General features: G+C 44.2%; 1 protein-coding gene and 1 long non-coding RNA gene across 4 annotated transcripts; one reads left to right on the top strand and one right to left on the bottom strand.

Annotated features, from left to right (window-relative positions):
* Nucleotides 1–39132: 39132 nt before the first annotated feature.
* On the bottom strand, nucleotides 39133–142940 carry TBX15 (T-box transcription factor 15). 3 transcript variants are annotated; one of them, XM_058716049.1, is made up of 8 exons: nucleotides 142182–142940; nucleotides 85705–85918; nucleotides 80071–80172; nucleotides 78139–78310; nucleotides 76953–77120; nucleotides 67017–67081; nucleotides 51964–52061; nucleotides 39133–41612 (listed from the first exon to the last, which is right to left on the bottom strand). In XM_058716049.1, the coding sequence occupies exons 1-8, from the start codon at nucleotides 142384–142386 to the stop codon at nucleotides 40828–40830; spliced, it is 1809 nt and encodes a 602-aa protein (XP_058572032.1). In that variant the 5' UTR covers nucleotides 142387–142940; the 3' UTR covers nucleotides 39133–40827. The 3 variants fall into 3 exon arrangements, with proteins under 3 accessions (XP_058572032.1, XP_058572030.1, XP_058572033.1); XM_058716047.1 differs by lacking the exon at nucleotides 142182–142940 and adding an exon at nucleotides 138058–138403; XM_058716050.1 differs by lacking the exon at nucleotides 142182–142940 and adding an exon at nucleotides 97923–98196.
* Nucleotides 41538–49738, top strand: LOC131504089 (uncharacterized). The gene is made up of 2 exons (XR_009257768.1): nucleotides 41538–41626; nucleotides 48263–49738. It is a non-coding gene; the product is annotated as an uncharacterized LOC131504089 (long non-coding RNA).
* Nucleotides 142941–144179: the final 1239 nt, after the last annotated feature.

Here is a 144179-nt window from a genome sequence, read left to right as displayed (position 1 = left end):
GTAATGGCCCAACCATTCCCCCTCCCTTCCCTGCTTGGCGGAGGCAGGGAAGGGACTATAGAAGCAGAAAAGTTCAGGCAAAGAGAAGAAAAGGAAAATGACAAGAAGGTTATGTGTCTATTGAATAATAGGGGAAGGGATGTTTGAAAAGATGACATCTAAAGTCTCTGGCAGCTCCCAAAGAGTCTTAATTTATTTTATATCTAACTCTTGCCCCAAAGGAGTTAACACCCTGCCCACACCACCCCACTCCCTCAACACGCTTACACAATAAACTCTAAGGGGCTTAATAAATTCCATTTCTTAAATAAACTAATAGTCTCATTTTGGGGAGATTGGTATATGGTCTCACAAACATGAAGAAACTAAGCAACTAGCACACTGGAGAAGGACAGCCAGCACTGGGACCAGATCAGAGGGGGCCAAGTAAGGACTGAATACTAAACAGATGGAGACACAAATAAATACACGCTTTCAGTCCGTGACACAAACTCTACAGAGATTGTGTCAGGGTGGGAGAGGGTGACTGAGGGGTGACATAAGAAAGGCCAGTAAGGATTTCTGTCCCTCTTCATGGGAGATGTCTAAATTTACCTCAGATGTCACATTTAGCTTCTCAGACGATTTCCCATCCCTATCTCCCAGCTCATTTTCAGCCCCTTACCATTTAAATACTACTTTCACATACATCACCTCTTTACAGCATATATAAAAGAACATATAGAAGCGTGGTTGAGAAAACCATCATTGTAAAGCTGAAAGCCAAGTTTTAGAGCATAGCTGGGCACGCACTAAGCATCTACCCTTTAAGTCCCTGGGGTGGAATCTATATATGGGTCAAAACATTTTCCCCAAAGCACCCAAGGAGATGAACTTTCCCAAGAACTCTCCCCCAAGATGCACCGCACTTTTCATCCCAGGAGGAAGCCTCCTTACAGACGAGTCCACGTTTGACTTGCTGGTAAAAGAGGAATTTGTTGAGCAGTTACGTGGGACACCCTGTCAACTCTTCTGGCATTGAGTAAGAAAGGCATAAAATCTTGTGTTTCCTCATGCAGGGACTCAGTTATTACCCATCAAATTCTCGCTGCGAAAATACGGGCAGCAAAGGCCAGAAACCTAGGCCCAGACTATCAAGATTAAACAGGGGAGCGTTCAGGCACCCTACGAAACATTTGCCCATCTTCTGTGAAAGATGATTCAGCTGTTAAAATGCTCAAGGAACCAGGGCGCCTGCCTAGCTGAATCGGAAGAGCACATGACTCTTGATCTCAGGATCATGAGTTCAAGCCCCATGCTGGGTGTAGAGCTTACATTAAGGGGGGAAAAAATGCTTAAGGGAACTATGGGAATGCCCTGAAGTTAAAACAGAAAAGGTTTGACCAGACCTTTCCTATGGATACACACCAAGAAACTGCATTTTATTTCTCAGTAGAAGTAACAAAGAGGTTCCTTTCAGGATAATTTCTTCAGTTCTCAACTGCCTTTTGCCCCAGCAGGCCCACCCAAACAGTGGTTTGGCCAAGCATAGATTTAACAACTGCTGTCTTTCAGACATAGAATGTAAGCCTGTTCTTACTCTGGAATGCTTGCTGATAGCATCCCAGAGACACGGAAGAGAACGGTAATCCTTTCTTCTGCTGGTCCTCTTACAGGCACAGTAACTGCTGTGGCCCTCCCTGGGACTGACCTCCTAGCACTGAAGATTCTAGCACCTAGCACTGAAAATCTCACATCCCAGGGAACCCCTTGGTCCCAGGTAAGTCAAGGTTGGTGATCCTTTTAGAGCACACCAAGTCAAGTCCTGACCCGCCACTGAGGCACAGGCCTGGGGAGTAGCATGGAAATGCTGACTGAAACAACATAATAGACACTCCCAGACTCCTCCTGGGGCCCGAGCCTTGACTGAAGAGAAGATTTAACTGTTACATTCTTTGGCACTAAACAGTATAAAAATTACCAAATGGGAGCAATATCCAAAACTTTTCCTTATTCTGGATAAATTAAGATGCTCATGACAAGAAAATATAAAATGAAAATTTTATTCTTCATATTAATTGTTTTAAATGGAAAACAACTAGCCATTTGTGGTGAAACAGTGGAGTCATTGAAAATATCTCAGAGAAGTCTTGGCTTTCTGTTTCATGAGTAGCAGAAAGTAAAAATACAATCCCTCAACTATAAACTGTACCTTGAATAAGTGGAGAGGTTAAAAACAGTCTGAAATGAATGCAGAAAGAAAATTATTAGTTCCTGTTGAGCTTCTGTCTTATAATCAAGGAGAATGTTCTGAAAACTGGGAAGAATAGAACAAGCACCATTAAGAAGGAAATCTGGGGGGGGGGGGGGGGACATCTGGGTGGCTCAGTCGGCTGAGTGTCTGACTTTGGCTCAGGTCATGATCTCGCAGTTCGTGAGTTCAAGCCCCGCCTCGGGCTGCTATCAGCGCAGAGCCCACTTCAGATCCTCTGTCCCCCTCCCTCTCTGCTCCTTCCCCGCTCACGCTCTCTGTACCAAAAATAAATGAATATTTTAAAAAAAGAAGAAGAAGAAGAAGAAGGAAGAAATCTGTTCTCAGGAGAGAAGGCAATAAAAGATAACTTATATCTCTCATTCCCAAATGTTCTACCATAGATTGGCTATAATAAAATCGCTTGGAAAACTTGTTAAAGACACAGATTCCAAGCCCCAAGTCTAACAGTGATCTGGGTCTGGATGGACCAGGGAATCTGATTTTAACAAGCTCTCTAGGCGATTCTGATGAACAGCTAGTTTTGGAATCATTGACTCAGATGATTAAAACGGTTTAATGGCAAATTCACATGGATTGTTCTCCAAACATCTCCTCAGCAGGCAATATAGTTTGATGGTTAAGAGTTTGGGATCTCTTAGGGTATAAAAGGTCCTAAACAACCTAGGATAGAATTCTGGCTCTGTAACTTGTTAGCTACATGAACTTGGAAAAGTAAATAAGTGTCTTTGTTTCTCAATTTCCCCTTCTAAATATGGGGATAATAATAGTAACCTCCCAGAGTTGTTGTAAGGTTGAAATACAGGCATACTTCATTTTATTATGCTTTGCTTTATTCTTGCATTGCAAACGTGGCATTTTCTTACAAATTGGAAGTTTGAGGGCAACCCTGCATTGAGCAAGTCCATAGGTGACATTTTTCCAACAGCATTTCCTCACTTAATGTTTCTGTGTCACATCTTGGTAATTCTCACACTCGCTCCAACTTTTAAACTATTTACATTTGTTATGGTGATCTGTGATCAGTGATTATGACTTGCTGAAATCTCAGGCGATAGTTTGCATTCTTTAGCTACAAAGTATTTTTCGATTAAGGTAGGTACACTGGGTTTTTTTAGACATACTGCTATACATGTGTAATCGACTCCTATTGGAGTCATGCATACATAACTTTTGTATGCAGAAGGAAACAAAAAAATTCGTGACTTGCTTTATTGCAGTGTGTGCTTTATTACAATGATCTAGAAGCAAACCCACAATATTTTCAATGTATGCCTGTGAGTGACACATGTGACACTCTTAGAAAAGTGTGCCACATGGTAAGCTCAGTGCATGTGAGGAGTTCTTATTATTGTTGAAAGAAATGATACATGAGGGCTCAGAATCACCACTGGTGATTCTACATGCATTCACAATACAAGAAAAATGGCAAAGAGTAAAGACAGTCATACTAACTAATCTTCAAAGAGAGCAAAATGATTTCTAACAAAATTCTAGAGCAGAAGAGTGTGTTCTATTATTATGAGTACTCGCGTGAAACACAATCACTAGAAGCCAGTCTGAGTTCACCCACGATATGTAACGTGCGTACTTCAATTCAGACATTTCGATTGTCTTTAAAAGCTGCTCTTTTATTTTTATTCCAGGAATTCTTTCCTAATATTTTCAGGGCATGGCATGAGGAGTTTGGAGCTCAGGTAAGAGGAATCTCCAGGTGAACATATTCAGAACAGCACTCAATTCTCCCTTGTGCCTCCTAAGTGAACTCTACCCAGCTTTCTCCCATCTCAGAAACGGCACCACCATTTACACAGAAACTTGGGAATCGTCCTGAGTTTTAATCCCCACATAGACACAAACAATTCATCAAATAAGTCACATAAATTCTACCTCCAAAAAGAATCTTGAATCTATCCACCTGTCTTCGTCCTCACAGCTGTCACCATGGTGCATCTCACCAACCTCTTTCATCTAGAAGCTCCCAACAATCCCCTAACTGACCATCTTATCTCTGCTCCGGGTCCCTACAGGGCATTCTCTATACAGCAGCCAGAGTGGACTTTTTAAAAAATATTCTTTGGGTGCCTGGGTGGCTCAGTTGGTTGAGGGTCCGACTCTTGATTTCGGCTCAGGTCAGGATCCCTGGGTCATGGGATCAAGCCCCACATTGGGATTTTCGCTGAGCTTGGAGCCTGCTTGGGATTCTCTCTCTCCCTTTCTTTCTGCCTCCCTGTTCCTGCTCACCTGCACATGCATGGTCTCTCTCTCTCAAAATAAACAAGTAAGCATTTAAAAATACACCTCATGTCACTCCCCTGCTTAAAATTCTTCAATGCTTGGGTGGCTCAGTCAGTTAAGCATCCGACTTTGGCCTAGGTCATGATCTCATATTTCGTGAGTTTGAGCCCTGCATTGGGCTGACAGTGCAGAGCCAGCTTGGGATTCTCTCTCTCTCTCTCTCTCTCTCTCTCTCTGCCCCTCCTCCCTCCTTTCAAAAAAAAAAAAAGAGAAAAGGAAAGGAAAGAAAAGAAAAGAAAAGAAAAGAAAAGAAAAGAAAAGAAAAAAGAAACCTCATCAATGCCTTCCCATTGCCTTTCAAATACTAAGTCAAAATTCCTTGTCATGGTCTATGAAGCCCTGCATAACCTGCCCCCACCCCACCCTTGTCCACATTTACTTCTCCACTAGAGTCGCTTGCCACTCCCCCTTCCTCATACACACTGGCCTTTTTTCAGCTCCTCAGCAGATAAATCTCCCCCCTGAGTCTCTGCGCTTACAGCTTCCCCAGTCTTCATGCTCTTCCCCAGCTTCTCACATTCCTCAAGTCTCAGTTTAAATGTCTCTTCACAGAGAAGGCTTCATTATTCTACATAGCCGCACCCTATTTCTTAGTTTTCTACTGCTTAACACAACTTGTCATTACCTTTATTTAGCTTATTTGCTTGATTATCTTCCCCAGAAGAATGCAAGCAGCGTGAGAACAGAGACCATGTCTGTTTTATTCAGCAATACATCCCTAGTACTGTATCTGGCTTATATTAGATATTCAAATATATTTGATAAGTGAATACATTCATGAAAGAGGTAAATTCATAGCCAAGTAAATAGCCATACTCCAAGACTTGGCTAATGGGCATGTGTTTTATAAATTTATATGTAAATAATTGATAATATTTATATTATTTATAAATAATGATATACACGGAGTGGGGAATGCTATATGATAAAACTATGTGATCCTTAGAGTACAATTTCAGAAAGCATTAAGGGGCAGCACCTAATGAGTTGTCCTGAAATCTTGCATAGTTGTCTTTTACTTACCCTAAGGCCAACCCTGTGAACATTGTTTAATCTGAATCTTCACTCTGACCTTGCACAATGCTTGGCCAGATCCAGTTAATGGAATTAACTAAATTGGCCACCAGTGAAATGTATTAAAGTGCCACAGAGCAGGACAACAGTTAATGCAACTAACACTTAATGATGAGTGGCTCTGTTTAAGGGGGTGTTGGGAGTGGGAGAGGCAAAGCTGGGGAGCTCAGCTGAGCAAAATCCACATTTGCTAGGGATTCGCTACCTTGTCTCTAAACTACTCCTCCCAAGGAAACCTACATAAGAGCTGTTGGCAAGGAGCCAGAAGGGCTGATGAGAGTTCCACACCCACTCACTCCTTTCCCCAGCCCAGGTCTCTGGAAGAGGTGCTAATGAGCAGTAAAAAGGCCAGAAGGTGAGGAGGAAGAGGGGGTAAGAGAGCCTGGATTATCCATGACCTGTATAATCAGTCCCTGAAGATTTGGTTTAACTAGATTTGCAGAATCCCCTTTCTACCCATGAATGTGTGAGAAACCCAGAGGAGATGGTAAAGAACCAGGAGTCGAGACACTGCCTTGTTAAGTGTGTGCAAACATTGACACAACTTCTATAAGAAGTGCTTTATGGGGGACAGAGGATAGATGTTGAGTGCTTGTCAATGGGAGCTCTCTAGCTGTAGAATTTTTATAGCTCATTCAGTCACAAAAAAATACTATGACATATTTGGGCAAAGGTTTCTGGAAACTATTTCCCTTCACCACTCCCATGGCTTAATTCTATGGGCTTCCTCTTCAGAGGAGTAGTTTGTCAAAGTACAACGTAGAGAGTGGTAAAATCAGGTCTCCAAAGGGAGCAGAAACATCAGTGGGTAGAATTTGCAGATTTTCCACGGTGAAATACTACCAACATGATATCACTGAAGACAGAGGTGGGAAGAAGTAATCAGAGTCAGTGGTCACAAGCTAGTAGAAACTGGCTTCATCATACGACTGATCTGCACATTGATTTTAGGAGCCAAACAGATTAAGCCCCAGTGCTGGGTCTGTCCCTTACTAAGTATGTGACCTTGGCAAATTACTTAACCTCTCAAAGCCTTATATTCCTTGCCTTTTAAACGTGGGTAATGCAAATAAAACTTAGTTTAAAATATATGTTTAAAAAAAATAGTGTTGAGCATATGATAGGCATTCATTAAATGGTAGAAGATGGTGGTATTACTGATGAGTTACTTCAGCTAAAAGATCAATAATTACTGTAAAGACCCAATGAGTAGCCAAGGGTTCCTATATTGGAAATCCTCACAATAACTCCAACAAGTCAAATAAACGTAACTGTTTAGGCACAAGGGCCTCTAGAAGTAGGTATCTTGAGAAGGAATTGAAGAAAGAAGGAATACTATAACTTTTTATTAAAGGTATAGTTTGAATTTTTAACAGCAAGAATTTTTTAAATATTTTAAGTGCATAGTTATTTTTAACTTTTAAGCAAACCCTGGAGAAAAAAATTCCAGAACCAATGCTTTCAGCATAGTAGAAATAAGCATTGAACATTAAGATTGCCTGAAAGTTGGCAATTATATACAGTTCATTTACTGTGATCCTCTAGTATAGACCCAGAAAAAATTCCTGGGGAAATCTTATCAGAAACTATGAATTTGGACAGTGGGATACAGCAAAGAAGTAGGTTCAGCAGAATTCCTGGAGTGAATTTTTACAGATGAATTGAGGACATACACTCTAATGGAAAATGTTTTAAAAGAAATGTAATGATCATGTGAAAATTAATAAAAGGAAATCTTCCTGGAGTCAGAAGAAGTCCAGAAGAAGTCAGGAGCTCTTATTCCCTACCACTCATAGTCAACTGCAGACCCCAACAAGAACAAAGTAATTTACATTCCCAACAGGAAGCAGCTTACTTTACTACTCCAGCAAGAGGAAGAAAGATTTTCTCCTTGCCTGGCAACAGCCCAGCCAATAAGAGACTGTCACAACTCAGCCAATGAAAACCCACTACCCTTCAGACTTCTAGTTTACTCCAATGGACTTTTTGCATGTAGCAACCCCTCCCAACTCTGCTTTTCCTCTATAATAGAGCATTCCTCTGCTTTGTTCTCCCAACTTGCCCATGGTTTTACTGCAGCTTGCATGTCCTGGACTGTTAGTCCCAATTACACCCATGTTTACTGATAAAATACCTGAGTTTTGTTTTTAAGGTTACAATCACAAAACAAATAAAAAATTCAGTTTGAAAACTATTCATGGTGGGAAAAAAGTGTCTAGATAGTAGGGAGTGAAAAACACATTAACCTCATGAAATCACAGTTGACAGATATTATGTAACAACAACTCACAATGTTTAGAAAATAGCGTTTGGTGGGGGGGAGTCTTAAGAAAGGAAGGGTCAGGATGGTGAATTTCAGTGATTGAGCAATGTGATTAGAAGAGGCATATATTTCATAGTTCCATTGTCCCCGAGATCTATGAACAGACATTTCTCAGTGGGGCAGTCAGATCATCTACTCACTTGTATATGATTCACTGAAAGCTGACCAGGAGCCAGCAATCAACTCTGTGTGTGATGTAATACTACCAGCAGTCTCTGGGGTGTCCTGGGATGAGCCTGAATACCACCATCATCCAACTGTTTCTCAAAGTCCTGCCTCAGCTCCCTTTGGATCAGGGCTGGAGGCAATACCACCATTATGGTATGTGAACATTTTTTAGCTCACATCTTGAGAACAGTGACATCATGGTCCAAGACTCAGGTGGCTGTGCTATCCCCGACACCTCAACTAGAACCTGGACAGAGGGCCATACATGTGAAAACTCTTTGGACTTGGCTTTGTAAAGTACGTCAAAGCATGAGTGCAATAACAAGGGAGGCTGCATGGAATGATGGAAACCAAGACTCAGCCTGATTCAGATGTTGAAATGTAGCTACATGTGTATGCTGGTGGGGTCACTTTAAGAAAAGTCAAGGTATGGAAATCTAAATTGATTTAAAATATAAACCAGCAGCCAATTCCTCTTGTCACAAATGGAATCTTTCTCTATAAAACTGCTCAAAATATGATTATCCTATTCCCTACTACTGTTAAAAATATGCTTGGTTCACAAAAACTAGATCCATCCATCTTTCACTGAATGTACCTTTTACATAAAATACAGTGTAGCTGTATTTAAATGAATTTAAATGAATGAAATATGAGTTTGGTTAATGTGATCTAGGGGATCAACAGTTTTTATAAATATGAGAGTCAGTTCTAGTTCAAACTGTTTCATTAGGAGTATTTTTATTTCTTTGCTCTGTGTGTGTGTGTGTGTGTGTGTGTGTGTGTGTGTGTGTTGGGGGGTTTTTGATCATTATTATTGGAGAAGAAGCTTCAATCCAGTTCAAGGCTCAGAAAGAGATTCATAGGTGGTTTCTGTTTAAATTCAGCAATTCTGCCAGGGATTTCTGATTTCGTTCAGTTAAAGCTCATAGATTTGTGTGTGTTGTATGTGTGGATGTGTATGCATCAAGTATGATATAATACCTTGATTTTTATTCAAGCTCATTTCACCAGTCACTAGTCACTTGGCTCTTGGTTATGGAAAGAGACCTCTGGGTGCACAATAAAGTCTGAAAATTCATAAAGAGAGAAACAGCTCCCTGTGGCTGAGTAGGAAGGCCACCAGGGTCAGCAGCCTGGGATGAACGCCTCCTCGACAGCACTGCTCAGGCAGTGTCCTACTGCTCCGATCCCAGCTCTGACCCCATCCTGAGCCCCCATTTCTAGCTGAAAGGGGAGGACAGGACAATGACCTCTACTACGTTCATCCATTTAGTAGATATTTGAGCGTGTTATGAGCCAGGCTCTATTCTAGGCTCCAACGATTCAACACTGAACAAGATAGACACATTTCTTGCTCTCATAGAGCTTGTAGTGGTCTTCACTGAGATACTGGCTTCTTGAGTTCTAATAATTTTCAGCAAATGTATATTTAACTTTTTGAATGATTATATTCACTAACACTTGGGATACACAGTTGCAGTCTTGCCTCTCTCTAGTCAGAAGTCTATAAATGGCCACCTTACCTGGCATTCGCTATTAAATAAGATGATTTCAAGGGCTCTGAAATGCATCTAAAATGCAGATGATCCTTGAGAGATGTTTAGGTTTATGCTGCTTTTATATCAAGTATGGGGCTTGCCTTCAAGAGTTATCTGTTAAAAGACCTGGTGTGAATAGATACCATAGTAGATTTGGGGAGAACGTCACTTACTATAAATCCATTATTCAGTTTGCTATCCAAAAAATATTTATTGAGCCATTATTCTGAGCCAGGCACCTGTGTCTCAGGGCTTATTATAAATGTTGTCATATTCATCACCTGCGATGATTCAGAAAATTGTCCTACAACATAGATATGATAAATCAATCATTGTTATTGTTATTATTATTATTATTATTATTCCCATTGTAGCCCTGAGTACCGAGGGTCAAAGGGTTCAAAATGCCTCCTCAATATTGCTTAGCTCAGAAGCAGTGCAGGCAACTAATCAGGGGTTATGAACACAGTCTGGAGTTCTGCTACTTCGGATCAAATTCTGCCTCTGCTGTGTGACCTCAGGCAAGTGACATCTCTGTGCCTTGGTTTCCTCATTGGTACATGGAAAAAGTAATGGTTCCTCATAGAGTTGTTGTGAGAATTAAATTAAATTAAATTAAATTAAATTAAATTAAATTACAAATTAGACACTTAAGACTGTGTCTGGCAGCTGGCAAGTGCTTAATAAGAGTTTGCCATTATCATCAAACTCAGTCTTATGGGGCAGACACCTCTATCTGCTGCCTCTGTCCATAACTCCTGCCTGATTTTACTTTGCTCAGTGTTTTACTCCCTCAGATCAGAAGCATTTATATTTCAAAGTCTCAAATTCCCCTGGAAATTCTGAGTAAGCCAATCAAAACCATAATGACAAAAAGCCTTAAGACTGGTGGCCATGAACCAATACAGCCTAACAAGTTTTTCACTTTCCATAGGAAAAAAAATAGTTAGATTTTCCAAGTCTCTCTATCTTTCCTTATAGAAACTAAACCGCCTGGAATTCTGGGAAGCATGTATTCTTTTCCTTGAAGCACTGATTATTTTCTTTATATAGAAGAAGTAAAATTTGCCTCTAAGAACTGATACATGCTTTAATATCCTACACCAAGGATCCCTTGAGAATTAAAAAAGAAGGTTTAGTTTAGTTCAGTTGAAGAGAACTTCTATGATTTTTGTTCTCACACAATGACCCCTGAGCCAGCAGTTAGCACACATTTCCTGAACGCTTATCTTATGCTGAGCCCTGCGATAAATACTGGACATTCAAAGATAAGTAAGAAGTGGTTCCTGACATCATGGCCAAAAGGAAATTGGAGAGGCAGCTGCCCTCTAAATGGGTATCCACATGTTGCTATGAGTTACCTTGTTTGAAGAAATCTGACTTGGAAGGAGCATTTGAAAATTGCATGCTGAGCTCACTTCCTTTGGTGCTTTAAGCAAGTTGAAGGTGCCAAGAAACTGATCAATCTCTTAGGTGCTATGACCTCCATAGCAAACACAGAAAATATTGGATCCATTCTGCCTATAAAGTCACAGCACTGGGGGAAACCCTGCAGCCTCATGTCCAGAATGGGCAGACACTTTGGCCAGGTGGGGAACCCGATGAGGTGGGCAAACGTCCTACAGTAGGGCTCTCAGGCCCAAGATCCATGTTCTCTTGGCAAAACAGCAACTTCCTGCTTCAAAGTAAATAGGTTTAAAGGCTTATGGAAATGGTTCTGAAAGATGCTTGGCTATCCAAAAGTTCTTACAAAATAACATTTCAAAAAGTCAAGTGTAAAAGAATCAGAAACAGATGGATTAAGTTTCCTACAGAATACCCAGGGTTTAACAATTAACAAGGAAAAAAAAAGTTTTAAAAAGGGAAGAAGGAAGCCGTGTTTGGCAATTGTCCAAGTCAGAATCCTTGAAGGAGGATTTGGGACGGTCTGTCAAACACCTAGCTTTGTCAGGTCCTTTATTTTCTACCACTCCACAACTGTGGAGCCTCAAATGAAGTTGAGTTTGTATATAGCTGCAGCCTTCGCCAAAATCTGAACCATGAAAGATCCAGTCAGATGCCCCTTAGTTGTGGAGATCCATTTCCCAGTATATGTTCCACAAACCTCTGGTTCCACGAGATTCAGACCTCCATGCCTTGCTCATGCCATCCTCTCTGCCAAGGAGGCCCTTCACTGCTGAATTAAACCTTCACGTCTTTCAAGGTGCACCTCAAATGCCAACTTCCTGGAGACATTTTCTTCGATCGTTTTTCAGCTGGGTCTCCCACACAGCACGACAACTGTGATTCCTGTTGGGTGGCTCCAGACAGCCGCCACCAAAGAGAGATCCTAGTTGTCCACAAACCAGAGAAAGAGCAAGAACAAGTGAGCACCTCTGAGAACTAAGTCTGCACTCCATCCCCACTGCACAACTCCAGGGGACACTCGTAACCTTGTATTCTGTGAGAATGGCACCTTCTATAGCGAAGTGCAATTGCATGATGCCTCTTGAGGTACGCAAAAAGGCAGCCATGCTGTACTCACTCATGGCCCTACCTCCTCACACTTAGCCATGTACATAGATGACCATGCTACCCAGGATACAGCAGGAGCAGGAGACACACCGTAGTTTGAAGTTTGAAGAAAAATAGGAGAGAAAAATAGGACCTAGGAATTCCCTCGGGAGAAACCAAAATGTGGAGCGGTCTACACATTGATCCTGATTTAATAATGTTGGCCAGTATTTTCCACACTATATTCTGTGAGACATTTAAGGTGTTAAAAATATAAGATTCCCTGGTCAAGTTAATCTGGGATTTCTCCAGGATTTCTGAGAGCATGTTATTTTGCATTGTGAATTTCCAAAGTGGGAGTGGAGACAGGACCAGGTACAGTGCTTCCCAAACTCATTTTACCAAGGAACCTGTTTTTGTAAAGCATAGTTGAGGCTTTCTGAGAAATGCATAAAGTAAGAAAAAGAAATGGTTTCCTGCCTTTTTATAGTACTCTACCTCAATCTGACTGTCTCACTTTGATCCCATAATAGTTACTCGGCACCATTTGTCATTAATATGGGATCCATGGATTGGTTACAGGAGGTCTGTGAATGCCCTGAAATCACATGCAAAATTGTGTTCTTGTATGTGTTCTCGGCAGAGAGATCCCCAGATGTGAGGAAGTGTTCAAGACTCAAAGTAAGGCAAATTCTCAAGCCCTCTTTAATACCTTAGTTCTAGGTGGACGGTGAAAGAGAAGAGTTCCTTTTAGGCCCAGGTAGATAAGCATGCCAGAAACAAGCTCGAGAACATAAATGCCTACCTTAATAGTATCCCCCTAGTCTGTGACAAGGCAAATGATGTTCCTCATTTGGCCCAGAGTCCTTCTCTAGGCATGATATGGAATTTCCACTTTGAAAGGCCTGATTTGGCATTTAACCTCATGATGAGAATTCTGGTTTCCAAGGCCTTCACCTCACCCTCTGCCATTCCAACGACAGGCCGGCTGGCAAAGGCATGGATGGCAAATCCATTGGAGGGGCCCCCAGATGCCTTCAGGCATCACAGAAATGGGCCTCATTGTACAGGAAAAGGATCTAAGGAAAAACGAAGGAGTTCAAAAGATCAAGATGCACTTTCATTGATCTTGGACTTGTAAGAGCCACACCATCAATCACAGTCATTTAAAAATTCCTATTAATGGCCCAGAGTGCGGGGGCTCCCATATGGTTTGTCTTTGTAACATTTGGTTTGAGCATCTCTTTGGAATCAGCATGAGAATCCGTCAGTGTCAGATTCAGACTTGTGCCCGCTGCCTCACTCCCAGGCAACAGCATAAGGGAGGGAAGGAAGAACCTGTGCTTAAATACAGTAGATGCTTCAAGACGATGGATATTCAGGGCTCCAAGAAGAAGCCAGAAGCCTGAGAATTCCTTGTCCCTGGGAGACAGCAGAAAGCTGAAGCAAGATTCAGCCAAGCCAAGGAGAAGGTCCTAGGACATGTCTGGAACAATAGTGAGGAAGCAGCATGTCTGGAAAGGAATTCTGCCCCATCCCACCTATCTCAGATGTACTAGTGGCACCGGGGGCAGGCCTGGACCTGATGCTCCCTGGTAGAGAAGCAGTGGGCCCTTGCAAGGCTTTGTGTTTAGGACAAATCAGAAGGAATTGGGAGAGCACCAGAAGGCACAGTGCAAAGGGCAAAGGCCTTCCTTTCTAGCTCCCTCTCCTGCCGCCACCAAAGCAGTGCAATACAATGCTCACCGACCTGGCACAGGGAGGGGAGAGCCCAGCACTGTGCTATCCAAGATAGAGTACGTGACAGACAGCTGGTCATGGGTGACAGCTGAAGACCTGAAATGGCTGGTCTGAACTTGAGATATGCTATACATGTAAAATACACATCAAATTCAAAGACTTGATGTGAAAAAAGGATTGTAAAACAAATAACATTAATAATGCTATATTGATTACATGTTTAAATAATTGTTTCCATTTTTTTAGCCTGATCTTTTTTTACAGTTTTATTAAGGTATAATTGATATACAAAAACTATGCATGTTTAAGTATTTGATGAGTTTGGACATAGGCAAACACCTATGTGTAATCCTTACCACAATCAATGTAACAGACATACTCATCACCTCCAAAAGTTTCCTCATGCCCCTTTGTTTTGCTGTTGTTTTGTTTGCTTTGTGATAAGACCACCTAACGAGACCTACCCTCTTAACAAAAATTGTAAATGTATAATACAGCATTGGTAACTATAGGCACAATGTTGTACAACAGATCTCTATAATTTACTCCTCTTGCATAATTGAAACTTGGGTTAAATAAAATATATTGTTGAAATTAATTTATCTCTTTAACTTTTTATGCAGCTACTAAAATATTTTAAATTGCACATATGAGTCACATACGTCTATCGGACAACACTTTTCCAGAACATAACTATATTAATTCCCTAGGGCTGCTGTAACAAAGTGCCACAAACAAGGTTGCCTAAAACAACAGAAATTTATTTTCTCATAATTCTGGAGGCCAGAGGTCTAAAATCAAGATGTCAACCAAGCTGTTGCCTTCTGGAGGTCTCTGAGGGAGAGTCTGTTCCATGCCTTTCTCCTTGCTTTCAGTGGTTGGGCAGTCTTTGGCATTTCTGGACTTGTACAAGCATTGCTCCCATCTCCACCTCCGTTGCCATATGGCCTTCTTCCTGATGTGTCTCTGTGTCTGTGTCTTTTCTTCTCACAAGAACACTCGTCATATTTGGGACCCACCCTACTCCAGTATGGCCTCATCTTAACTCACTAATTGCAACTGCAAAGACTCCATTTCCAAACAACATTATATGTTAAGGTTTCAAGAATGACATGAATTTGGGGGGGGGGGCAATGTTCAACCCGATGCAATGGCTAAACTTGTCATTTTAAGGAAAAAGGAGCCTGTGCCGCCCTGCCACGAAGAACACACATTTTCTCATCATGGAGTGGTGAGGTATGTCTACCATATGCCTTTCCAAACTCATACCAAGAACCCCCAAACAACTCCTGCCTGATAAGGAGCTTGCTCAGGTAAAACACACTCAGGGCTGGAAATGAGGAGATGTAGATTCTAGCCCTGGCTCTATCATCAGCCATCAGCAGCATTTCCCTGTCTCTGCAGTGGAGGTACTGTCCCCTTCACCTCCAAATTTGCAAGATAGTTGTGAAGATCACATTGGATAACTATGAAAGTGCTTTTAATCTACATGCAAATGTAAGCCTGTGCTACAGGATGCCAACTCTGGTCCTTTCTCTCCAGCTTTGAGAGAAACTGGAGAATCACTCTGAATGCTAGAGGATCTGGGATCTCTCAACTTCTGGCACAGTTGGGATGGACTCCTGCAAAATACTCCCTACTGAACTCCCTGCCCCAGAACTGTCCATTTCTTTTTTTTTTTTATGTTTATTTATTTTTGAGGGAGAGAGAGAGAGCGCAAGTGGAGGAGGAGCAGAGAGAGAGGGAGACACAGAATCCGAAGAAGGCTCCAGGCTCTGAACTGTCAGCACAGAGCCCGACATGGGGCTTGAACTCATGGAGTGTGAGGTCATGACCCAAGCCAAAGTCAGACCCTCAACCAACTGAGCCAGTGCCCCAAGAACTTTCCCTTTCAATCCAACCTTTCCACTGCAGCTTGAGGGTTATTCAGAATTTTTTTAAAAAATCAAGTATGGGGGCGCCTGGGTGGCGCAGTCGGTTAAGCGTCCGACTTCAGCCAGGTCACGATCTCGCGGTCCGTGAGTTCGAGCCCCGCGTCGGGCTCTGGGCTGATGGCTCGGAGCCTGGAGCCTGTTTCCGATTCTGTGTCTCCCTCTCTCTCTGCCCCTCCCCCGTTCATGCTCTGTCTCTCTCTGTCCCAAAAATAAAAAATAAAAAACGTTGAAAAAAAAATTAAAAAAAAAAAAAAAATCAAGTATGTCCCTTGCTCCCTGATATAGAAAGAGAGAGATAGAGAGAAAGATGTATTTAAATAATGAATTAATGAGCGACACAGAGCTTGCCTACTTCTGATCCAGGGACAGAGGGAGGTTGAGATGGTCTTCTGCTAATCTTCCTCTCATTGAGGCTCCAGGATTAGAGTCAGGCAAAATAAACAGAAGAACTTAACTGATGAAAGATTTGAAAAATTGTCTGATGTCTGGAGAAGGAAGTGGACACTGTGCTGCATGGAATACATGAAGCTATTCAGAGGAAACCCAGGACAACTAAGCCAACTGTGAAGGAGGCCCAATCAGCTGGGCAAAGAGCAGCAACTTTTGCAAGACCAGGTTCCAATGGCACATCATAGAGAGGAGGCCCAGAGGAAGCCTGAATTAGAAACACTTGCTGTTTCTCATTAGGCCTAAGAAATCTATTTATTTTGTTTTTCCCAGACTGTTTTATTTGGCAGATCCTGGGTGAAATGGCATCCTCTTTTCCCAGGGTCCTTGAAGCTGCTTGTTTGTTTTTGCAATTGGCCATTTTACAAGTAGGAGTCATAGGCACTCACGCGGAGACCTGATGCCACCGGCGAGCACATTACTCCGCTGAAATACAGGGCGCGGGTAGGGTCAGCTGAGTGGCAGAAAGTCCTGGCCCGAGGATGGCAACGTACTTCCCACCTCCATTACTGATGGCTACTGTTTGCGGCTCTGCCAAGGAGCCTCCCAAAGTCCTCCTCCCTCACTGTGCGCTGAGAATCTCTAAGTCAACTGTGAATCTGCTGTTGATGCTTCCTGCATTGCCAGCCACTGTCTCTCTCAGTACCACCTCCTCCCTAAGAAAATCCCAAGGCTCCAGAGCCGTCCCAGTCAGCCGATTCTGTGAGAGGCTCGCCTCAGACAGTTCTAGTATACACTTGTTCTACAGACACGATGGTGCCCCCTTTCTCTTCAAATTCCCCTGGCCTGGATGACAAATGAGAAGAGCATTCTGTTTCCAAACTGTGTTTTCTAAAGAGTGTTCTTCTGAATGATTGTACCAGCAGGTGTCCAGAGCAGTAAGTTTGGAAAATATCATACACCTTGTCTTAGTTCCAGTTCATGTTAAGCTCTCAGAAGTCCCTGAGTAGAGATGTTCCCAATATGTATTAAACCACACTCTGGTTAGAAACAAACAAACAAACAAACAAACAAACACTTATTAATAGTTTCTTGGAAAGGAGTTGGGAAATGCTACTCTGCAGTGTTAGAGACCTAATGTGTTGTTCCTCTCAGATACCAGATTTCAGACATAATCCTCATAGAGAAGCATGCATTCGTCTGAGGGGTAGATGGTGCCCTTTGCAATCATCCACATTGGTCATAACCATATTTTTTGAACTAAAAACCTGACAGCGTGAGCTGACACATAGTCTAAAAATGAGACAAGAGATTTGAAGAAGGGACAGACCTACACAAATCTGAGTCTTCTATACACAGCCCTGCCTCCATTCTCCCTCAGGTCAGCCTCAGGACAGATTTTCAGCCTCTTACCAGAAACCTGTGTGACTGGTGCCACTGCTATGCCCCAGCCTCCCAGCGCCTTGCTTGCTATACTGCACAGAAGTCATCCACTAAGAGGCCAACTGCTCAGGCATGAAGGGAGCTCACACATCCCTGCAGGAGGCCTCCCTGCACGGTGTCACAGTGGCCTCCTCTCTGATGGGGTAAAGATAGAAATAACTAGAACTTGCCCACCCACCCTATAATTGTTGCCATGGGACCAAACAAAAGCCTTTTATACTGACAAATCTGGATGTCTAAAAGAGCTAAAGCCTTATTGTGCAGTGCCCTAGACATAGGAGGCATCTGCACATACAAGCTGAAGGCACTTACAGCCTGGAGAAGCAGACATCTATGTTTTCTTAGTCATCAGTTTAGGGGTTTTCTCCTCCTTTGTTTCCATCATAATCTCCTATTTCTCCATTCAGAATATCCATAAGTAAAATGTTTCTGGCTTTGAAACCCTTTTTCCATTTGTGACAGGTTTGTTCATAGTTTTACCTATCATCTTTAATGTTCCTCTGAAGTCTTAAATGGTACATAGGTGATGTGCCAGCACCCCCTCTTATAAAATGACTTCCCCCTGATCCTCAGCAGAGAGAGTGAGATAGTATGGACTGTGAACATTTCTGGGTATAAGTAGTGGATGATATAAGAACACAATCTGGAGGTGGGCTTCTGGCAATCCATAAGCTATTATAACCTCTTTATAATATACTATCAACTATCATAGCCCATTATAATAGGTATTTTTTTAAATAATCTATAACTGTGATAATCATAAATTACTATAATAACATTATATTTAAAACTATTTTAAACTATTATTATATTGACATTGACTATTATTATAATTGACATACAATATGTGTCATATTATTTGATAACACCGAATCACCTTAGTCTAAGTTTTAAGACATAGATCCCCTTTAATCTTCTGGGGAATTTTTTTTTCTGGGCCAAGGTGAACACTAAATTACATAATACTAGGAGAACTTATACAGCTGGACTCTCCTTGCCCTGTCATGCCATGCTGACTGCATCCTGGCCTCCTGAATATTGAGGGCTAAACTGGAAGAAAGAACCCTGCTATTTGGTATGACTCCATCCTATAGAAGTTTCTGGGAAGAGCATTGGATGCAGCTGAATGGTTGAAAAATTAAGGCTTGCATGACTTTATTTATTTTTTTTTTCCAACGTTTTTTATTTATTTTTGGGACAGAGAGAGACAGAGCATGAACGGGGGAGGAGCAGAGAGAGAGGGAGACACAGAATCGGAAACAGGCTCCAGGCTCCGAGCCATCAGCCCAGAGCCCGATGCGGGCCTCGAACTCACGGACCGCGAGATCGTGACCTGGCTGAAGTCGGACGCTTAACCGACTGCGCCACCCAGGCGCCCCAAGGCTTGCATGACTTTATTAAAGAGACAAGGATTGTTTCTCTGTGAAGGTGAAGGATGACGATAGTCTACAGCTTGTTATACAGAAATGATGTCTACATTTCCACTGAAACCAGCGTAAGAGGAAGTTGGGAGTAGGAAGCAATTTTGTTCTGTGGCAGGATGCCGGGAAAGACACTCTGGATGGGGGATTGAATTATCCCCCTCATTTACTTCTTGTTCATCAGTGACTTAATGAAAACTTACCATGGTTTGGACACTGTAGTCCTCTACAAGTCCAAGCTTATAGAAACCAAGAAGAATAACTCCAGTTCTTCAGGTACACACCGACTAGTTGGGAGGGCAGTATGCAAGTGAATGGTGGCCATATGTGAGTTAGTGCACACGTGCATAGTACTAAGAGAAGGAGTGGGAGCCCAGAGGACGGAGCAAGCAACTGAGATTTTGAACAACATCTTCAAAAAGTAAGCGTCCTTCTTGTGGGCAAACAAGGGCATTCCAGCCCAATTAAATGGATTCCACAAAAGTAAACAAGAGTAGAACAGTATGGCAATCGCACAAAGAACAAATGGGGGAAGTGGTGAGAGAAGAGGCTGGTGCTAGATTGCCCAAAGGCACAGGGGTGGACTACTGAGGTCCCCACAATTCAATAACTCTAAGATTCATGACTGTTTTCCTCCAGGCTGTCACCAGCTTTTATGCCATGAAATGATAGAGTAGCTCTTAGTAACCATGTCAAAAGCTCAAAGTGGAAGGTCAGACCCAAGCAGGAATGAGGACAATGCTGATGGATTTCCCTGCCCAGTTTAAGAGGATCCGTATGTTCAGGGGAAACTAACTGCACCAAGGGCCAGGATAATGTGCGTATATACCTCATACTGCCTTACAAAGAAGCTCATGTAGGTTTTTCCCGATAATAGATATTTGACCCAACCAACAATATCCCCAGTCACAGGAGAAATCATACTAGCTTGTGCCTACCTTAAAATTTCATAATCATACCATAGCCAGCCATCCTTAACGAGGCTGCTTGAATCTAAAGTCTCCACAGAACCATGGTGCCTCCCATCTGGTTAAGCAAAGTGGGTGTGAATTTCTGCTAGATGAGAATTAGGATTTGCCCCACACTTGAAGAAAGCAGCACTGCCCTCAAGAAAGCAAGCTGCCTCCAAAACCGAACCCAGAACTAATTTAGCAGGCATGGCTTTATAGAGTTCAGTGGGGGAGATGGCAGGGCCCGGTGCTTTCCCATGAGCTGTAGCTTGGAGTGGAGGCCCCTGGATGTCTTCAGAAGAAACCTAGGCATCCAGCACCAGAAACACTGGAGCTGGTAAAAAAAAAATTACTACGGGCACATCCTGCCCTCTGGCCCATATGTTGTCGTAAACATTACTGAATCCCTCCGGCTCAGAATTCTGTTTTTGTTTGAAATGTATGTGACTTCTCCTAAAGACAACCGGAGATCGTTTCTGTGGAACTGAGAGTCCCAGGGATCTATGTGGGGCTTTCTTTTCTACATGATCTCGATGAACAATTAAATCTTTGAATGATTCTTCTAGGAAGTTTACTACAAGCTCAATTCAAATATCCCTGTATTGACAATTCATCTGTTACCAGGTCCCACACTCAGAAGGGCCCACACTTGGTTTGATGCTCTGCCATGCCATCTTAAAATTCTCAATAAAGTTTGAACAAGGAGCCCCACATTTTCATTTTGCACTTGCCTGCATATCATGTAGTGATCCTGACTGCAGCCAAAGAAAGACTAATCTCTGGTTTTGGAGTAACACAAGTTTACAGTTTCAGAGTGCTTTCACATCCATTATCTCATGTGAGCCTCACAATTAAGCAGTCAGAAAAGAAGAGGAAGTGTGGAGGAAACATAATGTTGAAGTTAGAAGAGATCTGGGGTCAAGTCTAGACTCTGCAGTAATCTTAGGCTAATGAGTTAATTCCTGTGATCCTCAGCTTCTTCTGTAAAACAGTGCTACCGGCCGCATTGAAGTTGATGTGGTAATTATGTTTTAAAAAATGCATGATGTTGTCTGGCACAATGTAGTCACTGAGTCTTTTGCCTTCTTCTCTTCTAGATCTTCTCTCTGTCCCCCAACTCACTCAATTTGCAGGATGTAAAAACTGAAACTGAGAGGTTTACATGATCTGCCAAGTGTGTTATTCTGGGTCCTCTGAAAAGCAGAAGTCAAGCTGGGACTGTGTGTCCAAAGATTTTATTAGGGGGAACGCCTGTGTGAGCAAAATGGAAAGGGAGCCAGAAAAAAGACGGAAGAACTGTCAGACCAGGAAACCCTCAGAGCAAGACGTGAATCTAATCTTGAGGGAAAGGAAAAGTGAGAAAAAGTTGAATGGGAGTGTCCTAGAGTCCTGTACCAGCTAAGGAAGATCATTTAAGACCACTGGAGAGTCCTTGAGCCAGCAAGAGTCATTTGTCATCAGAGTCCCACGCCTCACAGAAATGGGCTTGCCTTAATATCCTAGCAGCAGCTTGTGGGAAGTGTGGCCTCCATGTGAATGGCGTGGTGGGTTTCAGGGTGCAACATTTAGGCCTTTGGTCAATTAGTCTCCCTGTATTTGGAGGGTTGTACATTTTCATAGGTTCCACATCAGACTTGATGTTGAGTTGGTGCCAAAGCCAGATCCCCCTTGACTTTTACCTGCGAGGAATTCAATTAGTCTAGTATCTTCCTGGAACGTGAAAGAAGTTATTCTTGAGCCACTGCTTTCTGGAAGATCAGAAGAGCTTTCTGAATTTGTGACTCTGCCTGGTCCTGGACCCAAAGGAACTATCTGCTTGAAGATGCCTTTGTCCAGTCTCTGAGGAAGCAAAATATTTCCACAGAATGCCTCCATTGACGCTCAACTTATCTCCTGAGCCCAGAAGAGGAGACTCTTTCAGCCATGGAGACAACTCCTTCCATACATTAAGGGTCATTCAGGGGGGAAAAAAATGCTCAAAAGTGAAATATTTGGCTGTAAGCGTCCACGAAATGATTTTTAAATAAAAGAAGGGAAAATAAAGAAGGACACGAGGGTGAGGGAGAAGGAAAGCAGCTTCTTACTTACAAAGAATGTTCACATGTGTTACAATGTTGACCCATTACTCTGACAAGTGGGTGAAGATAAGTTGGGTGATCTTATTATTCCCATTCTTAAAATGTGAGATTCTTAAACACTGAGATTCACGAACAGTAAGCCATGTTCCCAGATTTTCATAGTTTATGAAAGGCCAGCTGGAACTTCTGCCCATGCCTTCTGCCCTCCTCCAGTAAGACTGGATCACCAACAAACACCAGTAAAGTCCTTCAAATGATTCATAGAAAATGTTAGTCATTTCAACAGATCATTATTCTAGCAGTGTGATGTCCTCCCCCAGCTCCATACACTTCCTCTCAACCTCTCTTAGGCTCTAGAGCCCATTCATGGGAGGGAGAAGGGAGAAATCACACACCAAAAAACAAAGTCAAACAAGCAGTGGTGGGCAGAGCAGAAGAGGGAGGAAGGAGAGGACAAGGCTCTGGCCCTAACTAGGCATGAATCTAAGTAATCTAAAGTAATGTTTTCAAAGTAAATTCTGTTTTGCTTTGTTCTTCTCACCTAAATGAGGTTTAGCAGAAATTCTTCAAAGAGTTACCTTAAGGAAAAAAATTAATTGTAATATATGTTTCTCATTCACTCAAATGTAACTAACTCAGAGCTTTTGATGTTTGGAACAGGGCCTGAAACATAGTTGGCATTTCTAGTACATGTTAAGAAACATAGTCTAAAGCAGTTAGTTTGGGGAAGTGGGGGCGAGTAGGAAACAAAAATAAGAGGGAATTTGTCATTAACCCATTTGAATGAAAGCTAAAAGCCATTTACTCATTTAGAAGCTTGATTTACTTGTCAGAGAAGAAACATACACAATAAGTTAGGCTTATTCACCAAAAGCATACCTAAAATGAGGTAAGATTTAATCAGGTTGAAAATCATAGAATGAAACAATTTTTTTTAAATATTATTTTATTCATTCTTAGTACCTCATTCAGACCAGCCTTCTTCTATCCTCCTTCCTCTTCGTCACCACCCCCCACAACTTCACACATACACACCCTGCTCAGTTAACCAGAATTAAAGACATTTTACTGTGTTTGCATGGCAAATTTGTAGGAGCCTGTTTCCGTCCATGATGCCAACTGAGAAATTGGAGGCCCATGGCAAAAATTTTAAATGGGCATAGTGTCTTTTTTTTCTCCCCACAGAATCATAGAACCAAACCTTCTACCCAATCTGGAGTCACTTCAACAATATTTTTCAAAGTCACCCCTCCTGCCTCCACAGGAACTCTCTGGGGACAGACAGCTCTTAGCAATGCCAGGAATTGTGGCTTTACAGAATGAGTCCAACTTCTAAAAAATCATTTCTTCTACCTCAAGTTCAAATCAACTCTTTAACTATTTGAAGGTATTTATCCTCCCATCCATTTGGCTTCTCCTTTCCAAGTTATACATAAACAATTCTCTCAAGCTCACAGGACATCTATAAAGAGGTTGGTCCTATTTCTTCGAAATATATAACTTGTCATTATTCTTCTTTAAGATTAATACATAGATCTGAATGGTGCCACCACTGAATCTGTTTCTTGTTTAAAATGAGATTAACAGGGGGCGCCTGGGTGGCGCAGTCGGTTAAGCATCCGACTTCAGCCAGGTCACGATCTCGCGGTCCGTGAGTTCGATCCCCGCGTCAGGCTCTGGGCTGATGGCTCGGAGCCTGGAGCCTGTTTCCGATTCTGTGTCTCCCTCTCTCTCTGCCCCTCCCCCGTTCATGCTCTGTCTCTCTCTGTCCCAAAAATAAATAAAAAATGTTGAAAAATAATAATAATAAAATGAGATTAACAGTAGTTATCTACCTCCTAGGTGTGTGTTGAATATTTAAAGAAATAATCCAGACTTTTAGTGCTTACCGGTGTGTGTGTTGTTCATCCTCTTGGGCACACAGTGGGAGTACATGTTCCAGTCTTCCTTGAAGTTAGGCAAGGCCGTGTGACTGAGTCCCGGGCAATGGAAAGTGGACAGAAGTGATATATCTACCACTTTTAGATATTCTCTTCCCCCAACACACACAAATTTCTTGTGTGGGACCTTCCTTCTCTTTTTCCACCTGCCTACTGAATGAGGATTATTTCAAGGGCTTAGAAGAAGATGGGGCCATAAGATCGAAAGAACCTGAGTCTCTGCATGACTGCATCCCCTCACCCCAGACTCTCCCCTGTCCCTGTGAGACATAGGCAAGAATAACATTGTATTATATTAAGTCACTATGATTTTAGAGTTATTTCAGCCATTCGCCTAATACTGCTATGTATATTAGGCTAATGTTTTCATGTAAAACCACAGTACCAGGTATAGAGAAAGTGCTTGATAAATATTAGCTACCATCACCACAGGCAAACCCCTCCATCGCTACTACTTCTGCAATCACTCCTACCGCAGACATAGTCTGACTGGAGTCCAAGGTCTCATCTCACTTGATCTAGTCACTGCAGCCTGAAACTGAATCTACGACTTGAGGAGTCACAACAGACTTGGACTTATGTTGAAATTCCAATCGACAACTCTGAAAAGAAAGAGAAACTGATTTATTATTATTATTGCTTGTGTGTGTGTGTGTGTGTGCTTCTTGTGACATAGTCCTCCCCTTCCTGTACTTTGAAGAACTGAAAACTTTGGAATTTAGAAGTACAAATAAACAAGCACCTCTGATGAGTTGGCTGATTTTCATTATTGGCCCATTTTCAAGATTGGCAATATATATGTGTATACATTTTTATTAAGTTTTTTATTGTAATACCAAATTTTCATTATTAGCCCATTTTGAAGATTGGCAATTATTTTTCAATCTTGATCCTCTTGTTCACTATATTATTTTCCTCTCTGAGTTTTCATATGAACTACACATCTTCCTGACATGTACTCTATTTTCATACAAATTGCTGATGAAGATGTCACGAGGAGAAGGCCAAATAGAGACCCCTGTGGTGCGGCCCTGGGGGCTCCCTCAAGAATTGAGAGTAGTCCACACACTTGGACTATATTGTCATTCAATCCAGTCTCACCATCTCGTTCACAAAATATCTTGCAAACTTTGTCAAATGTTACATCAATAGTGTGATTAATCCATAGCATTCTCCTACTCAATTAGTAATTTTGACAAAAAGTTAAAGTGGTATTTACTGGAATAATTTTTTTCCTTAGCAATTCTAGCTGACTCCTACTAATCATTGCTGTCCTTTCTAAACTATCTGTTGTCTTTTCTAAACCATTTGCTGTCTTTCTCTAAAACTTTCTGCTAGTTAACATATGCCAAAATTTTGCCTGGGTTGGACACCAAGTGTGTGCCTTTGAAACCCTCTTCCTTCCAACTCCCCTTTCAAAATAATGACATTTGCCCTTCTCCAGTTTTTCTAGGAATCCTCTCGGTAACCATGATTTCTTAACCATTACCAATGACAGTTGCTTAATCTCATCTGTAAATTCTTCCAGTACCCAGGGTACAATTCACTTGTATCTAAAGAATTGAACTTACTGAAGTCTGAAGTCCCCCCCAACCCCCCAGCCTCCCTGGTCACAGAAAGCTCTTACAGCTACCAAATACTGTAACCATGACTACAAATAGTCCCAGAGATAGGTCAGGAAACTTTATCTTACTTATGGAGCACCTCCAGTCTGGGAAACCTGCGTATCCACTCAGCTATGTGATGAGGGTCTGCCATGTGCCAGGCATTTAACACACATACCTCATTTAATCCCAACCATGAAAACAGAAGTTCAGAGAAGAAAGTTGACCAAGGTTACACAACCAGAGTCAGGCTGAGTCAGGAGCCAAACCCAAGTCTGTTCAATTCCAAAAGCCAGGTTCTTCCCACTGAGCCATACCTACTTTCTCACTGGGACTCTCATTCTGTCTTCCCACCTACCTTGGCCTTCAGTTCCCTTTTGATTCTATCTGTTCTGCACTTCAAAGTATTAACACCTCTCCTTGGTGAAAAAAATGGGAACTTGTCAGAAACAGAGATGCTTTCTTCCCTCTCATGTCTGTCCTTACCTTTTAAGCATTCATCAGATAGTTGAGCGTGTTCTAGCAGAAGGAGCTTTATCATTTTTTCGCCATTTCAACTTCCACTTTTATGTTGACCCCAACCTCACCCCCCATATTTCATCAAAAATTCCCTTGATCATGCTGGTGAGCCTTGGTTCCTCTGGATCCTAAGGATATGCATTCTACTCTTTATCAGAAGTCCATATTTCTTATATCAACACTGTTCTTTGACTCTATCCTCCTAACATTGGGGCCCTTTCCATGCTCTTCTTTCTGTGCAGGGCAAATCTACAAATGGAAGTTTCCTCTTCCTTTCTTTGCAATGCCTCATCCACCTTCTTTCAGGCCCATTCTGTGCCCTCATGGACTTATAATCTAAAAACATGGCTTTCAACCAACTGTCCTTTGGTATCAGCTGATGAGCACTCCAAATCTCCCTTTACTGGGAGGCATTTTAGTCTTTGGAAGGGACTGATGAAGTGAGGTATAATGATTCCCACCACAACATCTGGAGAATGATGCAAATACCCACTTTACTACCTACTACCTATGTGACCTTGGCATTTACTTAACCTCTCTGGGCCTCCATTTATTTCTAGGAGGGGGATAATGGTTTTATAAGGATAAATGTTGGCTATTAATTATCATCAGGTGAATCTTAATGTTGGCATTTTTGGCCTCTAGGTAAATGAAAAAAGAAATATTGAAGAGTTGGGAGCTTTGAAGTCAAATGAATGCCACTGCATTCATACTGTGTGAGTGGTTAGCTCTTCTGCTTAGCAATGGGTAGCAACAGAATTTCTGAGCTATAAATGTCATCACATCGAAGCCAGAGGCCAGAAGTTACAGACTCAAATACCAGTGGAGCAGACCAGTTAAAGACCCTGCTCATGAACCTTCTGAGAGGATGGCCCTACTTGGCACCCACATGAAACTGAGGCCTCAGTGTTCCAAATCTTTCTTTGATTTTTCCCAAGAGATACCAAATATCTAGACTTTTATGTAAAATCTCCCTATTTTTAAATATTGGCAAATTATTTTCTAAAAAGTTAGCATTTTACATGTTTGAGAACAACATATGAGCAGTTTGCAGTCTCTGGCCTAAAGCCTGAAGTCTGAAGCCCCACACCTCTAGTCACAGAAAGGACTTGTAGCTACTACATGCTGTAACCATGACTACAAATAATCCCAGAGATAGGTCAGGAAACTTTATCTTATTTATGGAGTACCTCCAGGATGGGAAACCTGCGTGTCCACTCAGCTATGTGCTAGAGTCACCCTTTTTTTGCCACAGATATTAATTTACCACAAGACTGCTCTTGTCGGATCCCCCAGAATCTCCAGGTCAAATTCCTGGCCCATCCCAAGATTCCAGGCACTCACCGGTGATCTTATTTATGGTGTCAATTACTAATGGTGCTGAGATTAAGAACCTGGTGAAACAGATGCCAGACAAGCTGTTGCTAAAATTGTCTATGTATGGTTAGAGACAGAACCCTGCCCTGGGCCTGAGCATCTGTGGAAGAGAGGGGGGCGGTTATTGGAGCCAGCACTCAATGTGTTCACGGTCAGGCCTGCTGAAGCCCACAAGATGATCCGTTTGGGGAAACCAGGGCTGGTAGCAGCTGTTGAGTAAGCCTTACTCATTTGAGGATTATGAGAGAGTTGAAGAAACCTTGATAAGTTGCTAAGAGCCAAGTCTATCTTTGGAATCCAACATAATTTTCCAGCAGACTCAACCCATAAAGGCTAGAGCTAGGATTAGCTAAGATTTAATGCCTACAAGTGGCCAAAATATATATTTAAAATTTTTATTTTGGCATTGTTTGTGTTGGCTAAATAAATAAATAAATAAATAAAATAGAAGCGAACTAAATATTTATCTGGAGAGAACTGGATATAAGTTATAGTGCATTCATCTAATGAAATAGTATACAGCCAGTTATGGGATAAATTAAATTAGTTTTTAACAGCTATTTATAGAATAATATGTATAGTATTATCACTATTAGGTTAAAAACAGTTGAAGAAAAGAAGGAAATAAAAACCTATGTGAATGCATGTGTAAGTGTGAGTGGACATGTGAGTGTGTGGGCTAAAGAGTCTCAGGAAAATACTCTAGAAAGATCCATACCAAACAATTAATAACAGCATGCCAGGGGAAAAATAATTTTATTGAATATATGCTTTTCATTTTACTTTGTTACAGCAAGCAAGAATACTTTTGTAAATTAAAAAGATGAATATGTAAAGAAAGTATTTAATTCTTAAGAAAGAAAGAAAATATTTAATTCTTATCAAGTCAATAATTACTACAGCATCCATTGTGACTCCAATACTGTGCTATATGCCATCAAGAACATAAAAGAAAAACTCCTCCTATCCTTGAATATTATGATTTACTAGGAGAGCCTATCTAATGTATGTATAGTTTATAAACACTACTCAAGCCCAAGTAATTGAGTCCTTCCCATTTTATACATAAAAGAGTTTATTATTCCTTTTTCATAGATGAAGGAAACTGAGATTCAGGGAAACTCAGTACCAGCAAGGGAGGGAACTGAGTGCTGGTTCTAAACCCAGGGATCTTTGCTACTGAATGCCTTTAAGTAAAGTAAATGTCTTCTTTGTGAAAAAGAAAAAAATATTTCAATAAAAACTGATCGTGAAGCATTTAGAAGTGCTTGGGGAAGAGGAGATACCTGAGTTGTCAAGTATGACTTTCTACACAAGTGAAATCTGTCAGTTTATGGTTGATCTTGATTTTCACTTATTTCTTTAAACAGAACCCACTGCAAAGATTGACCAAAAATCATGGACGAGATCCAGCTATGTTTCATGGGCCATTAGAGATGGCAGAGACCCTAAAAATCACCTCTTGTGACATCTCTATTTTTAAGACAGGAAACTGAGGCCCAGAAAGGCCTGAGGACTGTCATACAGCTGACCAGAGGCAGGACTAGAACTTGAATCTACTACATTTTCAACCCATTCATGCCTCGCTCATCCTCATGAATGACCCAGTGACTCATCACTCTTAGGTATCCCAGTTGACAAAACAAGTACTCCAGTTGCTGTCTAACCTTGGCAAGATCCTCACTGGTTCAAAGTCCCCCAGACCAGCTTTGATGGAGCAAGAAGTCACTCACTTTTAATCATGTCTTTCTTGAAACAGCCTTTGATATCATGTTATTTTCTATCAGGAAGACAGAAGGACCACCGCTAGCCCAGCTAGCATTTATTAACAAGTGGCTGTCCTACAGCCCTCACTGAGAGTAGGGTTTTTGATTACATTATCTTTTAACAATCTAGGAAGTAGATTATGATCTCCATTTTACAGCTAATAAATGATAGAATCAAAGGCTCAAATCCAGGTTTTTTAAAAAATATGCCTAGGTCATGTTCCCTGTGTGCTGCCTTCCATGTAGCAGGGGAGAAAAGAAAAGAAGAAGAAGAAGAAGAAGAAGAAGAAGAAGAAGAAGAAGAAGAAGAAGAAGAAAGAAAGAAACATTGGATATGGCCCAAAGACTGTAGCTTCTTTAGAAGCAAAACATGCTAATAAAATCTCTGCTTCCAGGAGGGAGTCAATGGAAATCAAATAAGAGTGCATTTCATTCTGTCATCTCCTGACCTATAAAAGTGAGTTAGAAGACTAGACTCCTGGAGAGTCATTGCCTCCAGGCTCTACAAGAGTCTCTGCTCATTTCTCAATGTTCCAGATTTCTGGGTCTTGTCTTCAGGCCAGCTTCCTGCTCTCTTCTAATCACAGCGGCACTCCATTCTGTGCTTGGACAGTCTGTGAAATCTGTGCTCCCTTGGAGCAGATGATAGGTCTCAGGCTTAAAAATCCCATAAATCCCATCCACTGAGGAGAGCTGAAAACAAAAATTAATGTGCTTCAGTTAAGTCTAAGGGTTACTCTACCATCCCCGCATCTCCTCCTTAATGTCTCCTGGTTCTGATGAGATCTACCAGTTAATGTAGTGGGAGAAAAATGATGGTTTTGTGTGCACCAGCAGTTCCCATTAAAGTTCATGCTTCTATGGTACAACTCTTCGCAAAGCAGCATTTTCTAAGATAATGACCTGGAATGAATAAATCCCCTATTGCTGGTTCTTCTTTAATTATTTCCCTAAACAGAAAGGACTATGTCACTGAGAGTATAAAATGCACCTAAAAAAATATTCTTTGGTAAAATGCAACAGAATCAAGGTGTGACATCCCCAAGAACAGCCAAGTCACAAAAGAGCTAGTCATGCTAGAGGCCAAGTTAAATAACTCATAATTTTGGATCTCTGGGTCCTGCTAGCACTCTTGAGTGTAGGCTTATGAAATGCCTGAACAGGCAACACGGCCCCTGTTGAATCTTGCTTGACTTGGCCCTTGCATGGGTAACTCTTCTGTGATTTGGCTTTCCTCACACATCTCACACCTTCTCACAAGTGACCTTTTCACTCTGTGCTTGGCTTTTCTATGGTGGGTTAAGTGTCTGCACACATTTGCGTCATCAGGTTCGTGGTGTGAAGATGACGTGGTCATGCATGCTATTACTCTCCAGATATGCAAGAGGGGTTGAAGTTCTGCTTTGGTTCCTGCAATCTTTTCTGGGATAATTATGGATTAAGAGGATATGACAAGATGATGTATGCCCTACATTTTCTCCATGACACTGCCTCTTGTAGCTCTTTGAGCTGCCCAGCACCTTATATCAAAATGAACTTCCACATATCCAGTGGTCCCCACTCCCTTGGACTCTAAATCTTAGACCATGTGTTATTATTTTCTACCATTCCAGAGCCATTTCCTTTGATACGAAATTTCCCAGAATTCCACAGGCCTACTGCATCATGTGGCACTGGGCACCTGCATTTCCTTGGAACATTACTGTAGGCCAACCTGATGACAATCACGGGTCCTCCACTTATCCTATGTCTATGCTAAGCACAAGAACTCTTACTTTTAGCCACCCATCATCATCTCCAAGAAGTCTTCCTCCAACTCTGCACTGACCCAACTGCTTCTCTTTTGTGTTCCCATAGCACCCATGTTTATTTCTATCATAGCATTTCCTCACTACAACAACTGTTTCTGTTTATGGCCTGTCTCCATACTGGACTGTGAGCTCCTAAATTGTATGGGCTAGCTCTCATCTATCTATGCATTACTAACACCTGGCACCATGTCCTGCACAAAATAGTTGTTCATGCTGATGAGCCATTATTGAAGGTTTGGTTGAATGAGTTTGGGTTAATATTATTTCCAGGCCTGTGAATTACTTCTATTTCAGAAAGTCGTTTTGTTGTCAGTATTAGTTTCCCATGGTATATGTCAAGTATGGCTTGCGCTGACATTCAAATAGGAGAACACACATCCAACTGAAGTTGTCACTACAGAAAGACTAATTAGTTTAGCACTCAAAGGGTAATTTGATTTATCAGGTCTTGTGGATGGGCCATGTTGACAGAGATGACTGACTTTCCCCATACTTTCACCTTGTAAGAGACAAGGAATTTAGCAGCCACTTTGGGTTGTCCTTTACTTTGGTATACAGCTCAATATTCTCTGACAGTATCTTCTTTAAATCCTCCCTAAAGGCTCTGCTGATCTTCACAGACATTATCAAACCAAGATGCCTGATATGACTTATGAACCCCTAACCCTCTGTATCAACTTTCCAGCCACACTACTACCATAAAACATGCTTCAGTCTTAGATACAGATTGGGAGCTGCCAAGATCATCTTTGCCGATCTCAGCAACTTCAGTTTGCTTGAGGATAGCTCTGTTCAGCTACATAATAAAGGATGTCCTTGAGTGTTTAAGTCTCAAGGAGTCTCACATCCTAAAGCTTTGAGTAGAAAAATGAGTCTTTCCAATTCTGGACTTACTGACTTTTGCCCTGATTATTTTACTAGGGCCTCAATCTTTCTAATTCTGAATGGTTAAGGAAGTCTTTCCCTGGCCATGTTTCAGGAGAATGAGCCCAATTTAAGGTGGGGCCTGGAGACCTTAATGAGAAGATGTATGTAACCCATATCGCAAAGAAACAAAACCAACATTTAGGAAAAAGGCTCCATTGATGGAGCATTAAATCCTCCACAGACAAGCAGACTCTGGTAATGGGATATGGAACCTGTGGCAGGTTGCCTAGGTGTTTCTGGGAACCATTTCTGGATGATGGGATTGCTAAACAAGTTCCCTGAAAAGAAGACTGACTGGCAAGGGGACAAGATGGTTGTTGGCTTGTTGTCCTGGGGGCCTCACTCTGTGAGTGTTCTGAGGGGCATCACTGGCAGCATTCTGAGGCCAAAATCTGGTGCTGTCACAGAGTTAGACAAAGCCTACTTCCAGAAACCCAGTTTGGGAGTCACGTAGGAGGATTTTACTGGCTCTTTTGGGATTGCCCAGAACATTGCATGACAAGGCTTTCCATGATCCTACTTTGGGGCAGAAATTGTCATCTGAAGACCTGCAAACCACAAGCTGAGTAGAAGATGATCCTGACAGTCTAGAGATGGCTTACATATCCACGTTCATTTTGTGTTCGCCTCAGCCTATTGATAGTGATGCCTGGGGCATTCGCTTGAGTCCCTACTACTCTTGCTGAACCCCCACAGATATCTCCCTGATTGACTGGAGCCAATTTTGTGGATGGACCAGCCCTTGTGGTTCTTCTTATGATTGCATGGTGCACCTCAGAAACAACCATCAGGGCACACTGAATAAACCTCCAGGTTCTGGAAGGTACATGGCATGCCAGAGACCCACAGTGAGGTCATGGGAGACATAGACCTGACCTGGGGCTCCGCCTTTGCTGGGGCTGCAGGTAGAGTGCCTAGGGTTTCACAGGTTCACTCTTTCTTGGTGAATTTATAAATTTTTTTTTTCAACGCTTTTTATTTATTTCTTGGGACAGAGAGAGACAGAGCATGAACGGGGGAGGGGCAGAGAGAGAGGGAGACACAGAATCGGAAACAAGCTCCAGGCTCCGAGCCATCAGCCCAGGGCCTGACGCGGGGCTCGAACTCACAGGCCGTGAGATCGTGACCTGGCTGAAGTCGGACGCTTAACCGACTGCGCCACCCAGGCGCCCCTCTTTCTTGGTGAATTTAAAACATAAGAGCAGGAACTGGAACACCAGAAAAGAAAAGGGTCACTCGAGTGGGCTTTTCTAAAACGGAGAACTTTGTGGGCATGGGCGGGACGGCCTTTATTTTAGTCGTGTAGCTGGCAATACGTTTGGAGATGGATGTCTTTGAAATGGATGCCTCACTAATCAAAATCTTACCACCTGGGCACTTACATTACAATAATAAAAAAAGCTAATTCTAAGGCACCTAACACCACAGTGTCATGCTTGAGATCTTTCTGGATGAAACACAGTAAGAACGGATTCCTTCTATACTTTAAAGTTTTCTTAGGGCGGGGAATATGACTTACCTATAGCATTCTCAGCATTGCCCAAGTAAATAAATATAAAAACAAAAATCCTGCTGTAAATTAGCTAACTTCTATTAATTAATAGTGCAAACTCTGAATGGGACAGCCTGAGTATGACCTTGTGTAAGATTTTTAGCATCTGTAATTTTTCTCTCAGCTATTATATTAGCATAATAATAATAATAATGCTGGCAGGTAATAATAAGCACTTGATAAATGTTTCTTGTTCTATAGTTATTACCACATGGGAGAAGCTCATTCTGCATTGCAAAAATCCTCAAGATGTTTTAAGAGAATGGGAAAGAACGCCTACTGAAAGATACCTCTTATGGATAACTGACCTCTAGTGGGGTAAAGTCAACTGCTCCAAATAGTTTTGCCAAACATTCAAGAAGCTGGGACTAGAAGTTAGACTTACCTTTACCAGTCTGGGGTTACAGGAAGAGCAGATCTTAGAAAGTGAGTCTAGATCACTCAGGGGCTTACAGGCACTCCCTGATACCTACCAAATCCATTTCCTTTTCTTCCTAGACTCTCAACTAGACTGTATTTCCCACCTTCTCCTGCAGGTACGTGTGGCCAAACTACACGTGAGTTCAAACTACAAAATCAGGAGGAAGTCATGGAGTCAGTTCCAGGCCTGATTTATAAACATCTTCCATGTTCAAGTTTCCATTCTTTCTCCATCTGCTACCTGAATGGAGAGGAACCAAGCTTGTGTGTTGAAGATAATGGAGCCTGGAAGGAGCCTGGTTCCTGGAATCACTGCTTGGAAGAGAGCCACCTAATCAGGAAGCCCAGGTAGGATTGCAAGGTGAAGGAGAAATAAACAATAATGTGTTGCTATTTGAGAGTTTGGCTGTTACATCATCCAGAGACAACTTAGGAGAGGCTTTCCCTGCCCATGGGTGGAGGAAGGATGGGCAGTGTGGCAAGAAGGGAAAAACCTCACAAATTCTCTTCATGGAGTCCAGAAATTTCTCCTAGAATGAGAACTGCTGGAGGGTTGACCTGGCAGTCCTCCGGCAGTCCCCTTTGTCCACTTCAGCTTCACTGGGTGAAAATACTAAAAAGGACTCAAAACCTCTTTGGTTTTCTGTGCCTCTGCAGGGCCTGCAGTAAAGTCTAATAAAAGCAGAAAGTGTGAGTAGGAAGCATCTGAAGTGGGAAATGCTGTTAGGCTGGCCCATAAAAGATGAGTGCTATGAGCAGTAAAATGAGCTAAGAAGGAAAACATGATGAATGTTTTCTCGGCCTTAAACAGCAAGATCCCCTTTCACAGTCGCTGCATGGCTGGCTGTGGGATCAAGGGGCTCTGTGCAGAGCTCGATGCCGGGACTGTGGCAGAAAGCTTGGCCTAGGGGCCCTGGCGGGTTTCGGGGGGGTTGTAGCCTGACTCCTCTGTGGCCTCCCAGCCCCCACTGGTTCTTTCCAGGATAAAGACTCCCACTGAGACCCTGGAGGAAATCCTGAATTGCCCACATTACAGAGCCAGGACAACTCACATACAAAAAGGAAATCCAGACTCATGGTACCAGGAGCAGGAGGGAGAACATTTGACTTAAGACATTTGAGAGTTGACTTAAGAAGGTGAACATCCTCTCCCCACTGCCAACCGCCATAACTCATTGTCCCATATAGAAAATACTTGTCGTTAACGTGCCGCTTCCCACCCTCTCCTCAGTTTATACGGTTGCCAGTTCTGCAAACAAATCAAATTCCGCCTTCTCCATGAACACTCCTCTCTTTACTACAGTCCCTTTGAATCTCATTCTCAGAAAAACATAGTGGTGGAAAGACCTGGGCTGGAGCCCTGTCTTTGTTACTTACAAGCTCTTGTGATTTTGTGCACACTGCTAACCTCTATGAGTTTTTATTTCCCCATCTATAAAATAGGGATTGAAATACAAATTCTGTAGAGTAGTTGCAAGGATTATAGGATAAACTTGCCCAATGCGTAACATGTCATAAAAACTCAATAAAAATGTGTTTCCTTCTAAACTTCTCTAGAATACATGGTCTTTACAACAAATGCAATACTTTCACTGTTCACTGTTTCACATGCATATTATCTTGACTCCTCAACTAAGCTGAAATCTTTGTGAAGGTAGACATTTTCTACATCTCCATATTACATAGAACAGTTCTGAGAAAATTATAGAATGCCAAGCCATATTTAATACTTTTTAATTATCTGTTATTCACCATTTACCTGACTGTTATTAATTAATTGATCCTTTGTTTAGTCATGAAAATAGGACATTACCGGGGCCATGTGGAAGATAGATTTAGATTTGAGGAGTCTCTAAATGGCCCCCATCCCAGAAGGCCAGCATCCAGGCTTCAGCAAATAAGGAATGATACTACAGAGCCCAGGGAAGAACGAAATACCCAGCCTCAGCTGACGGAAGACTAGCAGAGCACATCTTCCAGTAAGGATATGGCTGCCCTCGGTGTAAGTTGGAGAAGTAAATTCTGAGGCAACTTCCGCATTTGTACTTGTTCAAATGTCATCTCCTTAGAGCAGCCTTTGTAGAAAACCCTATTTAAAGGAGTCTCCATCCTCATTCTCCAATTACTCTCTAACATTCCTATTATTTGTAATTACCTCAAAATGATACTCGGAGCCTGGAATTACATTGTTCGTTTGCTAGCGTATCCCATGGTGGTCTCTCACCAGACCACGAACTCCTCAATGGCAGGAACGTGTCCAATTGTTCACCTCTACACCCTCATGTCCAGGGCAGTGCTTGACACAGAATAGGCATGGAAATACATGCTTATTGAAATTGATCCAGATGAATGAATGAAGCTGTCACAGGCATAGCCCTCTCTGGAAATCAGATCTCCAACTGGCAATCGTAAACACAAAAGCTTTGTGAAAATTTATCTTTGTGGCTGGGTTTCCTTAGGAGGACAACTCTCCTTTAGTTTACTGAAGGCAAATTGGTACAGCAGAGCTTCTCCGAAATCCTCCAAGTACTAAGCAATAAATCAAACATTTAGCATCAGCCAAGAAACTGTGCCCTTTCATCTCAACCTTTATACCCCCACTAATGATAAAAGATTTCATAGAAGAGGGTATTAGTCTGTAGGCTACAAGACGGTTCTGAATGTCTTGTTTTATTAAATTACTAAATTTGAATTGAGATGCTATCATTTTTCCTCCAGAAGTTACTTATTTTATTGACTTTTAAGTTATTTGATTCTTTTTTTTATATGTTTATTTATTTTTGACAGAGAGCATGAGCGGGGGGGGGGGGGCAGAGAGAGGGAGACACAGAATCCGAAGCAGACTCCAGGCTCTGAACTGTCAGCACAGAGCCCGATGCAGGGCTCGAAACCACAAACTGTGAGATCATGACCTGAGCCGAAGTCTGACGCTCAACCAACTGAGCCACCCAGGCACCCCAAAGTTATTTGATTCTTAACCCATCATTCCTTCCATAAAAATTCTGAGCATCGTTCAAAGCTCAACCCGTGAAACAGTTCCAATGTCAGCTTCTTACACTGAGCATCTCCTCTGAATCTTTGGTCTTTTATATCATTTGCCCCACAAGGTGCATGACTGCCTGAATAGTGAACGCTTTGAAGAAAGAAACTATGACATGCCTTTTTTTCTTTTCAGTACTCTATTATGTACAGGGGATCCTGGCAGGCTAGTATCAAAATTAAATTTACATTAATCTGCCATGGAATACGATATGAAGAATAAATCTTTGTTAATTTTGGGCCCATTCATTTGGAGTCAATGCTAATTCAGCCATGCAACCATTTTGCACTGTCCTTAAAAAATGGGTTTGGTTGACAAATTCAGCAGTAAGAATGACTATGTATTGAGATTCTATACTAGGTCACAAACTTTCCTAGGATGCAAAGAGGAACAAGACAGCCTTTCCTCCAGAAACATGAATGAGGGCAGAATAGCTTTCTACTACCTCTATGTATGTAATCAGTGTACCAATTATAATGAATTCTCACCATTACTTAAAGAGAATGGGGTAAGGCATATTCTTGACAAATTCTTTATCCAGTTTGTTAAAATAAATGTTTTTATTACTTTCTCATTTATAGATAGAAACATATGCCATAATTGAGATGTAATTGATTTGGACCATTCTAATTAATACAAATTACAGGAATTTTTCTGTAATTAACACTCGTAAGTGATTATTGAAATTATTATTCTGTTCAATGAAAGTATGGAAATTTCTATGTAAAGTTTGCTCTTGGCATATTATGATTATCTGTTAGCTAAAGCCTCAAACACTATTAGGCCAGTGCATAATATTTGGTATGCTGTTAAATCAGAAAGAAATAACCGTAAGCTTTATATGTAGTTGTTTTCTATCTACCATCATGAAGCCAAGGATTGACTGCAAGATTTCCAAGTAAATAGTGCCTATTTAAATCTTGAGATATGTCATACCCACAATCCATTGAGACTGGGGATCTAGCCCAATGGAGATCCAGCCATTATCTCGGCTATTTTGGCAACCACGTGATAGCTAATGGAATTAACTTGGCATGCCAGTCTTTGAAGTTATTTATAAAACTGACGCAATGATTGGAGAAGTTTTTACTCCCCCAAACCAAGCTTCATTTCCAGTGAGTGGGTGTGCTCATGGACAACCTGACCCCCGAAATCGAGCCCCGATGAAATGGGTCAGTGGACTCCCAACGTCGCTGTCAACCGGAAATGATCCAGGATGGAGGGAGAGCAGGGGGCTCTGCTGTTTGGCTCTGCTGCTTCCCATCCATGTTGAATCACTGGCGGGTCACAACTTTAAGAATCCTCATCTCCCATTTGCAAAAACAATACTTCCCACCCTGTCCTTGGACACTGTGAGGCTCAAATGAGAGAATATGGGAGTGTTTATAAGTGAACAGCCTGAGGCACTTTATTAGTCTCTTATCAGTCATTTGGTGCATGAGAACTCAAAATCATGCCTCTGGTCTTGTGGTGGTGTGTTTAAAGGGGGGGGGTATAAATTTATGATTAAACAGCCTCAGAGTCACTCTCCCCTCACTCCCTTTGGATAGAATTTCTTTCCTGATTGCCCAAGTGCTTCATGGGACTGCTGGGGCCCTGCAGGACCCTGAGGTCAAATCGCCAGGTCAATCACTTGCTACCTGAGGGCCTTTATCAAGTACTGAAACTTTTTAAAGCTTGTTTCCAGTTCTATGAAATGATGATAAACTAATATCTCACAGAACAGTGGGAGAATGAGAGGAGATAGTCATAGAATGGTATCATGCCGGGCACATAGCCAGGGTGAGGATCGCTGTTAGACTCACTGGCATCTGCAGCTAATGTGAGAGGCGAACATCCCACAGAGTTAGACCTGGTTTCAAGTCCTGGCTCCCTCTCTGACACTCTGTGATCCTGGATAATCCGCTCAACCTCTCTGGAGCGCAGTTACTAATCATAAAATGAGCATGGTAATATCTACTTCATGAGGTCTACACAGAGATCACGTAAAGTGGTATAGATGACCGTGCTGTGCTTATTACAAAGCATAATGGAAACGCATAGACTTTTTACTTTTTCCATACAAACAGACAGGAAACAATTGCAAAGATTTTATTTAGCGGCTTTCTGTGCTTGGCACTTAGAAACAGTTCCGTGCATAAGGGCAAATTTTTTATACACCTTTACTTCATACATATTTTACATACCCTTTTTATTGCCCCCTTTTTTAATATTCATAATATTGGATTCCCCACTAGGCACATAAATACATTTATCTACAACACCTCAAAACCAAAAATCTTAATAATATCTGTATTACTTGGTATTATTTGCATTTCCACACCACTTAAAAAGTTTAGCTTGCACCAAACTTTACTTGTTTTCTTAACATTAAAGGATTTGAGGGGAAAGGGAAAGATGAAGGAAAAAAACCCAAACTTCAAAATGCAATAAACTATTTGATAAAAATGGAGACCTAAGGGCAGGTGGAAGGATGCAGAAAGGCCCATCTGTAATTCCCTGGAACGTGACTGGATTTCTCCTGCCCTGGGGGCTGCGGGGCAGGCAATCCAGGTCAGGTGTCTGGATCTGGCATGCAGACGGCCAGGCCTCGATTTGTCGCCTCTGCTCTTGGTATCATCTGTCGGGATTATAACACCCTTCCTTCTTCACACTCCTGTTCCCCCTCCCCCACCAGGCTTCGCGCTCTGGAATCGGCACTTCCCAGGCAGCGCACCCCTCTTCTGGATCATGCTGGTCAGAGCTGTGGGATCCAAGTGCATTCCTTGCCCGGGTCCTCTCTCCAGTGCCCTGACTCTGCACAGTGTCCCAGAGAGGCTTACTCCTCGGTAACGCCATGATTCTATCACCTGTAGGGGGAGGGAGAGAAACGACCCCAAACCAATCTCCTCGGTGCGTTGTCACTCTCACCATTGCTCACACTTCCTCTCTCAGTCTTGCTCTCCGCCTCTCTCTTGCCCACTACTCCTTCTCCTCTTTTCTCATTCGGCTACTCTTACTCCCTTTTCACAGGTACCACTGGGAACGTCAGCGATCAAACAGAGTTAGGAGAGCCAAAGTTCAAAAGCCATCTTTTTTCAGGAAGCCAAGTCCAGTTGTAGTGGTGGTGTCTGTCCACCCTGTGGGTAGGAGGGGGTTCCAGGATACACGGTTCATTCCAGAAACAGGGTAAGCTGCAGGGGAGAAAGGTTGGCAGCTACTGCTGGCCCAGTCCATCTAGCGTTGTACATAGACCGATTCTTGGTGAAAGCACCCACCTGGGCCCCCCTCCACAGAGTTCGCCCAATTCCAAGTCTGTGTGTGTGTGTGTGTGTATCGCTGTAGGTAAGTTTGTGTGCAAATATGTATGTGTGTGTGTGTGTGTGTGCATGCATGTATGTATGTATGTGTGTACGTATAGGTAGGTCTGTATTTGTGTGGGGGTAACTTTTTATGGCTGCTACATGCTAGCATCTCCCTTAACATTATTATAAAATGATAAATCAGTTTCTTCAAAGACCACTCTAGAGTAGACAATGCTTTATAAAACTAAGGTTTGGGAAGGCAGGAGAATGGCCACTGAGTCGGAGATGATTCCACATGGTAAGTATCCTTCAGTGGCTTAAAGGTCTTTTGTTCTTCTTCGGGATGTGCTTTCCTCCTCCAGAAAAAAAAAAAAGAAAGAAAAAAAAATACACAGTTCCCGTTTTTCAAAGGCGTTGGGCTCCCAAAGAGGAGGATCTGCCCGTGGAGACTCTGGGGCCCCGGCTCCGTGCTGTTCGGCCTGGCCATTAAACCATGTGCACGGACATCTGGGAGGAGGAGCCTGGGACCGCCCCGTACTGCCGGCCGTCACAGGTGTTAGTCGCCTGCTGGTTGTTGGGCGAAGGGCTAATCATGTGCATGCTGTGCTCCATCCCCGTGGGCAGGTACTGCCTCTCTCCAAAGGCCCCGTTGGAAGGAGAAGAACAGAGTAAAGTGCTTTGAGAGGCGCTCAGTTTTTCCGGGCTTGCGGCTAGCCTCGGAGAAGTGGGGAAATTGTATCCGTACAGATTGTAAGGGTTGTGGAGAGAGAAGGCGTTATAGGAGCTCTGCTGCATGTGGCTGCCCCCGAACATGTGTGGTGAGGAGGAGCTCGAGGCTGCATTGCCGGCCTGCATGACATACTGGAACTGGGAAGTGGGGAAGGACCCCAGCTGGCCACCGTAGGCTTCCATCTTGCTGTTGCTAGGCAACGAGGGAGGAGTCGGTATTCCTGAGATCAGGGATGGAGTCCTCTGAGGCATGAAGGTTTCGGAGGGCTGAGTGGCTGAAGCAGTGCCACTCTGGAGCCTGTTGTAGCCACTGTCACTCAGCCCCGGGTAGCTCTGCAAGGCAGCCATGTTGCTTCGGGCACATGGTGGATAATCAGAGAGGTTTAGATTGCACAGCTGGCTCTCTCGACAGCCCACGTTGAAAGTGTTGGGGGCCAGGTGAAATGTTGGAGGAGAACAGGATGGAGACAAAAGGTGAGAAGAAGCTGAAGGCGATGGTGTCCCAGTGCTGGAGGTGGTCGGGGAAGTGCCTGTGCTGCCCCCTGAAAAATAAAAGGTAAATACCATTGAGACAGAGGCCCGTCCAGGCCAGAGGCAAGCCATGCAGGAGGTACCCTCAAATGTCCCAGACGGGCTGATTTTTACAGAACCACAGCTTTCTCTTAACTCAGCAGACCTAAGTGATTCTATCTGTGCACACATACATAGGCACACGCGTGTGCACACACACACACTCTCCAAAAAAGACAGAGATGACACAAAAGAACACTAAACTTTTGTTTGTGTGTAAATGCCTTCAAAGTCTTCTTTAAAAAAAAACAAAAACCCGGGGCGCCTGGGTGGCGCAGTCGGTTAAGCGTCCGACTTCAGCCAGGTCACGATCTCGCGGTCCGTGAGTTCGAGCCCCGCGTCAGGCTCTGGGCTGATGGCTCGGAGCCTGGAGCCTGTTTCCGATTCTGTGTCTCCCTCTCTCTCTGCCCCTCCCCCATTCATGCTCTGTCTCTCTCTGTCCCAAAAATAAATAAAAAACGTTGAAAAAATTAAAAAAAAAAAAAAACCCCTTCCAATATTCACTTTGCCATTTCTCACTTGAGGCACGAAGAAGAAACAAATTCACTTTCCAGTAAGACCTCTGGTACTCAGCATTAAAATCCCCCCACAAAACTTCTTCCGTTCTCAGTGGAAAGGCATGAAATATATGTTTTCACCAGGGACTGTTGCAGACTTTGCCATATTTAGTCTTCCAGGTAAAAACACAGCATACCAAATCTCAGGACCATACCCACAGAGGAAATGGGGCACTGGGTCAAGGTTGAGGACTGAGAGGGGCCCAGGTAGTAGGAAGGGAGGCACTGGCCTGAAGTTCTGTCATATGAGAGGTATTATGAGTACAACCGGAAGAGCTAGGTTAGCATAAAGCAGAGCTAACCTGTAACTAAATCATCATAATCCAGAGGGTCTGCCAATCTCCCTCTGTAAGACCCTGTCCAGTCTCAGAGACTGGAACAAGGACTGTAAATGTAGTCTGTGGATTTGGGATATTTGTGAGGGCAGGGGTTCAGACAGTCACAAAGTCAGGAGACCTGCGCCCTCACAGCTCTGCCACACGAATCACCCCCCGCCCCCACCCCAGCTGACCCTGAGCACATCACTTATCTTCTCTGGGTTTGTTTCTTTATCCAGAAGATGAGATATTGAATTGGATAAGTTAGGAGAAGCTACAAGCTTTAAGTGACAGGATCCCACCTCAGACCAACTAAACAGCAATCAAATGATTCTAATGTGCAGCTGGGGGTGAAAAGCAATAATAAAACCCAAATTCCTTCTTTCAAAGTACCCAGAATAGCAATCCTTAAACTTTAAGGGCCATGAGAATCACCTGGAAGGCTTGTTAAAATAGATTGCTGACTGTCCCCACACACCACCCCGAGTTTCTGATTCTATAGGTCTGGGGCAGGGCCTGAGAACGTGCATTTCTGAGATTGATGCTGCTTACTGGCATAGAGACCACACTTTGGGGTAGAGGAACTCCAGCTCCATCTCCTAAAGTCCCCGTATCTGTGTTTGAAAGAGTTGCTTCTCTGACGTGTGGATATTAGAACTGGATTGGCGGCTGATGCACCAACAGATGAAGGGCCAGTTCAACCCAACCTACTTCAAATGTGTTCTCAGAAGCCAAAAAAAAAAAAAAAAAAAAAAAGAATGGCCTTTCCAAGCTTCTCCTTTCCCAGGGCTAGGAAGCAGCAGGGTAGCAACCGCTTTTTGCCTTGCCCACTGGCAAAGACAGTGGGGACTGCTGGGGCCGCTGGAGCTGTCATCTGAATTCCAGAACAGGAGGCTGCTTTGTCCTCCACAGAGACCCTCCTGTGTCTCCCGATGATGGACTCCCTCCTTCGGGGCAAGGTTGGGAATTTCCCAGAGTTCTTTAAAAGCACAGCTCCCCCCCCCCCCCCAAGAGCCTGGTTATCTTCAGGTCATCCACAACTCATGTGAGGAACCTGATCTGCTATAAAAGGGTAAAGGACATTTTAAGTGGAAAGGAACAGGAATAAGGTTTTTATCCGTGAGAGAAATGGGAAGAAAACCAGCAGGATTCCAGAGATATTGAGATACAGAGGAACCATCCGCAGTGTGCCAGGGAGGAGGATCCAGATGTGCACACCGAGATGCAGATACCTCAAAGAGAAACCCAAAGTTAATTTTTAGCCTCAGCCTACGTGCACAGATATGGTAGTAGTATTGAAGTACAAACTTAGCTCCTGTCAACAGCTTTGTTAGAGTTAAATTTTTACAAAACCCAACTAGTATCACTTTTTCCTTGGTCACAAAAATTTCCCCCATGAAACTTCCAAGGTAGAACTATAAACAGGAGCTGATTTTAGTTAGAGTCATTTCAGGAAGTTCTCCTTCTTTTGTTTCTTCTTCAGTCCTTAAATTCCTTGAAGAGGGTTCGCGAAAAGATTTTTATTCCACAAACTGAGAGAAGGCCAACATTGTCAACACCCCTGGGAGAAGGAAGCCAGCAGCTGACAGTCATAGGAACAGCACCCAGACAAATTCTAGGTCTGCCGGCCTCCACCCGGCTCATGACCACAGGCAACGTGTCCTGCCTCTTCGTTCTCCTCATCTCTGAAAGACGGTCTCAAACTGATAAGGCTTCACTTTCTATCCTTGCAGAATTCTATTTGCGTCTGAGGATGAAACTTACACAAAAGTGTGCATGGCCAACAAGGACTTTTCAAGGAATCCTTTTAATATAAAGGAGTTTGGGAAGGGGACAGCTGAGAAGGAGGAGGAAGAACATCTCCCACTTCTTGTTTTTGGACCACTGCGTGGCCTCGGCGACAGGGCCGGCCGGGGAAGGTCAGAGATTCATTTTCTGCAAGCGGCATGCTGCACACATCTTCCTCCTCTTCCACCCTAAACACTATGAGCTTCGGTGAAAGCAGCGCTGTGGCGCAAGTGGAGAAACTTGACTCCAGCTGTAAAGAGGTTTGTGTTTTATGGGATATGTATCTGGTCTCCTCTCTTTGAAGGTCCGTTCTTGCTCTCCCAGATCTGGTGTTTATGGGGTCCCCGAAGAGACCCCCTGTTCGGCACACTGTACCGTCCTGTTGTGGGTTCGCTCTGTCAGGCACTGGCCCTCGCCCTGCAGCAGGAAGCGCAAGATGCAACAGATGACTTTTTACAACTCTAAATGGTTTTCTCAGATGGCCCGAGATGGAACGAATGGTACTGATTTAAGGCCTCAATTGGTTTCACTACAAAAAAATAAGAAGGGAGCTATTAACAAGTCACAGGGATTTCTGCTGAGCAGATGAGAGGTACATGTTAAAAAGTTTGTAGTCAGCTTGCTTTGGCTTTTAGATGACACTCCCTGGAAATGAGACTTGGTGGCCTGCTGAGTTTCAGGGGGCAGGAGCCCCCACATGAACCAGTGTTTGAAGCCGGGGAGCAAGCCTGTCCAGGAGAAGGTCACATTGCTTCCATTCACTTTGAAGAAGTGCTCTTGTGCACTTAAAGCACTCAATACAAACGACAGCTAGTTTTCAAAGTCCACATAGAAAGAGAACACTGCGGCACTCGTTTTGCAGAGAAGCAAACGAGATACCGAGAAGTCTTTACTCTCGCATGATCTAACAGCTTGTCGGCTGTCAAACAAGATCGGAAGTGCCAGCCAAGCGCTAAATAAGCATAAGGAGGCAGGCTGCCCTCCCTGTGCATCTCAACACTCGGCTGCCTGAGGCCTCTCATCCCAGAAGAGCTAGGGCAGAGTGGAAGGCCAGGTGACACTGATACAAAGGGGGCAGAGCTGCCTCTCTGAGAAAAGCACACCTCCCTTTCTTGTATAACATTCTCGCCTCACCCCTCTGCCACAGCCAGGTCCTGAATGCTCTCAGGGTCTTGACTGAAGCTTTATTTAATAGATGAGTGTGGGCTGTAGCGTTTGGATTGCCTAGCTGTCTTACTGATTACGGGACCTTGCAAGTTAGCCTCTCTCTATACAAATGGAATTTCGGGTATCTACCTTTGTAGGGATGTTCTGAGAAACAGATGAAATAACATATAATACAAAGTGCACAAAGGCATTAAATATTTATTTCCTTTTCTCTTCCTTTCCGTCGGTGAAGAAGGAGCGAAAGAAGGAGAAAGGAATCACAGGGTATTTGGGTTCTGATGGGGAGACTCTCAGGTGTTGGCTTCTTCCACGGAGCTGAGCATGTCTGGCCTTCCTGCACTCTGGTGAGCATATGTCACAGCTAGATGCCTGGATGTAACAGGCTGGAGGAGCCTCCGTGGTTGCGAATGACAGAGCACTGGGCCCGTGACCACTATGGGCCCACTAAGCCTGTACTCCCAAAGGCTAAACCAGCTCTGTTTCCTCTCTGAACTATCTTTCCCTCTTGCCTCACCCCTGCCTAGAATGGAAATTCCATGCTCTGTGTCTCCATTCTCAGATCAAGCAAGCGGAATTGAACACAAATAGGTAGGTTGGTGTCTTTCCCACTGTCCCCAGAGGCCTTAATCCATGTCTGAGAGGTGATTAAAATGTAATGCCCTAAGTAGCTGAAAACTCTCTGGTATTCCAGGACCAATCCCCCACCCGCCCCACCTCCCTGCATCTTGTTTTACCCATGGACCCAAGTGAGGAGATACTCCTTGAAATTCATATTCAACATTAACTTGTTCCAATATTCAAGGCTCGCAGCCAATATAACCAAAAAGAATACATGTTTAGCAGTGATTCCATACGAGGACAATAACCTAGAATATACTTGTGTACCATGAAGACAAGTACAATGTGACCATGAAAATCCTGAATACCAAACCTGCTGACTTTTGCATCTTTAAATTGATCACTTCCAGATTGTAATATGGAGGCGTTCACATACAGTTTCCTTTTGGGTTTATTTTGTTGTGCTTTCCCCCCACAAAAAAATTGAAAAACAGTAAAAACAAGACCCCATCTGGGCTAGTAAAGAATAAATTTCCATGTAATTACTTGGTTGCGTAAGCCAGACTCTTCTCTCATATAACTTGGTGGCATGTGTTCCTTGGAGAATGTGGGATCACTGTGTCCCTGAGTAGCCGCCTTTGAGGCATTCAAACAGGGAAAAGGTAAGATGTCAGCACCCTGTGGACTGATCCCAGGGAATAAACCCAAAAGCCATAAAGTTAAGGATCACAACTCCATTCCTCCCTACTATGGAATTACCCTTAGTTGAAATGAGGGCCCTTCTTAGAATGCAAATGTGAAACATTATAGTGCTAATGAGAATTGTGTGGTTTCAATCTTAGAAAGACTCTTAATGCATCCTTCTCCATAAAGCTTAAAGATATACATAGATCCAGACCTCTTCCTTTTTTTAAAATGTTTATTTTTGAGAGAGAGAGAGAGAGTGAGACAGAGGATCAGAAGCAGGGTCTGCGCTGACAGCAGAGAGCCCCTTGTAAGGCTCTAACCCACAAACCGTGAGATCATGACCTGAGCCAAAGTCAGATGCTTACCTGGTGCCCCTAATCTAGCTTGTAATATATTCACCCAATTCTCATTTTTCACATTGGTCTTTTGGGTTCTGAGTCTCTCTGTTTCCTGGATGGCCCTGTTTCACACCTACCACCTTGCCTAGCTGGGGTGGCCCTGTTTTTTCACATTCCATGAACTGGTCTGTTTTCTCTGCTCCTTGTTTTACTGCCTTCCCTGCGGCCATGTACACACCGATTGTGATTGCCATTGAGGGCTGATCTGCCTGTCTCCTGGCCACAGTACCCAGCTTCCCACTGAGAAACCCCCCCGTCCCCCACTCTCAGCTCTCCACCCCTACCTCCAGGGAAGGCATGTGACTAAGAGCTGGATGGTCCACGCATCATATTCCCCACCCCTGACCACAGTAATTGGTTCGGGGGTGACGCAATTTGAGTCAATGAGACTCAGAGATTTTGCTAGAAACCTTAAGAGGGGCACATGACCCTTTCCCTCAAATTGAGACTTAAGATGTAGGTCTACTGCTGCTCACAGCTATGTTACCACCATGGGGGTCTGAGGATGAAGTCAGGTGGGAGCCTGGAGCAGGTGGTGGCAAGGGAGATTAAAGGTGTGGACGGATTCCAGAACTTGGAGATGGGGGCTACCTACGGTGGGGAAGGAGGCAGGGAAACACCCAGGATGATGCATATATATAGTGGTGTTCTTCCCCCAGGAGAGGGCGCCAAGTCTGTAAGGTAAATCGTGTGCTAGATTTCTGGACACATTGAGCATCAGGGACTTTGGGACAAAACAAAATGTATGTCGCCACTGTTTTAGTGGACTGAGTTCAGACACCCTGTCAATCCCTGTCACGAGTTCCTCACAGCCATCCTTCCTCACCTCAGTGATACATGAGATCTGTGTAAGTAGCTATCTCAGAATCATTACAGAGTAATCCACAGTAATTCAAAGACAAGCTGTCCCTTGAACTGTCCCCTTTCCCTGTGTTTTACTGGTTTGAATTTCTCAGTTTCTGATCCCTTTCCAGGACCAACCTCTAATTGTTATAAATCAAGCTGATGAAAATCCCAGCACCAACAGAGATGCTCATATCCTTTTAACTGCCTGACAAACATTAAAAGACCCAATCTTTTCTGGTGATGTCTGCTACCATTTGAGGAAGAGGGAGCGTTCCATAAATGGCAGGTCTCCTTATTTCCACAGATGGAGATGGACTGTCAGCTCTGGTGTCACTGGTCCAAGATGGTTCCTTCCCGGTACAAGAGTTGTCAGCCCCTTGGACACGGATGGTGCTCACACAAGCTCTTTCGGTTTGGGCCATACAAACAGCTCCACTGTATATATCATCAGAACAACAGGACTGCACTTGGCCATAACTGACCTGGGCTCTTCTTTTTTCTTCTCTACCTGTGTTGCCTCAGTCAACGTCCCCAAGCATCACCTACTTGGTTAGTTCATTTTGTCCCTGCCACTAGCAGTGTTCAGGTAGAAGCCCCTCCTGAAATAGAATCCTATCTCCAGACTCTCCAAACATGTGAACTCCCTTGCTGATTCTAAATGAAGACATCTGAAGGTAAGACCATACACTTGACTTCATAAAAATAGAATATCGACCTATTTAGAATTAATGCTCAAGGTGTTGGCCAGAAAACATCAATTGGAAGTGTAAACTAAAAAACAATGTTGTGGACAATCAAAGCTCTAGTAAGAATGAAGAAATCAAATGTGGTCTAATGGAAAGGGAACTGCCCTGTCAAGATGGAGACACACTTCGGAATCCTAAGCTCACTTCTGCCACCATTTACCTGCAAATATGTGAGCAGACTTTGCTCTGTGCCTTGGTTTCTCTTTGTGTAAAAGGCAGAGGATAATGAATCCCATGCATGCTTCTCCATAGGAGAAAACAACTATATAGAATACCCATTCAATATATTTTTTTAAACAGAAGGATTTGGGTTTTTGCAAAACTGAGGCTAATTCAACTAAGGGCTTTCCTTGCAATGTTACCAACAAATGGGTCTTCACGAAAGAGAAATAAAAATGACAGCAAGGACGGGATGAAAAAAGCATCTGTAACCTCATTCAGACAGAAGAGTCTAGCTTCCAGCAGCAGCAGCAGAAGCAGCAGTAGAAAACAGTCTTAGGGCCATGTATTTGACATGCCAGATATTCATGTGTCTGAAGCAGTGAGGTTATATGGACACTGGGTAAGTAAGTCAGTCATTATGTGGAGCTTAGGTTTTGTGTCAACACTGCCAATACTCTCTTCACCAAAAGGGAATTACTACAAGATCAGTCTGCCACCGAAGTTTCCTCTAGAAGGTCATCACTTTCTACTCCTTCTAAGACATGAGACAGTTCAACACAGGTGGCTATGTCTCTTTTCTTCGTTTCATACGTGATACTGTCCAGAGCTACTGGAATTCTTAGTTCTTAAGGGAGGAGGGAGTGAATGTTGTTTCTTTTATGTCCTTTGTTAATGTGAAGAAACCAAGCCACATATTTTTTAATAATGAGAATCTGGATCAAGTTCAATGTATAGTTCAAAAATGGATTCCAATTAAACAATTGAACAGAATTTTGGCTTTTCCTCCAGCCCCATCCCACTACCATATGTATCTATTAATTCCAAGTTCATCCCCCACCAATAAAAAATGGACTCCCTAATTAAGTGTGACAGTTTGCTTCAAAAGTCCAGTTTCTCTTAAACCATTGTTTCCTAAGTGTCAACAATAAATTTATCATATGGATAAATTTTTGATAGAAACACCGTGAAACCGGCCATGTTACACACCTAAGCAACTCATGCCAGTTCCCTGTGCCTGTGCCTGCCTAACGGCCCCACGTGCTGCTGAAATACAGGTTGCCAATCCCAGTCATCACTCCACATCCACATCTACACACATATTAGGTAGTTGTGCTCCAAGCACATGTATCAGACAGTGACCCTGCCTACCTGAGCCACAGTGCCACCAAGTGACTTCACTTGGCATTGTTCATTAGGTACTTCCGGGGTGCCAGGCCCTATGACAGTTCTTGAGAACACAGCAGTGAACACTATGTCCCCACCCATGCCTGCTTCTCAAGAACTGGCAATACCCCTGCCAACATTCTCACACCAGCCTCCATGATACAAACTCTTGCTTAGCTAGGGCTTGCAAAATCAACATAAAGCAAGGGCAAAGAAGCAAGGAGCCACCTCAGAAATAAACAGGATCAAGTAAGTATCTTTGCACGAGAATGACACATGTTCCTTTATGAAGCATGTTTACGTAAGTGATCTTGTAAAAAATTACCCCTCTTTGGTGGGTGAGGAAAACAGATTCACTAGAAGTACCTTGCCCAAGGTTATAGAGAGGTAGTGGCCATCCAAGATGGAGACCCAGATTTCCCAACTGTCAGAATACCTCTGCCTCGTAAGGGCCATGAGAGCCTAGAAGCAATAGCAACACCCTGAAGATGTATTGACCCTTCTTTTCTCACAGGATTATGAGGAGAAGTCTGCTTCATGCAGAGGGCTTCCATTTCTCCTCCATTTATTAAAAAAAAAAAAAAGAGAGAGAGACAGAAATTCTGGATCACTTGCCTCACCAGATCCCTGTGAAGGTGAATGGTCTAATCATGTTTTAAATAACTAATCATCAGAAAGGCAGTATCTCTCGTCCCTGATGCATCTGCCTCTCAGGTATCCATGTACAGGGACAGAGAGGGACAGAGATGGTGGCGATGACGACCACCGCCACCACCACCACGAGAGCTAGCATGTCGTGAGTGCTTCCCCTGTTTCCATTGTCTCATTTAATCCTCACAAAAATTCTCCATTTTGCACATGAGAAAACTAAGTATCAGAAAGGATTAGGGACTTGGTCAAGGTCCCATAGCTAGGAAGAGCCTAACCCAAGCGGTCTGACTCCAGACCCTATGTTTTCAATCGCTTTATCTTACAATCTGAGAGAGCGCAATAATTTAGGTTACAAAACCTAATTTAGCGTGCAAACCACCAGAAGCTCCCCTGGGAGGGGAATGTAATATAATGTATCATCAAGTCCTAGAAGGGTCTCCCATATGGCAGAGCCACAATTTCAAAACTCGGGGCTCTATTAACGGCAGCCATGTGACAGAACAGAATAAGCTTTGTCTGTAATTTTGGCCCATGCCACTCTGGGACGGGAGGAGGTTGGAGAGGGAGGCTTATAAAGCATCTGACACTCTGGAAGCTTCCCCAGGTGAACGGGGGCTGTGCTGGGAAGAGCCACCAATGGGACTGAAGAAAGGAGTCGAGGTCAGCCCACGAGTCACCTGTGCACAGGCCACAGGCTTCCCAACCTGAGCTGCCAGAGAGGGCAGATACTGGAAGAAAGGACAAATCAGTGTAAGGAAAAAGTCCACCCAGCCCATCAACCTGAGGCAGGTGTTGTTCCACGTAAACAAGAACAGGAGGGAACACAAGTTGCGAGACTCCGACGGGCTTGTGGCAGCCCCCCCACTCGCTGTCAGACCTGAGCAATTCACTGCCGTTGTGCGGGCCGAGTTTGTTCTCATCTACAAAACTAGATTAAGAAAACTGATAAGGCTGCCATGAGGAATAAATGATGTTATTATGAAGATCTCTTCGAGTACCAAGGGCTATGTGAACGTTCAGGGGTAGAAGTAATAATTTCACCACCATCATAATCGTGAACCTAACCCTCCTTTTAGGAAGAGTGAAAGCGTGCTGCCTCTGGAACTGGCTTGTTTGTGCAAGTGGTTATGCTTTGGTTATTTAGGGCGCTACCAAGTACTCTTCGTTCTAGAAGAACGGGTGTAACTCATGGCTTGGCTTGGGGCCAGATGTGCTATATTCAGTTCTGCTCCCACTCTCCTCGGCACCATCACCAGGCAGAGGCCGTGCCCCACGACTTTACCTTGCTGCTTTTGCATGGTGGTGAAATCCTCAAAGGTGAGTGTGCGCACAGGGGGTCTCCAGAATGCGTAAGTCTCCATGATGGCTTCCAGTCCGGTCCTGCCAAGGAGAAAAGTCAGCAAAGGGAGTTGTAAATAACGCCAAGAAATGCACTGACGTTTTAAAGATCTGTGGTGATTTGTCTGAGAAGTGGTATAGACATAGGCACTGAGAGATATCACCACTGGGGGCAATTCGTCTGGAAGAGCGCAAGGTATAGATGACACTGAAATGCAAAAGGAAGAAGAAATTAGCCCAATTCAGATTATTTGCGAGTAAGTCGTAACTATGATGGACTTTTCCTCTGAGCTTTCTTCAAAGGATGTCTGGTCTGCATGGAAGAAAAAAAACCCACCTTAATTGTTAAAGGTCAAGGTCACTAATATCACGAATGGAGTTGAACAGAGAGTAGCGCTGCCGGTTTCTCTAGCACAGGACGATGTCGTCATCATTACCACAGTGACACAGACACAGACTGCCCCAGCTCTATCAGTGAGTATGTGGAGTCAATGAAATTGTCAAATCACTGTGGCTTTACAGGCTTCTTAAATCAACAGAGGCAAGCAGGGCAGATACACTTGAGTTTCCGTTGCCTTAAAAAACACCCACCTGAAGGCAAAGAAAGGGTTTGGTCCCAGAAACTATACCTCAAGCAAAAAGGCCAAGACCTTTCTGTAAATATTTACCTGTATTTTATCATCTAATAATCAAGCTGGTCGTTGAGGGTCACTTACTTGAGACAGACCACAGGAAACATCCAGGATTTTACGAATACATTAAGGCTTCTCTGTTTCATTGATACTGGAGGTTCCATTAATTGAAATATGCACACAGTGCCTACTTTACCAGTCAATAAATTCTCTCTCTGTCATATATATGAGGTGCTGATGGGCACAATTTCAACATAACTGTCCAAGTTGTCTCAGACATATTCTTGCTGATATTCCAAGTCCTCGGAACAGAGTCCAGGCTGGGGCTTCTTTTAAAGCTTTGAACATAGCTTCTGATTATTGACTTTTCTTTAAACTTAACTGCTTCACTTCTATCTAAGTGGAGGGAAGGGAAGTTCAGGGACTACGGGGAAGGCAGGGCAAGGAGGGTAGAGAAAACGAGGTGACATAGTCCTTTCATTGCAAAGTTACTGGAAGGTAACATGGCGTCCCTTCCCAGAAAAGACAAGCTTTCCCTCCTGAGATGAAAACACGCTGCCTGTCCTGCTCCCTAGGCAATACATTTCCAGAGTTGTCTTCAGTCCTGCAGACCAAGAACAAAGTGAGAAGTTTTATTTTAAGTGAGAACAAATATCCTTTCCTTATAAATGACTATAAGATCCCCTGAGGTTCTTCTCAGATGAGCTGCTGATACACTGATTGGCTCTTTATGTTGGAAAATCTCCTCTCTGAACAGCCCTTACTTGCACAGTTAACTTTCTAAAGTCTTCCCTGGAATCTTGGAGGCTTTAAATACACCAATGTTGGCAAATCGAACTCTGTATTTTTAGAAGAGGTTGAGAAGAGAGGGTGTTGCATGGTGTTTATTAGCTGTTAATCTGTTAAAAGTAGGAATAGAAGACGTGTCCACATACTCACCTACATCAATGCTGAATACAGTACATGAAACTATTTGTGGAGAGAAAGAGTCCAGGCAATTAGGGAGTTCACAATAATAAGGGGATAGGCAGATAAAGGCATGCCGAGCTTTGATGATTGTAAGAAAGAGATAGGCCGGGCCTAGATCTCACTGCCTTGCTCTGGAATGCTGGCCACCCACCAGAACATCTTAGGATTCCCTTTAATGGCACAGCAGGCTCCCTGCAAATGGCAAGGCCTTTGTTGCTCCACCTCCGATTCCATTCTTCCCAGGAACATGTACTAACGAGGGGCAAAATATTAGCTCAAGGACAAAGAACAGTCCCTTCTCATTTCCTAATAAAGTGACAGAAGACTGAAGTAACAATAATACACTGTTATACTTGCCAATATTGTATTTATTAAAGAAATATAAAAAGGTTTGATTTCATTTTCACAACAGGCAAAAAGATTGTGGCAAAGGTATTCATGATTTTATTTAAGCAGTCAACTCTCTATAGGATAGTGGCCATTTGCCCATCCGTCCAAGTCTAAAATCCAACTGAAAGACTGAGTCGTGGAATCAATTGGTTTAAAAATTGGGAAAGTTGGGGTGCCTGGGTGACTCAGTCGGTTAAGCGTCTGACTTCAGCTCAGGTCATGATCTCGCAGTTTGTGAGTTCGAGCCCCACGTCGGGTTCTGTGCTGACAGCTCAGAGCCTGGAGCCTTCTTTGGATTCTACGTCTCACTCTCTCTCTGCCCCTTCCCTGCTCGTGCTCTATCTCTCTTTCTCTCTCAGAAGTAAATAAACATTAAAAAAAAATTTTTTTTAATAAAAAAACAAAAGGGAAATTCCTGTGTATCACCTACTCCTACTTCCTGTGATGCCAGCCTGGATGGTTATTCAGCCTTTGTTGGAGCATTTCCCAAGGAAAATACTCAGTTTTCTAACAGACGTTAGAAAGTTCTTTCTGACCTTGGGCTGAAATCTCTGATGTAACTTTTACCCTCTGGTTCCTTTACCAATGAGTAAATGGTGACAGTGCCAGACGGTTTCCACATTCCCTTCAGGAAGACTTTCCTTAGCCATTAAGAATGTAATGTACGAGATTCCACATATGGACACAGCCATGGTCTATCCAGTCCAGAGGTCGGTCACAAGATTCATTTTGGTCGTGGGGTGGTGGGGGAGGGGTCATGACTACCAAAAAATAATGACTAAGACCACACATTCCTCACCACACTTGGCCGTGGCTCCATCCTTCATAGAATTATCCTGGATACTCCCTGAATCTATTTATATATGCAAAGCATGTCTCTTTTTAGAAAAATTAATCCTATTTGTTTACTATATGCCACATCTTATTTGTCCTCAAACTCCATTAAGCTTCACTGGATAGATCTAATTGTTAGAAAGTACTAGTTCTATGTATCAGACTTGGGTGATGGGCCACGGCAAGATAAGCTCCAGGTAATCCAGCCCTCTCCATCACTAGCATGTCTGCTTTGGATCCCATGTTTCTCTGTGTCCCAGTGCTTAAGGTGATGCCTATTGCCTGGTAAGACTCAATTTACGTGCACTGAATTCATTAAAAAGGAGTGAATTTTCACCCTGTGTTTTATTACTGAGCCATTGTTTCATGAACTGTAGCCAGCGTAAAACTTAAAAAAAACAACTTGATGGAAAATCAGGACTCTGAAGACAAAAGGACTCCTTTGGTATTGGAGAAGTGGGACTTGTTTCCATAGCTGTTTGTGCCTTTCTTGACTCAGGTCTCAGAGGAGTTTCACTTTTCCTTTGGTTTCTTCTGTTCCAGTCACAGAATTTCTGACCTCCAAGTCTGAGTCCCCTATCAGAGGCCCGTCATTTCTACCCTCATCTTCTCTTACAAGAGTCTTTGCCAACTACCCATTAACATCTTTGGCCACTTGGACATCTATTCAAAGTTTATCGTGAGCAGCACATTGTTTACTTATTCATCACCATTAAACGCTGGGTTTGTAAAATTTTATCTTAAGGTTCTTAAAAGTGAATTCATTGTCTAACAGATTAAAAAAAAAAAAAGGCAGTCTTAGGTAACCTCACATCATTAACATGTTCCACATGGTGGGCCTCTCTGGGTCCGTTGCACACCAGAGACCTGATGTCACGTCTGAGGTTTCCAATCAGAGATGATCATATTGGCAAGTGCCTCCTTCTTGCTTACTTTTCCTTGTTTGCTCCAGTGACAAGAGAGGCCATATCTAACTCTTTTTGTTCAGTGCTTTGGCTGGAATCATCTCTCTGATTTCCAGGCCTCTTCTCTTTAGACTTTTCAGTCTGCTCACTGGCCAAACCAACAGAATGTGCTCAAGAGGAGGGAGAAAAGGAAGGAAAGGAAGCAAGCCAAAGATCTCTTTTACAAATTGATGATGCCTCAAGATCAACTGATTTGAAAAAAAAAAAAAAAGCCAGACTGCAAAGAATTATTTTTCCAAATTCTCATTAAAAATAAAATGTGGGATTGCCCTGCTTTGGAGTTCAGCAAATATTTGATAATTATAACAACAATTATAACTACATTCATGAATCTATTAGGTAGCACGTTGATGCATACTTTCTGTTTTTTTGTGTTGAGAGACAGGGTTGCTTTTTATGATTCTTCTATTTATTTTCTCTGTAGTTCTGACTTTTAACTCTTCCCCAAGTCATTTTCTGGTGATTCTGGCAACAAAGGGAACCTATGCTAGGGATTGATAAGGCCATCGGCCATCTGTCAATAACAGACAGTCAAGAAACACAGAGATGGGGTTTTGAAGTCACGAAGAAGTTTTCCAAACAGTAAATGTGCCATGTTCAGGAGATTTAAAAACAAAAAAGAGCAGAGGGTCTTTACTGTAATTTGGGAGTGTCCTGTTTAACAAAAAGAGAAAAACGTGTAGGGGTGCCTGGGTGGCTCAGTTGGTTAAGCATCCGACTCTTGATTTTGGCTCAGGTCATGAGCTCACGGTTCACGGTTCCAGCCCGACACTGGCAGCATGGAGCCTGTTTGGGATTCTCTCTCTCCCTCTCTCTGTCTGCCCCTTCCCTGCTTACACATACCATCTCAAAATAAATAAATAAACTTAGAAGAAAGAGAGAACAACACGTAAATGGCTAATTCTGACCTGTGTGATCAGTGCTACACTGACGATACATAGAAGATGCCATGGAGCCCTGAACAAGAAGTACTTCCTACACCTGGAAAACTCCAGGATCACTCCATGATAGGCCAGTGACTTCAGCTTCATATTAAAGGTTACTCAGCAGTTTCCCACACAGACAAGAGGCAGAAAGACCTTTCCTAGGAGAGCTAACAGTGTGCGCAAAGCCTTGGAGGTATGGAAGGGAAGGCACATTCTGGGAACTGAAAATAGTTCAGGGTGACTGGAGCTCCAGGTGCAAGATGAGATGATGGGGCAGATACTGTGAATATTTATGCCATGTTAGGTGCTTGGATTTTATCCCATGGGCGGTATTGCACCTCTGATCTTTCTTCTCTCTTCCTGTTCCAGCATTTGAAAAGACACAGAACCAGAATACACTGTTCTTTCAGATCTAATTACCATATCTCAACTTTCTAATCCTTTTTCTTAGACTGTCCTTCATCCACTGAGGTGAGGGCAAACCTTCCACACCTCCTTCTTTCCTGGATCTGGAATTGGCTCCTACGTATTTGTTGTCCAGGAATATTTTAAAAGGCCCCCCAACAGAGGTCTGCAAATTGGAAACAACACCAACAACAAGCCATCATTCAAAACTTGGCTTTAGAGGGTACAACAAGTATATCTACACGCTGATTGGCTGTCACTGATGTGCCTTACAGTGGTTTGGAAGAACAGGTGTCCAATGGGCACATGCTTGGAGTTGAGTCAAAACTGTTCCTTCCCAAGGGATTCCCAGCTCGGGAACCCTGCCCCCCACCCCCCATGGAGTCTGAATGGGTAGCAATGGGACTCTCAAAGGAGTTTTCATTGCCTCAGGAAGTACAGTAACAATCCCTGATGACACAAAGCAGGCTAACTAAAAGAGTAAGTTTCTTTGCATTTGACTGGAATGGTCAAACTTTAATTTGGTAATCACACAAGATGCAGATTAGCACAGTGGTTAAGAAGGACCAAGAGCAGGGCCCCTGGGGGACTCAGTTGGTTGAGCTGCCGACTTCGGCTCAGGTCATGATCTCGCAGTCTGTGGGTTCGAGCCCCACATTGGGCTCTGTGCTGACAGCTCAGAGCCTGGAGCCTGCTTCAGATTCTGTGTCTCCCTCTCTCTCTGCTCCTCCCCGGCTTGCACTCTGTCTCTCTCTGTCTCTCAAAAATGAATAAATGTTAAAAACAATTTTTTTTTTTTTAAAGAAGACCAAGAGCTTTGGAGCCAGACTGCCTGGGCCCAAACTGCAACCCGGCTGCTTATCAGCCCAATCTTGACCAGGCCATACAACCTTCTCATGCCTCAGCCTCGCTGTCAATAAAACGGAAATAATGATACTACTCCCTCCTCATTGTTACTTAATAAATGCAGGTTGATTAAAGACAAAATACATCCGAACAAGAGAAAAAAACATAATGAAAGCTTGAGGACCATCGGTCTAACTCAAGCAAACAAAATCCCACTGTCAGCTCAGGTTGTGACCTGTAACAGGAGAAAACACTCTTATTTCCCTGGAATTCAAAACTGTGTCAGCCCTCTGGTTCTGGATTGAATGTGGAGGGACCTGCATGTTACCTAATTCCATCTCTCATTCTCTCCTCAAGGAACTGAAAACATGTCCTTCAAGCCTCTGTAGGCCTCATTATCTTGCAGATATTTCAGACTCCAATATGTTAACCATTAAAAAGACGTCACTCTGTTAGATGACACCATCCCTGGGCGAGAGCCATAGATAATAAAACAACTGCCAACTTTCCCTGGCAAACCAACGGAGCCAAGAGGACAATGGTGGAAAAGGTTCATGACAGAGGAGAGAGAACAAATAACAAGGCAGAGAAAAATGTTAAATACTGGCTGGAAGACCAAAAGCCAGGGGACGTGATAAACAGCCATGGCCTGGAAGAAGAGGGGGAGTCTGGCAGGACGCTGCCACCAGAGTCTAGTACAGGGCCAGCTACCTTGACCTGTAGATGCAGCAGTTCCCAAGAGGGAGTCTAGTGCCGATTACTTACTTTAGATCTGCTAAATGGCACCCGTGCCAGGGATAACAAAAGAGTCTGAAAAATCTACAGGGGCTAGTAAGAGTGCCAGGAATGAGCAGGATGAGACTGGCTGGAAAAACACAGTCAATGGCTTTAGGGAGAACAAATAAAAATATAGAAGTTGAAAGTGAGGGAGACACTTGGAAGTCATGCTGGTTGAAAGAAGGCAAGTGGTCAGTGCATTGGCTCTAAGTTTGCTATGTGAGCCTTCATGAGCGACAGGGACCCGGAGAGGGACAAGAGCAAAGCTGTCTGCTGACTGTCAAGCTGTGCCTAATAGAGGACAGTGACATCACCCTCTGGATGCTGCCGTTGGCTGGATTTGCAAATTCTGAAAGCTAGTACCTCACTCTACTCAGCTTTACCATCCGTCAAATGGGAAACACTCTAACAATACCAATCAACTTGGAGATAAAAAGGGAAAACCTGGACCACCGATACTACGTGAGATGATTATTACTAATGTTATCGTATACTTATGATTCAAATTCCTGGAAATGAATATACAAGGTTGAACGGTATGAAACTGCCGATATTTTACCTCTTTGACCCACAAATATAGTAATTTCATATGTTCAGCTTAAGAGGTAGGCCAGGGTGTGGACAAGACTGGAAACACTTGGTTGTAACAGAATTCTTCTAACAGACTTTGACGGAGACCCACCCTGCACACTTCTTCCCCAACTCACAAAGAAAAATGGTTTCTTTCAGACCTAAGCACCGATGACCTGGCCCTGGGGCTAGTGTCTGGCTGACTCTTCCTTTTCCTTCCTTTTCATTTCCATTCACTGGAGGCATTCTGATTCCACTCTGGGTTTTGTGAGAAAGGGCTGGGCCTTCACAAGGTTTCCTGTCTGTGCTCAAGAAGGTGATTCTTCACTCTATGAACATGGTCTTGGGACAGCAGCTGCTGAAGGGGGCGGTCACAGGAAAATCTTTTACTCCCAAATATCCACCCCCGCCCCATCAATGGAGATTCCTTCCTTTGTGTTAAGTATTAGCCTCATTAAGCATCCTTCTCCTGCAAGCCAATATATCCATTCCTGTAATGCAGTTAATGGCTCCATTTTTAGATCACTCTCCCCTGAAATATTATGTAAAGGGACACTAGGCACCAAGAAGGACAGCCACCAGCCACGTTCCCAGCAAACAGCAGTGCTGGCTGAGAATCAGCCTAGACACACATTGCCTCATACACCTCATCCTGAAGTCCCTCTCGTTTTTTCAGCGAAGGACAACCTACAGTTACTTGTATGAACCAAGTGCCCCATGATATGAGGCCTGCCTCCAGCTCCTTTCTGATAGTTCCTAAGTGGGATTTGAGTGTCGTGGTAGAAGCCTCCACAGGTGGCCTCCAGAGAAAAAGATACCCTTCTAAAAAGTTTCACCAGTTCCCTGGACCGCAGAAGAGCCACTCCACTGGGGACCTACAGCAGTGGAACCAACAGCAGTGGCTTCTGAGGCACCACACAAGCAGGGAGTATCTGGATGAAACCACATCACGTGGGACAGTCGCCCTTGCAGTTGTCTTAGATGCAATGGAGGCTGGGAGTAAGGTAAAACCCAAGGTCAAAGACAGGATGAAGGCTACTGAGAGAACCCAGAGTCATGCACTCCATGCTACTATTAAGACAAGTTCATAGAACCTTTCACTCTCCAGACAGATCATAATTTTAATCCTCTCCTTTTTATGTATGTGTTTGCTTTGGAGGAAGTCCCTGGGAATTGTATAAAATTTCCCAAGCTGACTTGGGCTTTCTGTAAAATCTTGGCAGCCACTCCTAGCAGAGACAAGGCCTTCACATTAGATGTGGACTGAGACCCAGAGACTCTTCGTTCCTTCTGTTCCTCTGCTCTCCCTTTCAAGTGCAAGGTCTTTGCAGGTGTAATGCTCCCCCTAGCTGAGCACAGTGGGCTTGTCAGGCTTGTGGACAGATGTATCTCTGCTTCTTGACCATGGGACACACTGCAAACACTTGGTTCTCTTCAGTTCTGTGACTTTTGTCTTCTCTTTGGAATACACTGTCCACTGGAGTGCCCAACCATAAAGATGTAATGTTACCTCTCCATTCGCTACTGAGCAACTTTTCTCAACTAAACTTCACTCTTCCTGGACTCAGTCTCTGGGACTCCTTCTTTCCTGCACTCACAGACTCTGAAACTAGCAAAAAGCATGTTCCCACTGTTCGGAGCCAGCTCTGACGGCCTGAAGGGTGTGTGTGTCTAATCTAGGATGAGGCTAAATCAGTGTCCACAGCATCAGTCCATCTCAGATGGACCTGATCTCAGATTTGAAACAACATTGCCCCCAGTCTTGAGACTAAGCCTATTTATAGATTCACTCTTCCTTCCCTTCTTAGTTCGTGTCCAAAACTAGTTCTCCACTATTGTTGCATTTGATTCACCCTTGGTTGGGGTAAGGTTTTCTCACTCCAGAGTTCCTGGTTTTTAATTTCTCTGCCACTCATCAAATCTTTTTGCTGTTTTGTAAGTAAATGAGCAATTATCATTTTACTCTGTGTACCTGATGCTGTAGGAAATAGCTTAAGACTACCTGACATAGGTACAGTCTTCAAGGAACTCACACTCTTTTTCTTTTAATTTTTTTACTGTTTATTTATTTTTGAGAGAGAGAGAGAGAGAGAGACCACAACCAGTGGAGGGGCAGAGAGAGAGGGAGAGACACAGAATCTGAAGCAGGCTCCAGGCTCTGAGCACAAAAGGCTCCAGCACAAAGCCTGACACGGGGCTCGAACCCACAAACTGTGAGATAACATGGGCCAAAGTTGGACACTTAACCTACTGAGCCATCCAGGCGCCCCATGGAACTCACATTCTAACACTGGGCAGAGCCCAGGAACACAGACCACAAGACATAAACTAATCAAGCTGAGGGGATCTGTTTTCCCTAGGAACAGGAAGGTGTTACTATCTCCTCCTGGAAGGAGAAATCTCCCAGAGCTAACTCTGGATATCGTGCCTGGGACTAGGCCTGATTAAAAGCAAATATACATGGATCTCCTCCAACCTCCCTAAAGCCAGATTTGGGCCACATAATTTCTGAGAAATCTAGGAGGAACAATTTAGAAGTAAACACAATTGCCCTCCCATTGCAGAGACAATGCCTGGAAGCAAAATCTGTGAGTGTCTCCATCCAAAGGACCACCTGTCTACCACTCTTCTCAACATGAACACACACACACACACACACTTCTGGTGGAGACTTCTAATCAGGGGCACAATCACATGGCAATGCAAAGTAGCAGCTCCATAAGTACAGCTTGAGGAGTGGTGACCTTGTCACACAGAAGATGTGAATGGCACTTCCTAAGGAAGCAGAAAGGACTGTGACAGCCTCTGGTGATGGTGACACCACAGGGATGACACCCTGGCTCACTGGGGCTTCTGGTGGGGTTCTGAAAGGCCCAATTAATGTCACCTCTTGTCCTCATTTGAACTCAGAATAAAGTCCAAGAAAGTCCTGGGAGCCTGAAGCAATGGAGACTGAAATACCAGCTTTATTACTGACAAAAGTGTCTGGATACTAAGGTGTAGGTGTGGAGGCTGAACGAGCGGGCTAGAACTGCCCTGAAGAGGGACCACTCCCCAGAATGGCAGGCTGCCTCTTCTGGACTTACCATCAATGGCGAGAGCCCAGAATGTACACTTGCTCTAGGGAAGCAGGTCCTAAAGAGTCCCCTCTCCCAGGCTCAGCAATCAGATGGGGCACTGCGGTGCCCAGTGAGGGGAAGGAGAGAGTGATAGGGCTGGGAGTCAGGAGTACTCTCCATGGATTTCTCTTTATATTAAAATATGAGGTGGGGCACCTGGATGGCTCAGTTGGTTAAGCATCCGACCCTTGATCTCAGCCCAGGTCATGATCTCATGGTTTGTGGATTCAAGCCCCATGTCAGGCTCTGCACTGACAGCACGGAGCCTGCTTGGGATTCTCTCTCTCTCTCTCTCTCTCTCTCTCTCTCTCTCTGCCCCTACCCAGCTCAGTTTCTCTCTCTCTTTCTCTCTCTCAAAATAAATAAACATTTAAAAACTATATATCAGTAATGGAAATAAGTGTCCTCACCTGAGTCTCCTCAGTTCTTCTCTGTGTTCAGGACACTGCGGTCGCCTGGCCACACTCAGAGGGTGCTGCAGAGAGAGGCTGGCAGGGTGGGAGAGAGTCTGGAGAGGCATTTGAAGAGAGGGCAGCGGGTGGCTGTGTCTCCCCCATCTGCCCTCTACACCCCTCCCTTCCTGAGCCTTTGGATCGCGCTGGGATAGATTGAGATCGACAAACATAAACGTGTTTTGGTTTGAGGTTTGGCAAATTCTGTAACTGCAAAGTATTCCACAAATGTTTTGTGTTCTGCAAAACCAAAAAACATTGGCCAAGCACTTTCCCCCCTTAATTTTTAAGCCCATGTGTTTTTAAAGGAAATGTAATCCGTATGTTTTGGGTACGTTTATATGCAACTCATCAAACCATGCTCCTCTGTATGAGTCATTTGATGTCTAAAAGGCATGAGGAAGATCATAGATTTATAAGAACTCTGTTAGCACAAGCAGGGCAGTAGGTGAGGCACTGGCTGGAAGGTGATGAACTGGATTCTGGTGTTGGCACAGAGCCCCCAGATCCCAGAGGATTTACAAATAATCCCCTCTATCCTCATCAGTCTTTCTCATCTGCAACTTGACATTAATAATTCTTGTCCTTATCAGATCCTGCAGGCAGGTAGTGAGATTTCAAGCCTGATTATCAGGTAATTTTGACCTTTTTAAAAGAGAAAATACAAGGGCCACTGTACTAGCCCCCAGAGGTCTATTTTAATCTAGCTTCCCAGAGCACCGGAGGATAAAAATGGCTTCTATATCTAATGATTCATCTTTGCCCTATTGTGAGACAGGGGACTTCAGGGTCATCATGTCATGGTTTCACTTGCTAGGGAAGATCAACCTGACTTCCTGTCCTCTACTAGGGAATTCCTTATTTACAGGGGGCACAGCAAGCAAATGACAAAGCCACGGGGAAGCCTACAAAGACAGACAGAGAACACACATTATTGGCCATTAGAGGAAGAGTTCTAGTCTCTAAATCTGTCGAAGATAACATAAGTCAAGTTTAAACTCTTAGCATGATAGAGCACAGAGTGCACAGGTGGACCTGGGAGTTAGTGCTCCAGCTTTCCTGTGTGACACTAGCTCCCTGAGCCTCAGTTTCCCACAATAAACACAAAATATAGGTCATTTTAAAGATTAGAAAACATGTAAGTAAAAGATCTGGGACACAGTAAGTGTTCGATCTGAGATAATTTCTATAACTATTAACATTACTTAAAATAGCCTGCAGGTTTTAATGGGACAGAACGAAGAATCACCACACTACCAGAAAAATTATATATAAATACGCCACTGAAATGGGCTAATGAGGATCCATAGTTCTGCCCTCCTGGAGTCCTTACAAAGAAGAGTATCCCACTAGGCAAGACAAATAACTGTCTGTCTGAACAGTAAGACATTCACCAGCCCTAAAGCAGACCCAGGCCAGGACCAAATGATGTGTCTAACTCCCTTCTAGCCCAGTGAGGAGAGAGGAGAATCTCAGGACCTGAACCAAGATGTCATCACAACTTCCTAACCATGGCAAATGCTTCAAGACACGTAGACTTATTCCCAAGACTGAAGTGTGGCTTCAATTCCTAGAACGTAGCTGCAACACTGGTCAATACAGCCTATCCCAATTTTCTGTCCTAGGTCGGGCCTCAGAAAAACAAGGACTCCAATGGGAGCCAAAGGCAAAGAAGAAATCAAAACAACCTTTGGAGTGCCAAGAAGAAAATAAACAAATAATTAAATGCCACTGGAGATACAGAAGGAAAGAAAGAGAAAGTGGTTGAATAACGAACGTCATTAGGGTTGACCGCCGGCTGTGTCTAGGGCAGAAATTCTTAACTTTTGGTGACAGAACCTTCCAAAAATCTGGAGAAAGCTAGAGACCTCTCCTAAGAAAAATGCATACCTGTTCATCCACACACGATTTTCCTTATAGTATCTGGGAACTCACAGAACCCCCAAAATCCAGCCACGGGCTCTTAAGCTAAAGATCTTAAATACCCTAAAGACTTCTTTATCAAAGGCCAAATTCTATTCTGAGAACATCATCACTAGCAAGGTCCTCAGTAAGTCTAGAATGCAGAGCCCTGAAAAGGAAGCAACGGGAAACAGCTCACAGGCAAGTTCTGTAACCTGAACATGGGATATAAACTAACCGGCAGACAGAGTACCCATTCCTCACTGGCTACATTTTGAGGACAAAGGTCTTTCCTGAAAGGGAAAGTATTTGGCCTGGAGTCCTTATGCCTGAGTTCTAGTGTGGCCACACCACTAACCAGTTGCTTGATCTAGAACACATTACTCAATTTTTGTCATCTTCAAACTAGAAGTTCAACTGAATTCTACCTTAATCAATAGGTGTAACCTCAAGAAATTCTGAGGTAAATAAAAATTTCTAGAAATCTAAATGGATTTTAAATATACAAAAAAAGAGTTTCATAAAGAAGTTCTTCCATAGGGGATGAAGAATATACTTATCACAATGAGCACTGAGTAATATATAGAATTGCTGAATCTCTATACCTGAAACTAAGGTAACATTGTACGTTAATTATCCTAGAATTCAAAAAAGCAAATAATGTTTTAAAAAAAGAAGTGCTTCCATTAATCATTTTGTGAAGGAAATGATCACTACAGATGACTTTTAGCATACATCTGGGTTCTAACAGAATGTGCTATAAAGTTCATGAAGTGATTCTAAATATAATACTAAACAGTTTCTCTGAAAACTCTTGCAGGGAAAATAGCACAGATAACTCTTGACAATCTGTGTCATTTCGATGTAAAGAAATGCCCCCCGGATGAGGAAAATGTCTGAACACTAATGTAAATAGTTACTGCAAAGCCTGCACACTTTAAATTTTTTTTTAATGTTTATTGTTTTTGACAGACACAGAGAGGGAGCAGGGAAGGGGCAGAGAGAGAGGGAGACACAGAATCAGAAGCAGCTCCAGGCTCCGAGCTGTCAGCACAGAGCTGAACACAGGGCTCAAACTCACAAACCGTAAGATCCTGACCTGAGCCGAAGTTGGACGCTTAACCGACTGAGCCACCCAGGCACCCCTTAACCTGCACACTTCATAAAACATGCGTGTCACATTTGTGGTTTCAGTACAGTTTATATAAAGTCAATTTTTCTGACTGCATAACTTTAGGTAGATCTGTGTTTCCTAACCATTTCAGTTCTCACCTAGCTCTCTGGATAACAGATTTTAATTTTACAGAGGAAGGGTGAGAAAGAAAGGATTTAGACAGAAGCAGAATTAACCAGAAAAATGCCATGTCGCTAAGTCCACTTACAATAAGAGCAAACAGTCCCTCAAACGTCAGCTGTTCCTCAGAATTTCCCTATATGACAACCTAATCCTAATGATGCTGGGCCATCAGGAAAGGTTGGGTTTTAGAAACTGTCTTTATCAAGGTAGGCAACATCTAATATATTTTGGGAACATGTCTTAGGAGAAAAATGGCTAATTTCTTACCAATGTTTTAGCTCTTAAAGGTAATAATTTCCTGGGTGCCTGGGTGGCTCAGTTGGTTAAACATTTGACACTCGATTTCAGCTCAGGTCACGATTTCATGGTTTGTGAGTTCGAGCCCCGCGTTGGGCTCCACGCTGACGGTGCAGAGCTTGCTTGGGGATTCTCTCTCTCTCTCACTCTCTCTGCCCCTCCCCTGCTCATGCTCTCTTTCTCTGTCTCTCTCCCAAAATAAACTTAAAAAAATTTTTTTAAAGGTAATAATTTTCTGATAATTTTTATTCGTCCACAATTCCTCGTTTCCTGATAACGCAAAATCAGTGTAAGTGCTGTAGCCACCCATGCACTTATCAGAAAAAGTGGCAAAATCTTCTGAGGATAATAAAGCACCATAAAATTTGTTTTAAGTGACTGGATTACCAAGTATTGATGTACAGTGTGTTAACAGAAAGTTGGAAAATTCAACTTTTGGGGGACAGCTCTTTGATCCTCGGATCAGCTGTCCATTTCTCTTTGCCTGAGTCAGCAGAGTGGCTAGCGTGCAAGCAGTCTCCGACAAGTAGGAGCCAAAAGCCACGCATGGGGAGCCGGGGGGAAAATGTCACATAGAAGAGAAATGTCGGTGAGTCTCTTTCTCAATTATTCTTACCTGTTTCTTCCAGAATCTCTGAATCCTTTAGCAAAAGGGTTTCGATCGATTTTTAATCTGGTGATCTGGAAACAAGCAAAAAACATAAGTTGTGTTTGTATTAACGGATTTCTTTTTCGGTTGCTCCTAGAAAAATAACAAAAATCACTCTGTTAGTAATGGCTGTTGTTTTTATTTAGTTTCCATTAAGTTTGAGATTTAAATTGAAATGGAGATAGGACTCGGGCCTGGCACACAGATGTCTGACCCAGCTGACACACTTCTCCCTAAAAAACCCAGGTTTTCCCAGTATGTGACTGTAAACTCCTCTGCTCACCTTTCCTGCCCCCCCCCCCACAAAGAGGCTAAATCATTTGCCCAGACAAAGACATGGAAATGGAAAACTGGGCGATGGTCAAGTCCATGGAACATGACACACAGGGAGCACCTGAAAAGTGTTTGCTGAGCGAGTAAATAATGAATGAATGGATTCAGTCAATCCAATCCAGTGAAATGAGGGCACCAGACAACTGCCTCAGCCTGAAAGACCCAAATAATTGCACATCCCATCTCACTTAAGTTGCCCCTTCCCTGTCCCTAGAGATCATTCATTTAATGACCTAAAGTGGTCTTGTAAAAGACACAAAAAGCAGCTAGACTTTCATCAAGGTTGCACGCAAGGCAAAATCTGCAAACGGGGGACTCAAGGGAGCTGGCTACAGTGCATTTCTTCCGGTCTCCAAGGCTCACAAGCAAATCAGAAGACACAAACCACTGTGTGGCCCAGGTTGGGCAGGTCCTCTGGAGCATCTGGCTCCAACTCCACTTCAGTGCAGAAGTCCCTGCCTACTGCATCTGACCTCAGTCCCCTCGAACTCGGCGAGGTTTGGACACATCACCCTCATGCCTCCAGCCTAGACCAAGCCTGACCAATAAATTCCACATGTGCTCTTTCGTTTCCGCTCTCAGCCTTGGTCATGGGAGGCCCTTTCGAGATCTTTGTGTCTAAACCAGATGTGAATGACTCACTACCTTCAAGCAACAGAGACTTAGGGGTGGGGGCGAGGGAGCTCAGGAAAGGATGAAAGGCACTCTGAACGGAAGGTAATTCTACACAGAGGGAATCTCATTATTTAAGACCACCTTCCCATTTCTGCTCATTGCAGCCCTTATCAACTAGGATGGCTACAGTTATTTCTTATGGAGCAAGTCTTTCCAAGTCCCTCTTTGGCTCACTTTGTCAGAGTGGAATTTCCCAAAGCCGCAGTCTTTAAAGGTCTTTAAAATGCAACGTGAGATTCCAACCAACAGACTCTGACTTGAAAGTATCAAAGTTAATTTTTTTCCCCTAAAACAGTCCTTGCCTCTAGAATGGCACACTAATAATGTAGCACTAATAATGTAGCAAAAGCAATTTTACATCTATTTTATAGACCAGAGCAGGAGCCTGAAGCCTTTGGCTTTCTAAAGTCTAGTGTCTGCCCTGTGAATATTGTATTGCATTTAAAGACTGTCACTGCTTTTCTGTTTTTGACTTAAAATCCGTTCTTTCTTCCTCCATAATCCGCAGCAATAAACCACACACCATATTTTCTTTTCAAGTTGGGGTTATAATATTTTATTTTCTCTTTCAAGTTGGCTTATCCTGTCCGGCTCATTTATGATAGGGGTTCCTGATATATGATTGTGCTGCCATGTTTGGGGGGCCTCCACAGGCCCCTGTAAATAAAATGACATTCTATTTCATGGGCCTGGGAGAAAAGGTTGAAAACCTGTTTGCCACACCTCATTCTATCTCAGGCCAAGAGGTCTGCATGGCGATTTAATAGAAAAATGCCACCAAATGTTAGGAAAAACAGCACCTCTATACTTGTTTCAAAGCTTTTAATGTGAGATTTACAGAGCTTTATGTAGTGTATACTCATTATTTGTTGATTATCAAGTGCCTTTGTGTGCAAAGCAAGGTGACAGGATGCATAGGTGATAGTGATATCTAGTCCGCATTGGGCTATGTATTGTCTGGCCTTCCCCCCCAGACAGAAGCTTCTAATCTAGAAGTAAAAAGCAGATATACACACCAACACAAAACAGAAATTGATAAGGTTCACAACAAAGGCAAAGTGCCGTAAGAACATAAGAGGAAGTAGCAATGGGTCCAAGTTGAAGGTCTCTGAGGGTATCTCTCAGATATAGCACATGAGCCAGGCCTTGAAGGATGTGTAGGATTTTCATGAAACATGCAAAAAGGGGAGAAAGGAACAAGGGAAGCATTTACTAAGAAATGTCCTACATAAGCCAGTGCACCGAGGTATAGAAGCATGAATGAATGAAGCATACTGGAAAAACACTGAGAAGTCCAATTTGGCCAGGGCATGGGGTAGGAGAAGAGGGGCAGCGAGAGACAGCTAGAGGCTGCCCTCAGGCCCTATCACAGAAAGCCCTCATTGCCCTGCTTAGGCATTTACATACCCTACAGGCAGAAGAGAGCAATTTAACAATATAAGCCAAACTATGACCCCAGTTAATGCTGGTGCTGACAACTTTGGCTGTGCCTACCAATACCAAGTGTAACAAGGACAATAATTTGGAGGAACAAACCAATGTATTCTCAACCTCAATAAATCCATAGGCCCACAGTTCCCATATGGAGAGCCAGCCTGGTAGCCTCAGATCTTGTGAATATCTCATATAGCATAGGAAGGGATGCAAATGACAGCTGGGCCATAAAGCCTGCTGTCCTGCGGAAGACAAGGATGTGACACAAGACGAATTCGTATCAAGTGGAAAGAGAAGTAAAAGGTCTTCCCCTCGCACCCCAGTGGAGTAGGGAAAAAGAGGAAGCCTGGCAGGGCCACCTCCATACATACCTATGGAGGCCGCATTGAAGTGAAAATGCCACCTGGTCTGATGAGTCAGGAAGAGAGGCCCAAGCTAGCATCTGCAGGCCTCCTATAGCCCTTCCGTGGGGGGTCAGGGACTCAGAGGTCCTCACCTGCCATGCCAGGGAAGGCAGGGTGGCCCTAACCCCAAGGTGCTACAGCCTAGGCAGGAGCCAAACAGAGGACCTAGAGGAGCCCTGCGGGGAGGCGGGGCCAGCCAGGGAGGCCCAGGAGGTCCAACTGAGGCAAAAACACAAAAGCACAAACTGAGTAGTCTTCTATCAGTAGGGCATGTCCACACAAAGGACCCAAGGTCGAGAGCAGATAATGACAGCCACCAGCAGAGGCCAGTGAGGACCACAGCACAGGGACCCACAAGTTACCACTTGAGGACTCACGACCCCTGCCACCTCTGCGCACACGCCACACATGTGGCCATCTGGGATAGTGTGGAAGGCTCACTGGAATAGTTAATTTTCAACTCTACTCCATAGTTCTGTTTATCAATTAGACCCAAATATGGCTGTCAGTCTCCACCTCCCCACCTTCCACCAATACATCGCCATCTTTTCACTAAACTACTCTACATAACCTTTAAACTGATCTCTCTTCTCTACACAGCCACCAAAGTGGTCTTTGTGAACATGTACATAGATCGTGTCATTCTCTTCAGTGGTTACCACCCCACTCAGAACCGAATCCAAACTCCTTGGCTGGACTTGTGGGCCCAGCGTGGCCCCTGCCTAGCTCTCCATCCCCACCCACACTCCTCTACGCCTGGGCCACAGGCTCCCACCAAGCTCAAGCTGCTCTGAGTGCTGGAAAGTGCCAAGGCCCTTCCCTGCTCAGACCCCTCACGCTCACTCAACCCCCAGACAAAAATGTTCTTTACTCTTTACACAGTTGCTGCCTAGTCATGAGTCTCAGTCCAAATGTTATCTCCTGAGAGAGATGTTCCTTGATCATCCCTCCAAACAGGGTGCTTTCAGGTAGGAACCGCATCCATTTCATATACCATTTTATCAAGAACCGAACATGACACGCTATTTGTGTTCAACGAATGAATGAGTGCGTGAGTGCATGAATGAATAATGTGGAAAACAGGAATCACCAGCGCCAGAGCGGTAACCGGCCCTAGAGAACACAGACCAAACAACTCCCTCGATCCTATCTGCTTTCACTGCAGCACTGCAGACGAGAGTCTTCAATGTCCCACCAGGCAGAACGAGAGGTCGATTAGTAACTCTCCATATATCCAAAGCTATTCTACAGAGGTCATGTTCAAACTTGGTCCAATGATAGCGAGGAGGCATGAAAAGTCCAGAGGTTGGGGAAGCGTTTTTCCTCACTGATTTGATTTCCACGACCTTCTACCGATTGGTAGAGTCTGTGTCACTGGGGGCTGTAGCACACGAAGAGGTGGCTGCTGGCCTGCCACCATTGATTTGAATCATTTTCACTGACCTTTCGCCAAGGCAATTACTAAATGAGGGACTCCTCACGGTACACAGTGTAGACATAAATAGCACAACCCACAAAGAAAAGGAAACTTCGATATCCTGAGTATGATTTTACAATACCAAGGCTGAAAAGGCCTTCCCTTATGAACACTCTCTTAGTTATTCTTATTTTTTTTTTTTTTTTACTATATTGCTTGAAGGGTGTTCATCAGGGAAGGAAAAAAAAACTTAGCCCATATAAAAATAAAAAATCAAAAATCCTCTGCACTGACTCGATTGGAACGTGAGAACACAACTGGCTCGATAGTTCAGTACATAATGAGCGGCTCAGAACTCCTATTGGATTTGCTTACACAGACCTGGCTGTGGTTTCAGACTTCCGATCTGGTTCGTGTAGCCAATTCTCATCAAGAAATAAGACTGTGTTACCTGAGGAGAACAGGGCTGTGTCTTTTTGAAATCTAGTTTCCTGTTTGGGGGAAAAAAAAAAATCAAGGTTCAGAAGTCTTTTCCCCTTAGAGAAGACAAAGACTCTGCAATGGAAATTTCCTGCTAATTCCATGAGGACATGCTGGCGTCAGCTTCTTCCAAGAAAAAGCAGAAAGCGGAGAGTCGCCTTTATTCCCACCTCTACCGCTTTATTCTCCACGATGAGATTCTGGGCATGGCGTACCCTCCTCTCTGCCTTAGGCCTGCCAAGTTGGCACTCCAAGAGCAAATAATAGTAATAATAACTTCAGTATGCTAGCAGCCCTGGGAGTCTACGGGTCAGTCAGCAAGGGTGGGAGGAAGGAATGGGAAGGGGGAAAGAAAAGCATAAAATATTTTATGAAAATAGAAACTCTTTCTTCACATTTCACTACTACTTATATCCAAAGAAGCGAACCACAGATTTGTAAGGAAACTGGTAGTGAAGGTGTGTTGGCTAATTATTCATGCAGTCCTTTTCCAGGCACACATTCAGTGCTGTGCACTATGAGATAGACACAGATCCCTTAGCATTATGGAGATGGAAGTGTCCTTCTTCTTAATTAGTGGTTTCTGGGCTTCAGGCCAATTTTAATACCCCCCCCCAAACATTTGAGGGATCAACATTGATATTCCATTTCTTTATTCTACCAAACGGAAAGAGTTACATCTATCTACTACCTCCTGCCATCATTATTTTATAAAATAAATGACATTTTAGTATCAAACAAAGTGAAAAGGACAAATTAACATACGGTCTATTTAAATGAATGCATACAGGTATAAAACGGCCCTATACTGTCTTTATTGTTACATCTTGCAATGGATTATAAAAAATTTCTCCATAGACTGGTGGCTGAGAAGCACTGATTCAGAGCAAACCATCAACTCCCAAACGAGAATTCTGAGGTGGAGTGATTTGTCACAGGCAGTACAATCCTTCAGCTACAGAGCTGGGTCTAGAACCTGAGTCTTTTCACCCCTGACCTGGTGATGGGGTCATGAGAGAGGGACAGCACACTAACAGTTCGATGAAGGAGAGCTCACCTGCAGCTGAAAAATGTAAGAGATGTTGTAGGAGGGAATGTTAGGAGGGTTTGTATCTGTACCGAACTTGAAGAGTGGAAGGAATCTAGACAGGTAAAGAGGAACGGAGAGGTCATTCCTGGAAAGACAACAGCACGAGCAAAAGCAGGGCGGCTACAAAGCGCAAACCATGGTAAAACTCAAACCAGACCGCTGAACTCTTGTGGATGCATGACGAAGACGAGTGGAAAGTGAGCCTAGAAATGTAGCTGGTAACTAGCTGCAGAGGACCTTAACAGGAAGACTTGGGATCTCGGGCTTTACTCCCTTAGGCGCTGGGGAGTCATAGACAATTCGTGACAGAGAAAGGATGCAATCAGAGCTGTGCTCTAGGAAGATCCATCCCTCGGCGAATATACGTGATGGCTCATGAGACATTAAGCGTGCAGTCCACGTGACTCAGCTGGAAGCTGTCACCACAGCCTAAGCTGGAGGGAGGGCAGGTCCAGAACGAGGGCACAAGCAACGAGAGTAGAAAGTAGAAGATACTCCACGAGTAGAAGCAACACAGTGTAATGGCAGATCGGACGTGTGGAGAGTCAGGTGTCCAGCTGGTCTGGCTGACGAGATAGAAGCCAAGAGGAGATAGACCTTGACAAAGGAGAGGGCTAGGAGGAGTGACAATGAACAGTATCGCTTGGAATATTTTGCTGACCAGCAACAAAACACCAAGTTCCCGCCTCTCAAGTGTGGACTTGCTACAACTCTGTTGGTCTAGACCGTTGTGGAGGTTACTAAATAGTTGACAGACATGAACATTCTAATAATTTTTAATACTTGTGTGTGTTGACTGCCTCTGCTTGAAAACAAGAAATTGTTTCCAACCCTCATTAAAAATCATGCAGGAAAAAAAGAGGAAGAAATTACGATTTCAGAGCTAACAGAGAACTTAGAATTCTAACACAGGCCAATTGCTCGTTTTCCTGAAGAAGAAATCGAAGCCCAGAAAGAGAATACCTTGCTCAGAGTGACACAAGTAGCTAGTGGGACACTTAGGACAAAAACCCAAGTCTCTAAATGCCTAGCCCACTGCTGTCCTTCCCTATCCAGGAAAGGACACTGCCTGAATCTGACTGACTAACATTTCACTTCAATTCCATTCCTTCCATTGTCCTTCCTTCATTGAGTTCCTGAGAACAGTGAGGACCCCCCACCCACCCCCTGCCCACTGACTTTTCCTCTTTCCTCTCTCACAGGCCTCCTAACCATTCCCTTAAAAAGACATACATGAGGTAAATACTTTTGCCATAAAATATTAATCGTTCCCATTCAAGAAAGTTGAGGGAGATAAAAACAGTAGTAGGTGATATAGCTCACAAAATAGAATAGTTTATACTACCCGGCATCTTCATGACAAGTCTGAAAATTATTGCTAGGTAACAGGATGCAGACCCCAAGATGCCTGGGGGAGAGACCTGAGGTTAGTTTGCTTTATTAGGAGACACTGTGTTACATGAAATCATATCTACACAGCCAAAGGGAATGTTAAATAATCGTGCCTGTTGATGTGACACTTGTTAAACAGGCAAAAGCTGTTATCTTGATTTCAAACTGCACAGAATTGAGTATGTGTGACTCATCTATTTTGAATGTCAGCACATCATGAATTCACCAACGTGACTTGAGAACAGAAAGATCAAAGTAGTTGCCTATTGGTTATAATCCCTTCAAGAGCCAATGCACGTCCTCCAACTCCCAACGATCCACTTTCTCCTTAACGAGCAATCTATTCTGTAAAATTGCCTCTACTCGCCACTCCCCTTCATGCCTGTGCAGACCCAGCTGTTTACCAATTCAGGATGACTGCTATGAATCAGATGCCAGGTTTGCATCAGCGACTTGACGCGTGTTCCCTCATCGAGTCCTCGTCACTAACTTGATGAGGCCAGGACATTTTCAGACCAGGAAACACGGGTGAAAGGGGTTAAGAACCTTGTTCAAGGTCATACAGTTTGTCAGTGGAAAGGTCAGAAATCAAGCCAGGTATGTCTGCCACCGAATGCCATGAAGTTAATCATGGCGTCCTGCCCCCAGCAAACCACCACTGCCCCCCCCACCCGGTCCAGAAAAAAGACAATATTTATACGAGTAGAATGTACTCAGACACGGGAACGCTGTCTATGAGAGAAGGTAGAAAAGTGTAGGGATTTCAGGTTTCCCTGTTAGCTCTTCTTTTATTGTCACAGTGAGTTGTGGCTTTCTAATTTCAGCTTGGGTCACAGTACTGACCCTATTAGCCTCTACAACCGATCTCGGCGAGGCAGTAGAATGTTCATTTGCCAGTGTCCTAGTTTGCTGCACACACTAAATTCTGAAGTTGTAGTATTTGTTACCACAATCTCTGCCTTCATGAGAAACTAATGATTAAAATGGTGGGTGAGTGTTTTGGAAAAAAGTCCAATCAGTGACTCAAAGAACTTAGACTCGTGCTCCCCCTCTCCTGAACCACAGTTAATCCCAAGGTCCCAGTCGCTACAACGGGCATGTCTATATTGATGCTCTATCTTGTTTCAGAGTTTGCAAAAAATTTTTTGATTATTAAAGTTTCCTGTAAGGACCCATGATGACCTATCTAAGGAGTTTGAGAGGGTTCAATAGTTTTTAAGTAGCACCCAAAGCAAACTAAAACTCTTCCTCTACTTTAGATCAAATGTGGCATCCACGAGGAAAATCTGAAGTTGGGAATGCTTTACAGCTGCTGAGAAAGCCCAGCAAGCATACAGTACTTGTCTACCAGACTAAGGGGTTGTTGTATATCAAATGCCTCTGGAGGCAAAGAACATCTAAAAAGTCTTATCCAAATGTGCTATGAAAGATTAAAATATTCTTTCTCTATGAACCAAAGATTATATCACTTTCACTTGCCTGGCACACAGTAAGCACTCAATAATATTTAGTAAATGATTATTTTTCCTCTATTTCTTTCTTAGAGCACTAAGCATAGTATCCAAGTACGAAAGGTATTGAGTGTTGTGGTAGAAAGTTCATTTTGCTCCAAGCAGGCCCAAAATAAAAGTATGCAGGCATATTAAAATAAACAAGCGAAAACTCTTATTTTCAGAAAGGGAGTCACTGCAGGATCCTATTGATGAGACAAATTGTCAAAAGATGAAATACACTCTAATTTACAAAAACAAAATTCACATGCAACTGTCGGGAATTGCATAAAGTGAGATCACTTGTAGATCCATCTAGCCACCCTCCTCAAAACAAGAACATTGTCTAGAATGCCAACAACGATTGCAGACTCACTGTCTCTCCCCTCTCCCTATGCCCCGTCCCCACATACTTCCCCCATTAGTCTGGCCAATTTTTATGCGCGTCTCAACATCAGAGAAAGCATCGACTCCTGCGGGAAAACATCCCTCATTCCCCAAACCCAAAAGCACCCTCTCCACGTCTCTGTCATTCAATTAGTCCACTGTTTTATCCTTGTGTATTTACGTGTCTTTCACTCAACTCAAACTCTTCTTTCCTCGTGGAGAAATAAGTCTTCACCTGCTCGATCTCCCTACTAAACGTGCAATATTGTAAGTTCTAGAATATTTATGGAATGAAGGAACATATTGCTGACATCAAAACACAGATGTTAGGGTGTGGCTGGTGATCACACAGAGGTAAATTTAGTCTGATAGTGTAAATGAAAGCAGTTGGGTCTTCAGCGGAGCTGGAGAGGCTTGATGACTTTGATGTAGCCGATGCAGGGATACACAGAAAGTTGCAAAGAGGGAAGGAATGAATCAAACCTTGGTACTTGCAAATGATGAAGAACATTTGCCAGAATGCAGGGGAGATCATGAACACAGGTCCAAGTACAGGTTGAAAATGACTGAGAAGATTCAGTCCTCCTGGTCAAAGATTTTGTCTTTGATCTAAATCTAGACTATACCAGCTGCTACCAGGCATCACGGCTTGTCATCACCAACATGGTGTTTGCAGAGCAAGCCTGGCATCGCTCATTCCAGCTCTTCAGTATCACGTAGAAGGACTATTTCTTACCAAGAGCATGAATAAGCTCCTTTAAAAGCTGATGCAGCAAGAGACTCTCAAAGGCAGCCTCTTACCTGCTGGTTCTGGTAGGCTGTGACTGTGGTGAACACGGTCTCAGGAAAGTTGAATGTTTTCACTCCATCCCCAACAGGGACAGGTTTGGTGGGCGACAGGTCACTGCTGAAATCCTTGCGGATCACGTGAACTCGAGGCTGGTATTTGTGCATAGAGTGCAGAATGATCTGAAATGAGAAGGGGCAGCATTATGCTAGACTCAAAGAGCGTTTCGAACTCGCAGGCAAATACAATCGCAGGACAGAGGCATCACAGGAAGAACAGAGACTGGGACCGGGATGTACAGGAAACCGGAAGTCAGTGTTCTTGCCCGCGGCAGGAAGGACTAAGTGATTGGATAGCACTACACGGAACCATACAGCAGAGTGCCCCAGTCACAGGTGGTGATGTAGTACGCTTGCTTTAACTAGACATACTGAACAACTGTCCCAATCCCAGAAGACAACACTCTGCTAAAAGATCTCAGACCCTCTGCTATGTGACAGCTGCTCCTTCCTGCTTCAAATGTTCATCATGGGCTCGTGCTGTCTTTAAATTCTATCAGCTATTATTTGTACCTTGTTACTAAATTTATGGACATTCCTTATGTCCTGTGAGAGTGAATGGTATTCCTCAGAATATCGTCATTTCCGTAAAGATGGGAGCCATGGTTTTCCTTCTTTGATCTTCCTGCAGCACTCAGTATGGATCTTGGCATCCAGTGAAAGTTATAAAGATAAATTAATAACATCAAGGGCTCTAATTATACCTGGAAAGTCTTAAGACTTATTCTTCTCTTAAAAATGCATAAATTACTTGGCAAATCCACCCAAACTGTCACCTTAATTGTTTCTCTGAGTTTATTGCCCTGTGAGTTACTCTACTGAATGGTGTGATTTCTTTCACCATTTTAAAACATGTCCTGTGCTTCTGTCTTTAACCTCTCCCTTGATTAGACTGTGGGTCCCTGGAGCATGAGAACGGGGTCTGGTAAACACAACCTGATGCACAGCAGACATTTGCTAAATGTTAGATTTGTAATAAATGAAATTTCGCAGGAGGAAAAAAGAACTTTTAGGATTACTCACTTAAAATGACTCAAAGTGGCATAGAGATTCTTATTTTACACATTTGGAAAAGCCTGGGGCTAGTCAGCTTTAGATCCAAAGGGAGGAAGAGGGAGATGGATGGGATTCTTTGACTCACATGTCCTTGATCATCCAATTCATTGTTGGTCAGCTTGAGTTTGTCGAAACTGACCACCTGTCTCATCCAAGTGTCTCCAGAAGCTAGAGAATCAGGGTGTATATAAACTCTTGGGGGCACAGGGGAGTCCGCATTGCCAGCCACCATCCACTTGGAGCTGTGGTACACATATCTGAGGCAGAGAGGGAGAGAGGAGAAATCAGAGACAGATACAGAGGGAAGAGAAGCCCAGGACGCCAGTAGAGACAGGAGAGGGGAGAGACAGAGAGATGACAAGATGAAAACAGTAGGGATTAAAGAGAGAATACAAGGAGAAAAAGAGAAGGGCAGATAAGCAGGACAATCAGACAGAGACGAAAATGGAGAATGAGGTGGGGTGGGGGAGGGCAGCAAAGTGTTGTGGTTAATGATCAAAGCTGCAGCCCTCACAAGGAAAACATTCTCACAGTCCTTTTTCTTTCTTCTCCCTCTCCTTGCCTTGCACCCCTGTGTGCACACAGGCATCCTGAACCCACGTGTCTAGCTATGGAAAAGGTATTTTACTGCAACCTTTCACCTTTCAAATGCAAACCATATAATCCGTTGGCCACTTGTTCAGGATTTGGTTCCTTATTAAAAACATCTTCCATATTGTCCTATAAAACACAGCCATGTGCAGAGACCTTCCAAGCCTCTCACTTGTTAACCATTTCTTTGCTGAGAATCAGAATTTTGAGGCATTTCTATGAAAATAGAGGGTCTCTGTCTTAGTGCAACCATTCCCAGAAACACCACCAAGTCTTCCCAGTTAGTGTTTTAGGGTTTCTTTGATGAATCCAGTTTGGAATGTCATCATCCTCCATGTTATTTTCCCACAAAGCCATTGAAAGTAAGAGATGTTGTTGGTAGCAAAGGAGGTCAGTTTTCCAGAATTTGCCAATTGCCCTATATATAGTTCTGAAGAGAGTTCTCCGTGGATGTGACACTTCGCTGCTTTTCACTTATAAAGGACCATGTGGGACCTGGACCCTAGCAAACAGAGACACTCAGTCCAAATCACAACTCCCATGATCCTCTGAAACAGATCAGAAGCATCTCCTGTCCTGAGTCCTGTATCTAGATCACTTCTCTCGTAGCCAGCTCTCTCCCTCTACCACACTAGTCCTGGTCTTCCCCCTTCATTCATCTCTTGCCTCCTAATTCTTGGGGTTAAAGCCAAGTACTCAAATATTTTGAAAATAAGTCATGATTCACTGATTTGATTGAAATCTCAAGAGATTGATTATGCCACAACTTGTTTTAAATAAGAACTACATAATGAATAAATAAATAAATAAATAAGTGTAAGCCATCCAAGAGACATAGACATTGTATTGGCCTTTGATGACTCTGAAGGAAAGCTATTTAACAAACTCACTCAGAACACAGTTTGATAAACAATAATTCACCCTAACTAAAGCTTATTCTTGAAATCTTACCCACTCCTCCTCTTGTTGCCCTCCCTCATCCACAGGGCAAGCCATCAGCTATATGATTGAATATACTACACTGGTCCACTTCTCCTCCACCTCTCCAAAATAAATCATCTCAACTCATTTAGCATTTCATAAACCGAATCATTCAATATGTTAATCACTTTCAATGTTTAACTGACTTCATTTTAGACTTAACATCCATTTGATTTCTGCAACCCTTGCAGACACTATACAAGCTCACTCTTTCCAGAGACAAGGGAGGATTCCACTCTAACCCGTTACTAAGTCCTGATTTCTAAGCACTAGCGACTACTTCCTGCCTGGTGCTCTGCTATGGGTTATTGGCATATCTGCCATCTTTGTTCCCTGTTTAGTGCATAGTACAGTGCACTGTTAAAATGCTTCATCTAACGAGTTTAAAGAACTGTCTTGGAATGCTGGTGATGTCCACAGTTCCACACCCCAGAGTCATCATTACCTGTATCTTTTATTGTCCACAGGCACAATGTCCATTGCTATGTAGTATTGCTGGTGTGGGTCCAGGCCAGTGATTTTTACTCTCATGGCAGGAAACATCCTCCTATGAAGGGGAATAGACAGTAAGCTCAACAATCAGAGTGGGAGAAGTAGCAGGAATAAAAGCTTAGACAGTCTCTTCTTATTTCAAACTCTAAGCACACCAAAGTCCAATTCTTCTAATCCTCAAAGTTGGCTGCTTTTTTACGCTTTGGAAATCATTGCTATAAAATATGCTGAGGATTCACTGCTGAAATAGCACGTCTTCTTAACTTAAATTGAACTATTTGATGATTCATACACTCCAAATGCTCATACCTACCTTGATTGATATTATTAGTTCATCTTTAAAGTGATTAGACAGAAAGATAGATAGATAGATAGATAGATAGATAGATAGATAGATAGACAGACAATGTGTGTGCATCCACACATGTATTTCTTATTAGACTATAACATCCTTGAAAATACACTCTTACACTTAATGTACTTGAATAACTTACGCTCTTACTAGTCAAGTAGCTTATCACAGTTGATTGTAGGTGATCATGAAATAGTTTTTGATTGACTGAGTCTATTTAAAAGTAATCTTTTGAGAAAATAAGTAAAATAGAAGAGGCTACCAATCCCCAAACAAAGGGCCAACAAAGTTGGGTTTTTTTTTAAGGCATAAAACTGTAGAAAAATTTCTGCAAGTTCTCAGGCTGTCAACATGTGTGTCAGAGGGAGGACCCTGTGGAATAGGGAGCAAATACCAAATGAATTCTAGTGGCCTCTGGGCAATACCTTGTTTCTACCACAATGGCTTGTTAAACTTGCCAAAGCAAGCAAGGTCAGGATATGGCACTTTACAACTACTCTCATAATTGAAGAGGAGGAGAAGAGAAGAGTATTGAGTTTCAAGGGGTCTAGAATAAAATTCTCCATTCTTCTTTAACCATAAGAAAGAAGTAAAACATCAAGCTCTTTTGTATGTCATTCATTTAGGAGTCAGACATAAAAAGTGCTCAGTTCAAAACTTTGCATTGCCTGAATGTGCTCTAGGATACTTGTACACAAAATGCTGCACTAAGCTTAACCATCTGGGGCCAGTTAGTTTAGCTGGGCAGAGCACGGTGCTAATGAGGTCAAGGTCACAGGCTTGATCCACATACAGCCTAATTGGCTTTGCTCCATTTCACGGCCATAGACCATACCCTGACCCCAGACAGCCATCTTGCATATGTGCCCTAGTTGTTTACATGAGGGGCCTTCTGTGCTAGTCACACACTGCACTGCCCACCAGAAGCAACTCAAAAAGCAAATGTTCTCTGGTAATAGGTCACTGACATCATAATCATATTTGAGGACAAGGGGGACCATAGACCTTCAATAGGGATGATGGCTAATTTGTAAATATTTGCAAAGAATAATGTATAACCATTCCTTCTTTCCTACTTTATAACTTTTCAGAAGCTTCTATTGGTATATCATCCTAGATTTTCTCCCTCTAGCTCACAAGTTTAATTAGAAAGCCTTATATTTTAGTCTTACAATCAGCTAATGAAATTCAATGGTGAACTTCTCATAATAACTAAATCCAGGATTCACTATAGGTTAGGCACTTTGATACACATTAATTCTTTTCCAAAATTTGGGAACCTTGATCTATACATTTAAATTTATTTTTTTAACATTTATTTATTATTGAGAGACAGAGAGAGACAGAGCATGAGCATGGGAGGGGCAGAGAAGGGGGGAGACACAGAATCTGAAGCAGGCTTCAGGCTCTGAGCTGTCAACACAGAGTCCGACGTGGGGCTCGAACCCAGGGACTGCAAGATCATGACCTGAACCGAAGTCGGACACCCAACCGACTGAGCCTCCTGGGTGCCCTGATACATTTCAATCTAAACCATTAGTTCCCTTCTTAATAACAATGACTTATGGCTGCCTTGTATTTATAAATGGTTGGAGAGTACCTTGCCAGGGATGGAAAGAAAAGTCCTCTCACTTGTTATCTGAGGTAAGAAAATGTGGTTCCTCTAAGTCATCTAGAGAGGCTTACATTGCAAAAGATGAATGTTTTTCTTCATGACTTCAAGAAAAAGGGTTAGATGGTCTTAAATTCAATACCTGTTTTGTCTGGAACATTTATATGACCTTGAGTGGAGAAGTTACCCATCCTTTACCAATAAATACTCAAGTTCTAAAATGAATGAATTTGGAGAAGTTATTTAACCTTATTACCTATAAAACAAAGAAAAGGGACTATCTAGTCTCTAAGGTATCCTCTTGGTTTAAAATTCTATGACAACATGTGAATTCTCTTCCTAAAAACTTACCAAAAGTTGCTTTTTCTTTTGCCGGTATTTTAGCACAGAATATCAAGTGAAGTCATAACACCCTAGGGAAAAATTAATCTTTCATGTTCAGAAAATGAGATGTGTTTGGTTTTAATTTTATGGGTACGTTTAGGCCAATTCTTGTGTCTTCCAAACCCATTAATCCCTACAAGAACCTCTGTCCATGGTGCTGATTGTACAGATTCCATTGGTACATTCAAAGATTGAGGGCTCTGTAGACTGCAGTAGCTCTGAATCAACAGGATTACAGTTTAAGGTGTCAGAAGAAGTAGATGGTGACTAAGATCTTCTGAGCATGAAAAAGAACAGAGAGTCATACAAAACGAATGTAACTAACTAAGAAAATGGAAACTGAGATTAACATTGAAAGGGACACTACAAAGGAAGGAAAATGGAGTGAAAAGGAAGAAACTGACTTGAGGAAAGGGGAGAAAGTGAAGAAAATTCACAGAGAGAAAGCTAGAGAGAAAGCTTTATTTGTCTGTTTCCGAGTTGTTCCAGAATTACTTGAGCAGAGTTACATGTAGCAATAGCAAAGGCTGAGGCAACCCACTACAGAAGCAATGAATAACATTTCTAAACCTAAACAAAGGGATATGACTAAAGAACAAACTGTATATGTATGTACTGGGAATATCTGGGCGCATCCAGGTATCAAGTGAATTTGTGAAGGCAGAGATGTGGGAAAGAAAACACTGCAGTACAAATCATGAAATGAGGTCACAGGAGAGCTGTAAAAAAGGTGTCAGGGTAAATTGAATTCACTGAAGTGCAAAAAATAAGGGAATGATATCAGAGACAAAAATGACTGGAAGACACATACTCAACAGTAGTAAGTGAAAACCTCAAATAAAACTAGAAAATATTATAAACAAACAAAAAATGTAATATTTTCCCTTCTATCCAAACCAACCCCCTTGCCAAAAACTAAGAAGAATAAAGGGGCACCTGGGTGGTTCAGTTGGTTAAGGGTCTGAGTCTTGATTTCGGCTCAGGTCATGATCTCACAATTTGTGAGTCTGAGCCCCTCATCAGTGCAGAGCCTGCTTGGGATTTTCTCTCTCTCTCTCTCTCTCTCTCTCTCTCTCTGCCCCTCCCCCACTTGCACATTTTCTCTCTCTGTATCTCTCTCTCTATCTCCCTTTCAAAATAAACGAACTTTTTTTTAAAAAAGAAAAATAAAAACTTTTTCCTTGAATTGCTCTGTTTCCTTCTAAGCCATAACATCTCAAAATGTAGAACAGAAGTAGACTGAAAGCCAACTGACAAGAGATGGTATTGAAAATAATTTCCCTTCAAAGGTGTTTCTCCTAAAGTGCTTTTTAATGGTTTTGTTCACTACTAAAACTTAGAGAAGGAAGAAGCTTCTTTTTTAAATTTTTTTTTAACGTTTATTCATTTTTGAGAGACAGAGAGAGACAGAGCATGGCGGGGACGGGGCAGAGAGGGGGAGACACAGAATCTGAAACAGGCTCCAGGCTCTGAGCTGTCAGCACAGAGCCCGACGCGGGGCTCGAACTCACAGACCGTGAGATCATGACCTGAGCTGAAGTCGGACACTCAACCGACTGAGCCACCCAGGTGCCCCAAGAAGAAAGAAGCTTCTAAAGGAGAAACAAAATGGGGGCGCCTGGGTGGCGCAGTCGGTTAAGCGTCTGACTTCAGCCAGGTCACGATCTCGCGGTCTGTGAGTTCGAGCCCCGCGTCAGGCTCCGGGCTGATGTCTCGGAGCCTGTTTCCGATTCTGTGTCTCCCTCTCTCTCTCTGCCCCTCCCCCGTTCATGCTCTGTTTCTCTCTGCCCCAAAAATAAATAAAAAACGTTGAAAAAAAAATTAAAAAAAAAAAAAAGGAGAAACAAAATGAACAAGACTTAAGGTTCAGTTTGACCTCATGTTTTTGTGGTGTCTTGTTGAATTGGAAGGTTTCTCTATATGCATTCAAATATTCTTTTACTTCAAATGTCGATGTTCGCATGACAGCTTATGATCAGCTGGGTGGCTCTTTTTGGTCCCCAGGATGTGAGACTATGTAGACTGGCTTTGAAAATATGAAAGCAGCATAATTGTTTTAACTTTAATTAACTATTCCTATATACTCAAAAACTTAGTCTAAATTTATTTTTATTTAAATCATTTTGTTTTAATCCAAGGGGCAAAAATTACAACCATTTCTTAACAGTGCAGAATTATAAATAGTTAAGAACATTGTTTTTAGAACCAGACAGATTTATGTGGAATTCTGGGGCCGCCCTTTACTACCCGTGTGACCTTAGTCAAGTTAATTAACTTCTTTAAGCCTTTTAATCCCCATCCATGTATGGGACTATAATAGGTCTAAATAACATAATATATGTTGAGTATCCAGCACAAAACAGATATCTAACTATGGAAAACTGAAAGATGCCAATGAAGGAATAAGCTTAATAAAAAGTGTTTATTTTAAGAGAAACTGTATTTTAAAAACTTATATCATTCGGGGCACCTGGGTGGCTCAGTTGGTTGAGCATCTGACTTCAGCTCAGGTCACAATCTCATGGTTCATGAGTTCAAGCCCCGCATCGGGCTCTCTGCTCACGGCTCGGAGCCTGGAGCATGTTCTGGATTCTGTGTCCCTCTCTCTCTGCCCCTCCTCAGCTCATGCCATGTCTCTCTCTCTTTCAAAAAATAAACATTAAAAAAATAATAAAGAATTGTATAAAAACATCTGTCATTCTACACAAATAGTTTTGCAAAAGTTTCCATGGGGTCACCATTAAAGTTCTGTAATAATTTTAAGCCAACAATAAAACACATGGATCAATAAGCAGGGCGCAGACGTGTACCAAGCCCAGTTCTTACCAAAAAATTCTTACAAAAACATCTGGCTGTTTTAAATGCCTTAGAAAATGCAAGCTGTTGTTTGGGGAGCAAACTTTTTCTCTTGAAAACATTGGATGGTGACATAATACTTGCTTTGGAAATCTACTGTTTGGCCCTTATGTACCACGGATCTCTGGTGTGAGCTGAAATACATTTGTAGGCAGAAAATGTTTGTGAGCATCAGAGGTTGGAATGGCCCTCGGAGGAAAAGAGCAAAATCACAGTAAACACAAGATCACTTTACCAAGATGTCCACATGCAGAAAAGTGAGTACAAGTTGCTTTGGTTTCACCAATGCTACCTACCACAAATAATGGGAAAGAAAAATGTAATGGCTCCTACTTTTTTTCTCCATTCCTGGAAGCTGGTCGTGCAAAGGAACGTGTCCTTACCTGCCTGCTTTGGTGATGATCATCTCAGTTCCAATGTCATGGAACCGCTTCCATAGGTCAGCACATTGCAGCTCCACCTGAATCTCTTCCATGGAAGACATGGCGGCAGGCACAGGGCCTGCAGCACCAGGGCCCAGGTCAGTGTGAGTGTCAAAAGAGCAGGAAGTCCGCTCAGTGAGCACCTCAGAGTCTGAACCGGTGCTCTGCTCGGAATCTGCAAATAAACAAGCAAGTCTTAGGTGAGAAACTTCAGAGCTACTCCCCGCCCATCACCCTAAAAGATGGGAGGTTGGATGGGGGGCATGGAGTGGGGGTGGGGGGGCCTGAACAAAAGGAGACTTAAAGCTGGGAAGCTCCAGAGCACAGCACTCGGCGTATTTTATTATTTTTTTTTATGGTTTGTTTTTGTGATTTACGACCATCTTTTAGGTTTCGTGTTTCCAACATGACATCTGGCATTTTAGTAAGTTTTAGCAACAGCTGAAGAAAACTAGTCCACAACAGGCAATGTAAAGAGTACCAATGACAGCATGGTGAAGGCACTGAAGCCAAACTGGGACAACGTAATACATAAATGCCAAATTAAAAAAAAATAATAATAATAATTAGAGACCACACAGCTCCAAATCTAGACAATTTCACTTGGAGGGGGGTGTTCAATGCCAACAGTAACGTGTTCTTTAATTTCATACCACTCGGCATCATTGCCCACCAGTCAGTTATTTTTAAACACAGCATTTTTTCCTCTTATTTATATATCTTGGTCATCAAAAGTAAAAGTTTTTTGAGGCTTTTAGAAGCACTTGGTCATATATTTGAGTAAATGGTTTTTCCTAAGAGTCCAATCAGGCCATTTTGAATGAAAAATGAAAAAAAAAAAAAAAGTCTGTTGTAAGGCAAGGATATAAGCATATGGAAAAAGTTACCCAAGAAGGCGGTGGAAACAAAGGGAATAAATGAGTTCAGGAGACACCTTGATTGGTTTCTGAAGTATGAGCAGAGGGGAGGGGTGATCCAAACAGGAAGGTAGGATTGAGAGCAACCAAATAAAAAGCTGGCATGCTGTGCCAGATGGTCCTTTCTTCCTGTGTCTTCTGTACTCAACGAAGGGGCTGGGGGCGGGTGGGAGGGGGTGGGGGGGCATGAAGACTGATGGAGAAGGCTGGAGTCAGATTTACCAGGGGATTTCCTACAATTTTTAAAGCTTTAAAGGCCCAATGCCAAGAAGCTTGTCTCCTAAGACTTTCCAAACTCAGATGGTGCAATCTCCTTAGGTCAAATACTGCAAGCTAAGCCTTGGGAACCTCTTTCTCCAACCCACCCTTACCATCTAGGATTCTGACTGCTTCCCCTGTAAATAAATACATACATGAGTAGAGGCCGGAAACAGCAGTGTCTTAGGCTGACAACTGACTGTTCATTGATGTCAAAGGTCAAGGCCTCCTGGGCATCAGTCCTCAACGTGAGCAGGATGAAGAAAGACGGGACAGAAAGTCAGACCATCTTGTGGCCATCCTCACTTACCCGTAGCAGGTTTCTAGGCTTGTGAAAACCCCTCCCATGAGACCTTCCCTTTTCTTTCCTTCTAGCCCTGGTGTGTTCCTCTCTCACACCCAGGCACCACTCCTGGCAAGAGTCTCCCACAGCACTGCTGGCACCCACAGGGAGCAAAGTGCCATTTCTCTCCATCCTCCTCAGTTCATCACCCTTCACTTCTGAAGACATTCAGGGAACTGCAGAACTGAACCAAGCTCTGGCCACAGGAAAGTCTGCCCCAAAACTAGTTTACCTCTCATCACTCACTAGTAAAGTCACCATCTTCACGAGAAGAGAGGAAAAAAAAAAAGTTTTATATCTAGGTTTTGTGTGCCTAAGCACATAATGTTATACTTGGAGCCACACAGGGGCTAATTTTGGTCCCCTTCAAGCACAGAAAAATGGAGCTTCTTGTCTAAGATGAGAGCCGCTGCTGAGTGACAAATCTCTGTCCCAGCCTGCTTCTATATGCCTTTCCGCTGCAGAGCCGTGGCATGGTCTCACACACGCGGCCACACACAGTAATTCAGATCCCCTGAGTCACAGATTCCCACATCCCACTGTTTCTGTGATAAGCCAAGAGCTCCTCACTTATCACAAGTATTGTGAACTTTAAAAACCTTCTCAAAGCAAGAATTAAAAAAACAAACAAAAAAAAGTCTTGTCCTACCTTTGGGAACAAAGGGGTATGAAATCCCCCTTACCACAATGTGCAAAAATTATGAAAAAGTGGGGAGGTTTTGGACGTGTGATTTCTCTAATGAGTGTTTAGGAAGAGGGAGGGGAGGGAAAAAGATCACTGCATTACACGATAACTTTTTAATGACGACAGTGGGGTCTGGGATTGGAATGGGGACTATGGCTGGAGAATTAGGAAACCAGAGATTCTGCTCTTATCTCCCTATGTCATCTGGAATAAAATGGGAGCTCAAAGTGTAACATTAAACACACTAATGAGTCACCTTGAACGAGTCACTTAACTACAATGGACCTATTTCCTTATCATGTATTTAGAAGGACTGAGCTGAAAATTTCATAATCTCTTCACCCTCTAATGACTTAAAGAATGTCAGAATCTCTTCTAATGTAACTTTCAGTGATAACTCAGGCAACCTCAATTAGAAGCATAAAATGAAAACTGCTTGGGCAAGACAAGTGGAATGAGGAAAAAGGCTAAGGGCTCAGATTATCACAGAAGTTAAAAAATTCAGTGGGTACTCTGTTTATAGTTTCAATCAAATCAATCAATAAGCACCTATCAGCATGTGGCCCTATATGAGGTACCATGTAGATAATTTGAAACAGAATCCCAGACCTTGAGAAGTTTCCCAGTTAGTGTTGATTAATTATGTGTTTATTGGGTGCTTACTATGTGCCTGGCACTGTGCTAGATTCTGGAAAATACCAAAGTACGGAGTGGGGCTCCTCCTAAAGGTATTTACAGTACAAGTGGAAACTGAGTGCATTCACAAACAGAGACCAAGAGACCAAGAGACCAAGGTAGTATTTACTACCACGCAGTTTTCCACACCGTTACGTACTGCTTTGATGTCTCCTAGGAATCCAGAAAAGAGAGGGATTTGCTAGGGCTAGAACAGCCCTGGGAAACTCATGCTTACTAGAAAAGAAATGGACAAGATGTGGAGGCATAGGCAGTATATGCCCATGAGGAGCATTTTCAGATACATTTATTTGTTTCCTGGAAATACTCTGTGTTCCTGAATTCTCACTCCCTCACAAAATAGAGCCCAAGTGACTTTTATATACAGAATAGAGGCACCAGCTCACATTTTCAATAACATAAATTAAGCTACCCTATAATACTCTTAAAATAGGAAACTCGGAGTCAAGATCAACACCTTACGTAAAAATAAAATTTAATCCTTTGGAAAATACTTTGCTAAATCATAGCTATATAAAATCTTTAGGCTAACCAGATCAGTTACTTTAGCTATTAATCAGAATGTATACTCAAGTTAACTAAATCATGATTATAAGAAATGCAGAACAGGTTATTTCAGTCAAATAGGGTCATGTATTCAAAAATACAATCAGAGGGGCGCCTGGGTGGCTCAGTCGGTTAAGCGTCCGACTTCAGCCAGGTCACGATCTCGCAGTCCGTGAGTTCGAGCCCCGCGTCAGGCTCTAGGCTGATGGCTCGGAGCCTGGAGCCTGTTACCGATTCTGTGTCTCCCTCTCTCTCTGCCCCTCCCCCATTCATGCTCTGTCTCTCTCTGTCCCAAAAATAAATAAAAAACATTGAAAAAAAATTTAATAAAAAAAGAAAAAATACAATCAGAAAACACCTCTGTGTTTTCAAGCTTTTTTTTTTTTTAATACTCGGCAATTTGTGACTTCCTGCCTTCAAAAAATAACCATTAGGAATGCGTTTGCATGACCTGGAAAGACTTCTTGGCCATCAGATGTTTGTTGTGGATAGTATTTTAACAAGGGAAGTTTCAGCCAATCAGGAACATAAATGATAATGTTATACCTGACTAAGGAAGCTAAAACAGTCTTTGGGAAATTTCATGAAGCCAGTTACAAGTCACTGGAGAACATCATCTGATTCATATAGTCTAACTAACATTATCTATTATCATCCAAAAAAATTCCCTGAAAAAGAGATTCTAACCATCAGCTCATAGTGTCACTTGCTTTCTCTCTCTGACCTGCTTCATGTTGATAAAATGGACATTGCAACACTAAGTTCTTATAGCAAGTTGAGTTTAGGGAAACAAATCGCAAGAGGCTCTTGATAGAGAACGAACTGTGGGTTGAAAGAAGAAGGTGGGTGGGAGATGGGCTAGATGGGTGATAGGTACTAAGGAGAGCACTTGTTGAATCACAGAATTCAACTCCTGAAACCAATACTGCACTGTATGTTAACTAACTAAAATTTAAATTAAAAAAATAAATAAATAAAAATAAAAGTTTTCAGAAAAGAAAGAAAGAAAAAGAAAATTGAGTTTAGCTTACAACAAGTTCAATTCTCAATGCATGCAAAATAATAGCAATAATAAAATAGTTTCTTAATTTACATTTTACACATTATTTAATACATCCTTCCATTTGATGAGGTAGAAATGGCTTATTCTTATGCCCATTATATAGATGGGGGAATTGAGACTAAGAAAAATTAAAATGAACATAGCCTAGAAAGGAGGTCTTCTGCCTTCTGATCCAATGACCAGTTCTCTCCCAAGATATTAGGTTCAACCCCGGCCAAAACAGCCAGTGATTCTGTAACAACCCTCAACTATTGTAACCATCCTTACAAATGAAATGGCTTAATATGTTTGATCCTAGCAAGTCACATGACTATTCTGACCCTCATATTCCTTAATCGTTTTAGCACAGCACATGCACATTTAATTAGAGGTGCTACAAAGTCCCTTTTAAGTCTAATGAATCATGGATGGATTAGTAGTGCAGCTTAAAGACCACCAGGTCAAACAACAGCAACTCAACCATGATAAGTTGAGTTGATTGACATATGTAGAAAATGCCTCACTCGTGTGCATTTTGACTTAATATCAAAACCAGACATTATTAAAACATATTTCACAATCTTCCAGGTGATTTTCATCTCCACTTAACTAATAATTTGGGGGAACATTTCATTAGTACAATGAACAGAGCACATTTATTCCTGGGGCTCCACACTTACCATGAGTGGGGTCTTGGAAAGTCACTTCATTTCAGGGAGGCTGAAATGCCTTATCTTTACTATTCACTTACCTTTATCTGTTACTATTTCCTTATTTTTACTATTAGGAGCTGGCGGGAGATACCCTCCTGCTTATAAAATTATAGTTATATCCTTATTATAAAACAGAAACTAATGATTCTATTGATAACAATGCCAGTGACTTTTGACAGTGAGATGAATATAAGCCCACAAGAACTATCCCACCAAAGAGTTAACGGTCAACATCTATTGCACATTTACTATGCATCTGGTGCTCTGCTAAGACTTTATATAACAAATTTAATGAAACAAATCTAAAAGCTATTATTATGATCTCCATCTTATATATTATTGACACCAAAATCCAGATCACATCAGCTCTATTTTCTAAGGATTTCAGGCATATGAGTCTATATTTAATTCTGCTTTTATTTCACCAGACATTTCTGCTTTGCATAGATCAGGTTATATATTAATGGACCAAGACAGATAAGCTCCGAAGGAGCTCACAATCTGATGCGAAGGACACACAAACTGTTAAAGACTGACTGATAGGCAGCCCAACAAATATGGGAGTAAGGAATCCAGGAGCTTTGAAAAGCAAGCAAATGGTTTATATACACAATGGAGTACTACGTGGCAATGAGAAAGAATGAAATATGGCCTTTTGTAGCAAAGTGGATGGAACTGGAGAGTGTGATGCTAAGTGAAATAAGCCATACAGAGAAAGACAGATACCATATGTTTTCACTCTTATGTGGATCCTGAGAAACTTAACAGAAACCCATGGGGGAGGGGAAGGAAAAAAAAAAAGAGGTCAGAGTGGGAGAGAGCCAAAGCATAAGAGACTCTTAAAAACTGAGAACAAACTGAGGGTTGATGGGGGGTGGGTGATGGGTATTGAGGAGGGCACCTTTTGGGATGAGCACTGGGTGTTGTATGGAAACCAGTTTGACAATAAATTTCACATATTAAAAAAAAAAGAAAAAAGAAAAAAGAAAACATACTTGTATCTCTAAAAAAAAAAAAGAAAAGCAAGCAAGTCAATAATTTAGGATCAAAAAGACTTCACAAGGTGATATTTGAGAATAGACTTGAAATATAAGTTCAATATAAGCACACAAAGAAACCATGGAGATGGAATTTAAGGTAGGTGGAATAGCACGAGTAAGGACTTGTCATTTTTGGAGAATTACAAGCACACTGATATGGCCAGAGCTTAAAATACATAAGAGAAGAGGGGAGGTGAGATAAGAGATAAAGGTGGAAAGTCAGGCTCAACTCAAACTCAAATAAATGACTATTTATTTAACATTTACTATGTGCCAGTCACTCTTCTAGATTCTTGACACATCAGGGGAAAAAATCTCTGGCCACATGGAGTTTATATTCCAGAAGAAACTTGGGTGTCATAATATGGAGCTTAGACTTTGTTTTCTTTATTCCAAAGTCTTCTTTCAAATGAAAGTGATGATATCTGTCTCCCCTTCCAGATTATGAATTCTACAAGCTGAGTTTAATGCTTTGCTACATCTTCTATATGAATGAGGTAGAATAGCCTGTTTTCATGGTGGAAGATGGGTCACAGAAGACTGCTATAAGTCAGATAAGAGATCCAGAATGTTCTGAGATTAGATGTACAGTGCCACTTCCATAAGCCTGGACTTCAGCTATCATATTTTAGTCCAAAGAAGAAAATAGTTTGAAACAAAGGAGAAAGACACAACCCAGATGATAATCAAACAATCATTTTTTTTCTGCCAATAAGTGGGACACGACTACATTGAGTGGTACATCCTATCTGATATTGGTGGGGCAGCCACTCCTTGGTCTATTTCCTAAGTCTTGAAGTCTCCAAAACCAAGACTCCCACAGCCATCCAAGGGCTCTCATTCATTCATACCAGGACAGGCAGCACCCACTGTACCATGCTCAAGTAAATTCTTATTTCTAGAGGACCTGTGCCGTTGAAGTTGGTTCTGCGATGTCAGATTTTATCAGGTAGCTTAGCAAAATCTGGTGACGAAATTTTTCACAGAGTAATTCTAAATATGGCAGAAGCAAAGCATTTGGCACTGACCCGAGTACGGACTGACCCCAAATTTGATACCCAGTCCAGAGCTTCAAGGGAATGAACTATAACCCAGGTTGGATTAAACTAAAATTATGATGATAGCAAACACTCAAACAAGCCTGTTAGATGACTTTAGTGATGGAATGAAGTCTCTGAGCTCTCCATGCCCTCCAAGTTCTATTTGGGAAAAGGAGGAGGTAACCTGAAGCCTGCGATTCCCATGCCAATAAGCCAATTAAGGAGACCAAAAGCACATTATCTCTCAGCTGCCTAAAGCACTCTCCACCTGACAACCAGCATCTCACCCAGTGGTACACAGAACCAGAGGCAAGGACCCAAAGTCATCCCTGAGAACTCAGTCTTTTAAAGAGGCTTTGCAAAGAAGTGGCAGCAGTAACTTTTATATTTATTTCTTTGATCAGACGAAGGCTCAATGTCATTAAAGGTTCAGCCTCTAATGCTCCAGCGTACTTTGAAGGTGGGCGCAAAAAGGGAAGAGGTTATAAGCATTACACTAGACACTTCGTATACATCATCCCATGCAATCTTCGTAGAAAACTCTATGAAGTAAGCAATACTGTTGCCACTTTACAAATGAGGAAACTGAGGCTTGGCAAGATTGAGAGACACACATTATATAATAGGTGTCATCGTGGGATTTGAGTTAGACTGACACTAGAGTTGACATTCTGTCCACCGTATAAGATTTCCCCATTTTCAGAATGAGGCCTACAGAGCTAGGTGCTGCTCACGCTGAACTTGGAAATGCGGAGCTAATGTTCAGGCTGCTCAGTCAGAAGACAAGTCTATGGAAACTAAGACATTGTCAGTTCTTTCGGGAGAGGAGAAAATTCAAGCCAAAGTCAGACAGGAATTTTCCTTTCTCAGTAGTGGGACAGTTGCATTCAGGAATATTTGAGGTGTCTGCCCCAACTTAACATTATTTAATAAGTTTAAGTACAAGCACACAAGGCCCCCTTTTGTTGTATTTCACTTCCTGTCCCCAGTACCCACCCTGGGGAAAACATCCAAAGGTGAAAGTTCACTGAAGATCACTGTCAATGTCAAGTCACTTTCATTCTGGCCTAGACCATAAACAAAACAACATTAGGAGGTACTTGGAAAATGTTTGGACTTTGAGAAATATGTAATGACAGTATTGACAGACAAGAAAAAAGCAGCTGAGGGAGTTCCTACTTGTGCAGAATTTGGTTAATTTAGGCTTAACTCAGGTCATAGTTCATAGCCCAAAAGTTTTGATAATCCTAAATGGATATCTGTATTTGAGGAGAATTCATCTGGTAGGTAACAATGTATGTGAAAGCATTTATAAACAAGAAAGTATCAAATTAACATATAAGATTAGATACCAATGAGCAAGTTAATCAGGAAGACCAAGAAAAAATAAAGACAAATATGGGTCTTGGATTTTCCAGAAGAGTCCTAATTCCAAATATTTTATTTAATTCTTCCTACAGAATTAAAATTTTTCAGATTGGCTTTTGGTTCACAAAATATTCCCAATGGAAAGCCCAGAAAACGCATGAGAGAAATAATAAAAAACTGGTTACAAGCCACATGGCAATATTCAGTCTAAATACCTCTTCTACCAGAGGTCCTCCAAAAGTTGATCTTAATTGACTGGGTGGTCTTCAAGATTTACCAGTCAATTTTGGGCCAGCAGCTGTCAACACAGGCCCCGCCTTGAGGCTCTTGGCATTTTTTTTTCTGAGTGAAGTAACACATCAGCTCATCCCCAAGCCAATGCTTGTTTGCTGTTTGCAACCACAACTACTTTGAACCTCCCACCACCACCCTGGCCACTGCCATAGCACCATCAGACATCTGTCATAGTGGTCTTTACATTTCCATGAAGTGAGAAGGAGGCCTTCCCCCAAAGGCCCTAGAAGAAGGCCCTTGCCTTCTACCTTGTTAGGATATTCCCCCTGAGCACAAGTAAACAAATTCATGCTAATACACTAACAGGGAAGGAGTAAGCAGCCAATTTCCAAGCAGTAAGTATAATTTAGCTCTGACTTCCAGAAACAGTGCCCTTGGAGATGGCAATTTCAAACACGTAAGTAGGTTAGACATTTGTGGACAGCCAGGAAGATGAAATTCCCTTCAAATTATACACAAGAGACCACCAGCTACACTAAGTTGAAAACCCAATGTATCATGCCAAACATACAGAACCATCCTGTTTAATGAATATAAGAGAGCTACACGGCCAGCAAGTATATAACAATCTCCCCAATAATCTTCTAAATCCATCCATTCAATAAATCATTTATTTATTCAGTAAATAATTACTTATTAACTAGTTGGACCTAGCAATGTGCTAGGTACTAAGAGGGGGCACAAAATTGACTAAGATACGATCTATGTTTTCAGGAACTTACAAAATCACTTAGGAGACAGGACAGTACAATAAACAATCCAATAAAAGTAGAACAGTCAAAATCCAATAGGGCACACAGCACATTGGGGATTGGAATGTGGATTTCAAAAGACTGAGTTCTAAAGTTCACCTCTTCCTTTCTAACGGTCTAATCTTGAACAAGTCACTTAACCTCTTGAAGCCTTAGTTTTATCATTTGTGATACACTAGGTACTGTATCACAGTAGTAATACCTACTATGTGAAAGTTTTATGAATCACTAACCAAGTATGTATGTATGTTTATGTAAATACCTTATCAATAGTAAAGGAGATAGATAAATGCTAACTTTCATGCACTACATCGAAGAGTAGTTTCAACAAAATGCTCTGGAAGTTTAGAGGTGAGAAGAACCCCTTCTAGCCCAGTGGTCTTTTTTTTCCTGGCCTAATGAAAAGATGTCTGCAAGATAAGAAGAAAGGAGGAGAAGGATCTTCCAGGAAAAGGGAAGCATGGCAGTAACGTCTCCCAGACAGCTTAGAAAACGGCAAGTGATTCAAACCACATCTGCTTTAGAACTTGTATCCTCAGCACCTGGGACAGTGCCTGGCACCTACTAGGCACTCAGAAAATGTTGGTTTTTATTGAATAAAGGAATAGATGACATGTTGTATGTTTAGCAAGGCAAGTGACAGTAGACGGAAGGTGAGATGAAGAATCTCGAATGCTATTCATTTCCTCATCTTCTTCAGGAGACCAATATATCTCTGATAATGAGGTGTCCTCATTAAATGCCATGCTCCCAGTGAAATCCCAACAGGGTCACCTCTACATAGAACCTAAACTATTGGAACCCCACCCACTTTTCCTTCCATGACTGAGTTGTGTTGAACTGATTGACAAGGTCTGACCTGAAGCCGGTGAGAGCCTGTGCTAACAGCTCAGAGCCTGGAGCTTGCTTCAGATTCTGTGTCTCCTCTCTGCTCCTCCCCTGCTCATGCTCTGTCTCTTGCTCTCTCAAATAAATAAACATTAAAATTTTTCAAAAAAACCCCAGAATCACATAGACCCAGATGTATGACTTTGAGCAAGCGACTTAACCTTTCTAGGCCAATTTCCTCATCTAAAATAGAGGTGCCAATAACTCTCAGTAAAGCTTCTGGCACACAGCAGGAGTATATTAAATGTTAGTTCCTTCCATCATTTGGGAAGGGGAGTGACCACAAGGGTTAGATCTTTCCCCAATTATTCCCTGTCCATATCTGAGAGAGAGAAAGAAGATTTGTATTCTCTCAAATGGAGAAAAGCAAATCCTAATAAAGAAAATGTAAAATGTGAAACAGGAAAAGATCACATGGTGAAGAAAGTAATTCAGGGCCTGGAGCAGAAACTACCAAAACTGAATAGTGTTAGAAGACATGATGGAAAAGCAGAAGGAAGGAAGGCAAAGAAACAGTGAAAATATCAGCGAAGAAAGCGTGCTTTTGTGTGGGTCTGCTTGTGTGATGCCCTCCTGGTCCACAATGGCTGCCACGCTGTAGAAAAGGGAAATGACCAGAATCTGAAAGAAGAGACAACAGGGAATACCACGGGGCAAAGATGTATGCTGGACCCTCAGTAAGGAAATGGGGCTGGAGAAGCAAACTCTAGCCTTGAGCAGAGAAGCAGAAAGGTCAACCTTGGCTAGAGAAGCAGTCCAAGGGCACTGTTCCATGAGAAGGGGAAAACACAAGAAAGAGCAGGGAAGCTGCAGCGTACCTTGACTCCAAAGTAACACCCTTGTCAAGAGCACTCTCCCTCTGTCTCAGGCTAAGGAAAATACACACGGAGGAGGTAGAAAAGATCTAGAGCCTGAGGGAGTCTCCCAGGGAGCATAAGGATGAGGTCTGAGAGCTGTGCCCTACAACCCTATCACTGAGACTCAGCCAAGGTAACCTGCACAGAAATACCAGAGAAAAGAAAAGGACCGGTGTCTTACTCCAAAGCTTGAACTCATCCACCAGGCCACACGATCTTCAGAAATCCTAAAGCCAAATGCCTTGACAAGAGAAAAGAATCCACTTTTGGGCTGCAGGGCAAGTGCTGAGGGGGAAAGGAGCACCCTGGATTAATCATGTTCACAACAGCGTCTTTATATTTACAATTCACCAACCCCAGCTGGAGATGCTTACAACACTTGGAATCCCATCCTCCCATCCCAAGTCCCCGGAGCCCTCCAGGAAAAGCCCCCCTCTTGTCTTCTCTGGTCTTCTTTTCTCCCTCCAAAGCCCTCTCCAGAAGAGAATGAGTTGTCAAAGGATGCTCACCCCAGGCAGATTTCTGGTGACGGCCGAGAAGAGGGTGGGGCAAGGTAAGAGATTGCCTAACACTGTCCTCTGCGTAACGGCTGATTTGGGAATCCCAAAGTCAACATGTTATTCCTAACTCCATTACTGACTCCTTTAGTCACCTTGCCCAGATCACTGAACTCCACTTGTTCCTCAGCCAACACCTTGGCTACATACAACATGCCTCTGCTTTCCCCCAGGCCTACCTACCTCGGTCAGAATGACTCTTGAAGAGACAGCGTCCTCCAAGTATGTCAGCAATTCAGAATCTGACAGCTTCTAAAATAGCTGGTGTGTCGCCGGGTGCCTGTTGCTTTCTGAAAGAGTGGTGGTGTCGTCGAGGCAGCGGGATTTCCTTGCCAAAGTTGCTCCTGCCCTCCTCCCCATAAGGCTCTGCAGGGCCTCTCCCCGTCCCAGCCCAGGAGGGCCTGGAGCCCAGGGGCCGTGGCATTTAAGCCGTCAGAGCTCCCACTGCAAAGCCCGTGGGGGTGCCAGTTCAGCATCTGTCATGATGACCCAGCCTGAACTGTATTTAGAAGCTTCGGACATGGCACCGTGTCCCGGCCCATCTCAGAGTGACAGGAGATTTCCTGAGCACCTGGGTCTGTGATTCCCTCCAGGGAATGGGGGTCAAAATGACTTTCCTAATGGCCTGTTTCCTCCTCAGGAGGGTACCCTTCTGATGGAGGTCTGTCTCAGAGACCCAACCTCCATCAATGCTATTAAATCGTGCTATTTTAAAAATCCAGACTTCTTACAAAGTTTGTAAGCCATGTTAGAGAAAAGAGAGAATGAAAAAATCTTTCAGAAAAGGGGTTTAGTGCTCTGTCCGTGGACTATTCTTACAAAGATAAATTTCCCTGGAATTACATCTTGGGAGTGCACAGAATCTACCAGATATTGTCAGGGAACAGGGAAAGGCTGACTAGCACCCTTGACTTCTTGGGGGACAGTACATAATAATTCATTTCAGCTTCTTGGCAGCCTCTATGTCTGTCTTGAAAGTAGCTTACTGGAGTCCAAAAAAAATTGTAAGTTATTCCCGTTCAGTGGTTAAAAGAAACAAACAAACAAAAAACAACTCTTATTTACACTTCAGTGTAATCCCCACCCACACAGGCAGACTGATAATTGTGTAACACTAACAGAGCAGGCTGTCCGTTCTGAGGGTTACTGCACACGGAGTGGGTCTAGTCCTCAACTCTGCTAGAGCACAGGAGAAAGAAAGGCTTCTTCCCTATTGACCCTCAACTCTCTGCACCAGTGTCCCTGACCAGAGTCCCATGGAGCTACCCTGTCATTTAAAAGGCATCAGTGTTTGGCCTCTCCCCATTTCTGGGCAAGTACCCAACACTCAGAGAATGTGGTTTTAGGATCATGGCATCTAATCCATTCAAGGATTATTTTCCCCCCTACTGCTCAGATGGGTGTGTTAATCATCACCTCCCTTTGTTCTGTAATAAATTCAGCCCCAGCTAATTCCAAGCCTCTATGCATCACTGGAGTTTAAAGATGGCGTTTTGACAGGTCAGATACTTAGAATCAATAGACCACCAACCAGTCAAAAATCCTAAGTAGTTTTAGAAACATGTGGAAGTAATTTTTTTCCCAGAATTCACAAGTCTGGAGGATGAGATCTTACTGATGGCGTGTGGGCCATTGTATATATTAAAATATTACTTTATAAATAAAAAAAATAATAAAATAAAATAAAATATTACTTTATATACTATATTCTACATGTAATCAAAATTGATCTAACAGTGAAGGCAGATTTTCCTTGTTATACCAAATATTACATGTGTTATCAGATACAAATTACAATGGAGTAACACTACACAGCATCTTTAAAAGAACCAATAAAAAAACTAAGATAAAATTTTAAGTGAATGTGGGGGTGCTGGGCTAGCTCAGTTGGTAGACCATGAAACTCTTGATCTTGGGGTTGTGAGTTCAAGGCCAATGTTGGGCATAGAGCTTCCTTGAATATATATATATGTGTATGTGTGTGTGTGTGTGTGTGTGTGTGTGTGTGTGTGTGTATATATATATATATATATATATATATATATACACACGAACATGCAATGACTACAGATGTAAAATACAAATGTTATCAGCTAGGGAACTTCATAGAAATCAGAATATTTTGTGTGTCACTGGATGTATACCTACATTTTAATTCTAACCGTCTCAGCTGCATGTAGTGAATCCTTCTGTAAAGAAAAAACTATTTCGTAAAATATTAATTTTGAATTTTTTCGATGAAGAAGATATTAACCTAATGTCAGCGGATGGGCTTTCGTGGTTTATCTGACCTAAAGTTGTGTCAAATTTGTAAGTGCTTGAGTTTGTCTAGGAAGGGAATGTAGGGTATTTATGGGATTCTCAAAGCAATCTATGACTTTAACAGGACAAGAGCCACTGGTTTGATAGGCTTTCTGCAAGTGGGGAAAACATCCATTTTCTAAGCTCTTCTGCTACAATGTAAAGCACGTCCTCTTAACCAGATATTTCCAACAGGAAAAATATTCAAAAGAATACAACCCAGAACACTAGCGATGCATCTTCACAAAAACACATTCTTTGTCCCCTTTATAAAGACAAAGTGGCCGTGTTTGTCTGTGAGTGTTACACTTTCTCTGTACGATTCCTTTTTTCTCGAATAACTGTATTTTAACCACATATACAGGTATGTATAACTTTTTTCAGTTATAGCACAATCAAATCATTTGCCGGCATTAGGGGGATTAAAAATTATCTTTAAGAAGGGGTGCCTGGGCGGCTCAGTCAGTTGAGCACCCAAGTCTTGATTTCGGCTCAGGTCATGATCCCAGGGCTGTGGGACTGAGCCCCAGTAGGGCTCCGTGCTCCTTAGGATTCTCCCGCTCCCTCCCTCTGCCCCTCTCCTCCACTCTCTCTCTCTCAAATGGAAAAATGTATGTATATCTTTAAGTGAATGTTAATGGGGCTTTTTCTTCAGCCTTGCCACCTCTACTCATCCATACTCCCTTGCTCCCCTTCCCCCTGCCCCTCAGAAAACCCTCAGTGACACAGAAGCCGGGGCTCACTGGGCTGTTTCTCCTCACGCGTGCTAAACCACAGGAAGGTTGCTACTGTGGGACACACAATCTGGCCCCCTGCCCAGGGATGGGCTCCAGGTCGGTGGTTCCCGCACCTCAGAAGAAACCCTCCTCCCAGCCCTCACCCCCCGCCTGCCCCCGCCCCTCGCCCTGTGGCCCTGTGTCCCCTAGGGCAGGGCCTGCGTCTGGCCCTGGAGCCCAGAGGCAGCTCCTCCGGGAAGGCAAGTAGGTGACGCTGCCCGCCCGCCGCAGGACTGCCAAGGCTCCCTAAAGGCCACGGCAACCGAGCCTGCCCACGAGAACATTCTGGTGAGCTCAGTTTGTTTGCTCCTGAGAACCTCCTCGCCCTCATGGTCTATTTTTACCATGCCGTGACACTGAAGTCTCCGCTGCCACAGAAGTGAATGATAAATAAACTCTCCATTATCTATCATTATGTGGTGAAAGGAGCCCTGGGTCCAGAACCAGAAGGCAGGAGTGTGAGCCCTGGGTCTGACCTTGGTCTGACCTTGTGGAAGCCATTTCATCCCGCTGAGTCTCAGCTGAGGCATCTGGGCTGGGGAGAGTGGATAAGGAACCCTACCGCTTACCGCAAGCGCGGTGTCCTCGGCAGGGTCAAATAATGTAGACGAAAGCACTTTATCAACTATAAAGTGCCTTCAAAATAGGAGTCATCAGCATGACACGTGATCATTTAACCCGCAGAGATTTCTCCCTATGCTCTAAGCCCATTAAAGATAGGAAACTGAGGCTCAGAAGCAAAGAGGTGACGTGAGAAGGTCTGCTGGCTGGGAGCCTGCACTCTCTCCTCTCACTTCCCCACCCTCCCCTCCCCCAACCCCCTGCACGTTGTGCACTTAACTTACTCTTGCTGACCTGCACGTTGTGCACTTAACTTACTCTTGCTGAACAACTACTGCCTCGCTTTAAAACGGAGATGATAATCCTTGAGGCAAACGTCTAGACAAAATGCTCTCCCCAGCGTCTCATTCCATGCCCTGTGATTCTGCCAGATCTGAGCAAGGTCTCGGGGCACCTGCTGGTGGGGTGAGGACTAAGCACCCAGGTCTGCTGACCAATGGATCCCATCGTATCATGGCTGCCACGGCCCCCGAGCTACAACACCTGGCCAATGCCCCAGTGAGCACTCTGCGGCATGACAAGATCCCGAATAATCAATGAGAAATCACAGTACAGTCAGGGTCTCTCCCATGCTACGTGCATTTTACCATATTCCGACTCTCTGTTAATCCAAGTATGTTGCCTCTTTTCACTGATCAAGTGAATTCCCTAATGGCGGCAGGCAGGTAAATATCTGTAAGTGATCAGATTATAGTATATTCCAGGAGATCTGTTCCATCACACACCCCTTTACATGGAGATCACTGGGCTATAGGATAGCCAAATTGTTTTATTTTTTTTTTAATTTTTTAAAGTTTATTTATTTTGATAGAACACATGAGCAGGGGAGGGGCAGAGAGAGAGGGAGAGAGAGAATCCCAAGCAGGCTCCAGGCTCCCAGCACAGAGCCCGATGCAGGGCCTGAACCCACGAACCATGAGATCATAACCTGAGCTGAAACCAAGAGCCAGACATTTAAGTGACTGAGCCACCCAGATGCCCCTTACAGCCAAACTGCTTTAGCCATTATCAGTGACAGGAGGCTTTGTTCACTCCAGTGGCAAAACGTTTTGTGGATTCCACGGGATTCCCAGACCTGCCACAGAACTGGTCTTCTGCTCCTTAGTGTGAAATGAAGGCCAGTCCCATGGAGACTTCAGGTTTTCCATAAAGCTACTCAGTTTCTCCAGGGTCCAAAATTCCTGTCTCTCTTCTCCCTGGGCTCCAGTGTAGCTCTGCTCTCAAAAGCATACCTCACTTCTGTGCCCCACTGAGTCACTGTTGTGGCCGGACTCAACAACGTTGACAGCTCTGCAGGGAAATGCCTAATGAAGGAGGCTGCTGTTGATTCTCATCCCTCAGAAGAACTTTCTGGAGCACGCTGCTTGTTGCCTCAGAGGAAGTGACTTCTCTTCCTTCCAAAAAGACCCTTCTGTGGTCTGAGTTGGGATTACACGTCTGGATTCAGCTCTCACAAAATTGGTTATCGCTGGGGATGGATGTTCTTCTAACTCAGTCTTTAGAAGAAAGAATGTGACATGCTTTTGTCAGGCTCTTAAACTAAACTATCTGTGAAAGACTTCCTTCTTGTCATTATTTATAATTTAATTATGAGCCCTTGTGGTCCATGATAAAATATATCCTCGTAGGCCAAGAGGGAAAATGAGTTTTAACACATATGTCAACTCTGGTCATTTGATGGTGACAGTCAAGAGCACAGAACTAAGGAGGCCCAATCCAAGCTCAAAGAGAAGAGTACCAGATCGATTAGCAATGTCTGCCACGGGCACAGCATAGAGGATAGCAGCCTACATGTTACATAGTCACTATTATATTCTTTCCAAGGTTTCTACTACAATGCTGTCATGCATGAATCAGCATACTGTCCCTCTCACCTGCTTTCAAGGAATAAAGGCTATTGTGTTATTGTTCGTACTTTGTGCCATTCTTTCCAAGTGGACCAGGTTTTCTGGAGGCAGCAGATAGGCCAGTAATCTTTCTTCTCCAGCAATAAGATCATCATGTTAGCAAACTTCCTCTGCTCTGACACAGTTGTGGCTTTAATGGAGAACTAATGTCTTCATCAGTATCTGTGCTATTTCACACTTCATTTCCTTCCCCAACTCTTGGATGAAAACCATCCGGTCCTGGTGATTTACTTTGTGGGAGTTTCTTTCAAGTTGGTTTCCTTCTCTAAGGATGCCATGCAAGCATTTTCAGGGCTCCAGCTGGGGAGCACCCAGCCTTGAAACATCAGGGTGTGATCAAGCCATTTAAGAAAGCCAACGGCCTTGGCAGGGAGCTAGTGGTAAGGCCCTTAGCCGTGGCCTTGGAGTCTTGAGGTAACAGACTTTTTCTGCCTCAGGAAGCACTGGTACAGTGGTGTGAGGTGGTCCAGATTTCCAGGATCCTGAGAAATAGGAGCAGATCGAAGGAAAACACAGGTGCGTTCACACTGTGATCCACAATTCATGCGTCTCCATCTTTCTCAGGGAGGTTCACAAAATCTCCAAACAACCTCCAGGCAAGAGTGGTCTTCAACTTCTTTTCTATGCCCTATGGTTGTACCAATCACCTAGCCCAGATTCTCTAAGAGAGTCCTAATTTTAAATACTCCATTCTGCGACCATTGCAATACATTTGCATTAGAAGCAGATAGATAGGAGGTAACATCCTAATACCTGGCTTGAAAAGCCATCCCTCAGCGTAAGTACACAATAAAATACTTCATGTTCAATTTGGTATATTCTGGCCAAATGGCACAATTGGCAGGAGTGGATGGGGAAGGTAAAGGAAAAAGTACAGCACCGAACCTGAGGCCTTCCCAGAGAAGCCTGTTTAAGTGGCACCGGCCTGAGCTATGTGACTTGTGATGTGGTTTTGCTGTTACGGGTTTTTTTTTTTTTTTTTAATGAATATCCGATACTCATATCTTGAGAACTATGAGCCTGCCCTTCACTTTTAAAGTAAACAGGTAAACTTTAATCAGAATACCAGACAGAGTTCAAACACTATTGCCAAGAAGAGTAAGAAAGGACAGCTTCTGTTCCCCAAAGCCCGCTGGTGTGAAGGCACCTTGTGCTCCATATTTCCCACTGGAGAAAAGGGTAGGCTGGGGGGGGGGGGGCCATTCTCAACATCAGCATGTGTGACCTTAGGCCTTTGCCAAATGAAGCAGTCAAAACAGGAAAGCCCAGCGTGTCACTGTGGCACTTGGAATGAGTGCTAGTATTTATGCCACCAAAAAAACAGCACCCATGAGCAATTTTCATACCACGACACATGTAAACTTAAGAACAGGCAGGATCATGACACTGTTCAGATGTCATCTAGCTATATACAATAGAGTATAGAATATTCCAGAACACAAATGACTAGGGAGAAAAAACACACTGGGAATATCATAAAACATCTATATCTCCACCGTAAGAGATGCTGTCCCTAATTGGCTTGGTATTCTAAGTTCTTAGTAGAGCCCTACATGGACGTCGGTAGAGTTCCACACGCCGTCAGCTGCTGACATGCAATCCCCCAGAATATGACTCGGGGACGTCTCTCCGCTAAGGAACGGGAGTAGCCTGTGCCTTTCCCCCTTCTCCCAGCTGGAGAAAAGCCACCGGAGGGGGGTTTTGAGTAACAATAATAACAGCCATTGGCTTGCAGCCTGGGGCAGGAGATCTGCGGAATCCCAGGCCCTGGTCCTCCCCCTTCGGCTGGTAGGGTCTCCAAATGGCGCTTGAGCTCTCCTTGGCAGTCATTAAAGTTCACCTGCTGCAACCACAGGTGCCATTTTCTGCTCCGCTCATGGCCTTGGTTGCAACACCCCATTGTTCCTGATCCCAGAGGCGGGTACACCTGAAGGTCACCATTGGCCTGGGCCAAAACTGCTTCCTGCTCCCATCCCTGCCAATTTGCACCACACACTCCAAAAGGTCACCAGCTTGATGTCAGGGCTTCTTACCCCTACATGGGCCTCACTGCTTCTCCAGACCTACGGCCCCTACAAGGCTCTCTCTTCAGTGCCGTCCTTGCTGCACATGAGACAGGGCCCTGTCCCCAGCAGTGTTAGAAATCTGCATTGGACTCTCGAGCAGTGCCTTCAGCTCATAGGAATGTAGGGCTGTGGCGACAGATGATGTACAGTTTTTCTGTGCTTGAAACCAACCAGGTCTTCAGACTGAACCCAAGACTCTCAGTTCTCAAATGGGCCCTCACGGAGGGGCAACCCTGTTAGGCCCTCTCTTTTTATAAGCCTGGTGAAATCCTGGAGCCAACCAGCAGTGAGTGCTAGCTGTTTAACCCCTCTGTCTCCTTGGCAGCCTGCCCTAACACAGGCTTAAACACCCACAAATGCCCAGACTTGGTGCCCCCATGAAGTATGGCTGAACTTCCCAGGTGGGCTAGCAATAGGAGGCTCCATAGATAGAATCACAGTTACTCTTTGGCTCTGGGAAGGCTGACAAAGACTTTTTTCTTATCCAAGAACCCGCTCTAGAGCCCCGCCCCCCCCACATACAAAACAAAACAAAAAAACCTTTTACCTGAAATTCTGCTGTCTCAGAAAACCAAGCACAGGGCACTGGGGGGGGGGGGGGGGGGGAGCCCTTCGCACATTAAGGAATGGTACATCCTTTTCTTATTTAGATTTACCCTCAGCTCAGGCATTTTAAAGCCATAGAAACAAGAGAAAGAGGGGCGCCTGGGTGGCTCAGTCGCTTAAGCCTCCGACTTCCGCTCAGGTCATGATCTCACAGCTCACAAGTTTGAGCCCCATGTCCGGCTCTGTTCTGACAGCTCAGAGCCTGGAGCCTCCTTTGGATTCTGTGTCTCCCTCTCTCTCTGTACTTCCCCACTCTCACCTCCCCCACTGTCTCTCTCAAAAGTAAAAAAAGAAACATTAAAAAAAAAAAGAAGAAACAGAGAAAGAAGCTCCAAAAGGATACTGGAAGAAAGGAGACATTTCATTTTTTTTTTTAAATATATAGACCCAATCCAATCCTGATCTTTTTCCACATTGCTAGGGACTGGTTTCCAGCCTGTGGCCAGCTAAGAGTGTTCTCTTGAAGACTTGATTTTGTGACAAAATTCATCAAGGCCACTGCTTCTAATTATAAACTACATTTTAAAATGCAGTTTCATTATTTTACAGTTTACACAATAAGATTTCAGATGGGAATGAGAGATGTAACCTATGATGTTACACACAACCGTCTGAAACTTGTATCCTCCTAACTCAGCACTAATATTTTACACAAAGCTGTTTCAATTTCCTCCCTCCCTCCCTCCCCCTTCCTTCCTTCCTTCCTTCCTTCCTTCCTTCCTTCCTTCCTTTCCAGTTTATTGGCCTTCACACTCAACAAAGTCAACAATTCTCTTCATGAAATTTTTTCAGTAAAAATTGGTGATCGTTCTCTTACCCCCTACAAAGGCAGACATGATTTCAGAAAATCTGAATTCATTCTAAATAAGCATTCTAAAATTAGAAAGGCCAAGGAGTGGTCCGTATTTGGAGTGGGAGTGGCCCTAACGTGAATACTGTAAGCTGTCTATAATGGCTTTGCTCACCTTTCCAAGTCTCATAACCAGGAAGCCCAAACAAAGCCCAATAGCCCGATGTCCTCTCCCTCAAGAATTGGCACATGACAGCCAGGTGACAACTGGGAGGAATACTAATCTTCATGTGGACACTTGGAAAAGCCTACTTTCCGGCAGACCCTCAAAGCCTTCTTTTTCTCCAACCTGCAATCAAATCAAACTGTAATTTGAAGACTAAATGTCACAAATGTACAAAGTCAGATGAACCTTTGGGGACCAAGGAGTTCCCCTACTTGGCTTGCCAAAGTCAGGATCAAAGAAACCTTGGAGTGGGTGCAATATCACAGCCCTGGAACAGAGGTCAGGTATGTGGCCTTTTCCCGGCTTCCAATGATATTGAATACAACAGATAAATTAAGATCAAGGCACACGGCAGTTCTAAAAGCACCAGCCTGTCCCCAGGAGATCCCAGGGGAGAGCCATCATCCACCACAGGCCAGATCTTGTCGTCACTTGGAGGAATGCCTGTTAACACGGGGCTGGATTGCATACAACAATGTCTAATCAGAAGCCATACAACATGATCGCAGATGGGAGTGAACTCATCAAGAGCACTCGCTTGGCCAAGGAAGGGATCCTAATGCAGCACAGGACAAAGTCGACAACACTCCCTATGCTCCGGCTCTTGATTAAGCATATGTGTGTGGAGAGGTGATTACCCAAAATAGCAAGAGAGCTCAAGTGCTTACGGGAAAATCTGACCCTTTAACTTAAGGCAAGCATGGCCTACCAGCAAATCTCAAAGACAGGAAATATTTCTGGGCTTAATAACTCAAGCCGATATTCATTTCAGTTTGGAGAATTTCCTTAATCCAACTGCTGACTTCCAAAGTTGATGCACACGGGCATCCCAGCTGTGAGCACTGCATGATCTGATAGTTCCTTATTCAATACAGCCTTCAAGTTCTACCAGAGCTACCTTTACCATTAAGAGGGCAGAACCCTGGGGTGCCTGGGTGGCTCCATCGGTTAAGCGTCCAACTTCGGCTCAGGTCACAATCTCATGGCTCGTGAGTTCGAGCCCCATGTTGGGCTCTGCACTGACAGCTCAGAGCCTGGAGCCTGCTCCGGATTCTGTGTCTCCCTCTCTCTCTCTCGTGCTCTCTCTCTCTCAAAAGTAAATAAACGTTAAAAAAAATTAATAAAAATAAATAAATAAGGCAGAATCCCAAGTGCCTCCTTGGCTGGAAGAATTACCAAGCTTCAGCCTCCGCTGGGCCCAAGAAAGGAGCATGAAGAATGGAAACCATCCAGGAGCCATCTTCCTGGGCAGCAGAGAAGTCACCTACATGCTTTCATTTTAGAGTTGCCAGGAGGGCCTCTCTTGCTTTTAAGTTTGCCTATAGCTTAACACTGAAGATCGTCTAGGTCATAACTTTACCTTTACCCAAAAGAGACTTTTCAATATATAGAGTACCTTTTAAAAGGCCATCTGTTTTTTAAATAAGGAACAATGTGGTAAAAAAAAAAAAAAAATGTTTAGGAAACGTGAGGTCTGGAACTACTATAGTGATTTTGCTTCTACAAGGGAAAGTCTAGGTGCATCTGGGTGGCTCAGTTGGTTGCGTGTCCAACTTCAGCTTGGATCATGATCTCACAGGTCATGGGTTCGAGCCCAGCACTGGGCTCTATGCTCTCAGTGTGGAGCCCACTTTGGATCCTCTGTCTCCGTCTCTCTCCCCCACCTTCTCTTTCAAAAATAAATAAACATTTAAAAAAAAAGGGGGGGGGGAGTCTAGAGCCACTCTAGGGCCACAAGTTTAAGCTAACACAGCAAAAGTTTTATATATACACAGTTCAACAAATCTCATCATTGTATCTCCCGTGTCACACATCCCAAAGCAGTTAGAGTTATTTCAGAAGAACAATCAATCAATGACTAACTCCTATGTACATACAATGGGAGATGCCAATAAGTAGAATGCAGGGCCCTTTCCCCAAGGCATTTACAACCTAGAGTGTAGACAGGATGGAGATATAAAATTATTGGGCCAGAAAAAAACCTCGTCATGCTTCTCTCCTAGGTAACATTCTTTCTGCAAGAGTCTGACAACATTGCTCCCAAGAGCAATTTTACAAAGCCCCAGAGCCTCCTGCTCTAGGACAATCGGGAGTCAATACAGGCAAAGAATCTCATAAGGTCATGCTCTCCTACTTCAACTTCATGACCCTGTTCTAAGCTCCAGGGAATGCTTACATATGGAAAGCTAGTGAGACCCGGCCCCACTCTTCCCTCTGTGTGTCCCATTGAGGTTTATAGCCCAGGTGTTAAAAGGTCATCTATGAAACAGTTCATCTTTCTAGGCAAAGCAAATATGCGGAGTTCCTCCTAGGTCTGAAAAGACTTCCTGTCCTGATGGTTATGAGCTGTGGGGTCTTGCTTGCCTTCTCCATCCTCATCCATAAGATCCGGCACAGACTAACTGTTGGCTCCCCAAAAAAATGCAGTGACGGTTTATACACTTGCATGAGGCGTGTGCCACAGGTTAACGTAGAGTCTTCTCGCCTTCCCTACTAGACTATACACTTCTTGGGAGTAGGTACTGTATTTTATTGTCTAGAGAATCAACAAGGGCTAAGCACAGAACCAACCATCACCAGACATATTGAGTTAACTGAGGGCTTTCAATTGTAGTGCTTGGCAAACAGATCCAAATAAAGCAATTACCTAAATCAAAACAATACATGAATGCAACCGTGCGAATCACACCCCGGCCTGAAATGCTAAATTAAAGCGGAACAGTGAATTCAAAGAAGACTAACGGATGATACCTTTTCATAGGAAATGCTGATGACATCACACACAGAATATGCTGCATGGCACAATGGACATAACAAATAACATGGAATCCAAGCTCTATCTTCAGGTAGAATAACCTCTCCAAAAAAAGAAAATAGCTCATGAACTCCAATTGAATCATATTGTGCCAGGCCTGGGGCAGGAAAAGTACAAGACAAGCCTGGAACATCTTGTTGCATCAGAAAGTAAGAAAGTACTCAAAGAAAAATGGGAACATGTCAACGCATTCAAGAGTTAATTGGAAAAGACTTCCACTGGCCAAGTCAGGAGTGATCTGAGTATCAAAATAAGTAAGAACAGGTTATAATCCATTAAATAATACAGGAACCTATGAGTCTATGAGTCTGTTTAAATAAATAAATACATAAATATTTTCTTTAATTAATAAAAAAGTAAAGCTCCTGCTTGCACTAGACAGCTAATAAATATAGAAGGAATGATAGAGATAAAAATATCATTTATCAATGGGCTTCTGGTTTCTGGCCCAGCATGTAAGGAGCTTAGAAGCCATCACTCCACCTGAACAACAACTAAAAACCTCACAAACTGAAAAGCCAACAACTCTCCTTAGATGTGTCAGAGAAATGAGGTCACAGGGCAACCGCTCCCACCGCCCCCCACCCCGAATTGAAGAGACAGGCAGATACTAAGAATCAACTTACTGGAGCAGAAACCCACGAGCACAAACCCTGCAGAAACAGTGCCAGGGGCAGAAAACCGGACTATAATTGACAAATTGCTGGAGGCTCAATCTGGACAAGTGTGAGAGTTGGAAACTCCAGGGGGACCCAGTCATAGGAGGCTCCCACATTTTTGTGAGCTCTTCATAACAAATCAGAGAAAAGTCCCCTTATATTTCCAGCCTCGGGAGAAAACAAGGAACCATTCTGAAATATCCCACAGCCTTCTCTTCTCAACAAGGCCCACCCTCAGAAGAAATGATTTACCAGAGCCTAACCTTACCTGGGGAAGGGAAATATCCAACTCTTGTCCCCCTCTAGCCATCCTGTCCCACCCCCAGGGGCAGGAGGAGGAACCCTAGAAGTACTGGTGAAGTTCATGGTCTAGGAGCACAGTCTCACCTGTGCCCCAATCACAGTGTCTGCTCACAGACTACAATGGAACCGAACTAAAATTCAGTAGCAGAAAGAGAACTGGAAAATCCCCAAATCCTTGGAGATTAAACAATACACTTCTAAACGACACATAAATCAAAGAAGAAACCTCAAGATAAATTTTTCTAATACTTTGAAATGAAAACGGAAAACAATTATCAATGGATGCTAAAACAAGTGAGTGAAAGTTTGATTAGGAACAAAGATACACACTCTCAAAATAGCTCTCTATACATTATTTATTAATTTCAAAGTAGAACAAACTAACTTTATGGTGGAGAAAACTGTCTGGCCCTACCTTAACAAAGTGCCCAAAGTGAACATCACCAAGATGGAAGCAACTAGGCTATTATGGTAATTATTTCTCAACATAGTCAGGTATCAACCTGTCGCATCATACACCCTAAACTTACACAATGTTATATGTCAATAAAATCTCAACACAATGGGAAGAAAAAAACTAGGGGGAGAAAAAGCAGCTGGGTGATGTCTTCACAAAACACACACACACACACACACACACACACACACACACACACACAGCAAAAAAGAAGTTAATATCATCAAAATGGAGATAAACCAATAGACTTTTGATATGGTAAATAGAAAACATATCACTCCTGTGGTATTTCTGCCAAAGATGCAAAACCTCAATCTAAACATGAGAAAACATCAGACATCCAAATTTAGGAACAGTCTACAAAATGAGCACTTCAAAACTAAAAAGGTGAAGAAAGACTGGGTGCCTGGGTGGCTCAGTTGGTTAAGTGTCTGACTCTTGATTTCGGCTCAGGTCATGATCTCATGGTTCATGAGTTCAAGCCCTACATCAGGCTCTGCGCTGACAGTATGGAGCCTGCTTGGAATTCTCTCTCCCTCTCTCTGCCCCATCCCTGCTCGTGCTGTCTCTCTCGAAAATAAAAATAAATAAATAAACATGTTTTATAAATTAGAAAAAATAAAGTTGAATTATTAAAAAAGAAAAGACAGACAAGAAAAGGCTGAGGAACTGTTCCCAATTAAAGGAGATTAAAAGAATTTGACAACAAATGTGATGCATGATCTTGTATTAGATATTGGATCCAGGAAAAAAGAATATCTATAATGAACATTACGACAAATGGTGAAAATTGAATATGGACTGTGGATTATATAACAGATTATATCAATTAATGGGGTCTCTAATCTACTAACAAATGGCTCAGAAAACAATTACATATTTGTGTGTGTATATATATGTGTGTGTATATAGGTGTGTGCTGATATGTATATTCGTGTATTCATGTGTACATGTATATATGTGTTCACATATAAATGTGTGGGTGCTCATACATATACGTGTGTGGTCATACCTATATGTGGGTGTGTGCATGTATACATGCAGTGAGAAAGAGAGCAAATGAAGCAAAATATAAACAGTGAAACTGAGTAAAGGATATACAGACAGAAATTCTTTGTACAGCTCCAATAACTTTTCTGTAAATTCAATATTATATCCAAATCAAAAGTTAAAAAAATGTTTAACTTGGGGAAACCATCAAAAGGATTTTGAAAAAGGTCACCGCATTACTGGAGAGCTGAAAAGACTTTCATAGTCTTTAAAATTAGATTAAATCTTCAGACACACCAAAATTACAGAAATTATGGCAAAAGTTCACCTGATAAAGCTGAAGATTCGGAACGGGTTCTCTGGTTCCTGACTACCTCCATTCATATGAGAACTTTTAAAAATCAGATTTGATTACGGAACATTGCATTTAACTAACTATTGCAGTGTTGGATGAAATGCCAAGTCCTGTGGCACAACAGAAATAATTAAGTGTTGAAAATGCAACCATACGCTTGACAATGATTAAGGAAGAAAAAGGAAATGAAGAATTGGTCAGCATTGGATTGGTCCAACGAGTGGTCGACCTTGATCCTTTAGCTCAGGATGATGCCTGGGCCCAACGTCCCTTCCCCAGATCCAGGAGTTGGGGTTTCTCTACAGCAGAGCCACGACAAGGACAAGGTGAGTAAGGCAAAATTGAAGGTGGCAACGAAAACTTCAACAGTCCAAATAAACAACGTTTTAATGCAATATTTTTTAAGATAAAAATTAATACAAAAATCAGTGATGAACAAAATATCAAAATATTAAAGCCAGTATTGTGAACTGAATGTTTGTGTCCCCCTAAAATCTGTATGCTAAAGCTTTAACTCCCAGTGTGATGGTATTTGGAAATGGGGACTAGGAGAAATAATTAGGACTAGAGGAGGTCATGAGGATGGGGCCCTCATAATGGGATTAGTGCCATTTAAGGAAGAGATATCAGAAAGTGTGCTCTCTTACTTACACCCAATGCTCTTTTTCTGTCTCTGTCTCTTTCCCTCTGTGCCTCTGTCTTTCTTTCCCTCTCTCTGTCTCTCTTTCCCTATGTCTCTGTCTCTGTCCCTCTATCTCCTTATCTCTGTCTCTCTGTTGTCTCTCCCTCTCTCGATCTTTGTCTCTCTCCTTCTCTCTGTCTGTGTCTCTATGTCTTTTTCCCTCTCCCTCTCTCTGTCTCTTTCCCACTCTGTCTCTCTCCACAACCAAGTGCAGACACAGAGAGAAGGCAGCTGTCTGCAAGGCAGGAAGAGAGCTCTCACTGGAAAGACTCTGCTGGACCTTGATCGTGGACTTCCAGCCTCCAGAACCAAGGGAAATAAGTGTTGTTTTAGGCCACCCAGTCCGCACTGTGTGGTTGCAGCCCGAGATGACTAAGACAGACAAGATCTGTATTACTATCACCCCAATATTTTGATACTTGGTTTATCATGGGTTCTTTTCACATTAAATTTGATTATTTTTTTTACTTAAATTCAAGCTAGTTAACTATTATTTTTAATATTGCACTAAAACATTACTCACCTTGATAGCGAGGGAAGTGTTGCCTCACCCGTGTGCTGGCCCTGCCCTGAGAAACGCAGTCTAGGGCTGAACTCTGCTCCCACTAAAATATCCTCACGTACTGCCAGGAGCCCTCCCTCCCGCAGTCTAGTAGCCAAATCCCCATGGTTCCCGGCCTGTGTATTACCAACGTCTTGCCTCGTTAGGCAATGTTGAGGTGCTCACCAACTCCCTGCCAATTCCACCTGGCTGGCCCTGCCTCGTCTGGTTTCCAATGGCCTGGTTCCAAAGAAGGAAAATATTAAACAGATGTCTCACCCTAGGAGGGGCAAAGATAGATGCTGGAATAGTAAGTGAGATCGCAGATTGATGGGGGGGGTTGGGGGGAGGGGGAGAAGACCGTGATCAGTGGCCCAGTGTGACTTACACTCCTTAAGGAGGAGTCTCGCCCAGAGAAGAGGTGTCTTCCCACTCATCAAAGAGCACAACATCTTCTATTATACACATACACACAAGGGGAAATTAAACCCATGTTCTGGTAGCTTCCCTCAAGGGAGAAGGTAGGAATAAAGAAGAAAGGGGAGGCAGAATGGAGGAAAGAAGGCTGGTGATCGAGTTCCTGCTCTGCACCAGGAGCTGTGCTAGGCGCTTCCCATATGAGCTCAGAGTCCTCCCGCCTCGGAAAGCTGGGCCGGGAAGGATACACTCTGCCCTCCTGCCAAAAGCTTTCAGGCGAATGAGAGCGTGTATTTATAGACATCTGCACGCGTGAGAGAGAGAGAGAGAGACCATCAGCTCTCCCTGCTGGAAGGCAGAAAGCTGCGGTCTGCCAGGTGTGCTTCTGCATCCTAACACGAAATGTACGAGGTGTCTCGGGCTGGTGCCTGAGAGATGATGGTCCTTGATATTTCCAGTACCTGACCTCTGTCAGCACTGCGGGGGCTCCAGTCTCTGTAGCTGGAAAAAAGCACACCACCGCTGCCAAGCTGGGCTGAGCCCTCCCTGGAGTGACTGCTACGGCAGCACCTGTTTCATTGCTGTTGTGTTTTACCCATCTCCTAAAATCTCCCTACCACCTCAGAGCACTAGCACAATACAGAGCTTTGCTCCGTGGAACAGCTTCAGTCCTCCTCCAGGCTCCTAATTCATCATTTTCAAATAGAGGATGAGCTCAGTTCAGCGTGCTGCAAGAGCTACCTACAGACCAAATGAGAAAGAGATGAAGTCTGACTTCAAAACCAGAAAAAGCACAAATATCGGCAACGAATTCGACATATCCAAAAGCACTCTGATGAAAACGTGAGCTAGGAGCCAATTCCTCCTCCTTGTAGGAGAAACACCTGGAAGATATTGCCTTGGGGTGGAACAGAGAGGCATGTTTCCTACGGCTTCCCAGAGAGGAGAAACCCTTGGAGAAGGCCAGCTTCTCTGCATCTCTCCTGCACTTGCAAAAAAAGACCCAGCAACTCCACGATTATCAAGCCAACTGCAGCCCTGCAGGCCAGCTGAGGAGTCCCTGGAGCAAAACAAAACTTGGAGAGAGAAAGAAAAACAAGAGAAAGAGGGAAGGCAGAGCGAGGGAGAGGAATGTCTGGCGGGAGCTGGTGGGTTTGAATGAGGCAGGATGGGGGACCCCTCGGCTATTTCTGTCTCTGCTTTTGGCGGCCTCTCCATCTTGCTGTTTATGGGCCCGACGTGACTTTCCACCCAAGTACACTCCCTGGGCTTGCACTGGAGAACTTGCCACCTTCCCCACGGTTCAGGTTTCATCTGATTCACACCAGGAAGCTCTGGTTTAGGGAGCCCAGTGCACTTGTGCTCCCCACCCCCCCCCCCTCCGCCCCATGGAAACAACTATGCGAATCTGCAGCTCCTCACTGCACTCGCCAGTGGCCAGCTCCCCCATCTAACCTTCGAGGTGACTGACTTGGGTGAGCAGATCCCATGATTGAGCTTCTCCAGGCTCCCGTGTCCACCGCTGCCAGCGCCCCAGGCCCCCCCCAAAGAGGGAGCCAGTCCCCAAAAGCACTGAAGTTTGCACAACAGCGCAGGGTGACCAGAAGCCCAAACCGGAGAATGAACCTTAGGACCGCGGGAATGCAGGCCAGGGCAGGAAGCACGCGGTTGTAATTGACAGAACATGACACAGCGTCCCAAGCAGGCTGGTGTGTGAGCCGGCGGTTGCCCTCACGACCTGGCCCTCGTGTTCCAAAGCTGAGCGGGTGTGAGGAAACGGGGACGGGGACGGGTGGCCACTCTGACTCTATCAATGGTTGCTACTTGTTGCTTTGAAGTGGGGAGGGGGGCGGCTGGAACGGAGGTCTGGTCAACACAGCAGTGGCTCGAAGTGCAATTTAATCATCCTGGGCTTGGTCCAACCCGTCCTCTCAGTGTGAGGGAGGAACAATTTGTTACCGCTGCTGTCATGGGCACTGGGCAGCCTCAGCCAGCGACCTGCGGCAGCCGTGCCAGCAGAGGCTGGGAGCAGAAGGGGGCTGGCAGCGGTTTGGACTGTGGCGACAGCAGGAGAGGGGAGGCCCCACAAGGACAGGGAATCCACGCAAGGTCTTCCTTCATCCAGGCCCTGCTTCTGGGAAACCTGGTGGGAATCAAGAGACTATAAATGAGCGCCCGGCTCCCTCCCAGCCCAGGCCGGGGTCAGGTGTCCTGCTCTGTCCACCCACAGACTCTGCACATACACCCTGGGAGTACTCGTCACCTGCGTCACATTTATCTGGTGACCCATCTGTCTTCTTGAAAACAGCCACTGTGTTTATCTGCCTTTCTGGCTCCCAGCACCTCGAGAGCCTGTCTGCCTAGGTTCGTGCTTGTTGAATGAGCGACTGAACTATGAGTGTGATTCGTTTCCTCTGCTGACACGGAGGGGGCGCTGCTGTGCCGCACAGCAGTCTGTTTGCACAGCAGCAGGGGGATACGGCAGCCATCTTTGCTAGGACAAAGGAGCATGACTCGGGGTTTGCTGGTCCCTGCCCTGCAGACTGACCTGTCCTGAGGAAACTCTGATCTCCCCATTCTTAGCTTTCCCCATCCCACGCTTTATCATCTTATTTGCTACTGTCTCATGAATCTTCCTAAGGCACAGGCCTGATGGCCTAACATTAATTGATCACTAACCATGGACAACTTGATGTAACTCTGAAACCTTTATAGGTAAGGAAATTGACATAAGGAGGGTTAAGCGACCTCCCCAAGTTTTCAGAGCCGGTAAAGGACAAAGTCACAATTGAAACCCTGTCTAAGCTCATCACTATTCTCCTCAAAATCTTGCAGGGGCTCCAAATAACCCTGCCATTTATTCTTTATGCCCACATTTTAAAGTCCTTAGAGCTGGGACCATTTCCTACTCATCTACATACTGTAAGTGTTCAACAAATACTTGTTGAATTTCGTTGAATGGACTATTTGTCTTAGGGCTCTTGTAAAAACAACCTGAAGAGCTAACGCATGGCTCAAAGAAAGCATAGCACAGGGATGGAATACGCACTATGGATCACGACTGCTCATGGCCACTCTTTGGGAAAAGGGGATAGTCATGTAGGAATCTTACCCTGGGTGCCCCTCCAGGCTTTTCCAGTGGCCCCAACTCTTTCCTACTACAGGAAGGGATAAACACCCTTCATATATTTCCTCTCACTCCCAACTGCAAGGAAAACAGTAACACTAATTAGTTGTAACAGGGTGTTCATTTCACACAGTTCCCAGCAGGTTGCCCTGCTGTTCTTTGAAATGGTCTGGAAACAGCCTTGATTTTAAACATCTGAAGATAATTGAACCAAAGTTGCCCCCAGAAACCCTGAGTGATATGCCTTTTATTCTCTCCCTCACTAACAAGAAATGTTTGCTGCCATTTCTTATTTACTCAACACCTTGAAAGCCTCCGGCACTGACAACTTGCACCCCAGGATCCTAAAAGAATAAGTTAAAGTAATGATTGGTAGTAAATGGAGGAGCAGGGAAGCCCAAGGGATTAAACAAAACCCTATGCCTGTTTAAAGGGAAGAAGGAATTGCCCTATAGACCTATAAACTTAAGCTCTGTACCTGGAAAAAATTGGAAAGTCGGTGGGGAGAGCTGAAGAGAATTTATGACAAGATCAATTTGCAAACATTTTTCAAAGACAAGGATATTAGTTAGCAAAGATGGAAACATTTTCTAATGTATTGTTGGCAGGTGGGTGGGAAAATAGGCTGTCATATACCTTGTGGGTGGAAGTGTAAATTGCACCTTTTGGGGAGGGCAATTTTGGAACACCTATCAAAATTTTAAATGCCATAACTGCAGCTCCACTTCTCGAATTTATTCTATAAATGCTATCACAAGGGGGACCCAAAGTAACAAGGGAGCTATATTTATAGAAGCAAACGACTGAAAACAACCTAAAGGTCCATTAACATAGGTTCGATAAAAATTGTGATAGACCCACAAAATGGAATGCTATGTGTCCTTTAAAACAGCAGGAAAGGGAACTCCTAAGTATGTCTATTTAATGCTCTCTAGTATAGGGGTGCCTGGGTGGCTCAGTCGGTTAAGCGACTGACTTCGGCTCAGGTCATGATCTCACGGTCCGTGAGTTCGAGCCCCGCGTCGGGCTCTGTGCTGACCACTCAGAGCCTGGAGCCTGTTTCGGATTCTGTGTCTCCCTCTCTCTGACCCTCCCCCATTCATGCTCTGTCTCTCTCTGTCTCAAAAATAAATAAACGTTGGGGCGCCTGGGTGGCGCAGTCGGTTAAGCGTCCGACTTCAGCCAGGTCACGATCTCGCGGTCCGTGAGTTCGAGCCCCGCGTCAGGCTCTGGGCTGATGGCTCGGAGCCTGGAGCCTGTTTCCGATTCTGTGTCTCCCTCTCTCTCTGCCCCTCCCCCGTTCATGCTCTGTCTCTCTCTCTGTCCCAAAAATAAAAAAAAAAAAAAAAAAAAAAAACGTTGAAAAAAAAAATAAATAAACGTTAAAAAAAATTTTAAAAAAATGCTCTCTAGTATAACAGTTCAAAACTAAAGTCATAAAGTCCAAAGTTGTGTGCATTATGCCACAATTAGTGTTTTACTTTTAAAGATTTGCGTATTTGCATGTTATGTACTTACATATAATAATTCACACATATCACTCATATAACGACTCATATACATCCTACATATGTCTGAAATCATGCTAAAGAAACTGGTAATGTGACTGGTCCTGGGATGATAAACTAGGAGACCAGGGATGGGAGACTACTTGTCACTTCATGCTTTTCAGTAATTACTTTCTGTGCTGTTGGAACTGTTTAATATGTGTACAAATTATCTGAGGTTTTTTTAACTTTACTTATTTAGAGAGAAAGAGAGAACGCACGGGACAGGCAGAGAGAGAGGGAGAGAGAGAATCCCAAGCAGGCTCTGAGTTGTCAGCACAGAGCCCGACATGAGGCTCAGTCTCACAAGCCATGAGATCATGACCTGAGCCCAAATCCAGAGTTGGATGCTTAACAGACTGAGCCACCCAGGCACCCCTGAGGTTTTTTTTTTTCTTTTTAACTTATAAGTAAAAGAGGAGAGTAAGTAACAACCGTCACAGCCTATTAAGAGAATGGAATCTTAGAGGCCAGCATGAGCAGATACAGATACTGGTACTTTAAGGGGAAATGGAGACTAGAGCCGATCTTGTGATGTTGACGCTTTGACTCAGTCTCTCATGGAAAACCTACAAACACACTTGCTGAGCAGAGAGAGATTCAACAGGCAGAGAGGTAACCAGAGGCCCATCCTCGGAAGGAGGTACATGACGATGTCTGTCATTCAGTAGGGATACAACAAATAGCAGAGCAGATGTTCCTGGGCCCACTGGGCAGCAGCCGAGGAAACACACAGGTAAGTATTTGGGGGACTCTTGGGTGGCTTAGTCCGTTAAGTATCTGACTTGGGTTCAGGTCATGATCTCGCGGCTCATGGGTTCGAGCCCCATGTTGGGCTCTGTGCTGACAGCTCAGAGCCTGGAGCCTGCTTCAGATTCTATGTCTTCCTCTCTCTCTCTCTGGGCCTCCCCTGCTCGCAATCTGTCTCTCTCTCTCAAAATAAATGAACATTAAAAAAAAAAAAAGTATTTGGGGCCAAAAACACTGGCTCTTCAAAAAGAGTGAAGGAAACCTTCCCTATCACTACCACCTGCCTGAGGCTCAGCTCAGCCAAACCCCTGTAGAACTAGAGGAAAACCCATTGCACAGACACCCTCAGACAGTGTTCCACCTGCCTCCAGCACATCCTCTAACCCCTCACCGGACTGCCAGCGTAAGGAAAGTATAGTGTACTGAGGTGGGGCGGGGAGGGGGGATAGGGCAGGGACAATGCTCATGGGAAAGCCACAGAAATCTCAGCGCTCTACTCATACTTGGCTATGATTTGAGGCAACTTGTCTTCCTTTGTTCTCCCACCTCTAACCTAAGATGTCCAGTGGCTCTGTTTTGGGTGGTTTTTGAGAAAATCAAATGAGATCCTCATGATTTTCCATCCTAGGGCAGACACTACTTTTGGAGAAAATAAAGCAACGTAGAATACATCAACGTAAAATATTAGCAGCATTACACAAGTGATGTTTTCGGTGAAAAGACAGCAACTGGACCCCACTGTGCGGTCAGCTGGTTCAGTCAAAACAGTCAATCACACACACAAAAACCAAGGTTACGATTCACTCACTAACTGCCACATGTGCAAATTAAGCACTCGTGGCAAGCCAGAACTGGAGATACAGAGAGAAGCCAGACTCCTAACTTCTAGAAAATGCCATGTCTAGTCAAGGAAACACATGAGCAAATAATTGTACTCCAATATCATCGCTACTAGTATATTTTATTAGAGGTACAAGCAGAGGGCCACAGGAGAAAAACAGAAGGACTGACCCTGTGATCCTCACAGACTCACCAAATAACATGCATGGTACACAGACTAATAACAGTTGCTCAGTAAAATGCACATGTATTTGGTAAGCAATCTGTAAGTGATCAGTAATAATTTTTGTAACAATAGTAATCAACATACTTCTTCAGTATTGTTTTGATTTAATCAATGCTCTCATTGAACAACCTCAAAACTAAATGACTAAACATGACCCTCCCATGAGGGGTCATTGCAGATTTCACAATCACAGGAACCCTGGGTAAAAATTAAAGAAATCACCTGCAAACAGCCGCATCATTAGGCAATATTTCAATCAAGGTAACTTCAAATAATACATTCACCACCAAGCTCAGGTTTGATGTTCTCCATGTGCCTGAAAAATATAGCTGTATTCCTTCCTCCAACTCAGTGGATCCCATGCATCGGTTAAGAGGAGGAGACTAATAGGGGTGCCTGGGTGGCTCCACCGGTTAAGCATCCGACTTTGGCTCAGGTCAGGATCTCACGGTTTGTGAGCTCGAGCCCCGAATTGGGCTCTGTGCTGACAGCTCAGAGCATGGAGCCTGCATCGGATTCTGTGTCTCCTTCTCTCTCTGCCCCTCCGCCACTTATGCTCTGTCTCTCTCTATAAAAAATAAATAAATGCAAAAAAAATTTTTTAAAAAGAGGAGGAGATGAATACATAAAAGATAAAGTCCCCCAAGCAGCTGTCTAGAGCCATGTGGACAAAAGGAAAGGTTAACCAAATGTTTCACTTTTAAACCTGTGTTTTATTCAACTTTGTATTTCATTCAGGTCTAAATATCAGTCGAAGAGTTGCAAATGTTGGGCTGAGCTCCTTGAATTAACCTGCATAAAATTAAATTTAATTCTAATTTAATTCACTTCCAGAATAGTATTCTGTTGCCAATACAAAAACCCTGAAGGAGTTTCGTTTTCCATGACCTCTATAAGACAAGTTGTATTTGCCACAACCAGAAAAACATCCTGAGTTTTATTTGCCTGGGGACTCTGTAATCAGATATTACTTACTGGCCCACATTATTTCAATGTCCACTAGTCATTCCTATTAAAACAAAAAGTAAATTTCTGATGTTGTTACAATAACAAATGTTCTCAGATATGGCATTTATTTGGGTGCTGGGAGAACAATAGTTTTAAAACTACAGGTTCCAGAGCATTCTTGTCACATGCCAAACACGCACTGACCAGTCCTTTGTCTCCCGGGCATCCCTAAGGAGAACACAGTGGTAGAGAACAGTGCTTTCCAGACCTGGTTGCCCATCAAAATCATCTGAGGACTTTTCCAAAACACAGGCTTCACCACCTGTTCAGATCTGAAAGAAGTCAGCCACGTTGGGGACCCCAGAATGTATCCCGGAAAGGCACCCTTCAGGTACAACGGGCAGTCAGCCTACTACAGGCCTTTGTTTGGTGTGTGACATCCTTTAAAAAACAAACAAACAAACAAACAAACAAACAAAAAACAGGTAGGCAAATCAGAGGAGAAAAGTTGGCCCTGAGGGCTTGACTAAGATGATGTGTAGGAATCCGTATTGACCATGGTATGTGTGATGTTGTCATTGTATCTAGGTCAGCAGATGATCCTCTTTGGAGGTCTACTCAAGTACTAAAGTACTTAGCAGTAAAATGCCATAAAGCCGGAGGTTTGCTTCAAAATGCTCCGGCAAAAAGAAGATGGAGGACAAGTGCAGCAAACATCATGATGACTTTGAAGGTGAAGGAAGGGCCCGTGGGGGCTTCTGGTACTTCCATGATGAGAAATTTTCATAATAAAATGTTTAGTTGTCTGGAAGAGAACAATCATAAGAACCAGAGCCTGTTTCTGCCACACAAGGCTATTTTCCACTACCTCCGAAAGACAGCACGTGGCATCCTCCCCCACTGACACGGACCCATATGCATGCGGAGAGGGCACGTGATCTGCCTGGACAGCCAGGAGCCTGCTACTAGGAGGTGTTCGGCATTTTTCCCTTGGAAGAGGACTTTCCAGGCAATATTCTACCCCAAAAATAGGATGAGCGCCCTCTCCCTAACTGTAACCTGAGCCACGTTTTTGCCCTTGACCCTTGTAAAGTATTTTGAAATTCCCTGAAACAAGACACTTTCATTTTCAAGCAGTAATACACAGAATCAGTGAGTCTGGTAAATGCAGGAGGTGAAATCCAAGTCACCAAATGTACAGAATGGGTCCATTTTCAAGCCCCAGCAAGAAAACACAGAGTCTGTTCCAGGAAGATAGGACTTACTTTTTGGCATATTTGATATGTGAAGATCTGGCATTACCGAAGTGATAGAAATCTGTACTCATTTTATCAATGAGTCCTTTTATCGTCCCACATATTATTTCACTCTAGAATACTTAAAAACAGCAAACAACTTTGTATGTTGAAAAGTAGGTTTATCATCCCAAACTTCTATGTGCCCATGTGGTGAAAATTCACATACTTCAAAGGGTAAGATACAGCAGCCCCTAACTGTTAAGTCCCACTGGTTAAAGTTAAGTGTAAGTTTATTTACAGGGTTTACTCAGACAGCAGAAGAGTTGGTGCTGATAATATCTCGCACCTGTAGGTAATCAGGCTGCTTTGTTGATGCCGCCTCATGAGGAAGGAAGGACCCAGAAGCTCTTAACACACATAGTTTGAGGCGCTGGTGGCTCTGGCTTGGGCTTCTGAAAGAGGATGCTGGTGCCACCACTCCCATCTAAAGAGAAGCATGTGACGTGGTGCTGAATTCCAGTTTGCAATGAACCCAGCCCCTGAACCACCCTTGGGGCGCTTCTCTGTCCAGAGCACCTTCCAGGTAAAGACACAAGACATCAAACTCAATCTTGAGTACCAGGTGCCTCAAGGTTTTGTGGGGTTTTTTTAAAGTATAAACATGGGTGACATTAGAAAGTCAATCTGGGGGTTTTCCTAAGACAGCATAGCCCAGGCATCATAATCACTGCACCACCTACCAGGGACTATTAACAAGAACTGGGTTAAAGAGGTTTGCAAGCCATGAAAGGAAACTGACACAATGGTCAGAGCATGTCTTTCCCCAGAGTATCTATGCCAAGTTCCTTAGCACCCTGGACGAATATACTTACTCCCTGTACCTAGTGCAGCTCAAAGGAAAGGCCCCTCCCCTCATCGATAGCTCACGGTCCTTCATATCACATCTTTGTGAAACAGAAAAGAAGGAGCTCCATCTGTGTGATTAGTACAAGGGCCAGAGGGCAGTGGCCTCCTGGGGTTACTATCTGTGGTTATTTGCTCCTGACCTTCAAGACCATGACAGACCTTAAGGGAAGCCTGTCACACTATTAAGAATTAGGATGTCAATGAACAAACAATGAACTTTTAAACCTCTTGTGGACAATATATACTCCGTAAGCTGCACTACAGCATTGGAAGAGCCCTGTTGTCCTTCAGAGGTGTGCAAATAGGGCCCTTCGTGACCTGTAACTAGACCGTGGTTAGTTGCCATGTGCCCCATTCCCAAGTCTGAGTTTCTGAAGCACATTCTCTTTCTTTTTTTTTTTTTTTAATTTTTTTTTAACGTTTTATTTATTTTTGAGACAGGGAGAGACAGAGCATGAACGGGGGAGGGTCAGAGAGAGGGAGACACAGAATCTGAAACAGGCTCCAGGCTCTGAGCTGTCAGCACAGAGCCGGACGCGGGGCTCGAACTCACGGACTGCGAGATCATGACCTGAGCCGAAGTCGGCCGCCCAACCGACTGAGCCACCCAGGCGCCCCAAGCACATTCTCTTTCTAAGAGGATCTAGAATAAGCACCTATGTTGGAATGGTGGACTCCCAAAAGACACCGGGACACTGGACAATTGCTAAAATCCCCTGGCAGTGAACATTCAGAGGCCACTAGACTCATCTTGAAGAAGCATCCTCAGGATTCAGGATCAAGGATATTCAACCAGAGAAAGAGACTCAGAATCATCCTACTTGTTTACATATAAAGTGCAGAAAAGCTTTCTTTCCCATAACTTGGAGCTCCAGGTCTATTGACCGCCATGTAAGCTCGTCTCCACTTGGCTGCGTTCACAATGCAACAATGGCTCAGAAGCCACGAGCCCTGAAAAATCCCTGAAAAATCCGTAACGACAGTGGGTTGGTCCCAACGATCGGCCGCTACTATGGGCATGGTGGCTGAGAGCCCAAACAAAGACAAGCTTGGGAAGCCTTTTCCTCTAAAGCAAGTTCCAGCTACTCCCAGCTGTAAGGCATGTAATGGTGAAGGCATGTAGGATGAGGGGAGATAGCAAAGTGAGGCTGTTTTCCCCCTTGATGATCTGAGTCAGACCCAGGACAGTACTAAGGGTTTTATATGTAATTTGACAGGCACCAAAAAGTACTTGGCACGTTGTACGTCTCAGTTCCTGACTCTTCTTTATGAACGTGCTGGTTCTGAAATGTGAAATACATTTTCACAGACCTGCCTTACATTCCTCGGGCCCCCACCCCACTCAAAACTTACCTTATGTTTCAGAGGATGGTCTCCTTTCTCCTCCTGACACTCTGCCTTCTCCCGCATCATGGGGCCGAGCCCTGAGCTGGGACCTCCTGTCGGTTCACTCACATATCCCTACTGCTCATGGAAAACAACCACCAGAAGACTATCATTCTGCTCTAGCTCGGTCTAACTCTATGCTGCTTTCTCGGGCAAACTCATGCAATCTGTCTTTCATTTGGATATATTTTTGCACTTCTGTGTAGCACGGGGGATTTTCAGACTGCCTTTTATTCTATTTCTTTTTCTCCCATGCTGGGCAGAAAACAGAGGCTGCCATGGACATAAGGCCTGAGACAAATCAGGTGAGATGGGGCAAAGTTACTCCCACAGACTAACCGTGCTTCTGAATGCTAATGCTTCATCAGGAGAGAGCTTCCAAAATAGGCTCTGTGCAGAAAGCATTCAGCAATTAGCTACAAAAATGCCTTGTTAATAGTACAGTTAGACACAGTCTCCTTACTAACGTCCCTTAGAGATAGAGAGACTCCAGAGTATAGAGACATCAGTTGACACGTCCAGGATCACACCTACGGGCAACTGGCAGACACGTCATGCTGGGTGTCCAGGACCATCTTGAAGCCAAATCATCTGCAAAGTGGCTACAGTGGTTACAAAACCCATCACTAAAGGTTGACAAGTACCAGTTCCCTTTTACAAGCGTTCATGGAGAGCTAATAGGGATTCAGAGATGAGTAAGCCACAGTGCTTCCCCTGGGGTTTCCACTGTAGTGCACTTATCAAACAAATAGGTCCTCCAAAACGTTATCAGTCAAGGCAAAATGTGTTCAGTGTCATAAGAAAGGCACCAAGCATTAATTTTTAGAGACTTCTACTTTACCCCTTCTTCAGTGCCCAGTTTTAAAATGCAGAGAAGAGCGATCACAAGCAGTGCGTCAGTGTGTGTGTGTGTGTGTGTGTGTGTGTGTGTGTGTGTGTGTGTACATATGAGCAAAGATAACCACAGAACAAAGAGACATTCAGGCACGGTCTCCTTGACTGTGGTCATTGGTTACTCAAGAGTCTAAAGGTACAGGCCAATCTAATAGGACAATAAGAAGGTAGCAGGCATATATCCTGCCAAGGAAAGAAAGACTAAAGTCAAATTACTGGCCTGTTGGTAATACGAAGTCAAAAGTAGCACAGAAGCCTTGCTCAGAAATGGTCTAATCAGATCCTCGGTGAAGACTTCCTCTCCAGGGAAGCTCGCTGATGATGGCAGCCAATGGAGCCAATGGGGGTCCCCTGTATTTTTACCACCTTGGCTGCTCAGCTGAAGATCACCTAACTGAGACTCCTTTGTGACTATAAAATGACAGAAGTGCATAGCACCATTTTGAGAGGAAACCACAATGAGTCCCCTGAAAGAGGAGCTCTAAAACAGACTCCAAGTGAAGGTAAAGCTGGTGGCATTCAAGAACTTTCTTCCATTACCATAATGCCCAAAATGTATGTGAGCTCCGCACAGACACATGTAGTTTCCTATGGAGCTCATCACATGTTTGAATCTGTACATCATGCCAATTCACATTGGTATCAAATCACCCTCGTACATCTTAAAATGTTTCTGTCCTACTAGGTGCTTACAATGAGTCTCGAAAGCAGGATAAACTTTCTTCAGGAGGAATTTTAGGAGAAGAGAAGGAAAAAAGTGTTCCAAACAGAAGCAGGAGCAAGTGCATGAAGGATGATAAGAAGTCTGTGAGCAAAGGAAATGAAAACAGGAGCTCAAAAAAGATGTCAGCACTCACATGTCCACTGAAGCATTCTTCACAATAGCTAAGATATGGAAACAACCTAAGTGTCCATCAATGGATAAAGACGACAGATAGATACATGATAGAGAGAGAGAGAGAGAGAGAGAGTGAGATAGAGAGAGAGAGAGAGTGAGAGATAGGCAGACATTTGCCACAGTATGAATGGACTTTGAAGGCATTATGCTGAGTGAAGTAAGTCAGAGGAAGACAAATCCTGTATGATCTCACTTCTACATGGAATCTTAAAAAGCTGACTAGAACGGTGGTTACCAGGGGCTACGGGTGGGGGAATCAGGGTAATGTTAGTCAAAGAGTGCAAAACTCGCAGTGAGAAGATAAACACACTCTAGAGATCGAAGGCAAAGCACTGTGATTAGAGTTGACAGCACTGTATTTCATACTGTTGCTACATATTACATATTACATATTACATACTGTTGCTAAGAGACTAGATCTGAAATTTTCTCACCACAAAAGGTGGCAATCATATTGCAAATATATAAACATATCGAACCAACACACTATACACTTTAAACTTACACGATGTATGTGTCAAATATGCATCCATTTAAAAACAACAGCTTATGGGAAGGGAGGTGCTATGAATGGGGCAGCAGTGGAGACAAGCTAAGAAGGGTAGCTTGGGGTGGCCCTGTGTCTGACACTCACCAAAACGCTCCTCATAAGAACCCCGAAGAGGTTCTGAGCTTTTGCAATTGACGAGAAGTCTAATTATGAGCAAGGGAGGCAGGGGCTAATACTGAGCATGTTCCATGAGCCTGGCACTGTGCCAAGTGCTTTGCATTTGCTATCCCACTGAATTCTCACACCAGCCCTGCAGCAGGCGATACTACCCTCTGCTTACATGTATTCAACGGAGGCAGAGTTAAGGCACTTGCCCAAAACCAGAACTATGTGCCCTGACCCACACCCCATGCTCTTCACTATGTTCTGCTGATTCCTTGACTTCCATCTATTTGGATGGAGTTTCTTCTGCTTCTAGGATATGAAGGACCCTCTGCTTTCCAAAGCATTTCATACTCATTTCCCAATGCACTACAGGTTGGTACTCAGCCGACAAGATGATGGCCAAAAAAGCAAACCCTCAAAAGTTATGAAAGATGCTGGATGAAAACCTCTCAAAAGTTTACCTATATGCATGCCCCCAAATTGCCCTTGCAATAAAGCCAGATCTGTCATTCCCAACACTCACCAGCAATGAGCCACACAGCTGTGGAGGCCCAACAGTTTAGGCAGGAAAACAGACAGGCAAAGAAAAAGAAGAATGTAGTCAAGCCCCAAGGAAAAAATGTTAACATCCGGAACCAATTCACCCACGCAGGCTGGGGGAACCGTTACTCCCAGCTCTCCATAACACCCCCTCAGCACCCCTGTCAGCCCTCCCCGACACACACACACACACACACACACACACACACATGTACACACACATGCGCGCGCACACACACACACATGCACGCACACACACACACACATGCACGCACACACACATGCACGCACACACTCGCCAGGGATTTGTTCAGTATTTGCTCATTCCTACAGCACTCACATCATCCTGTGCCTGCAGGAAGCGTCTCCTGCAGTACCTACCACCCAGTCAGAATATCACAAAGATGCCTTAAATCTCTGTGATGTCACAGTCTAATCTGGGTAATGCACAGTTGCACCAGATGGAATCTAACATTCCCAGGATGAGTGCTGGCCATGCAACCAGTGCTCTGAATGCTGGAGGAAAAAGGAGGTGGCCAAGGCTGGCCGGTTTCCTGCCTTGCAGAATCTACCTTTCTAATTGGACAGACCTCTTAAGTGAGGCCCAGCAAACCATCCAAGACTGCAGCCCTCAACTCACCTTCTGCCACACTCTGTATTTCAAGAGTCTGGCTCCACATGGGTTCCTTGGTAAAGGAAATGGGCCCGGAGATTCATATGCTTCTGTTGATGCGAGAGCATATTGAAACCCATCAATTTCTGCCTGCAAAGAGTGGGGCAGGCAGTAGGAAAAAGCAAAGCTTTAAAACAGAGACAGACTTTACATCCCTCTCATTTTACTGTCTAAGAGCCACTTTTCTGTCACTGGGCACAACAAACAGGAATATGATAGACCTTACAGTCACACAGCCAAGAACCACATGAATGCTACAGTCTGCACCTGAAATGAGGGGGAGTAGTTTTTTCTCCAAATCCCTGTTAGAGACATCAGACTTCCAAGAGAGGAAGGTTACTTGGAGTGGGAGGGAAAGTGATGGAAAGACAGGGAACAGGTGGACCAGAAATCCTGAGGCCCATTGTTAAGCTCACTGCTGGGGGTGCGTCCACGTAGAGCATGCTAGAAGAGTGAAGGAGCACGGGGTAGAAGTGTGTACAGGGCTGAGAGATCTCTACAAATAACCGATCCCATACCAAACGAGGCTGCTCTAAATAGAGCTGTTACAAAATAAATGAATCAGAGCAGTCACTCAGAGGTTAAAGTTAAAGCTGTGGCTCTGAGAGCAGGCGTACTTGCTGTGGGTCCTCAAGGCAGTTACCAAATCCTTGGGCATTAAAAAGAAGCCACTGTGGAAATCAGAATCTCTTCCTTTGTAAATTCAATCCATGGCGAAGGGATTTCAGCTGTGATTGCTGAGTTTGAAAAAATCAACAGTACTTAGAAATGCACAAATTGCTCGTCACTGCAACTGATATGTGTCTAAGCTGTTCCATTTTGAATCAATTACCAATAAGATTCCATCCAACCCATTGTGAATGGAGAAGGATATGGGTAAAACAGGGCAGTTAAAGTTTCCCCTGAATTGCAATGCATGAGGGGATTTAGGTTGAGGAGGGTCTAGATCAAGTTCAATATGTAGCCACATTTCAGACCCTGAGATTTCTGGGTATGAGAGTCAAAGAAAAGCAAGTCAGGTTGGGGTAGCAGCACATGCCATATTCCAAAGACCATGGTTCAGAAACTCCGCCCCGTATCACTGTGACACAGAGGCTTCCTCCAGCCTGTATGGAGAAGGCAGCTTTAGACAGAGACCCAGAAACTGTAAATGAGCTCTTTCTCATTTATGATTTAATAATTTCTGTTTGGGGGGGTGGAGAGCACAGGCAGCAAGCATAAATTTCCCTCTCCCCAGAGCACTGAAGAGTCATCTACAGGAGAAGTCAATGTTGTCTGGTGGCTAAGAGCACTGCAAGTTCTTTAATCTCATTGGGCCTCAATTTCTGCATCTATAAAATGGGGAAACACGTACCGCCCTCTGAGGACCATTGGGTGAATGCAATGAGAAAATGCGAATAAAACCGTAAGCACAGTGCCTGGTACAAAGTGTGCCCTTGATCCATAAAAGTGCTTCTTGGTTAGCACTGGGGGCACTCTGAGATAAGAGGATGTTTGTAAGATTGGGGAAGTACAGAAACAGCTGTCTTGGAGATGAAATGTGGTGCGCAGATCCGTTTGGAAGACTGAGACCTGAATTCCAGCCGGGACAGAGCAACTCCCTCCTCCTATGTATGGCCAGGCAGTGCCCGAAGGGGACTGGGCTCCTTGAAGGAGGCCTTGGGAGGGATCTTCCCTCTGTTCCTCTTCCCCTGGGAATGCACTTTCCCCCTCTGCTACCAGGAATCAATATAAACAAAGTCTGGGGTGTAACTAGTTTAAAAAAAAAAAAAAAAGTAAACGATCAAACCCAGGCTTCTGTTTTCTGGAAGGAAGAAAACTGCGAAACCGTGCTGCCAGATGTAAGTTCTAACACAACGGCTGGGGCTTCTGCTGTTTTTCTAAAAAAAGACTCCTCAGTCTCCTCTTCCTGACAGTCAGCTTAGTTATTACAGATTTTCCTTAAGTTTAGTCCCTTTACTCTTTTGGTTTGTAACTCAACCAAGCAACACCTACAAATCCTTTACTGCAGTCTCAATTAATTGATACAACTAGCTCATTTAACCCAAAAAAACCTTGAGGAACACAGGCTTTACAAACAAAAGCGTTATGAAAATGAATCTTCCTTATTTCCCATCTGATAAAACCTGACCATTTGGGGATTTCTGGGCTCCAGGTAGAAATATCAGAAACTAACCAGAGAAACATGCTTGTGTTTTTTCACTTCCCCGCATCCAGAAAGGCCCCTCTGTCCTCTGCCAGAGCCCAATTCCTAGGGAGCTGGTAAAGCTGAGGTTCCCTGCCCCCCCCCTTCCACCTACCCTCTCTTCCTACCGCATGCCAGACAGCTGGTCCTCACCCTTGAGGCCCTTTCTCCCTCCCTCAAATATTCACTCGGATGCTGGCTTTCTGCCCCAGCGGAACCCTAAACAGCAACAGCCCTCAAAGTTCTATTTGACTTCATTAGCCAGCCATTCGTACTCAGATTCTCCACTGTTTCTAACCATAGGCTATGCACCAAGTGCTGATCCCCTCCAAGTCCCAAACATCCCATTTAAAGCCAAAGACTGGAGGAGAGAGGTGGTGCCTGCTAGATTCACAATTTGCAACAATTTATTATCCAAGCTGGTCACTGAGGTAATTACTATCAATTCACTTGATAGGAATATAGACACTGCTAAATGCTTTGTTCCTCTATGTGCACTAATTTAATCCTCACAACCACCTTTTGATGAATATGTTTATCATTACAACTTCATAGGTGCAGAAACTGCGGTTGGGAGAGATTAAGAAACTTGTCCAAGGTCATACAACTAGCAAGTGTTGGAATCAGGGCTCAGAAACGAGAGCTCAAAATCTGTATGGAATAACATACACACACACACACACACACACACACACACACACACTCATATATATAGTTGTATTTATCTGGAATATATGACTGTTACATACTGTGATTTGGAATACATATATCATATAATAACATACAGCCATACTGTATGAATTATTATATGTATTATATATAGGTATACATTATATCTTATTACTTTATATATAATATATAACAAATAACATAGGAAGCCAGACGGTACATAGTGTTCAACAAATAATGCTATTCATTACCATTATATATATATATTAAGTGTTGCTCTGTGCCAGCCACTTGTGCTAGGCTCTAGACATACAAAAGCAAAGAAAACAAGGTTCCTGCCCTTCAGCAGTATATTACAGGGTGGCAGTGAGACAGGATGACCAGTAAATCCATAAGCTCCTTGATGACTCCAGTCTACCTAAGGGCTGGGGCTGCAGAGAATGGGGACAGCAAATAAAAGTGGGGAGCTGTTGGGGTGCCTGGGTGGTTCCGTCGGTTGGGCGTCCGACTTTGGCTCAGGTCATGATCTCATAGTTTGTGGGTTCGAGCCCCACGTCTGGCTCTGTGCTGGCAGCTCAGAGCCTGGAGGCTGTTTCAGATTCTGTGTCTCCCTCTCTCTGCCTCTCCCCTGCTCACGCTCTGTGTCTCAAAAATAAATAAACATTAAAAAAAATTTTTTTAAGTGGGGAGCTGTCACTAGCCCAGCCATATAAGTCTAGGGGGAGAGACAGCCCCAGAGAGAGAAATACAAGAAACCCTCCTAGGTGTGTGCTGGGCCCAGTTTTTTGTCTGACCCTGCCCTCAAGTTCAGCAGCTATGAATAGAGGTCTCCAACGCTAAGCTGTCTTCTGATCCATCTTGTTGACAAGCGTTTTGCCCGTTACTAAGTCATCCTTTTAGCATTCTCACATCTCTGCCAGATCAAGACCTCGGCTTAGCAGGCTAGACATGGAAAATAGTTACTAGTGCTTTCCATCAGGCTCAGAGAGTAATGAGGGGCAACTGATTTCCTTGGGGGGAGTGGAGGTCCCACTAACTCAATTTACTAGTGAAGTTGCTCTTCTCAGTCTGCCTTTTTCAAATCCAGAGTTTTTCCAGCTATTTCTGGGAATGGCACAAAAAAAATGTCCAAAGCATAAATAACTTATATTTCCTTTAAATACACTAATGCCATAGAACTCTCCCAGCAGGAGGGTCCTGGGCAGTCACACAAGCAACAATAGGTTACATCAAACAGAAAGGACTAGATCCAGAACTTCTGAACATGTGATATTAATCTAAAAACTTTTCAAGAGCCTTATGGAAGCTCTCAATTCTAGCTGTAAAAATCCTTTTCTGGTTGGGACGGGGGTCCTTGTGTTGCTATTACTATTACTTTCTACAATTGCAGTAATACTCCTCTTGTTCCAACAAAGGGATGAGTCCAGTGATAGCCAACGTACATTAGGAGAAAATGTTAGTATTTTTTTTAAAAAAGTTAACAGGATCACAGAATCTTCTAGCTAAAGGGGCCTTAGGGGCCTTTGAGCCTCATTTCACAAACCAAGAACTGAGTCCTCATCAGTGGCTATCAAACAACTTTGAAACGCTTTTTGCCACATCTGTATGTCTGCCTTTAGAACAAATATTCCTGGTTCCAAAAAAATAATGATAAAGCTAGCACTAGACTCTAGGTCTAATGTAAACTAGTTGAGCCCTCTTCCTACCATAATGCATGGATATAATCTAGATTATGAGAGCCTATGTTGAAAGCGTTGTAGTATAGTGAAGACTCATGGATAGCCACATAAGCAATTAAGGTTTCTGAAAAGTTCTGCAAGTCAGTATTTTTCTGCAAACTTGCTCATATGATTTTCTCATAAATCCTTTTAATTCTAAATAGTGCATAGGTATATAAACCCTCCCTCAGCTTTCCTGCAAATAAATAAACAAACAAATAAATAAATAAATGTGTGTGTGTGTGTGTGTGTGTGTGTGTGTGTGTGTAAGGCTTCTAAATGGAGGAAGCTTTGTCAAATCCAGAGAAAGTATTGCTATGCTCACAATCACTTACTGGCACAAATGCTTGCCCCTCCCTATGGTAAAAACCAATTCTGTACTTTTCAGGAGTAAGAACACAATCTCTGAACCACTCAAGTCCCCTAGCCCCTAGGTTACAATTCTGGGCCTTGGGGCCTGGTGTGACTGACACTTTGGCGCCTCAAGGGAAGACTTCCCTCTCAGCTCACACGGAGCTGTAGCAGGGAAGCTATTCCTGCGAACATAGTCCCCCAGTGACTAATAGGCATTTCTCAATCCACTTTGGAGAGATGGGCGGGGGTTTGTCGTTATTGTTGTTTTTTGTTGTTTCTTGTTTTGTTTTGTTTTTAGAAAAATAATTACCTCGCTGTTTTTAATCTCCAAGAATAGCGTAAAGGACAATTGTTTGCTGTCATTTTGTCTCGGCTGGGCAATGCCCGCTCTCCAGAGAGCAGGGGCATCTCTACCCTCATGACACCCACCCGCTGCCACCCGCCACATCTCTACCCTCTGAGGCACCCGGGGACCCTGCGCTCCTCGAACCGACAGAATGCCTTTCCTTTTTAACAGACTAGCTATGATATTTACTGACCCTATTATTACCCATTTGGAAATGGTTAGGGATTAAAAGTTCTTCGGGCCGAAGGATTCTTGGTTTCTAATTGCTGATGTTTGAAGTCAGTTTGATTCCTTGGAAATTTGCTGAGCCTGATGAAAGCCAAGGCTCAAACTCCCCTCGGGGCGCGAGGTGGAAGATTCTTGGGTTCCGTTTGGGGTTTTTGTTTAGGGTTTTCTCCCCCTTGATTTTTTGCGAGGAGAAGGGGGCCTTCCCGATTGCCCCAGAGTCCCGCATTTCTCCAGGATGTAGCGGGAGCTAAGAAGGGTAGGGACACCCCTCGGGACTGCCAGCGGCGGCGCGCACCCGCCCGCGGGGACGGAGCCCCGAGCGCCGGGGCCCGAGCCGGGGCGCGCGCACCGAGGCCCGGCCCGGACGCTCTTGACCCGGCCGCCGCTCCCGCCCCAGGGCGCCGCCGCGGCCCGGCTCTCTGAGTCGGGAAGGCCCCCCGAGCCGCCCCATCTTCCCCGGGATGGTTTCGCGGGAAGAGATGGCCATCCCCAGTCAGTCCTCGCTGAAACTTCATCTGAATTTTTTTTTTTTTTTTTCGAGAAAGAGAGAGGGAAAATATGGGCGTTTCAGCATACGTATAGGAAGTGGGGGGAGGGGAACAGGATGTGGGGGGAGGGGTGCGGGGGGACTACGGGGGTTTACCGGGGCTTCGACCATATCTTCGGGGCTGTGGGACAGCCGAGAAGGCAGCGGGTGGGTGTTGGAAGCAAGAATTTCGTGTCACCCTGTTGAGAACCACGCGCTGCAACACCAAGGCACCGGCTCGGTAATGACCCCTAATGATACCTTTCAAGGGAACTCTGCTCTCATCTGCAGTATTCCGGTTTTTAAAAGACGGCTATATTAGGATATTACGGGTGCAGTTCAGACTTGGGGGCTGTGTGGCAATTTGGAACCGGCTCATTTAGCCTCGGCAACTATTCTGAAGAAAATACAAGGGGACAGACACATAGGGAGAAGATTTTTGCACGTATCTCCTATGTTCTTAAGTGATTTCCCCCAAATCAAGTTTCTCTCGTTATTTCTATTAACCAGATTTCCCTTGGTGATTCCGTTAGCTCTCTGCATGGAAGAACATGAAATTATTCAATAGAAGTCAGCATTCTGCCCGTCTGAAATGAAGGTAGCATTCTTCACAAAATTAAATGCCAAAGTTAGTTAGAAAAAAACTTCCACTCTTCCCGATCTTTTAAAAATTGCATCTGTACAGCCTCATTTTCTGCTGTTTTCTCTTAGACTTTGGTCAAAATGTTCACTTAATCTGGCAGTTAAGTGAAAATGCCAGTGCCCAGGAGCTTCCAGTCTGGGATTCTCTTGAACTGGCAAGTGAGTGATACGTACAGATGACAAAATTTCTGGCCTCCCCAAATTTTAGGTATTCCCAATTTTTTAACTGGCTCCACAAAAAAACAAGAGCAGTTTATTTTCTCTAATGTTTTTCTAATATTTCCTGAGATGTTATCTATGTGCCATTCCGAGCTGTCAAGTTCACACATAAACTTGTGTATAATCACATACAGTTGTTTATATACTCTTTAATACATTTTATACACTTCTGTATGAAGGGCATAGCTAAACATTGGCTGGTAAAAAGAGTATAGAATAGAGTATCAATTGCAAGGTCTATTTTCATTTCTGGTATCAAAAGCTCATCATCAGTTTGTAGTCAGCAAAATGTCCTGCCTCAAAGTGAAGCCATTAATGGCACTGCATAAATGTTGATTTGTCGTCACCAGTTGCTTAATTCCCCACCTCTTCCCATTTCACCTCCTGTCCTCCCTACTGAGTCTCATTTTCCATCCTGACACTTAGAGCAAGGGCCTCACTTAAATTAAGTAATGATTATCCTTGCCCAAAGACGTGTAAACAGACCCTAATTTATAAATTTGCTAATTGCCGTTCCCAGCGCAGACCCCTGAGTATCTCAGTCATACACGTATAAAATTCAAAGCTCACTAGAAACCAGAAAAGGCAAGGCAAAAATAAACCACATGGATGAGAGAAAGAAGGGGGGAAGATTTCACATTCCACCAGTTCCCTAGTTTTTGTTTTTTTTTTTCCCCCCCTGTGGAAAAATATCCCATAAGGTCAAAACTAGAAAACCACTTAAATATTCTCTCCTGCTGAACTACTTTGTCTTTGTCTTTGGGGAGTAAAAAAGCAATAACCAGCTACCCACCCCCAGAACAATCATTAGATGGAAATCTGCATTTCCAGAAAGGAAAGTGGAATGCCAATCTGCTCTCTGTTCTTTATCCCTGTGGAATCTGCTCAGTTCAGTCTTGTTTTTGTTTTTAACTCTACAGTCACCTAGAGAAGGGACTTACAGATTTAAGAAGCAATGATTTTACTCCTGGGTGTGGGAAATAAACTTCTAACAGAGTCCATAATCGGGATCTCAAAAAAGTTCTCTCGTCTTATTAATATTACATTTTTTTGGCAATAGAGAGAACGATTGTGACAGACCTGGAATATTTCACTCTTTAATACTAGCGTTGCCCTTGGAGAGGCTTGGATGAACAAAACGTCTCAGGTCTTCTGAACCAAAACATATTTGTCTCTCTTTCCTTGTGGTCCAACATGAAGGATTAACGATGAGGGACTTGTTCCCATTAAACTCATGTCTGCACACACAAAGGAAATTATACAAATAAATGGGGGAACACAAACCGATCACTTTAGTTTGGGCCCCTGGGTTAGGCATTTCACACCATTCTTCAATCGCTCCTCACGTGCCGGGCGTATTAATTAGATTTTAAACTAATTTTTCTTTAATATTTAAAAGATGGTCGTGAGACCATTTGAAGTGATAGTGGGGGGCCAGAAAAACCGTAGCGGCTATGTGTCAATATAATTGCAATACGAAGTCCATTATTAGAAATTTAATTCCCCCTTCCCCCTGCATGAACGTCACCCCGCGAACTTTCCTTTCCGGGAGTTTAACCTATAAAATCAGGAAACCTAAAAGTGTCCAGCTCTGAACCCAAAGAAAAATGTTCGATAAGAAACAACGTTGGGTGGGGCGTGGAAGGAAGACACGAATTCAGAAGCGCTGCGCCCCTAGGCTGTGAGCTGATCTGTCACGTCCAGAAAAGCCTGCTCCCGGCGTTACGCTTGCGGCGTACCAGTCTCCGAGCGGCAGAGGTGGGCCGGGCGAGGGGTCCCGCACCGCCCGTCCGCGAGAGACCGTTCCCCCGCACTTGCCTGTTACCCTCATCACAAGGACCGGTGAAGCGCTCGGGGGACACCGGTCGACCTGGCGGGGGGTGCAAAGCACAGCACACTCCGTCTGCCCCCCTTCCATCACATTCCAAACGCTGGGCATTAGGGTGTTTCCCCCATTCCTCGTCCTCCCCACTGCCCTCCAGCAGTTTGTTCCATCCACGGAATGCTGGGGGTTAGAACTGTTTCCTTCTTCCTGGGGGTGGGGGTGAGGGTGGGGGGCTTCTGTTGTGCCACTGCACCAGGGCTGGTGTTTTACACAGAACGCCCCAGAACCCTGCCCACCTCCCGCGAGCCCGTGCAGCGCGCTCTCCCAGCCCCGCGACCCAGCCAGCGTCCGACCACCTCGACCAAAGGGCGTCGGCGGCCCTCCTCGAACACACCCGTCCTCACCAGCCTGGGACGAATTCAGATCTCGCCTACCCCCTCACTCCCGTTCACGCAAGGTCACTCACCAAAGGCGCGGCCACCGCGGAAGGCCGTTTTGACTTGGCAGGAGAGAGCGTTGCGCATGTCCAGCAGGCACCACGCTTGGCTCATCCTCCGGGCCCAGGCCTGGCATCTTTGAGGCCTGCACCGGCGATGGGGCGAACGCACCGCTGAGGAACCAGTGTTCCTCGCCCCGGACTCTACCTCAGGCATACGCTTTGGCGTCCGGCCCGGCGCACCCCACACCCTTGCCCTGCGGTCCAAGCCCCGGCGTGCGCCCTGTCTGGTTCTTGCCCAGCACAAGCGTACTCTCCCCACTGGCTTCAAACGCATCGCGTTTTCTCCATTACTTAAACGTCAGTGAAGAGTCACTTCCTCCGTTTTGACCCTGTGTTTCCCTATTGGGGATTGGGGGTGGGTGGAGGGGTGATGTCAGGATTAAAATCTTGGGAGTTTTACTCTGAGCAAACAAGCCATAAACTGGCAGTTTAATTCGCGTGAACAGCTAATCTCGGTAATTCGGAAGAAGAAAGGGCCCTGGGGCACCGCCCGGGCTGTTCCCGTCTCATTCCTCTAGGGATTGCGTAGATGGGTGCAGGGACCCCGCGAGCCTGATGCATGTGCACGTGCGCGCGGAGTGCGGCTCTGCACGCACGTTCTTGAGTGTGCCTGCTCTGTGTGCCCACCCGCGTACGCCGCCACCTTCTTAGGCCTCTGGAGCGCCACGGCTGCAAGGCATAGGGCCGCAGGCCCTGAAGGGGGAAATCCTTTCGCAGAAGGTTTGAATTATTTCGCTCCGCGGGAGACCGGACCTCGGCAGCACTCGGCTGTGGATTTGGGCGGGAAAAGGCCCAAACTCGAGCTGGGGAAGCCGGGTGGAGCCGGGGCTGGGGTCCGAGCGCAGATGGCGCCGCCGCGTGCCTGAAATAAACTTATAAGGCCGCAGCCGGAGCAGCTGTTCCGGGCGATCCTGGCTCAAAAGTTTTCCCTGTTGCTGCCCGGTGAGAGGCGGAGGCAAGCAGGCCGGAGAGTCAGGCTCCTGGGAGACCCTCCCGAGCCCGCGGCGGCTGCGTCCTGGCGGCTTCTCCAAAGACGCGGAGTTCTGGCAATAATGAGGGCATCTCACAGGCCCTTCTCCAAGGCCCTTAGGGCCTCAGGGTCTTTCAGGACCAGCAGACTCCGTGGAAACGTTTGAAATACATACTGTGTGTCCTCTGATGTGTGAGCGCCCACGGCGCGCAGGCCGGGCTGGTCCCCCGCTGCTGCAGGTTGGCGCCCCAGGCTGCGGGGCGCTCGGCGCCAACTAAAGCCAGCTCTGTCCGGACGCGAAAAGAAAAACGGGCTGTGAAAAAGCAAAAGGCCACGTCTTTGAATAAAAGTTAAACATTAAAATCTGACCCTTGGGTTGTCTGAGGATCCTCAGATTTAAAGGCACGGACAGAGAAGGCTGGAAACGGAGGTCCCAGTCAGGGGGGCGGGGGGAGGGGGAGGGGGAAAATGATAAATAGAGTTGCTCTAGGCGGGTGTCCTGTGTATGTTTTCCTGTTTGTTTAATCCTTCCCCAAGCTCCGTGGCAATTTTGGTTTTGTTGTTGTCGTTTTTATCCCGGTTCCTGACTTATCACCGGCCTAGCGCAGTTGAGCCACGCAGCGGGTCCAGCCTGCTCTCTGTCCTAATCCGGGAAGAGAGTTTAAACAATTGGAGGCTAAGACCGGCATAGACACGGCCCTGGGCACAAACGGAGTCGCCTGTGCCCCCTCCCACCTCCACCACCATACACACACCTTAACGGTGGCCCAGTCTGTTTGTGTTCGTTAGGGCGCTCTATTAGAGGAAAAAGAAAGAAAGGCCTACAGGGGACCCCAAGCCCTGGCCTTGCCTTCCACCACCATCCGGGCCCAGAGCCTGCAGCTCCGCCTCCTCCACTCCGGGGGCTGCCTAGGCTCCACGCTACCGCGCAGTTTTTCTGAAAGATCTTTTTTCTCTTCGTACGTCCGGTTCGTCAGAAAGCTTTGGCCACTAAAGGGGCTCCAACTTGGAGATCCCCTCGGCGCACCTCGCAGCGAGGCCCGGTTGGTAGCCGGCCCCGCATAAGGCCCGGGAGTGCTCTCCGCTTTCAGCTTCTTCCTTCCTCCCAGACCGTAGCCCCACAAACATATTTCGTTTTCTCTAATACAAAAGCACATTTTTTTTTCTTTTAAAAAAGAATGATACAGGAAAGGAAAACGGTCAACTGAGCTCTGTGTGGCACAAAGTTCTAGATTAGGTCCTCACCCTCTGGCCCCCATACTGTGGGAGCGAGGGAACCGCATTCTGGACAACAGGCCCTCGCGTTTATGTCTCCGGGCTGTTCTCACCTTGCTCCAACCTTTTCTCTCCTCACTATGGCTGAAAAGAACGGCGATAAGAGAAAACTGCGAGTTGAGCCTCTGATTATGACCCCACGTGTTGGTCCTTTTGAACGTGCGACCCAAGATCAGCTCCGCAGACCTGCCCCCCCCTCCTTAAAGAAAAGTCCCCCGGACAAGGCGTCTGCCACACTCAGTTAAGTAACTTCTGCCTTCCCACCGTCGGGAAAGTAAAATAAACTAACCTCCCGAATCGTGAATTGTCATGAGGCCTGAAAGAACTTCCACTAAACTGTGCGAAGGCCCGAGTGAGATTTTGACAACATATAAATGCGGTGAGGAAGTAGGGTCTGGCCAGAGATGGGAAGCACACATTAGCCACGCGTTCTTTTCTGGATTGCCCACACAGGGGTCCGCGTGGGCAAGCACCCGCATCCAAATACACGGAAAGACTTGAGCGGACGAAATAAATCTCCCTTTTAATTTTCTTTTCATCGACTAATAAAAATAATTCCCCAGCACTAAACTCAAATACCGTAACGGGCCACAAGAACACGGAGAATTCATAAAACCCTGTCTCTGCAAGTCACACGCTAATCGCGTTATTATTAGCCTCAGGAGCATGGAAATTGAACTGTCACTGCCGAAAGAGAAAATGTAAGCGACAGCTGTCCCTCCTTGGGTCGGCCAGCTTTCCAGCCCCCAAGCCCCTGGGCCCCAAGCTCCGTCCCAGAGCTCTTCGACCCGTGGCCACCCCCATCCCTTTGCGGGCCGCCGCCCCCACCCTGGCTTTCCGCTTTCCGGCGCGCTGACCCAGGTTTACTCCCCAGCCCTAGCTGGTCAGCAGGAGCACCTCCAGAATGGCTACATAAGTCCTGGCTGGAAAGTTTCTGAAACCGCTAAACCCAAGCTGCGAGCGGGGGTGTGTGTGTATGTGTGTGTGTGTGTGTGCGCGCGCGCGCGCGCGCAAGATTCTTCCGACAACAGCTGTTCCCCGGGGCTGTTTTGCACAGTTGAAATCTTGGCACTTAATACAGAACTTTAAGTTGTCTCCCCCCTCAACCACCCGCCCAGGTTTCTGCTAAAATACAGACACCGACATCCGCTCTGAGTTTCACGTGTTGTGTACATATAACGCGCACAGAAATTAATCGCACCGCTCCCCCCGCAATACACAGAGGTGTGGGCCCTGAAGAGTGGCCCAGGGCGCAGGGTGAGAGGTCTAACATATATTCTCTTTCCATAAACGCCAACGAAGTAGAAATATAATTATGCTCCGTTGTCGCCGGGGTAGGGGAAACACAACTTGAGTCCCAGGAAAGTTGGTGGGGGCAGGGCGAGGACCGAGGTCGAAAGCTAAATGGGACAAACCGGGCATTTCCCGAGACTGGGTATGGAGCCCGACAGCTCCGCGCCCGTCCTCTGGGGCTCTCAAAAGACAGTTCCAGCCCCTCTCCGCTCCCGCCGTCGCCTTCGATCTGCGCCCCTCCTTAACCCCAAGGGCCTGCGGTCGCTCAGCCGCGCACACCAGAACACTGCGCTCCGCTCCCAGAAGAGAAAGGGATGCGAGTGAGGCCTCCTTGCTTGAGGTTGGCGACGAAAATGCAAGGCTCAGTTCCCCCAAATTGCTTGCGGCGAATTTGGGGAAGGCTCAAGGCGTTTGCGCGAAGAAAAGGAAACCCGCTTTGGAGCAAGGCAGGGCGTCAGCGAGCAGGGCCTCCCTCCACACCGCTCCGCCCGCCCGCCGGCCGCCCGGCGTCCGCTCTCCGCCCGCCTCCCTCGGTCCGGTCCTGCGCACTCACCCGGGTGAGGCTCCAGGCCGTGCGCGGCCGCGTCCTCCGCGTCTCCGAGTGGGCCCGCGGGGCTCAGCGCCTCCATGGACAGGTCCAACCCCTTCTCCTCCCAGTCTCGCAGTTTCCGCTTTTTATTTGAGCCGATCAAGGCTTCAACGGAGAAGGCATGTGCTCGCGAGCTCAGGGCGACTGCAGATCTTCTCCTTTCACTCATCTTAGCCGCCCGCACCCCGGCCTCCGCTCGCCCCCGCTACTGAGGGAGCAGCCCGCGCCCTCACGCTCCGAGCGCCCGCCGGGCCAGGCCCGGGAGAGGCGGCGGCGCGGCGGCCGAGACTGAGGCGGCGGCCCTGCGGGTCCCCGGCACCCTCCCCCTGCGTCCTCCCCCGCCCTCCGCCGCCGCGGGTCGGACCGGCGCCCCTAGCTGCCCCAGCCGCTAGGAACGAGCGCCCGGAGCGCCGCCCGCTCGCAGCATGAGCGCCCGAGTCCTGCTTCCCACCCTACCCGGGCAGGCGCTCACAGGCTGTGCAGACTGGACTTCATCTTTTTTTTATTCTCTCTCTCTCTCTCTCTCTCTCTCTCTCTCTCTCTCTCTCTCTCTCCTCCCTCTCCCTCTCTCTCCTCCCTCTCCCTCTTCCTCTCTTGGTCTTCCCGTCCTCCCTCTGATCCAAACTTCTGGGAAACTTTTTTTCTAAATTCCTCCCTTCCCGAGGAGCTGGGGGCAGGCGGTGCGCTCCTGTCCGAGGGGCGAGGGAGAGGGAGGGGGAGGAAGAGAAAGACTGAGGGGAAAAAAAGCCAGCCCCCGACCAATGGCGAGGAGGGAACAGGAGAAACCCTGAGAGCGCGGGCCAATGAGAGGAGGGGAGAGACTGAGGCTCGGGCCAAGGCTCCGCGCCGGTAGTCCCGGGGATGCTCCAGGGCCCACTTTAACCCCTGGCTTCCCGGTCCCCCACGGGTTCTTCGTGGGGGAGGGAGGAGAGCTGGAAGTCGAGGTCTGATCTGTGCCGGTCCAAACTCCTGCAAGTCCCAAATCCGTATCTTTTCCTTCCAAATCTGATAGGTCTCATAGATGCTGCAAGCTCAGAGTCATTTAAATTACCAATCTGGATTTCGGGGGCTCTCAACCTGTCCAAAAACACCAGAAAACGCTTCTGATAATCTCGCTCCTGCTCCCAGATGCTATTAGCTTTCCTGGTTCTGCCCGGATTTCGCCACACAGGTTATTTTCCTGTCGTACGATTTCCAATCAACTCTGGCTAAGGCAAAACGAAAGAAACAAACAAAGACGCCCCCGTTACTATCCAGGGTCTTGTAATTGGAAATCTAGAGATCGCTTCCTCCTTCCAGTGCTACCTGGCGGAGAAGAAGACGTATGCTCGCTCAAAGCAAAAGGCCAGCCGTGGGGCGCCCGGCTTACCGCGCGCTGCGAAGCCTTATCCCGACTGGGCCCGCACGCAGCAAATGCTCGCCTTCGCTTCGGCGTGGATGCTGATCTGAGCTTCGCCGGCTCGGGGCGCTTGTTCTGGAGAACCCACGGAGAGGGGCTGGGCGAGGGCAGCCAGTAACTTTGACAGCGGAGGAGCTTTTTCAGAATACCCTTCAAATCTGATCATCTCAGGAACCAGGCTCTCCCCGCCAGCTGATCCTCCCTCCACCCTTAAAAAAAAAAAAATCTTTCAGGATAGTGCGGTCGTCAGGGATTTCTATGGAACTTACAGTCCAGCACTGAGGCCATTCTCATTTCCCACACCCGCCCTCCTGGGTTACGCTGCTGGTCGCGGGCTGCCGGAGACCCCAAGCGGATCCCAACGCACAGCCGTTTCAGTGGGCCGAGAAGTTGATCCTGCCAAGCGGGAAAAAAAGGTCTCCGATTTCGCGGGCGACGGCCTAGCCACAGCCTGATCTTCCCGTCCCAATGCCCTGGTGGAGAAGCTTCTGTCCCAGGGCGAAGAGGCAGGAAAGAGCCAGCTCTCGGGTTCGAGCGACAGACGGGAAGAGAGAGGCTCAGCA

This window comes from Neofelis nebulosa, chromosome 2 (assembly GCF_028018385.1).
Source record: "Neofelis nebulosa isolate mNeoNeb1 chromosome 2, mNeoNeb1.pri, whole genome shotgun sequence".
Lineage (NCBI taxonomy): Eukaryota > Metazoa > Chordata > Mammalia > Carnivora > Felidae > Neofelis > Neofelis nebulosa.
This window is presented reverse-complemented; position numbering and strand designations above follow the sequence as displayed.

Bases quoted from the DNA above. Each gene is read 5' to 3' on its own strand.
- TBX15 (XM_058716047.1), bottom strand. From the start codon at position 138,364: ATGCGTTTGAAGCCAGTGGGGAGAGTACGCTTGTGCTGGGCAAGAACC. The intron at 80,173-85,704 runs GTAAGGACACGT...TCCCCTTCATAG, and splicing joins ATCATCACCAAAGCAGGCAG to GAGGATGTTTCCTGCCATGA. The intron at 77,121-78,138 runs GTGAGTCAAAGA...TTCTCATTTCAG, and splicing joins AATTGGATGATCAAGGACAT to ATCATTCTGCACTCTATGCA.